General features: G+C 43.3%; 6 protein-coding genes across 15 annotated transcripts; 4 read left to right on the forward strand and 2 right to left on the reverse strand.

Moving 5' to 3' along the window:
* The first annotated feature begins 3,671 nt into the window (after positions 1-3,671).
* Positions 3,672-60,096, forward strand: SLC1A1 (solute carrier family 1 member 1). Of its 2 annotated transcripts, none has more exons than XM_040090855.2 (12): positions 3,672-3,693; positions 17,976-18,116; positions 37,037-37,129; positions 38,834-38,948; positions 40,702-40,744; positions 42,498-42,605; positions 43,931-44,115; positions 46,140-46,247; positions 53,323-53,445; positions 53,973-54,167; positions 54,679-54,813; positions 57,987-60,096. In XM_040090855.2, exons 2-12 carry the CDS (start codon positions 18,062-18,064, stop codon positions 58,231-58,233), a joined length of 1,407 nt encoding a protein of 468 aa, XP_039946789.1. In that variant the 5' UTR covers positions 3,672-3,693; positions 17,976-18,061; the 3' UTR covers positions 58,234-60,096. The 2 variants fall into 2 exon arrangements, with proteins under 2 accessions (XP_039946789.1, XP_039946788.1); XM_040090854.2 differs by lacking the exon at positions 3,672-3,693 and adding an exon at positions 3,746-3,901.
* Positions 60,097-63,407: 3,311 nt separating this feature from the next.
* LOC120765618 (glutamine-rich protein 2-like) lies at positions 63,408-69,586 on the forward strand. The gene is made up of 16 exons (XM_040090664.2): positions 63,408-63,518; positions 63,853-63,939; positions 64,146-64,250; positions 64,680-64,970; positions 65,079-65,170; positions 65,324-65,432; positions 65,599-65,781; positions 66,049-66,171; positions 66,365-66,427; positions 66,776-66,940; positions 67,102-67,220; positions 67,871-67,936; positions 68,243-68,344; positions 68,775-68,871; positions 69,044-69,137; positions 69,476-69,586. Exons 1-16 carry the CDS (start codon positions 63,471-63,473, stop codon positions 69,523-69,525), a joined length of 1,794 nt encoding a protein of 597 aa, XP_039946598.1. The 5' UTR covers positions 63,408-63,470; the 3' UTR covers positions 69,526-69,586.
* Positions 69,587-82,686: 13,100 nt separating this feature from the next.
* LOC120765607 (E3 ubiquitin-protein ligase TRIM11-like) lies at positions 82,687-86,444 on the reverse strand. 3 transcript variants are annotated; one of them, XM_058424169.1, is made up of 7 exons: positions 85,763-85,906; positions 85,391-85,665; positions 84,925-85,020; positions 84,182-84,394; positions 84,077-84,099; positions 83,859-83,968; positions 82,687-82,811 (listed from the first exon to the last, which is right to left on the reverse strand). In XM_058424169.1, the coding sequence occupies exons 2-7, from the start codon at positions 85,451-85,453 to the stop codon at positions 82,759-82,761; spliced, it is 558 nt and encodes a 185-aa protein (XP_058280152.1). In that variant the 5' UTR covers positions 85,454-85,665; positions 85,763-85,906; the 3' UTR covers positions 82,687-82,758. The 3 variants fall into 3 exon arrangements, with proteins under 3 accessions (XP_058280152.1, XP_039946572.1, XP_039946573.1); XM_040090638.1 differs by lacking the exons at positions 82,687-82,811; positions 85,763-85,906 and adding exons at positions 82,925-83,604; positions 86,360-86,444 and having other exon boundaries at positions 85,391-85,553; XM_040090639.2 differs by lacking the exon at positions 82,687-82,811 and adding an exon at positions 82,925-83,604.
* On the forward strand, positions 84,418-90,084 carry LOC120765608 (vespryn-like). Of its 3 annotated transcripts, XM_058424170.1 has the most exons (5): positions 84,418-84,530; positions 85,903-86,237; positions 87,272-87,370; positions 87,697-88,070; positions 89,487-90,084. In XM_058424170.1, the coding sequence occupies exons 3-5, from the start codon at positions 87,295-87,297 to the stop codon at positions 89,523-89,525; spliced, it is 489 nt and encodes a 162-aa protein (XP_058280153.1). In that variant the 5' UTR covers positions 84,418-84,530; positions 85,903-86,237; positions 87,272-87,294; the 3' UTR covers positions 89,526-90,084. The 3 variants fall into 3 exon arrangements, with proteins under 3 accessions (XP_058280153.1, XP_039946578.1, XP_039946577.1); XM_040090644.2 differs by lacking the exon at positions 89,487-90,084 and having other exon boundaries at positions 87,697-88,773; XM_040090643.2 differs by lacking the exons at positions 84,418-84,530; positions 89,487-90,084 and adding an exon at positions 85,370-85,502 and having other exon boundaries at positions 87,697-88,773.
* On the reverse strand, positions 88,848-95,084 carry LOC120765606 (C-type lectin domain family 2 member B-like). 3 transcript variants are annotated; one of them, XM_040090635.1, is made up of 8 exons: positions 94,965-95,084; positions 94,363-94,409; positions 93,051-93,099; positions 92,325-92,419; positions 90,961-91,059; positions 90,094-90,266; positions 89,652-89,758; positions 88,848-89,181 (listed from the first exon to the last, which is right to left on the reverse strand). In XM_040090635.1, the coding sequence occupies exons 4-8, from the start codon at positions 92,380-92,382 to the stop codon at positions 88,968-88,970; spliced, it is 651 nt and encodes a 216-aa protein (XP_039946569.1). In that variant the 5' UTR covers positions 92,383-92,419; positions 93,051-93,099; positions 94,363-94,409; positions 94,965-95,084; the 3' UTR covers positions 88,848-88,967. The 3 variants fall into 3 exon arrangements, with proteins under 3 accessions (XP_039946569.1, XP_039946571.1, XP_039946570.1); XM_040090637.1 differs by lacking the exon at positions 92,325-92,419; XM_040090636.1 differs by lacking the exons at positions 93,051-93,099; positions 94,363-94,409; positions 94,965-95,084 and adding an exon at positions 92,489-92,612 and having other exon boundaries at positions 92,325-92,438.
* A 417-nt stretch (positions 95,085-95,501) lies between these two features.
* Positions 95,502-99,367, forward strand: LOC120765609 (C-type lectin domain family 4 member M-like). Of its 3 annotated transcripts, XM_040090648.1 has the most exons (6): positions 95,502-95,620; positions 97,341-97,481; positions 97,927-98,081; positions 98,259-98,368; positions 98,778-98,849; positions 99,324-99,367. In XM_040090648.1, exons 1-6 carry the CDS (start codon positions 95,551-95,553, stop codon positions 99,331-99,333), a joined length of 558 nt encoding a protein of 185 aa, XP_039946582.1. In that variant the 5' UTR covers positions 95,502-95,550; the 3' UTR covers positions 99,334-99,367. The 3 variants fall into 3 exon arrangements, with proteins under 3 accessions (XP_039946582.1, XP_039946580.1, XP_039946581.1); XM_040090646.1 differs by lacking the exon at positions 99,324-99,367 and having other exon boundaries at positions 98,778-99,148; XM_040090647.1 differs by lacking the exons at positions 95,502-95,620; positions 99,324-99,367 and adding an exon at positions 96,998-97,032 and having other exon boundaries at positions 98,778-99,148.
* Positions 99,368-122,696: the final 23,329 nt, after the last annotated feature.

Consider the following 122,696-nt stretch of genomic DNA (forward strand, 5'->3'; position numbering starts at 1 on the left):
AGGATTCCGCAGGCACAGCTGCAGTTTTCTCCTTCGGACTCAAAAATCCCATCGGAATGCTGCAAAGAAGCCCTCGACTGGCAGGCTGCTCCGAGAGAGAGTGACCACATGTTCGTGGAAAACTGATCCTGGGATCAGAGACTGGAAGCTCTTTTTGCACCAAAAAGGGTCAGTCTCAGGCAAAAGGAGTGATTGGTAAAGAAAGGAAAGGAACACTGGATTTTTGGTGAGTACCATTTTCCGTTATCTAAGGGAAAATCCCTTTAAGAGGCATTGAACCTCAGGGAAAGGGTTTTTCCTTTCGGAGAAGGTTTTTGCTTTCAGAGTAAAAACCTTCAAGGTGCTTCCTTTTGGCAGCCTGAGGGGGGGTGGAAAAGGAAATGGTTTTTCCCCTTTTTGGCTTTTTTTTCTCTCCAGCAAGTTTTTTTTTTTTCCTTTTGGTTTCTCAGTCACAGTTAAAGGAGACACAGAAACTTAAAATCTGAGCCAAAAATGGGTGCTAGGCTGTCTGTGTTTCAAAAAAGAGCCTATTATCAAATTCTAAGATGATGTGAAAACCCATTTTTCCAAGAAGCAATTAAAAAATTTCCTTCGGTGGTTATTTGCTCAATTTCCAGATGTATCATCCGAGCAAATAAGCTCCCCAGAATTTTGGGAAATTGTTGCAAAAAAATTGTCTCAATCAAGCTCCCCTAATGATAAAGAAAAAGCAAATTTCGCTCTTTGGAGCCTGCAGATTCTATTTGCAATGCAAAAACAAAATGAAAAGAAAAGAAAGCCAGTTCCTTGTGGACTTTCCCCAGTTTCGTCAGTTTCTCCCTATCCTGACACCAAAATCCCTTCCCCAAAATCAAATATTCCTCGAGAAACCCCAAAACTTTCCCCAAATCTCCCTTCTTCCCCAGTTTGTAAACCCCGGGTTCAGTTTGCTTTTGCAGGCAGTTTGAGTGCACAAAACACTCATCTTAGCGAATCCCAAGCTAGTCTTAGTTCGGGAGGGGGGTCACAAGATGGAGGGGACTCCTGTGTTTCCCAAAATGGCCGAAGCCATGTGCTCTCGAGTCACGAGGAGCCTCTCTCTTTGTCTGTCCCTCCTTCCCACAATCCCTTTCTCAATCCCTTCTTCTCCCCAGACCCCTCCTTCCCTTCGGTGCGCCCCTGGCACTGCCCTCTCCTCTGACTCTGTCCCCTACCCTCAAACCTCCGCCCTCCGACTCTTCCCCGTGTGACTCAAGCCTCCAGCCCCTCCCTGCCCCTGGTTCCCACGGTTTCCCCACCCCCACAGTCCCAGTTCCCACGTCCCAGAGGGGAGGGAGCCGGGAACCCGGAAGCAGGAAGTGATCCCGGCTTTTCTGCCAGCCCTGTCACATACCGACGGTCAAAAAGGGCGGTGCTGTCATTGGGTCCCCTTCCCCCAACAAGCGATTCAGGGTTTATGCAAAGCTCAGACCAAATTTGGATGTGAAAGTGAATACTTTTGCAGCCTTTTAAAAGCAAATTTAGCAGGGAATCCTATTGTTCCCTTGGACCTCCAGCAGCTTTTTTCTGCCCTCCTTTCATCCACACAGTTTAGGCTTTGGGACTCCACATGGAAAAATAGGAAAGAGTCTGCTCTCTATCACCGGGTGGGATATAACAGCTTTTATTCTTGAGTCCTGCCCTGCTTGGCTGGAGCCCTTCCCGATGGCTCACCGGTGCCAGAGGGAGTAAGGCCCTTCCGATACTGGGGCTTTTTCCCCAGGGGGCAGGGCCCAGGGACAAACCACTACCCAATCAGGGATAAGTGGGAGTGGAACAGAATTGGGTTACAGCTGAGCAGGGACAAACCATGTGATTACAAATCTGATGAAACACAATATAAACCAAATGAATGCATTACAACATATAGAGGTCTTCAGTATTATTCATTATTCAATTATGCAATAGTGTCTTGCTGTTGCAGACCACAAAAATAAGATCTGTCTCTAGCCTTCACAAGTTTTAAAGCATAATTGTATTATGTTTCTTCTAAGGTTATGCAACTCCTTTAAGACATTGTAAGCTCCAGGAAGAAATAAATCAGCTACAATCACATTGTTTTATACCCACAGGTGGGCATTTTTCTGTCCTAAGAAAGCTGCAGTTAATTTTAGATCCATCAGGAATGTACTATGAAATTCTTAATGTGAAAAAAGGATATTTAATACTTTGGTATTGAGAGAAATACACAAACTCTATAGAGAAATAAGTATATTCCAACCTTATTTTAGCTAGTCTTCAGGAACTAATTGGAATAAATTCCCTTAGCTCACCAAAGAGAGAAGGAGAATAAGTTGTAAAAAGGGGCATGCAAGAAGGTAAATAGAGAGAAAATTAAAGGAAAGCCTAAATTCTGAAGGTGTCTTGCAAGTCATTTTGTTCCTACTGTCCAGAGAGGCACCAATTCACCATCTCCTAGGTCAGATCAGACATTTGACTTACTGAAAGCAACATCTGAGAGTATATTGGGGGGGGGGGGGGATTAAAAAAAAAAAAAAAGTAAAAACCCCGCCCTGTGGCAATGACATCCAAATTTAAAACTCTTCTGCACAAGGTGTGCCTGATCTTACCCATCCTGAAACCCAGTGTGCCTTTTTCTTTGAGTAGCTCTTCAGTGCCCCTCATATTTTGTGACATTTCCATACCAAAGTCTAGGTATAGTCATGGTGTTTCTTACAATGTCTTTGCATTATTTTTGTTTTGTTTTGCTGTAGCTTGTAACATGGTAGTATGCCACCTTCCTTTAAGTGGAAAGGAAGTGAAACCTTTTACGACTTAATTAAACTAACGTAATACTTACTCATCTGCTTCCTTTCCACCACTAGGCTTCCTCCTATTTTTTAAATTAAAATCTCCTGAAGACAGATGCAAACAGATTACTGCAGTTGTTCTACACACCTGAAAAATGTGGACAATTTCAGGTACCTCTATATGATTTTATGCAGCTAGGTCCACTTGAGATTGATGACAGCTCTTGCTTCTCATCCAAGTGGATTTCAGTCCTCTTACCTGACTCAGCAAGGTACATACTCGTCCCTTTCTCCAAGCTGTCACACAGAACAGCCAGATTCATGTGAAGAGCAAAAGCGACAAGGTTGTAATTGCAGCTTTTGCTGATCTCCTTCAGGCCTTAGTTACGCAGTCATTATAGACCAAAATCATGTAAATCTCACTAGTGTGTGTTCTGAAATGGATGGCACCAACTGCAACTAAATTAGATCAATTAAACTTTCATTCTGCTCTCTCCTTCATGTCATTTAGCAAGACAATGGCAGATTTTGGTTGGGCTTGGCTGTTTTTTGCATTTACCATTGAGCTATGGTATCAAAATCAACACGTTTATAGACATACTGAAAACCATAGCCCCACAGGGAACTGGGTCCAAATATTATGTATACTTTAATCAAGCTTATGGTGGGGAGGAAAAAGGAGACCATTGCCAGTGAGTTACACAAGAAATAAACGGTTCTTCGCTATTTTGGTATTTAAGCCTATCAGGGTCAAATCCCTTGGGGGGGGAAAACTTACGTGTACCTGCCGTGTACCTGCTGCCTGCAATATTCTCAGCGGGAGCTGGGCGTGCTGGCCGGCAGGTGGGCCGGCCCGAGCGAGGGGCGGGCGGGGGGCCGGGCTCTCCGGTTGCCAGGTGAAGCGCAACGTCTCCGCCTCTCCGCGGTAAGCGCGCAGCCCCGCGGAGCGCACGCAGGCTGCTCGGCCCGGCCCGGATCGGTCCGGCCCTGATCGGCTCGGCTCCGCGCGCCGCGCGTCGCCCCAGCCCCGCCGACCCCCGCCATGGCGAAGGCGATCAAGAAGGGATTGTTCTGCCCGAGCGCCGTGAGGAAGAACTGGCTGCTGCTGAGCACGGTGGCCGCCGTGCTGGCGGGTGAGCGCGGGGGCAGGCAGGGAGCGCGGCGCCGCCGCCCCTCGCCCGGCCTTGTCGGCACGGTACGGCCCTGCCGGGCGCAGGGTGGGGCGCGGCGGGGCGAGGGCGCCGTGCGGCCGCAGGGCCGTGCTAGCGACCCACCCGAAAGACGGGCGAGGGCGGCCGGCCGCTCTTCCCCGGCATCGCCGCGGCCGCGGAGGGCAGTCCCTCAGTGTCGCGGCGCCGCGGCGGCCGGACGAGAGCCGGGCTGGAAGCGGGGGGACGCGGCGCTCGCAGCCCCGGGCGGCCGGGTCCCGGGGCGCTCGTGGCCGGGCCGGCCCCTGCGCGCGTCCCGCCGGCCCGTGCGGCAAAGGTCGGTGATCGGCGGGGTGAGACCGCCGTGTGGAGAAGGCGCACGGGCGTCGGGGGCTGTGAGCCCTCTGTACTGCGGGTCCCCACGGCGGGCTGCGCCCCGGGTGGCTTCTGCAGCTCTTGGGGGCGACGCGGCCCCTGCCTACTGCGGGTCTCCCGGTGGCTTTGTGGAGCTTCCGATGATTCGGGCGAGCGGTGCGGCTGGAAGATGTGGCAATGCTGCCCACCTTTCGGAGGGGTTTTCGGGGGTAAAATGTCCGGCTGTGCCGCCAGGCTTTCAGAGAGGTTTTCAGGGCCATCACTGTAAAGATAGCAGGGCTTCTCCCCTGTACCTCAACAAGTTTCTGAAGGGGAAACGAGTTGAACGCCATCTTAAAAAGGATAAGTGGGCAGTGAGGGTAAAGAAAATACGTCAAGTTACTTAGGTTTTTTACTTAGGGTTTTCCTTAGGACATAATTTTGGCCCTATTTGCACACCTTATTTCATTTTCTCCTGGTTATTTTTTGGAGAGCCTTGTTCATATTGTTTCTCCTGTGGGGAAGTGATGCTAAAAATTTTTCCTTAACTTGCTGTTTGGGTATCTTTCAGATGACTTTTCTGCTAATTTGAACTTTGGTTGGACCATGCCTATTTTGATGCAAGAGAATTACTATTTTGGAATTCCACCTCGTTATTTATAAGCTGTGATCAGAACTGTGCTTATGTACGCATGTGTGTTTTCCTCAATGCATTCAGTATTTGAAAGCTCTCTGGATTTTGCTCACCTCCTTCAAAAGGGAAAGATTTTTGTGAGTTTGGTATACCAAGTGCTATGGGCCTTGTTCTGGAAATCTGACTGTACAACTGGAGGAGTGTGTTTATGTGTCTGTGTTTGTGTGTGTACAGTTGCTTTTCCACATACTCCTGTCAGATACTTTTCCAGGAGTTGACGTATTTACTTCGAATTTACAGAAGTGGTTAAGAAGTATTCCCCTCTTGTTATCCTCAGTGACTGTAGTTATAATTGAAGCGTGTGATGTGATTCTACACATCACACATTCTGAAATTAAATTTCTCTGAGAGTCAAAAGTATGACAGTGCTGGTGCTGTGGGGACAATTGACCCCAATTTCCCTAATACCCAATAGGAATTCCCAGTGAGAGGACAGGTTTCCAACACCTGTTGTGTCCTTCCATTTCTCTTACTGCTACACTGTAATTAACAGTCCACAACTCAGGGGAGCTCTGCCGAGGAGAGTCTTCATAGTAAATCTGTAATTCTGTGAGTCTTGGACCAAATTACCTTTTGCAAGAAGCTGTGTATCTGCAGCAGTTCCAGTATTTCTCAAAGGTGAAGTAAGAAGAACAGTGAAACGCTTGTAAAAATGGAGTTAAATTATAGATTATTATTTTACAACAGCATGATGAAAGTTTGTAATATACCTAGAGTCCACAAACCCTTCATAATTAAATTTGGGAAATAGGTCTGAGGTTTGTTAATATAGTTAGTTTGGAAGAACAATTTAGCATTTATTAGCAGAAGAGTTGCACATCATTTTGAAAGAAGAAAATAGGCTTTTCAGAAATGTATGGAAGTAATAAATGCATCAAGCTGTGAAAATACGCTGTGAAAGCTGTCCAGCTGTCTTGCAGAGTACCTGATGTTCCTACGCTATCATATGGAATCATGATTTTTGCTCATCATTATCAGAGCCATGTTCAGCATCCAGCTGAAATATGCTTATTTTTGCTAGTAGCCTTACAAAGATGAAAAGTTTCCTGATTATTAGTGTGTGTCTCTGAAAAGAGACAGAAACCCCTCAGAATTCTGAACACTTCTTCCTTCAAAAGTAATTATTTTTTGCTATATCTTAAGCATTCAAGCCTGTCCTTTCCATTTTCAAAACTACCAGAATTTCTTTCATAGCAGTGTGTGTTAAAATCTGCACACAAAATACCTTGAGTGTCATGTCTTTGGGGTGAAAACACCTGAATGTATATTCAAAGAAAACAAAATTTGAGGCTCAAATGGTCATTTTCCTTGTCTTAGCAGAGAGTAAACTTTAGGCCATCAGCTGATGTGGAGAAATGTGTAACCAGGAGAGCAGCAGTCTCACACAGATACCTGCAAAAGGAGGTGTATCTTGTATCTTTTTGTTCTGCTGGCCTTACTGAGCCCTAAGATAACAAAAGCGGTTTAAAAGTAAACTGGGTTCAAGTGCTTCTTCAGCCCTTTATCTAGAAAGTTACATTGTTTCCAGATTATACAATCAGGCAGAATAAACCAGAAATAGCCCTGAAAAATAACTCACCCTGAAACAGGTGTCCAAAGGGCAATTGCTTACGGAGAGTTTAAGTCACACTTCACAGGTTTCTTATAGAGTGTTTCTTTTTTGTCATCACTTTGTCTCCAAAAGGTCATTTCCACAACACAGACAAACCAGTCATGAAAGTAAAAGGCTGATTATGTGTAAATACTTGCTCATTAGTCCGTGTGTCATAGCCTGTAATACCGTGCAGTTCTTCAGCAGAACCACTTTTCTCTTACCATGGAAATGAAAGTGTAGGTGATTTGTGTACGTACGGTCCAAAGCACTAAGTTGCAGTAGTATGCTATACTAGAGACAAGATTGTTTTACAGGATCAGAAATTATACACAAAGAAGTTGACATTTTTTTATACTGGTAATTTTGAAGTCTATCAGCTTGCTCTTTTTTTTCTTTCTTTTTTTTTTTTTCTTTTTTTTTTTTTTTTTTTTTTTATTTTTAACCCCAAAGAATGGCGTGTCTGTCACTTCCTCAACAGACTCAGAACTTCAGATACCTCTGAGCCTGTCTGTAACTTGGAATTGGGCTTTTCTCAGCAGCACATGTGTGGGACACTGATATTGCTCAGGCAATCGTGTGGAAGTGTGAGAAATGCAATACTGAGATTGATAAAGAAGGAGGAATCTAATGCCACGGTAGACTCTGAATGGCAGGTGTCGTTTCTTCAGGCCTTTGTTCATTAGGGGCGTGCCACTGCAGTCTCAGTGTGAGGCAGCGATAAACACTTTTGTGCTCTGCCATTACCTTCCTCTATCGCTCTCCTGTTCATGTATGTACAAGGTCCTTAGGCTGTAGACCTCAGACACCACGAGAGAGAAACCTTGGTGCCGTCCCGGACGCCGGGATGGGCGGCGCAGGGGCAGCGGGAGCTGTCCGAGGTGGCTCGTGGAGAGCTGGAACCGGGCGGCTGGAGAACGTGCAAAAACTCGAGCTGCAGCAAGCGATGATGTACGGCAGGGATGGAGTAACAGAGAGGGCGGGGTTCCAGGTATTGAGGTTGGAGCATGCCTAAATACTTGACTTTTCCACTTCTGAAGTGAATTTATTCAGTCTCCGCAGGATCAGACACTTTGCTATGTGCAGTTCCATTGTTGAAAGATTCAGGCTGGCATCAGACCTCCTTTTCTCCCTGAATTTCAGAGTGGGATTAAAGTATGCATAGTTCCTGTTGTAACACCAGGAGTGTTACAACAGGAACTATGCATACTTTAATCTCACTCTGAGTGAGATTAAACCTTGAGTGTTGTGACTATAATGATTAGCCAGGATCTGCTAAGTGCAGTAGCCACTGAATCTTCTGTTTTGTGTTTCATGATATCCCTCTAGCAGTTTATATGCCTTTATTCTCTATAACGTTAATGGAAGTTATTTTATATTATAATAATAAGTAGTAATATTATAAGTAGTTATAAGAATATTTCTTTGTTTCTAGACAAGTCAGATGCATTCACACATGCTAGCTGAAAGGTTATGCTCCCTCTGTAGTCAGACACAAGGGGACTTGACGGCTGGTTTTATTAGCAGTAGATCTGCATTACTGGAAGCCCACCAGTGCATTCTTACAAGAAGGAATGTCTCATAGGGTGAAGACAACAACAGAACAGTTAGTAACCTATCACTCTGATGGTCTTTCCCTATGCCAAAGACCACCTGAATCCAGGGAGCTCAGCATATTCCTGAGTATCTTTTGCAAATGTAGACTGCAGCCTCTAAACCCAAAGACTTATGAAGTCTTTATGACAGTAAGTTGCTTCTGTCTCTGGCAAATGCAATTTAAATAGCAAAAGCCCATTCTTGATATGAAGTAAGTTTTCACCGTTTTCCATTTCTCCCTCCTCGTACCCTTATCAAAAAGTGGCCTATTAGCTTAGTTTAGGCTGTCTTCAGTACCATTTCTTGCTTGTGAAATACAGTGGTAATGTCCCAAACAATGAAGCAGATTTATAGTCTCTTGAAATACACTAGCAAAACCAGAAGGAAAGAAGTTAAGGGGAACATAATAAAACAAAAGAATTATTGCTTTGTTTCTGACAAGTATAGTTGTAAGCCAAGCATTCAATTCCTTTCTTGAATTCTGAAGCATAGCATTTCATTAATTTGGAATTTATAAAACATGAAGACCAGATATCTTGAATCAACTGTGGTAGCGTGGGAATTTAAAAGAAGACCATTTTCCAAGACTTCTTGCTGTGCCTCAGAACAGCATACATGATGCTTGTGACTTTTTATGCCTCTCTAGACAGTGATGATTCTTCTATCTGTGTTTCTCTGTAACACTTGACAACAGTTTGATAAAGGATGGGATCTCTTCCGAAATGTATGAAACAGCCGATTTTGAGAAAATGTCTGAATTTACTTTTAACAATGGAAAGTAAAATGCAGAATGACAAATAATTTTACCTGACAGTTTCACATACCACTGAGGATCGAAAATGCCCTAAGCTAGGAAGTCAGCCAGTGAAAGAATTCAAAAGTAATTGAAGTTAAGCATGATGCCTGTCTTGGTCTTGAACTGTTTTGAAGCAAACAAAACCCATCTTTTATTTCTTCTTCTGGCATAAAAAGTTTTCCCATTGTATTATCTGTTTTAACACAGTCTCTGGGTTTTACTTCATGTGAGTGAAGTGAAACTATCACTAGAGCTGAATTATTAAATCTTTGGAAAGGGTGAGCCTAATGTCAGTTTACACTCTGCAAAGTCCCCAAATTACCAAACTCTACCAGTATGATTTTTACATTTGAAGCAAGAACACCAATACTAGTATCAGCAAAGTATTTACTCTGTCCAATTTCCCAAAATTATTTAAGGGAAGATATGACAATGTAATTGCAATTTTTAAAATATATATATATATATTTATATTTTAGAAACAAAGCATAAAGATACTTTCATCTTATGTACCCCGTCAAAAAATATAATGTCCAGGCTGAAACTACTCAACAGTTATGACAACAGTTGCACTGTTTGGAAATCTTGGAAATCTTTTTTCTTTACACAAATGCCCCATAGGATTTGTGCAAGGCATTTGTACTTACAGTCCCACAACATTATCTTGTGCAGTGAGAACACATCTGTATTACATCTGAAGATCAGGGCTGTATTGGAGTTAGAGTTTCAAATTTCGTGGTCCTTTCATGCTTTTGGAATGCCAAACAACCTGGTATTGCTTAATTGGAACTAATTTTCTGGGTCATATATGCTTAATGCTTTGATGTCTTCATTAGTTTCAGAATAACAAGGTTTCTGCATGTTACTATCTGTCTATCTTTAGTGTCCACTAAACTGCCTTTCCATTTCCTTATCTCAGTCACAATCATTCCATTGCTCTTCAAGCAAGGGGAGAGCTAGAACAGAATGTCCTGCTTACTGTCCTTTTCTCTTAGGAAAGAAGCCATAACAAGGGTTAGAATCTGACAGATATTTCCAGTTACTAGCCTTTCACCTTTCTTATACCACTGCCAATCATTTAGTTTCTTGTGTGTTTTAGGGGTCTTAAATGAAGATGCATTTTTCCTGATGTGCTTTGCTGAACTAGTATCTCTTGGGCTATCCATGTACAGAGCTGCTTTTACAGCTTTGGGATAGCGAGCAAACGTTGTGGAAAGAGAACAGAAGATCAGTGGGCTTTTACAAGGAAAAGTGAGAAATTCTTTGTTTTGTGTGTGGCATTGTAATGGTGCAATGGCTCTATGGTGTGTTTGGGCATATAAGCAAAACATGATGCTGTAACTGGAGGACATGAATTTCTGAAATGACTGAGAAAAGGGGTCTAAACAAAAGCACTGCTTTATAAAATGTAGTGCATTTGGAGACATTATGAAAGCAGCAAGACCTATACATGTCTGGATGACTGCATAATTAAAGAAGGTTCACACGTCATAGATTGATGAGATGAAGGAGAAGGGTAATGGATTTAGAAGTGATATTTAAAAGGGGTCATAAGGAAGGTATGCAAAAGAAGAAAGACAAGTTACTGTTGTCAGCTTATCTTTCAATTTTACTGTAAAACACAGGAATATGAGATAGAAGGATACCCCCTGGGTTATCATATCTAGCCTCTGCTGCTTTGCGTTTCACCATTGTAGATAAAATTCTGTTACATATCATGCTCAATCTTAAAGCTGGATGGGCTATTTGACACTGTATATACTCCTAGGAAGCTGTATTCTTCAGTCTGATGGTTAAAAGCCTCACAATTTTAGCTATAAATGTATTCAGTTTCATTATGCTTCCAATAATTAAAATATTGCTCCATCACTAGTATTCAACCATTTTCTATATTTCTACCTCACCCATCCCTGGTGGACAAACTAAGCTCTTTCATCTCCTTTCAAAAGATAGGCTCTTCATTCTTTTAATTACCCTATAGTTCTCCTTTGTATGTGTTCAACCATGAATTGGTTTTTCCTGAGCCTTAATGAGTTTCACACAGTATTTCCCAATGGAACCAGTGCTTTCACCAGGACACATCCAAATTCTTGAAGAAATGTAGGTTGCTTTGCTTCTGGGGAAGAATCGTCATTTTCCCCAGGTTATTTAATTTATGACATAACTTTGTTTATAAAATAAATAAATTTGTTATGTTAAGGTTGTAAGCGCAGTACTTCCCAAACACAGTAAGTCAACAAGTTTGTTGGAAAACTGTGAAAGGAAAAAGAATTATCTCTGGTACTGTTTCTGTCCCATCTGGGGTGCCAGTTGTCTCTGCCCATCCCAGGGACGGCAGTTGTCGGGGGCTCCTTTTCAGGAGCTTAAATTCTCCAGCATTCAGGTGGTTTTAGAGTTCTGGCCCTCTGCAAAGCTCTGTGCCAAACACAGGAAAATACGGAGTCTTCAAGGTTACATGCTTCATTTATTAGTTCTTATCTTACAATTTTCTCAGTGTCTAAAAGATGTTTGCCGCGGCTCGGACATCTGGTGACTCCTCCTGTCTCTGGGCTGTCCTTATCTTTTATACTAATTGCTACGTATTCTTTATTTACTATTTATTACCAATGTCTATCACTATTACTAGAAAGGTCATCTTTACTCTGACCCAATCCTCACTAACTATTTTGTGCCAATGTCACTGCAGAAATGGAGTGAGGGAACAAGAATGAAGAAGAAAGAGACAACGCCCTAAATTCTCCATTTTGCCCCATTCACTTTAATGCCAAAAATCCCAAACCCACTGTTTTTTCACTCTGTGATATACTACACTACTATTTTTCACACTCTTGTGGCTTGCAATGCTTCCTGCAGTGCAAGAAGCCTCTCCCATGGACTGAAATCAAAGCCAGTGTCTCTCTGAGCTCTGGGCTGGGGTCCCAGACCCCCCTGCCCAGGTCCCTGACCCTCCAGGGCAACCAAAGGAATGCCCTGGACTCCAACATGGTACAACTTAGTTTATTTTTAAAGTGGTAGATTCTGTACAAGAGTTCTAGCTAGGTGAAGAAAAATCATAAGGTTTTTCTTCCTTCAGCTATATATTTTTTTCTCAGCTTTCTCTGTAAGAAGTTGCATCTGCACATGGAAAATATTTGGAAAATCTGTGCAGGTGGAATTAATCTACAGTCTGTTTGGATAAAGGAGAGGAAAGCCAGAGTCCAATAAAGGACATTGTTAAATTATCAAACTGGTTAGCCCTCTGTACATTTGGAGGGAGTACAGGTTCGGATTCAGCAGAACTGTGGCCGCAAAATCTCAGAAAAATAGCCACTATTTCCCTTTTCCTGGCTGAGTGAACTAAGTGTCCTTAGTTTGACTAAGGGTGAGGTGTGCCTTGTGCAGGGCTGCATAGTAGAGAGGCTGCCTTGTGTTAGTGGTGACTGCTACAGGCTGCCCCATGTTATTTACCCCTGTTCCAGTCTCCTGAAGCACAGAGAGTAGGAGGAGTTGTGTGGATTTGCTGTTTGCAGTAGCCTTCAAACCTGCTGTGAGTAATGGGAGTATACACGCACTGGAGAAGCTGATTTTTCCCCTCTGGCCAGCGCTCCACCTTGCCTTCATTCCTGAAGGTCCATCACAGGGAGTCACTGTCTACCTGAACTTTCCTCACACTGCAGTCAGATGACAATGTGTTACTTTGTGTGAAAGAATTTACAATCACTGCACCCTCAACGGGGTAATAAGAGAGTATCAGGGGATCTCTCAGAGAACAAGCACATATTCTCTTATACGTTGCTACTAGATATTCTTCAGAAAACCAAGAGGTGATATAGGAACTTTCTTCTGGAAGATTTCTGAGAGAACTTTTTTTCACACGTCTTTGTAAGCAAGCTAGTAGTTGGGCTAACACAAGTGACCAGAGAATCAATATTAGTTGCCATGTAATTATACCCTTGAAACGCTATAGTTCAGTGGTTTACTGCAGTTTTCTAAGAATCTTCTTTTTTCAATCAACATCAGTATGTTTATTGGGAGGTACATTGTCAAATAGAGTGTAAAACAGTAAAATATGTAACATTAGAAAGTACTAAAAATAATGCAATAAGATCTGAAATAATCAATTTATAAACATTAATAATACACTCTTCCACACCCTCTCTTTTAGTGTTCTATAGTTGGCACTGTACTTCTTTGCACTAAGAGACAGCCAGTGATAACAGAAACTCTATGGAGAGAGCAGGCAAAATTTATTTATAAAACACTACTAAAGGACTGGGAGTGTATCACACTGCAAAAATCTTTCCTGCCTGTGCTACAATTTGACGTGTTTATATTGAAAGTTTTGTACTGTTTGAAATCAAGTCAGTGAACTTTGTTTGCTAGGCTTTTCAGTTCCATGAATCATCTGCTGTGAATTTAATCCAGACCCACCAAAATGATAGAATTAGTCTGTCACATGTGTGCAGTATATAATGTGAAATTATGAAAAGCATAATCACATAGTTAATAGCACAATAGATATTGCTGCAGTACAATTAATACCAGGTTTGAACATTGTGACTTTTTTTTCTTCTTTCAGTGCTATGTCAAAGCAAAATTCCTGAAATTCCCACACTATCAGCATCAGCCAGGGTCACTAACTCTGCTTCAGTGAAAAGTAGTTTGCATATTATGAAATTTTAAGAAAATAGGAAAATTAATTTTTTCAGAGTACTACAGAATAGATACATGTACTACAGAATAGATAATTTTACAAAACAGATTATTAGTTCTACAAAAATATATGCTATATTTCTCTCCTCATTGTCGTTATGGTTCATTCCTAAGGATCATTCACATAATAAAGTCAGTGGGAGTTGAAGGTGATATGCTGCTTCTTCAGTGTCATGCACAAAGAGAACTCCCTGTTAGATAACTTCTTTTTTTTTTAATATTCTCTTTCAGTGAGAAATAGAAGTAGGCATGTCTATTTGTGGACTTTGGTTGCCTGTTTCTAAATTGTGAGTTGTTCTACCTGTGAAGGTAAAGAAAGTAAAGGGGCATGCTATTATTCCATCTTCTTACCAGAGATGTAATCAGGTTCTGAGTGGCAGCTAACTCACAATGGTAATGGTGTAAAGCAAATAAGTACATTAATATCATACTGCATGTTCTGAACAGATTCAGATACTCAGGGTTTCCCAGTTTTCAAATTCAAAATCTGTATTTTGTTGACCTCACATTATTATACAAAAAGGGCTTCAGGGTATAGCTATCACTTCCTGAAAAATTGTAAATGGGCTCCACAATGGGTTGCTTAGGGGGCTGCTAAATGGCCGGAACATTTTTACAAGTTTACAATAGCTGTAGCACAATCTATGACACACCCTGTGTGTGGTAGTATAACTGAGCCTGGAGATTATGGGAATTTTTTTTTAACAGAGTGTGGGGAGGTTTTTTTACTTGTTTCCAAATCTGTGTCATGAACTGCAGCAAGGTACTTGAAGAAAAGTGTACAAAGAATTTACCTTTTTCCTTAGACAACATTTCCGAAAGAACAGCAATATGCAAAATAGCAATAGCAAATAGCAAAAAGAGAATAGCAAACTCCAGATGAAGATAGGATGGCAATAAATTACTGTTCACCTGATACCCAGACATCACAGAAGTCGTTTTGCAGATAGAAACCTTAACATAATAGTCTCCCAAGATGCATTTTGCCTAATTTCTGTGGTGGACTCATTGAACATACATACACAGGCCAGACTGATTCTGCCACCATATTACAACAGCCATCATCTCCTAGGTCCTGTAAAGCCTCAGGCTTGGTAGATGTGAAGGATCTAGTGCTACATACCATGGAGCTGGTTGCAGGTTGCTAGCTAACCCCTTGCAGCGCTTTCTGCTCCCCTTTTTCTGGGTAACACATTGAAAAATGACTCATCCTATAGAGACATAACATGTATTCCCTCTAGCTTTTTAAGCTGGGACTCCCTGAAATATGGGTGTCAATGGGTTTCACTTGGTGTGCTTATATTCAGTGATTTTCTCCTGCTCTGTTTTCCTTCTCTTGTTCTTCTCATCCTCCCCCCTCACTTTGCCTCGTCTGTATTTACAACCTCTATTTGAAGGATTTTCTGTCTTTTACCAAGCTTATAAGAAGCCTTATGTGCTACCTGGAGAATACTAATAAGAAGTTATGGGTTCAAGCAGGAGAATTGTCCTGTGGCCTTCATTGTGCATCACAATCCCAGGGACCCAGACTGCACCTTTCACTTGCTGTCTTGGTGGCTGCTGGGAGAGGAAATGTAGACACCGTGCTATACAGCATGTGCTGTACTATGCACAGTTACAATGATATATTTTCCTTAAAAAATTAAATTAAAGTTACAGGTTTGTACAGTTTATTCTACCATCATTCTTCACATCTGCCCAATATTGCAGAAATCTGGAGCCTAAGCAGTATGTATCCTTGAGCTGTAAGTAAGGGATTTCTCTTGTGCTAAAAATCGTAACCTAGCGTAGCAATGTGGACAAGAAGGAAAGGCAAAGAGAAGAGATTGAAAAGAAGTAAAACCAATTTATCATGGATGAGAAGAAAGGTGGAGTGGTTGAAACAGGAAAGATGAAGAGGGCAAATAGGAAAAGTGATGTTTTGATGTTTTGTTCTTTAAAAAGTAGAAGAAAGTTATTCCATTAAAATAAAAAGAAAAAAAAAAAAGAAGAAGAAAGAGGAACCTTAATATATAGAAGGGGCTTTGCAGACTGTACTGTTTTTTAAGGTGGTTAAAAGTAATTGTCCATTTTAATTTCAGAAATAATGGAGTTATCAGTAGCATTCATCTAGAGAAATGGAGATTTTCATAAGACTTTGTCTCTACTTGGTGCTGCTATAATCAGTGTGATGGTAAAAGCAGTGTTTACCATGTGAAATATGTTTGTGCTGGACCACACTTCTTTTTGTGTGTTAAAATTCTCAGAAGACATTTCCAAGCTGAACTTGGTTACTGAGTTGAGGATCAAAAGTTCTTATATATATGTCCATTTCCAGTACAAAAGCAAGTTTCTTCTGCTAAATTTCTAATCTTCTCTTGTTACTGTTACAAAATAAAAAATCTTCTATTCCCATGATATATTCAAACAGCGTATGCTAGATGCTAACTGCACTTAAAAGGTAGCTGCATTTGACTGTAGTTTGGCATACTACACAAGGTAATACAAATATAAGTGCTCTGTCTGGTAAAGAAATTACATGAATAAGTAATTGAGAGCAATAAGGTAATTTCAAGTGATTGTTGGAACTCTATTTTCAGCTGTTGTCATTAGATAAATAATATCCTTAACAAAAAAATCAAACAGGACAGATAAAAGTGTATAGATGGAAAATCTTAAGGAAACCCTGCAATAATTTTGAGAGCATGTGGGAAGTTTTTGTAGTGAAATCTAAAGAAGGGGAAAACAGAACGCCCAAGAATGAAAACAAGGGTGAATCCTTCTACCTGCTAGCAGTCCTGCTGAATATACAATGATCAGAATTCCATCTGGTCAAATACCATAGTCACCATGTAGAATGAAAGGTAGATGGTTACAACATGTCATGGTTACAACATGTCATACCTGCTGAAGGTAAAGTGGCATTACACAACTTGCCATAAACACACAGTTAAGTCTTGCTACCCTAAGTTGTGTGAATTCATTGAATACATGGGGATTACCTATATGGTTAGATTCAGCTATTTACTCTAGTGCTTTCAGGATCAAAGCCTTAGCAACTACCTTCAATTCATGTCACCATTTTACAAGTGGGAATTTATCTTGCTTGGGCTTATCTAAAAGTGCAGAGTAAATATTTTTGACCCATCTAATTCAGTCCCTAGATTAGCAATAGAGATTATTGTGTCTTATCATTCATTAATCAAGGTCATTTGCATAATATTGCAAAGATCTTCAAGGCTGTTAAGATTCAAAATTGCTCCGGGGAATTTAAGCTGTCTGTATTCACTGGCAGAGATTACACCTTCATCAGAAATCTTAATTGTTGACTAGAGCAGCTCATTTTCTTGGAAGGTTACCTGGTTCATTTTCCATCTCTGTTAACAGGAAAGACTGGGTTTTTAACCTGCCTTAATTTTCATTTAGCTTGATTTTAATGATGAAGAGTTCTGATATGTTCTTTCATTGGATCCAGTTACAAACTGCATCTCTTGATGTTCAGTTCATTCAGGACTGAAGCATTACAAAGCTTGTGTGTGAAACAACAGCTTTTTAGACATTGATGAACACATTTCGTATAACAGTCATTTTAAATTGAAAATCGTGTTGAAATGGAACATAAAGGTATTGCCTATCAAACTGAAGAATTTTGGCTTTTGGACGATGATTTTTTTATTTGGTAGAACTCCTACCCTCGATTTGTCTCAGAAGTGATAAGTATCTGATAATTCATGTAATCCAAAAATAAAATGCACCATGGGTCAATATCACTGATTGAATTTATAGTTGGGTATTTGTAGGCCAATTGCATTGTGAAATGAGTGTGAAATGAGCAGTGTATTTTTGTTGCTCTGTTTCCTGAAAGTTATTAAATTAATTTAGTGATTACAGTCACACTCTTTCCTAATTATGTAGAGCAGCAATTACTGAAAATGTTGCTGCTGGGTAGGCTTATTTTCACCAATCAAAATAATCTGAAGTATTTGTGTCACCATCTCTCTTTAGCATTTGATAGTGTTTATATAGTCTGTTGATTTTTTTAATGCTACCTATGAGTCTTCTAGAACTAGCAAAGGTGGGTAAAAAGTCAGTACTGGACTGGACTGATAGTCAGAGCACCAAATCAGATTTTTCCAAAGACATACCTAAAGACATCCTGAAACTTCAGAATTATATGTTGTTACTTTGCTTATCATCAGAAAAGGAAATATTTCTTATCTGATTTGCTTTAGAAGTTCTACCATAGCTGGGAAAATATGTTTATTGCTTGGGCTTTTTGTTCTTCTGCTATTTTTTTCTCTTCGTCTCTACTGTAAATTACATCTAATTTGTGTAACATTTTTTATGTCCCTTTTAGGTATTGGATTTGGTGTGCTGGTACGGGAACATGGCAAACTGTCTAACTTGGATAAATTCTACTTTGCATTTCCCGGGGAACTGCTGATGAGGATGCTCAAGCTCATCATTCTGCCATTAATCATATCAAGTATGATCACAGGTATAACTGAAAATGTACTGTTAGCTTATAGGATTATCATTGTGGGTTAGATTTCTTTCTAAAGGAAGTAACGCCTAAAAACCTGGTGGAACTCTATACTGAGATACACAGATTTCATATCTTTAGATTAAATTATTTCTTTGTATAATGAGAATGGATTTGGAAGGATTAGCACTATTATCTCTGACATTATATAGAGCTGTGAACTAATAACTTGGCAAATCTACAGATTCTTGTATCTTTCTCTCCCTATTTTCAGAAGAGGGTTAAGCAGTTGTAAATTGCAAACCCAAAACTGCAACTGCATATTCTGAGGTACAGAGTTAACTGTTGTAAGTAGTCTCATGACGCCATTTCACAAGCAGGGGAGAGCTGATCTCATAGCCTACTGTCATACAAAGAGGACATCTCTGACAGGTACTTCCTTAGTCTCAGCAGACTTCCATGAGGTACCTTGCGTGAGTTTTAGCATTCACTGAATCCTTCTATGAGTCCACTTGTACTTCCTCAAAACTGAAGACTCCTTTGAACCGAGTGGGTACTTGGGAGTCGGTGTGGCCAGGAAGGTGTAATGGAGGGAAAAGCAAAGCTTCCATCTTCTGGGAAAAGCGTGCAAGCTGTTGGCTGGAACCCTGCCCTAAATGCTAGAATTTGCAAACAGTTCACCCACAGGGAAAACTTTGGAAAGATTTGGTGGAGGAAGCCCAAAGCAAAGAGACAGAACTGAACATCAAATAGCCTTTCCTTAGAAACAACTTTTTTCAAAAACAGAAAGCCAAGCAAATTTCTCTTTATTCTTTAAGCCTTTGCTGAGGGTGCTTGGATTGTGACTATTTCCTTTCAGCTTCTTGCAGTGAATCCAAGACATATTGGTCACTATACTGTCCCTTTTCATCTCCGTAAAACCTCTGTTTTGACATTCTCATGTCCAGGTGTTTGTTGATTGGTTAGATATTAATGAAAATGCATCAGACATTTGACTAAAGAAAAGAAGAACATGATGTGATCAGAAAACAAAAGGGGGATTTTGATCATGTTATGAAAGAATAGGATATTAAATACAAATTTTCAAGCTCCCCAGAGTTCATAGGCAAAAACACCCCTAATTTTGCAGCAGCACATCCCAAAATGAGTCTATGAGGGAAAGTTCTTAAAGGAAGCTGTCAAGGCCTTTTGAGCATATCTGTAGGCAGGGTGAATTGTAAAGGAGAATATCAAGAGCTGCAAGATCCACAATGGAAAGCTGCCCAAGGCAGAGTGAAAAATCATGACACTTAATAGTCAGGGGTTGTGTCCAAAGGAATGAATGGAGGTTAAACAATTGTTGGTGTGTAAAGGTGAGGAGAGGGTATCCGGGAAAAGCTGCTAAGACAAGACTAAGGAATTTCTGGTTTTGAACAAGCTTTTGTTTGTGAGTGAAGTTGGGCCCATGTCATCAGAAATAAATTAGATCATTAGAATAATCATTAAATTAATTCTTTATTAAATCTATCCTTATCTAGCACTTGCAGGGGAAACAAGAACCATCCTGTTGAGAAATATTGTGCTTACTTAATCTGTAATGTTCCAGTATGAGTAAACTGCATTTGTAACTAATAACATAAGCTTGGATTTTACAGATTGCAGATTACAGTCAAGTACATAAATGACTGTATAATTGAATATGCCAAGGTCAGAATCAGAGCATCTCATGATGAGAATGAGATGCTCTGATTCTGACCTTGGCATATCCAATTTCCCTAGAAAGGGCATATTTTTTCTACACTTCTATATTAGGATTTTAGGCAAGGGAAAGGAAACAAGATAGATAAAAACAGAAGCTACTTTGGTAGAGTTTGTAGGGCTTTGCAAATGAACCACAAATGTCTGTGCATAATGGTTTTCACTCTTCATGTGTATCTGTCCTCAGAATGTTGATGAGATATTGCCTCTTTTAAAATAGGTATTCCAAGCATCAGAAATGCACATTTGAATTGAATAAGTAAACCTGTGAATGATTATGATGCATACTAGTCATTTTTCTTCTTTTACAGAAATCATACAGAATGATTGAGGTTGGAAGGGATCTTTTGAAACTATCTAATCCAATGCCCATGCAGGGTGTAATGGTTTGATACTGGCAAAATACCAGGCAGCCACAAAAGTCATTCACTCACCCTCTTCTATTATAGCCGGGCAGAGGAGAGGGGCAAAAAATTACAAAGAGCTCATGACTTGAGATAAGGACTGTGAGAAAAATACTTCAAAGGCAAACCAGGTTCAAATTTAAAGGTATAAGATAAATTTATCATTAACAGACAGGGGAGGATAATGAGAAGTAAAATAAGCCTTTAAAACACCTTTTTCCCTGGCAGCCCCTCCCTCGTTCCCAACAGCCCAGGAAGACAGGGCATGAGGGTTTTGGTAAGTTCATCACTCAAGATCTTCTGTTTGCTCAGGGAGAGGAGTCTTTTCTCTGCCTTGCCATGGGGTCCCTCCCACAAACAATCTTCCCAAAACTCCTGTGGCATGGGTCACTCGTCCACAGGGTGCAGTCCTCTAACGATAGGCTGCTCTGTTTTGGAAGCAAGGGCCCTATTTCTCTGTCTCTGGAAGCAGGGGCCCTCTCTCTCTTGGGTCTCCTACAGATCACAGGCCCCTCCAGCATCCACCCGCTCCAGCGTGAGCCCTTTTCCAAAGGGCTGCGTGTGGATCTCCGCATCCCCTGTGGACTTCATGCAGTGCCAAGAGGTTGATATCACTCGTCTAGGTTCTGTGTTGGGGAATTGCTCATCATGTTTCCACTGCTGGCCAGGTGACCCCACCGCCATCGCACAGGCAGTGGCAGCTGCCACGGCGCTGGTGTTATTTAATGTCTTTCTTCATGCGGGGTGCTGGGAAGGAGAAGCCACCACCACCATCACCTCTGTCCTTCTTCCCAGGGTGCAGCTGGCTAGGAGCAGCCAGGAAGGCAAGGCTCGCTGTGGGCCCCATCGAGATGGTGGCACCTATGACTTATCACCACCCCAGAAAAAAAACCCTGCACTTTCACTGTTTTGATTTTCTTCTCATATCTTTGTGATATGTCATCACAGAGGCATTACCAAGCTCTCTAATTGGGCCAGCAGCATATCCATCTGTCCTAGGGTAACTTTATGATGCTTGTATCCCCAATCGTCTGTTCTGTTTGTGCTGTATATTGAGTCCTGTGCCTTTAAGACTGGTTCTAAGAGCAAGGAGAAGCGCGGAATTTGTTTTGAGAAAACTGCCTGACTCCTCCACATTCTTCTCCAGACGGGGTGTTCGGCGGAAGCTTGGAGAGACTGCAGGACAGAGATTTTTTTTGCTTTTAGTTAGTTTCAGCTAGCTAGGGCAGAGAAGTTCCCTGGACTGGTTTTTTTTTCCTTTTTCTTGGAACTGTTTAAACCTACTCTGGACAGAAAACCCACAGGAGCACCGGGGCTTGCACCTGCGGCCCACCGGGGCCTGGAGCTCGGAATTTTCCAGCAGCGCCGGAGGGACTGGGACTGGGACTGAGGAGAGACTGAGAGAGAGCCGAGCTACACCCATGGCAAGAACTTTCTCAATTTGCCATCTCACTCTAGAATGAAAGGTTTTATTGTTTCATATTATCCATTCTTTATACTTGTAGGCACTTTGTTTGTTAAGTAAAATAGTTTTTTCCACTTTTCTCCAAAGAAGTTTTTTACCGGACTGGTTGGAGGGAGGGGCCACTTGGGTTTGCTTCCTGGAGGGATCCTATTCAGGGATTTTCTCCCAAATTTGTCCCTAAACCAGGACACCATCTTAAGAGCCATCAGAGATTGGTTTTGTCAGACATGATGGAAGCTTTTAGCAGCTTCTCACAGAAGCCACCTCTGTGGCCCTCCCCTTCTATCAAAAACCCCAGGCTGTGTCAAATCAACAGACAGTGTCAACTAAAGCAGTTTCTTCATGTTCAGATTAAATCTCATGAGTTTTTTAATTTTTGACTATCATCTCATGTCTTGTTTCTGGGCACCACTGCTAAGAGCCTGGCTCTGTACTCATTCCCACCATCAGCAATTTATACACATGACTAAGGTCACTCTGAGCATTGCCTTCCTCAGAGTGAACAGTCCCTGCTCTCCCACCTGTCCTCATGTGAGAGATGCTCCAAAATCCTCATCACAGTTGTAGCCCTTTGCTGGACTAAGTCCAGTAAGTCCATCCCTTTCTTGTACTGGGAAACCCAGAACTAGACCCACTACTCCAGGTGTGGCCTCACAGGTGTTGTGTTTAGAGAGATCACCTCCCCCACATACTGACAGTGCTTGTCATAGTGTTGCCCAGGAGTCTGTTGGCTACCTTTGCTGTGAGATCTTACTGTCTCAGCTTGTTGTCTGCCAGGACTCTCAGATCCTTCTCTGCTGAGCTGTTGCAGCCAGTCAGCCTCCAGCACATACTGGTGCCCTGTATTATTCTTGCCTAAATGTAGAGCTCTGCATTTCTTCTTGTTGAATTCAACCAGATTTCCCTCAGACAAATTCTCTAGTCTGTCCAGGAACCTTTGAGCAATTGTATAACCATCTCATACATCAGCCATTCCTCCCAATTTTATCTTGGTGATTCATGCACAAAACTGTTACCTGTAACCAAAATCTAGTGTTTTGACATGACATAAATTTACAAAAGGCATCAAAACTTCCTAGATGCCTTTGGACTCAGCCTCACAGTCAGGTTACATTTATGTACTAGATGAGCCATTGTAGTTGTCTCTGGGGCACACGCTTAGCCTGCACCAGAGGCACAATAACACAACAATGTTTTTCTCTCACAGTGAGCTAATTTCATCCCCTTAACTTATAAGCTAAAAAGACACTCATTTTGGACCAGCGGAAGTGTTGTTGCTACATTTACTGCAGTAACTTTGAATATATTGTAGCCCCAATTGTCTGCCATTGAGCATGTGAACATATACAGCAGGTCCAACAGCTGTGATCATCACATTCAGGCCCTCTAGGGGTATGCATAATGCATATATTCCAAGGAGGTGGACATCCTCAGAACACATCTGGTCCCACGAAAGACAACCAGCCGGCATACAGATTGTACTTGCATGTTCTACATTTAATCAAGAATTATGAGGTTTCTTTGAAAGAAAATACTTTTGGATCTCATTCTAGAAAAGGTACCGCCAAATGCAGAAATATGTGGCCTTGCCACAATCAGTAAGGCAAACAGTGAGCTGTCTTGTTTACAATCATAGCTGAAGACAAATCCTGTATATTCCATAAATTTTGCATTCCCCTCTGTGTTCACTTCTTTACAGTAATTTTTGAAAGTGTGAATTTTGCTTTTGATCTGAAAATGCAGAATTTCAAAGAGGTCATGTGGTCTTGACTTAAGTAAGGTTTTTGACAGTCTCCCATAACATCCTTACAGAACAACTGATACAATACAGGTTAGATAATTGCACGGTGAGGCAAACTGAAACCTGTCTGAACGGGCAGACCCAGAAGGTTGCAATCACCAGCACAAGTCTGGTTGGAGAAAAGTCAGTAGTGATGTAGCCCAGGATTCAATACTGGGACCAATCCTGTTTAACATTTTATCAATGATTGATGATGGAGCTGAGTGCTTCTTCAGCAAGCTCACAGGCTTGTTCAGGATGCAGAAGAGAAGGGTACAGGGAGAACTTGTTCCAATTTTCCAACACTTGAAGTGGCCTACAAGAGAGCTGGAGGGGGTCTTTTTACATGGGCATCTAGGGCTAAGACAAGGGACAATGGCTTTAAACTGAAAACGGTAGGTTTAGATTAGATAGTGAAAAGAAAATCTTTACTATGAGGTTTGTGAGGCACTGGAACATGTTAACCCATGAAGCTGTGTTTGCCCCATCTCTGGAAATGTCCAAACTCATGTTGCATGGAGATCTGAGCAACCTGTCTCGTGAAAGGTGTCCCTGTCCCTGCCCTTGGCGGATGTGCTGTATCTGTAAGGTCTTTAAGGTCCTTTCCAAGCCAAACCATTCTATGATTCTATGATAAAAAACATGTCACCAAAACATTTTTGAAAATGCAGTTTGTGGTTTTATTTTTTAGGATTATAATGTCTTAAAAGGTAATGTCACATCCTGAAAAGAATCAGCTTATGCTTTAGAGATGGTGGAGCTGTGCACAAATGCATGTCCTGTGACCAGATCCCAATCTGTTTGCGCATAATGATGTAAATCAAGCCACAGCAAAGAGAGTGGAGGTTGGAATCACTCCTTGAGATTTCAGGATTTTCTGCAAAACTTAAAGTATTAGTAATTTTATTTTGTTGGAATAAATTCCATCTTAGTGAAAAAACCCTTACTGATTTCCTCAATTAAATCAGGAACATGCTACTTCCTTCTCCTTGGAGCTCTAATTAGAGCAGGAAAACCCTTACCTCTATTTTCAGATTCAAAAGGCAAAATTCTCCTGGTCAAATGGAGGGCTTTGTAGAATGTGGTTTTCATTCACAAATCCAGATCCTCTGAGTGTAAGAGAAGTAAAGCATTGTTTACGTCCTTACTTAGTGTACAAGTTGCAATTTGTGGATTTTTTCCGCTAACCTGCCTCGAAGCATAACTGTAGCCTAGTAGAAAACTGACATAAGCACCAAGCATGTATTTGTTTTGAAAATTTTAGTTAGTAGTATCTTGCTTTGGGGATGGAATAGTCTAAGACATACTCTGCCTCAGAGCCAAATTTTAATTGTTCTCTTCTTCTCACAATAATTTTAATGGATTCAGATATAAACTTATTTACTCTGACCCAAAAGTCTACCTGTGATAATTCAGTTCAAAATATAGAGCTCTTTTGTCTACCCATGAGATTTCTATACCTCAAATTAGTTAATAGCACACTAATGCATCATTCATGTCAAGAAATTATTTGTGTTTTCTGTGTCCTGCTGGAGTGACATGGAAAAATTGAAAATAAAAATCAAAAGCCTAGAGATCAAGATCACTGCTATGGCATCAGAACTACAGCTGTACTGAGTGTAATACTCCACACCCCAAATCCACTTTTTTTGAAGTAATGCTCTAAAAGAAGAAATATTAAACAAATACCAAAAAATTATGTTATTTTTAGGTGCCGTGTAGGGAGAATTGAGAGGAATCTTTTGTATGCTCCATGGGAGTTTTGAGACTCAAATCTAATAATTTTGGGAGTACTTACAACATATAAAACATCTTTGAAAGTCTTGGAAATTCACAACTCTAATTTCGTTCTGAGAATGAAAATTCCCTGGAGTTGTGCAGTGTATTTCATCAGAGGTGCATACTGAACAGATTAGTCCCCTTTAATCACTTTTAGCTCTCTTTTTTGTGAAGTGAGATTCACACAGTATGCAACAGCAGGAAATGTTTGCAAATGTGTTTTCTGTCAGGATCACAGCAGAACTTAGGTTGGAGACAAGTGTGAAGTTTCCTGAGTAGTTGTTCACCTTGTACTTGGTTACAAGTTAAGGAAACTTACATGCCCAGTCTGAAGCTTACCAATCCACAAAAAAGTCTGGCCTTATTTCCTGCATCTAAGTTCCTTGTTAGTAGCTAGTGTCAGGAAATCTGGATCTTAACACAATACCCCCAGACATCGAGATACTATGAGAATACCATGGGTCTTCTTCCCATCTCTCTTCCACTGGTCTTTCTCAGATGGGTTATATCATGCTGCCTGCCACATTGATTTTCAAACTATAAGCCATGGATCTTGATGTGGAGGTCTTTCGTCGTCAGGGCTAGAATGTGTTCTGTCAAAAAATTCACGTCACATATGTGATAAATGACCTTTTTTTGATGATGTTTCCAGAGTTACCCATAAATGCCAGAAATTTTAGCTTTGTGTTAAAAGATGTTACACATAGCACAGCAGGTCCATGTCTCAGATCTCAATGTTAATAATATGATTTTATCAGCTATTCAATGTCTGTTTCAAGTTCTGCAATAATCGGTTCCTCATTTCTTACCTTTCCTCCCTGACAAAATACTAATAAAGCTTTTTCTTATGTTTCGAACCTTCCCTGCGCTTTCAGCATACACAGACAACTTCAAAGAGACTTGAAGAGATGCATAAGAGTTTCCTGCATTGTAAATTTGTGCAAGCTCAGCTATGGGGAACACCAAAATTTCTTAAAGCAGTTGATGAGTCATTTGCAGGTACTCATGGCATACTTCAGGAACACAAAAAATACAGTATCAATTACCTCTCTCAGGGCAGCTTTATGTGAGCTATAAATATGTCTCCTGAGCTGTGGGTCTGGCAAAACTATCAAGCTTCCATGACTATAGAAATAAACTCTTGCTTTACTCCATGGCCTGCTTTGACTACTGGTCCACTGCAGTCTGAAACATCATGCCCATTCCAGTTTTCCCAATGCCAAATATACACTCTTACTTGCACTTGCTACTAATAGTACAAAGGTAATGATTTCACCACAAATCTGGCTTATTCTGACAACTGCTTGAGAGAGAAAATGATCCCACTGAATTACCAAAGCCATGTGACTTTTCCCATTTGCAGAGTCTGCTGTTTTCCCTGCGTAAAGAGTATGTTAGGTTGTGACTGATGAATGGATGTGTTGACTACGTTATTTGTCCTTTCCAGTTGCTCAAAATTAAAGTGTGAGTTTCCTACCTGGGATCTTTGTTGGGTCTGTGTATGGAAGGATACTAGTTTGTTTTATCACAGTGCCAAAGGATTTGGAGAATGAAAACAGAATATACAAAATGAGATACAAAAGAGCTAGAATGCAATGAGAAAAAAAAATTAATTAATCAGATTGTTCTTATTACTCATGTTTATTTTTGACAATCAGAACAGTTCAGGTTTTAAACAACCTTTTATTATTTATTTTGCCAGCTCTATTTGTAATTTAAGTTCGAATATACTAAGACTGTGCTGATGCCCAGGAATAGACCTGCTAGTTCCATTTTATATATACATGGTATATAAATTTATTTACAGTATCATAAAGGAGTACAGCTAAGGAAATGGCAGGAGGACAAATCTGATTTTTTTTTTCCTATAATGCAGGGTATCCAAATCCATTTTTCTCTGATATCATCATTCCTGGGATGGCAGCTGCCTCAGCAGTTTCCATTTCTGCAAGTCCAAGAAGCGCAGTTATTGGGAGTTGCTCCATTACTGAGGCGTCCTTAACAGGCCCTGTGCATCACCAGCACAGTCCTTGGGAAATTACTGGTCTAGCTTAACATACTCACGGACTGTCTTCTGAAGTACCTGCATGTTTGTTTTATGCTTTGCTGTTTCTTAAGCCAAAAGAACTTCCAAGAAAATCAGTTCCATTATATAGTATTAGTAAAGTAATTATTTGGGCTCAGACAGGAAACTCACCTCTTCCCTCTGTATCATTAATTGTATGAAGGTCAGAAAACATTACAGTATTGTTAATGAGTTCTGCCTTCAGTTGTACTGAGGGATGCTGGAAGTTCTGTCCCTGCGCAGTCATTGAGGCAGGCAGGATGGCAGAGTCGTTGGTTATTAATGGACAAGACTTTGTGCCTGTCTTCTTCAGATTACTTCTGTCATAGTCATCTAATCCTTTCCCATCAATATCAATTGACCTTACACAACTGAGACAGCCCCTACATTATTTAAGGTTTTAAATTAGAGTAATAAAACGTTGAAGTGCACTTGTGGTTCATGGAGCATGACTACCACCAGCTCTCAAGGGCAAAGAGCTCCAACACAATGGCCATTTTGTGGCACCAGCTGTTCCTGCCTCCTGTCCTAGCCTTATCACTGTGGGCACTGCTGGTGGCACCAGTGTAGATGGGCCTGAAGTCACTTGGTGTCTTCTGCTGTTCTCTTGCGGAGTTCAGGACATAAACAAGTGTTCCACTAGATAAACCAGATTTCATTCACTCTTTTCACTCCATTTCCCTGTGAGTAGGTTTCACAATGGATTAAAAATGCAGTGTCATGTTAAAGGGCTTTTTTAATAACTTGGAAGTTAAACCTTGTCCACCTATACATTTTGCCACCAATAATTTTGAGGGAATTCAAGTGCTTTCAGTACTACAGGTTTTCTGTATACACTCCATGCATGTATCACCAGCAGCAGTGCAGGGGCTGTATTTCTGCTACAACCTTGAACTGAATCTGATTTCTGTAAAGAATCTTGTTAGCCTGTCCATCTTGGCAGATAGATGTGTCATCTTCCTTCATCAAACATTTAGGTGTTTCTTATATTCCAGCCAAGGAACATTGTATCTCCTGAAAAGGCATTAAGATTATATAACCTCTAAAAGCTTTCTAGAGAAAAAATGTGCCTAGAAGTGATGAATAGAAGGCAGTACTAATACCCTTTTTCTCTGCATGTCTCCAATAAGCTCTGTAGGGAAAGATCATAATATGATGGTTGTGCCAACTGCCAAGAATACAGCACAACAATCCCTTAGCAAACTGATATCCAGGGTCAGAAATTTTTCTTTAAATCTTATCTGCATTTCCCTCTGTTTTATAATGATCTTAAGCCTTTCATTGCTATAAACTGTTCACCTCCCATTCCACCTTACCTGGCATTTAGAAAGGTTCATTATAACTGCTTTCTCAACCTCATCCTGTATGATCCTAGACATCTCTCAGTATTTGGGCTATTGTAACTATTGATGCATTCCACACTTTAGTCTGTTTGCTGGGTTTTTTCCCAAATAATCTTTTCTTGATGACTCTCCAAAGTTAAAAGACCAATATTTGACATGCTTATCCAAGTCTCATTAGATCAAGTAATTCGAAACTGAGAATTTTCTTGACTTGAATTTTTGGTCATATTTAAATAGCATGAACAGATGCTTAGGCATTACCTGGATGCATCTATCTCTCTATCCCACTCTTTCCCTCACACTGCCCCCTGTCATGGGCTTGGTTTTTTCATTTAATTTGTAAGACATTCTTCTGTTGCATTTACACAACATACTAATGGAATAACAACCATTTATTCCAAAGAACAGCAATTAATGAAATTTTTATCTAGTCTATTGAAAAGGTAATTGCTACAAGCTGCCATAGAAATCCTTTTACTTTACAGTAAGTAACAATGACATTTGAAAAGACAGGAGGACTGCTATTATAGAAGAATTGACAGAATAGGAACAGAAGACTTCTAGTAAAAACACTGAAGACAGTAGATCATGAAAAAACTAATTTGAGAGACTGCATACCACTGTGTGTTTGAAGCTTCCATTTGCCATAGCTTTTTCATTACCTGACCTTCTCAGCCAACATCTGACTTGGAATTATCCTCATAATGAGACTTAGCTGAAGAGGTTATTCAGTTAGCTGGGGAAAGTCTAGTTGCAAAAGATCCTTCCAAGCCCCGTGACACAGTAAACACGAGGAAAAAATAAAATTATGAGATGCATATCAAGTGAAATATGTTTGAGAATGATCTACAGGTGGGCAGTGGACTCATACATAATACCATGCTGTCTGAAGTCCTGTCTGTGAGTGGTATTTCAGTAGATAGTTGTAAGTTATTTATTCAGTCCTGATAGTCTTGTTCATACACAAAGAATGTGGTATTGCATTTCCCAGAGAGTTCCACAGAACACCATGAAAAAAGGTAAAGATTTACCATTTCAGCTTTTGGAAGAAGCAACACAAATTGCTGTTGAACCTAGTTTGGAAACTGAAATTTCAGGGAGAATATGAAGAAAAATACCTTTCAGGAGATTAATGACAGGGCAAACTTATGCTACAAAATCATGCAAATAAAAGGGCAAAATGGGAGAAAAAGGGCTCAGAGTCTGAAATGGGAAGAGGGGAAAAACCATAGATGACTCAAAAATGTCTTCAGTAAAGCATAGGCTCTGAATTCACCACAATAATTCCCTTATTGCACTTATTTTCTGAATTGTATACAGAAGGATTTTCCCTTCAAAAAGTGAGCGTAGATGAAGGACAAAAGGAAATACTGGGCCAAGAACAAAAGGACAGAGGACAGCTGGCTTTGGAATCCTTTCTTTTCAGAAGCCCTGAGAAAAAATTCTTCTGAATTTATGTTTGTTTATGTTTATTATGTTTGTTTATGTTTATTTAAGTTTATAGGACGGCAGAAAGGACCTTTCCCTGGAGTATAAAGGAAATTTTCTTGTTTGTGTCTATAACTTACCTACTGAATAATGACAAAATTTACATGGAAATGTGATGAAATCTAGTCTTATGTGAGATTCCTTCCTTTCCTAGCAGTAACTGATTAGAGTTGGTACCGCTCATGGAATAGGAATGCAAATTTAGATTCTCTTAGATACATAGAGGAGTAAGAAAATAAGCAATAAGCTTGTTACACACTGCTTATGCAAGCAATAAGGTTGCTCAACACTGGTGCTAGAATTTGTGTTCACTCCTCAGATAAAAAGCATGTCTGTCTTCTGAAGGTACAGGCCAAATACTCTTTTCGTATTGGTATTGTTTCCCATGGCAAGTAGAAGGAAAATACAGCAACTAATTCAAAACTTCCACTTGCATCTAAGAAGGATTGTTTTTATGGCCTGACCACCAGCTCTGTGATGACCAGTGGATTAAATGAGAACTCTCAGTACTAGGTAAATGACATTTCAAAACCACTTCGGAACAGAGAGGTCATACCACAGTCAGGTGCAGCTGAAATTTTGATACTGCTCATGTCTTAAATTAGAAACAATCCCAGCTCCATCTTTTAAAGCCAAGAAACTTCATGAATTTCAGGCAGCCGTTTATCAAAGGCAGCACAGTTTTGGGGTTTTTTTCCCCTAGTATTTTTTAAGGAATAAATATTACCTTTTTGCAACAACAGGTAGCATAGTCCACTCCAGTAATAAAATAACATTACTTCTTTCATATTAGACATTATGGTCCCCTTAGAAGGATTGACTACTGAAATTCTCTATATGCATTTTAAGAGCCAGCTATGGTTTTCCATTTTTATATGCCTTATGCAACATTCTGTAAAAAATTTTTGTTCTCCTAGATGATGTAGTGACTGCATATTGCAGCCAGAAGAGCCAAAATGGGCACGAAGAAATGAAGTGGGAACACCTGAAAGAAGCTGAGAATTATTTTGTGATTTATCTAGTGACCACAGAAATTCCTCAATTAAATCAATAAAGGTACTGGCAGTTGGGGCAGTTTCAGAACTGTGTTTTGCCTTTGAATCAGCATTGTGGTAATAGCTGAGTTCTAAAAGCCATACAGTTCTATTCTTTGGGAACTTTTGTTATATTTTTGTTACAACTGGGAATTAGATATCAGAACCCCGAGAGAATTGTGTGTAGTTGATGTGCACCATACTTGAGTTGGTTTTCATCAGAATTTAATTAGCTTTTAAAAATAACAGAGAAATAAACCATGTGGCTTAGAGAAATAAACCATGTGTCTGGCAGTAGTATGAACTTAGAAGGAGCTTGAGTCAGACTCTTCCTTCGGGCCCTGGCTCACTTAAGGAGAACACCTGTCAGTGCTAGGAGCTAGCTAAGTGGCATCAAGAAAACTCACATCTTGATCCTCAAGTGTAGCTGTGTTGCAAAAGGAGTTAAACAGCCTGGCCTTTTATGGATTATATATAATGATCAATGTGTCATGCAGATAAAGTGATGATCCTGTCAGTTTCCACCAATCTTCAGAAGCTGAGAACAGCTAAGAAGTACTGCAAGAGATGGACTTGATGATGACACTGAAATTTGTAGAGCAACAATAAAAAATTCCAGGGGGTCTAGGTATGATTGTTGCTGTTGAACAGAGTCAACCACTGAACCAAACCGTAGATTAAATCTCTCATAACGTAGTGAAAAAAAGTGCCTGGAACCATAAATCTGAGTGCACAGTTGCATGTATTCCAATCTGTAGAACGGTATGACAAATTCTAAGGATGTAGGTGTTATCCCCAAGGGAACTAAGAAAATGAAAAGTACTGGAAGTCAGGTTTCCCGTCCTTCATGGAACCCTTTTCACTCCCAGATCTCACAGGACCACAGCACTGGTCTCACAAGAGCATAGTGAACTCTGGAATTGCAGTGTTATACCTCAAGCCAAAGCCATTTGGCGGTATGCATTTTTACAGGCCTCTAAAGTGAACAAATTTTATGTTCAGTGGCTACTAGTAAAAAATTCTGGAACATCATGTTTTATATTTAAGCTTAGTTTTGTTTAAATCAGACTATTCCCTTAGGTAGCTTTATCCAGTAGTATTTCAGAGAAGTAGTTTTAAATATGTACAATTTAAAAAATGCTGCAATGCAGCATTTCACTTTGGTAGGGTTTTGAGGTCTTTTTACAAAAAGAGTAGGAGGGAGAGACTTGATTTCACTGATTGTTTTGGGTTTTATTCTTTTGCAAGTGTACGTGTTGCAAATAGGGAAAACTGGGCAGAGAAAAAGAAGAGTACTAAGAGCTTCAAGATGGAGACTAACATATAAAGCATGGAAGGTGAATTGCAGAAGACTAGACAATTGATTCCAAAATTTGACTTCAGTTATTAAAACCTTAACTCTGTTCTGCTAAAATGATATGGGCAGAGAGGTAGATAGATTAACAGATTTTAACATCAGTTCATGTCTTCCGTGATGATCTCACTTCATCATGCCTGTTCAAACTCTATATAGTAAATTATATTACCAGTTTATTTGTTCAAACATGTTTAAACTTGGGGATAGGTTGAGGGAAGAAAGAACAAATAAATTAGTTATAAAAGTTTAGTGATAATCCAAATTAGACAATCAAACCTAATTGTACTGCTTTTGTGGTCTAATTTTGAATGACACTGCAGGCTTTCCTTTTGGAGCACCGTATGTGCCATCTTAGTTTGAGAAATTAGTTTTCTTCTGAGCTAATTTCTCTGAAATTAGATTTCTTTCTGAAATCGGTGTTGTAGTAGTTTAGTACTACTAACTTTGTAGTTAGTAGTTGTGTTAGTGCTCTGTTCAATACATCTTCCATTAACTCTTTCAGTTATGTCCACAAAAACTGTAAAGCCATGATGTAATTACAAAGGGAATCTTAATTTTCAGTTATCTTGAGAAAAAGGCTGGTAGCTATCAATTATGTTGTCAGTTGCTCAGTCATGACAGTAGGACATATCTGGATATAAGTCTATTATTATATATCATATTTTCTTATGTGTAACAAGCTAATATGGAAAAAAAGGAGCTTAGCAGTATACATCACCTGCGGCAAACCTGTGTCTGTGGAACTTGTAGTGAATGCTATTTCAATCTCTAAATGGAAGCACCATTCTGAATGCAGGTTTCAGAGTACAGCAGCTTTCCAAAAAATGAAAACCCCATACCCATCGTTCTCAGACCATACTTGTACTTATTCAGCCGTGTATGCCTGAATGATTTTTGTGGTTTTATGGTTACCAGCAGAGCAGCACCAACATGACACTGGAAGGATAGGCTGGATCTTAGCACAGCTTTCTCACTAGGATCATTATCCAGTTTAAAAAGGCAGGGACAAAGTTTACCCTTTGTTATACCTCTATAACTCTACTGAGCACAACAGTTTGCAAAGAAATTTCATTTAGAGCCAGAACAATGCCTGTCACAGGAATCTCCTTTCATATTAACTGTAGGATCTTTACAACTGACTACTCCAGGGAAATACACTTGCATGATTATTAGACTCTTGACTAAGTCAACAAGACTGTCAGGAAAAAAATCTCCAAAAATGAAGGCACAAGTTTTAGAATAGAATTCTAATTATTTCCAGGTTTTATGAACTTTTCATTAAAAGATACAGAACAGTGGCAATACCTCTTTGCTCTCTTTCAAGAAAATTATGTGAATCTTTCCAAGTTATTTTATAAGGTGCAGAAGTTTCAAAATTGACAACCTTTGAAAACAGGCCTGTCCACAGAAAGCATTATTTATTACTATGGGTGTGAATTGACACAATCAGGTAACCAAGGGAATCGCTGAGTGACAGCTGAAATGCGAAGAGTAGATTTATTTCATTAACTTGCCAACAATGCCAGGTAGCAGAGACACATGGAGACAGAAGTTCCATTAGGCTTAGCTAGTCCGCTAGCTTGTCCTAGCAGCCAGCATGGGGGAAGTGCTTGTAGCCTGCCTCGCTGTAACAGGAGGCTTCCTGCATATCTGTGAGAGTTTGTTATCTCTCCGTAGGAATTCCACTTCTCAAAACAGGCACTGGATGAACCACACTAGGTATAATAAATGGAGTTTTCCCACTCTGACGCTTTTAGCATTCCCAGCTGCAAGGTCACTTTGGTCTAATCTATTCCCTCCTCCTCCCCAGATCTTCCAGTTTTAACCATTTCCTCCCAAAACTATCCATTCTCGCGAGTTTGTACTGCCATATTTCCACAGCTGAGCCCACAGCAGTGGAAAAGTCCTCCTTTCTACCTTTTTTTTCCCCAGGTTCTCAAGGTGAGAAATAGAAATCATGGCCCAAGAGAAATCTGTGGCCATTCTGTTATTCATGCCACAAATAATATCCTTACTGCTGACAGCTTCCTGTAATAGCTGTGGCATTATTTTTCTCTATATTACTCTGTATTCTTTTGCCATATGAATAGTTCACTAATTATCCTTACTTGCTCTACAAGTAAGATAATCTTTGCATTATGATTTCTGTATCTATTTGTAGTTCTTCTGTACTCAATCTGATGATACACTATACCAAGGAAAACCCAAAGATAATCAGATTATGAAATAAAATAACCTTCATTCTCCCCTCAGAGTATTGTTTGCATTTTGAATAACAATTAACAGAACTAGTAACACATTACATGAGTACTCCAGGCACAAGTTGTCAGTGCTGTTAATATCCCTTCCGAAAGAGACATCAACACATTGTTAAACTGTGCTTGCTAAGATCCTTCTTGGGCTCAAAGATCAGCAAGTTACATGTACGTCAAAAAATTCCTGGTTTTTCTCCCTTCACTTTTGAAACTATTTTTCCCCTACAAAATCACACTTCTCTGAGGCTAAATATCCTCTTGGTGGTTTTGCTTTTGTATACAAAGGAATCTATCTAGTTGTTGATAAACTGACTCAATAAACATACAAATTTAAATGGATCACAAATGTATAATAGGGAGATAGCAGTGGATTTTTAACTAATGTTGTTATAAACAGACAAGTTCTGGAGTCACAATGCTTATTTTCCCTGGTTACGGATTTTACACATACAACTTTTATAAATCTTTTAAGCAATTAAGAAATATCTCACAAGAAGTTTCATCTAATATTGTTGCCAGAAGCTAAGTTGACCTCCGTATAATAGCTGTCTCAGCACTTTCCCTACCTTCATTAGCATTAGCAAATCTACCCTCTGATCTTGACAATGACATATACAGGTGGAGAAGTGTTATCGTGGGTTGGCACAGTTTTGTTATTCTGGTTACAGAGAAATGTGAAATGTTTTTCCCTGCCAGGACCGTGGAGTAGTGTTTTTGAGGGGGAGGTGGCGGGCTGGCCCGGGTCAGGCCCTGCTGCCCGCATGGGAGCGGCCCGGTGTGAGCCTTTTTACAGCTTTGTAGTAGCTCCGAGCCAGACGGTCCTGGATGAGACCGAGGGGTGGAAAAAAGGACATCTACCAGCTTCCTCCATCAGCGCTACCTTGCATTTTCTGCAGCCTCATGAAGCCCAGGGCCTGCATGTAGCCCTTGCAGGCCTGGGCGGATTTAACCCTTTCCTAGCAACATGGAACTTTTAAAGCACAACTCTTCCTTGAGAAAAATAAGAAAGAAAACAGAGAGTATGTAGAACAGATGCTGAATGACGCCAGTAGATTAGAAGTGAAAGAACTAATAATATTGGAATGGGATTGAAGAGGTGGACATTTTAAACCGGACTTCTCTAAGGTAAATTATGGAGAAATGGACTGTTCTTTGTAGCATCTTAGTGTTGTTGGGTAGAATACTATTCTAATCAAAATTGAGGACTGATGTAATTGAGATTTATTTGAGAACTTTAAAGCCCCCGCTCCTGGGTCAAAAGGAGGTCTCAGCCTTTGAGACAAAGATGATTTTAGATCAGAAGAAGTATACGTAAATAGTATCCCAGATACACTGAGAAGCTTTGCTAATAGAACATCACAGTCTGCAAAAACTCCAGGTGGCAGCAGATGTGTGACATTGGGAGCACTGGACTATTTTGTCTTGTGCAAATGCCTTCATGAAAAGACCTTAGAGGGACTCTTCTCCTAAAGTGATGAGTGATTATGTCTAAACAGTGAAACTGACTGAAAATCTCAAGTTGTGTCTTTTTATGTTGTTTAATAAGAAAGTTAATAGTCAGAGGAAAGAAGAGTGTTTTAAAGTGTGTCTCTGTTTTAGTTTAAGTTTTCTTTTTCTCAACTTTTATTTTCATTCTTTTAGCGTGTGTTAGTAAAACGATTTTTATTAATTTTTAAGCCTAAGCCTGCTTTATTTTTTCTCCTAATCTCTCCCTCCCACAGAAAAATAATAAATACTAAAACAAGTGTGAACCACCTAAACTTCAGAAAAAGCTTTAGTCAAAATTTTAAAAACAGTAAACCTGTTAATGAAGACAAACTGACTAGAAATCATCCTTACTTGTCTGCTGTGCCTTTGAGAAACCTGGGGTAACAGACCGGAGCAACTCCCGTCACATGGCTTTTAGCTTTAAAGCCAAAATGTTACAGATCTGGAAAAAAGGAATTTAGTAGTTAAGTGAATTAGGAAATAAATTTTGACAATTTTGTCCTAGAAAAACGGGGGAAAAAAAGGAAAACAGATTTTTGCAAAGAAGCAGAAGCAAATATGCTGGTCGACTACAAATATTTTTCAGAAGTGCAAATGTCAATTAAATATTTAGAAACATCTTGAATAAGGAAAAATTTCCTGTATAGAAATAAGAGACAGTAATTACTTCTCTCTACAAAATGACAACATTTGTGTAAGACTAGTTTTTATTGTTTTGTTTCTGTGACTGTTTTTTGCAGGTGTTGCTGCTTTGGATTCCAACATTTCTGGGAAGATTGGTTTGCGAGCAGTTGTATATTATCTCTCCACTACAGTCATTGCTGTAATACTAGGTACTCTGTGATTCTGTAACTTTTTAAATCATCAGCATTGCCTAAATACAAATGTACTGCACTGTGACATTACTAATTTCCCAAGACAGGATGCAGAGATGAGATGGTGAATCATACCAGACAACCTGACATTACCTGTTGTCAGATGTAGAGAGAAGTTAGTTCTGCTGGTTGGTCTGTGTTCATATCCAGTGTGAAGCTGCAAGCAATTTTGCCATGTATTTCAGCTCAGGGAAGATTAGAAGCTATCTGCTGAGGTAAAAAGTGACCGGCAGTGAGAAAGCCAAATGAATGTCAAAGACCAACCTTAAATACAAGGTGAATTTCCTCAATAGCAAAACTGACAACTTATTCCTGATTCTCAGGCTGGAAAATATGTAGTGTATCACACCTGAAAGAATGACAGAAAATACCAGTTCCCTTGTTACCTTGTTTTTTTCCCCTCTGTCACTGCCAGGCCCCAATCCTACATCTCTGAAATTCACATCTCCTCTTACAAGAAGTTCATTCCTGACAAGCAACATTGACATGTTCTGTATTTGCTTAAAGAAACATCCTCAGCCAGCCTTCTTAAATAATAAACAAAATAAAACAATCTATCTCATATGTCTGGGAAATTTCTGTGAATACATAAGAAGGAATATTTTTAAAGACTAACATTAGTATGTATCTAACTTTGAAATTGTCCCAGCTCTGGGTGAGGTGTTAAACCAGACAATCTCCTAAGGTCCTTGCCTATCCTAAGTTGTTCCGTGGCATTGTGACATTACTTGTTTCATAATACAGAGCTAGGCAAATGCAGTACTGCTTTTATTCATTAAAAAGACTTGTTCCTGCCTGGTTGAAGGGTCATCCGAATGCCTCTTTCTTCCTTTCTTCCTTCACTGAAATTTAGTGGTTTCATTTGCTTTGGCTTTCTTTCAACTTGTATAAGGGAAAAACAATAACAACAACCACCACAACAAAAAACCCCCCAAAAAACCCCCACAACCCACAAAAAACCACAAACCACCAACCAAAACCACAAAACACTCCAAAAAAACCCACAACAACAACAAAAAAAAAACCACCTGAGAGAGAAAAAATAATATGCGTTTGGAGAATAATAAAAATGCTTAAAATGAAGCCACTAAAGTAAACGAAAAAGTTTTCATTGATTTCAGTACTTACGATGTCAAATCTAGTATTTCTTAACATACAGTTTTTATTTCTTTCCATTTCTGAAGTCCTTCTCTTATATAACATTATTGCTAACTAACTTTAATAGAACACCCTGTGACTTTGGGGTCACAGGATAGTGCACACTTCTATTCATATCAGAAAGCTAGTAACAAGAAGAGCTACACAAAGGAAAAGGTAAATAACAATTAAATATATTCACTCTGCAGAAGTTGCAGCACACTAATTTGAAGCCCAGCTAAATTAATTTACCCTCTTGGTGAGCAGAAGTGATGTAGTACCATACATTCAAAAACAAAGCTAAAGTGATGAAGTCTCGGGGTAAGCCTGCAAGTACCTCCTGTACTAGGGGAACCCACACATTTAAGGACACCACCTGCAGACTTTTCCACACATACCAGCAGAAGCACGCGGGGAAAGTGTTTATTAAGTTGAGTTCACAAAGAGTTCTACACAGAATATACTGAAGAGGAATGCACCAATGCCTCTACTTGTTTTGTGAACTCTCTGCTTCTCTTTCTGCAGGGATTGTCCTTGTTGTGACCATTAAACCTGGAGTGACTCAAAGAGCAAGTGAGATTCACAGGGTGGGCAGTACCCCAGAAGTCAATACTGTTGATGCCATGCTGGATCTGATCAGGTGAGATTTGCATTTTTAGTTTCTATATCCCCTTTGCAGAAGTCCAAACAAACACAAATAAAGTTGTAATAAGTAATACAATAAAATTCCTTCTGATAATGTGTGGATTAATAAGGGAAGAATAACTTGTATTTCAACAAATTAGACATTTTAAAATATACTCAAAGCAGTTTATTTAAAAAAAAATCTCTTTACACCATAGACTTTGGCTAATAAACCAGTGACAAAAAATCAAGTTCACAGAACTTGACATGCAAGATTTATCTATTATGAGGAAAAGATCCATAAAGGATTGGTGGATTACTGACTGACAGCTTCTGTGTCATTCAGCATAGACAAGCAGCTGAAATTGCAGATCTGTGGTTCCCCTCCTCAAGGCAGCAAGGGTTCCATGGTCAAGAAGTTTGCTGCAGCACCAGTATCTAAGGCAACCCTGATAATGTGTCTTTCCCCATTAGCATCATGGACAATGATAGATACTTGAAAGTGGTTAGAGGGAAACTCCTAGAAAAGTGTGCAGAAGACTTGCAGGTATTCAGAGCTTCTACATATAAGGAATTTGAAGAAAAATAACACCAAAAAAGGCTGCATTTCCAATAGAGGCTATGTAGTACTTTCAAAAATATTTCTGTTTATTTTTTTATTTTCTTCTGGTGTATTTAGTTTCTATTCTGGGTCACTATTCCTGCTTGCCATTTTGTTTTCGTAGAATTTTTATTTAATCTGTTGTGTAAGAATCAACTGCCAAATATCTAGTAGTTTGGGGGTTTGCTATAGATTATAGCTCAACTTCTTGCAAACAAATTTAAGACTGTAAATTAGCAGTAAAAAGATCTGCAATTCTCTTTTAAAGAAATTTGAATTAATTTTCCTACATATTTATATTCAAAAATATTAATAAAAATAATGGATTGAGGATTCAAATTGAGACAGTCTTGTAGCGATGAAGGGAAAACCCACACTTATACAAACTGATTTTGCTTTTGAATAGATTTTGTTTTAAAAACTTGAAAACTAAAGGCAGGAGTTTCGGAAGGATCTGTAGAGGGGGGTAAAAGCTTCTCCTTCAGTATATAAAATGCATTTTTCTACACTGGATTGGATATTTACCAAATACCTAATTAATGCTTTCTTTTTGCAATTGTTTGAATCTGAAATTGGCATTTGGCAAAAGAGTCATACAACTGCATTGCTCTAAACCTCCTAATTTGTCAGTGTGTGAAAATGGTCCTCGACACCAGAATAACACAGAAGAATTTACCATTAACCAAGCTTTATTTTTGAATTCAAAACCACAATAGAGCACATCAAATATCTTATTCCTACAGCACAGCTTTTGTAAGAGGCTTTTTATTTTTCTCTTCTGCCTATATTTGACATATCCTATAAAGATAGTGTGTCCGGTATTCCTTATGCAAGTCAAGGAGATAATGTAGCAGAGGAATAACACTGGGTTTAGTAGCTTACCAATAGAAATGTCAAATACTAAAAAATAAGGCCAAAAGTTCAACAGGTGCAAGGAGGAAAACAGTCACTGGGACTCTTAAACCTTTAATTTCTTTAGGAAAAATAAATATATCTCTATATCTATATATGTATATATATAGATATATCTGCTGATGCTAAATATACTCCTTTCTGCTAAAAGAAATGCAACATGATCTGGTTTAAGCATCAAATTTTATCATTTTGTTTATAGCAAACAACTTTTCCTTAGGGTGCTGTTCTGAAATGCTTCTATGCTTGTTAACAGGAATATGTTCCCAGAGAACCTTGTTCAGGCCTGTTTCCAACAGGTAAGTTTAAACATTCCTCTTTATTTCTGTAGTTTTCACCGTTAACCACAAATTATTTTCTTATGTCACAAAAAAGTTGTCAGGCAAGACTTATTTCTGAGAAATCCAGGAATTTCTTCATCTCCTATAAAAAGGTGGGGGTGTAAGGCACGTTGGTTCCATTTTCATTATGATAAACACTCTGCTATCAGCTTTTTGGGTCTTAATGTCCCAAAAAGACACTGTTTAAGAGCTGGATGCAGAAACCAAGCAATGTGAAAGACAAGATTTTTCCTTTTGGGACAAGAGTTAGAAGAACCATCTTACGAGGATCCCTTTCCTTGTTCTTAAGATCCCACTGTGACTCATGAAGTCTGTGTAAGTTAGCTCTCACCCTGAAGTTTCTCACATCTAATGTCCATTGCCAGACCAAATCCTTTGAAGGAAGAGGCTGATAACTAGTAGTCTATTCAAGACATCTTACACAGAAAGTGAGTATTGCAAGATGAAAGAGGAAACTTCTGTCTATAGATTAGACTTACCAGTTAACCTTCCCCAGAAATTGATATCAGATATGCTGCTGTGCACAACTCACTTCATAACACTTCTCCATGTAGTTTTTCTCATCATTACTGGCCACCAAACACTAAGGGGACAAGGCAGGCTCTTTTAGGGATCCTTGACAGAAATATGATGGCACTAAACTGTAGTTACTATTAAAGTCTTATTTTCTTCATGGGATATTATGATTAGTATAGCACAGAACTTACAATCAAAAGAACACAGGATTTCTATGAGCAGAATCCGTGTAGTACAGTTTCATAATAGCACCATTTAACTTACGTTTTCTAATCACCTGGAGCCAATGCATATTTGGTCAAATCTTAATACTTGGTTTGCTGTATCAACATAACAACTATCATCTAGGCTTGAAAAACATATGAAAGAATACTGATTGGTCACTCAGTCCTCAGAGGAAGCAGACAATGATGGAGGCATCCCTGACCACCAAGTCTCACTGTCCTGCAGCAGTTTTGGTCCAAGTTACTCATTAGGACTACTTGGTTTTATGGACAGTGTACTTGCTGCTGTTACACTTCCCTGTTCTGTGACTGTGTCATCAACACTACTTGTCTGGCTGGGGGGCTGGAACATTTAAGACAAATAAGGAGAGGTGTAGTCAGCCTAGAGCCAGGGATCTGGAGGCCAGTAGTGATAGGAAGAGTAAGTCTGTTTGGTTTGTCTGCTTGGTGCACAGGACCTTGAAGACCTGGCAATGATAGGAAAAGGAAATACGTAACCCGTTTGACCACAAAGAATGGCTGTTTGCCTAGCATAATGGCATTAGTTGTGCTGACCATGTCACTAAGGGCCTGGTTGCATCAGGTGCATCTGCCCTACAGACCTCTCCTGGCATGGCTGTCAGCAATTCTCTCTAGATTGTTTGTTCCAGGAAAAATTCTTGCCATTGTCAGCTCTAGCTCATGCCCCGCAAGACTGCAAGACATCCATGGGGTATCCAAGATCCTGGGGAGCAGAATTCATAGCACATTATTTGTGAATCTCTTGTTTGATATACAGCTTCTGAGGTACAGAGCCCTGATGGCTCACATGAATTGGGAAATAAAGTCTTTGTCTATTTTTCTACCTTCAAGTCAGATTGGTTAATTTTTCCTCTTATTTTTACTGGGTGAAGGCTATGCCTTTGTCTCTTCTTCAGTTTTCTTATGTTTCTAAATAATTTCTTCCGGGGTTTTTTTAATAACTTTTCCAGTATAAAACCAAACGTGAAAAAGTTAAAGCTACAACTGCTGTGGATAAAAATAGCTCCATATTTCGAGAAGAACCCACTACAACATCTACAACAGCAAAGGCTTCAGAGGTGCGACCTTTATCCTTTTATTCATTCATAATATATGAAGTAGGGAGAAAGAATATAGAATAAATTTGGTTTAGTTCATGTGGTTAGTGATGAAGAAATTAATGGAAATAGCACATAGATAGATTTTAGCAAGAGCACAAAAGTTAATAACTAAATGCTTAGAGGTCATTGCAAGTATCTTCCAGTAGGTTTAAGAACACCGAGGAGCCCACGGGTAATTGACTAGTGCAAAGATAATAGATGAAGGTTGATTAAATTTATCTGCTTATGAATAGTCAGTTTTCTGAGAAATTCAACTCTCACTGTGGAAAGACTAGATGTATATCACTATGAGATGTTTGAGTACCAATGACCGTAATTGTAAGGACTAAAGAAGAAAATGAGTTGAAAATAATAATAGATCTTTTTTAATGGAAAACAAAACAATATAAACCATTTGTTAATTAATAGTTTGTTACTCTGAAAAACAAATGTTTTCTCTTCTTCACAAAGAAGAGATTTAACAAGCCTTTCATTAGAGGTTTGGAAAGCTTATGACTGTAAATGGTGTATAAAGTCTAGACTTACTCTGGAGAAGAGGGAGAAAGGAATTCAATACAATGTGATCACAGAACAACAAACAATACCAAATAAATATACATTTTATTATACTCCTTCCAAATTTCATCTCAAAGTAATAATAGCATGGGAAGATGAGCTATATGAAGAGACATTAATTAAATCCTGAACCAGAATGTAGTGAAGAATAGCTCCCTTTCTTTCTTATGTTCATGCTGCACAGAAGAATGTATGAATATCTCTCTTTAGTAGGATTTTTATGTTATGTGCATACAATTCTCCTATAAATTATACAATTACACTGATGTCCCAGTTGTTAGGCAGTGGTGAATTTATGTTAAATCCAGATACAAACCCTTGAGTTGCTAAGAAACAAACACAAGGATTCTACATCTGTATTTTGCTTTCCAGTGTGGAGTAAATCTTAAGTGTAAGGGACTAAATCTTGAAAGCATGACTGTGGATGCTTAGACTTTGCCATAACTCTTGTCAGAAGTCTATAGAAAGGACAACACAAATTAAGGGGTGCTTTACTCCCTGCTAAGGTCTGGTCAGATCATTGCATGGCTTTAAAATACAAAGTGTTCAAGTTCAGTTTAGTGCATTCCTGAACTTGTCCACTTGGCACTTTCAGAAAGACAATAGAGTGATTGGGAAAGAGCTTAATGTCTTTCAAAAAAAATCTACATGTGTTTTCATTCTAGAACTTTTTAAAGTAAAGTCATTATTTCCAGATAATATTTTTTTCTCTTGCTTCCATTTGATAGAACAAAACCCAAGAATATAAAATCGTGGGGATGTATTCCAATGGCATCAATGCACTGGGGTTGATTGTCTTTTGTCTTGTTTTTGGAATGGTTATTGGGAAAATGGGAGAGAAAGGACAAGTGCTGTTGGATTTCTTCAACGCGCTGAATGAAGCTACAATGAGAATAGTTCAGATAATTATGTGGTAAGTCTAAGGATATACTGGCATTTTCCAACAACTTCTTTAAGTGGATTTTGTCATTGAAGAGGTAGGAGCAGATTCAGACGTTGTGTTTGCTCTTGAATAGTGCTTTACAGAAAGCAACTTTCAAAGAGAGATTGGTAAAAATTTTTCTTTCTACAGAATTTGATTCTTTTGAGGAAACTGGAGACAGGGCTTCCACTTAATATATACTAAAGAAACAGTCCTGTTGATTCCCAAGAAAACAGAGTTTTTTAGACATTATTGCTAGATGTTAATAAAAAAACTAGTGCACTAGTCATTTGAGGACTCTTGATGATAAGGATTACCACCCATATGTCTTTCTGAGTCCTGAGCATTATTCCCTGACAGACATTACGTTCACATGATGGCTGATCTTGGATCTAAGTTCCTTTAGTAATCTGAATTAAAATGCAAGCCCAGCACAGAGCAAAATTCAAAATGGTATGCAAAATACAACTTAGCATCATTTACCTCCTGCTAATACATTTTGTGAGACTACATTCTCATAATATTCTCAGGCAGGAAAAACAAATTTAAAATATAGAAACTCATCTGATAGTGTTTGGTTGGACTTAACAGCTATTCATAGAATTAGAATTCACAACTGCAGGATCAGGACTATAAATACACACAATTCCTTCCAGAGTTTGATCCTACATGTGGAGTGCCTTGTGCCACTTACTACAATACTCTGCTCATATGCACATGTTTCAATTCATACCAGTACCATGTCATATCTTACCCTACCAAGGGTTTTTCTTACATCCCAACATACTGAGATGTCTGTAAAACAGCAAATGGGTCGAAGGTTTAGTTGCACACTTCTTGCTTCCTTAAAGAAAGGTAAATTAATTTCTGCAACTAGTCCTGTGCTGAGCAGCTAGTTTAGTCCCACACTGAGTTAAAGCTCTGTGAGACAGGCTGCCTCACTCTGCAGAAAATTACCAACAAGACTCCAGACTTAGCATACGCCATACAGGAATTTACTTATAAATTGATTATCCTTTTTTTTTGCGTGTGGCAGAAACTGTAGCTACAGGCTCTGAGTTTCTGCAGATGTGGGAGCTTTTGTTTGAAACAAGGTAGAGATTTGGGCTGAAAGTATGAGGAATTAGTTCTGTTTTCATCAGGTTCAGTGCTTAGAGGAACTAGGTATCCCTGCTATCTACTGGGATAAGATACGGTTTTGTTTATGAGATAGCATACATACATTTTATCAATTTATAATTTCTATTTTTAAATTAATAAATTTTATATATTTACAAATGTCTGCATTCATTTATACTGCTCAAAGCTCTGAAGTAGTAACTTGTTTCTGGGGCAGCTGCTCTCTGGAGCTCCTAGAACCAAAAAAAAGAAAAAAATGCAGTGGAGCTGGTGCTAACATAATTCCTGATACTCCCCATTAATTTTCTATAGGCAGTAGTCTATGCAGCTGTTTAGATCCATAAGGCATGGCCTTGTGCAGGTTTACTTTATTCTGTGCAGGTGACACAGATATAGCCCTCAGTGCTGCAGGGCAACTCCTGTCACTACAGGAGACCTTTCCCATCTCTGTGTGATTACAGACTAGACAGACACCGGTCTCAACCCTTCAGACTTCTACCCCCAGTGGAGCGTGTAGCTATACATAAACATTTGCTGTAACAGGATATATGCCCATACCCCTTCCCAACTTCGATGTGTTCTGTGTATTCGGTGACACCAAGTTACGCAATACTAGCTAGACTATAAGTAGGGTTTTACTATTCTACTTTTATTTTCTACTTTACTAATTTACTTTTATTTTCCAGTCTTTTTTCATCACCTCTGTTGTAACCTTGCTGCAAATGAATAAAGTCCAATGTATAACATAAGAAAAAAAAATCTGTTGTTGTGAAATAGGATATCAAAACATATTTTCTGTCTGTTTTAAAAAATTACTGTGGGAGAGAAATTATTTCATGGTGAGTATGCAGTATTTCTGAGAATATATTTTTGATAGATTTATTTTTGCTTTCTAGGTATATGCCAATTGGTATCCTTTTTTTAATTGCTGGGAAGATAATAGAAGTTGAGGACTGGGAAATCTTTCGTAAATTGGGTCTTTATATGGCTACAGTAATAAGTGGGTATGTCATTTCTTAAAGATGGAATTGTATGTATGCAGTTTTGGAGCTCAGTTGATTACCACTCAGTTATCCATCACATCCAGTCTTCTAAGTCAGAGACAAAAATTCTCATCAGTGAAAATTAAGTGAGGATGTGTGAGGATGGTTTGAATCCACGTTTTACTGGATGCATGTTTTGTTTTAAAAAGTCACTGCCTTGCATTCTAAAAAAAACAAAACCCAAATGCAAATTCTTTTCTTGTATTCATTGTTTCATCTTCACAACTTGTGCTGAAGCAGAAAATATTGTTGTATTAAAGGTGAGGTTATGAATTATGTCTTAGGCTTGCCAGCCTATCAAACATACACAAATCTCTGGATTATGTTGGGACCTTCCATGGAATTTTTGGGCCCAAGTTATAGCAGCACAGACCAAACTTTCACTGCTGAATACAGATGCATAGTAAGAGCAGTGCACAATAAAGGATGCCAGAGAGACTGACCCCTTCCCTCTCCAGTGCTGAGCAGACAGCTGAGATCAAGAGAAACACTGGGGATTGCACTGTTTGCTAATTCCTCCTTCAAGGTTAGGGTAGATGGTGAGGCTGCGAAAAGAGAAGTTGCAATCTGAATAACATAGTCAAGCATCAGAATTTTTTTCCACTTACTTTTCTTAGCCGTTGTCTGTGTAGAACAGTCTAGGTGGAGGAGGTTATACCTGCACAATGTTGAGCCTTTCAGCAGTGGAACTTCAGAATAACTTAACTGCTCCAAATGATAGGTTATAATACCAGATTATTATATATCTCTGAAGACTGTCCTAAAAAGGGCTCTTTTGTCAGATAAATGGATATTACAGTCCCAATAAGATAAATGCACTTAAATTTCTATTTCCAATTCAGTGAAGTATAGCCTTTTAGGCAGTCTTGGTCCATTACCTTAGCATCCACTCCTATAATTCCTTCAGTATACTAAGGTTTTATATATGATTTGTCTAGAGGCTCAGTGTCCAAAGTTGTTCAAGAGTTTCTTTCCCCACACTTTATGCATTTGCATGCTCTTCTTCAAATGTCATTCACACATTTTCTGACAGCCAAGCAAAGAGAATGGTAATATATTAGTCTTAAATGCAAACTGCTTTATAGTCAGGATGGATATCTGGGTTTTTTACATTAATCTGTGCTAGATAAGCACTTTTATTTCAAGGTTCTTGTTTAGTTTTATTCATAAGTTAGTATGTTTGGACTAGCTGTTTGAAAGCCAAAGATAAAATTTCTTTCTAAATAAGAATTACCACTCCAGAAATAGTGCTGATTCATGACTTTTTCAAAACGTTGCATAGCTGAGTGCAAGGTATGTTCATCTAATGCATTATGCAGTTTTTTGTGAGTATTTGTTTGCACTTGGAAAATAAGTCAGATTTTTACAGGTTTCAAAAGCTGATATTTACCAAGAGATAGTAAATCAAGACTCTAATATTTTCTATACAAATTATAAATGACATCCCAATCACAAGCTAGATAGAAATCATTGACAGAATGACTGTGTATCACTTCTGCAGGTTTTCTATGTTATTAACTCCAGTTAATTCAGAGGAGGAATATGTTGAATGGATTACTACTGCTGTTTGTCTTCAGTTTTACATCAGATAGCAAGTTGTAGTTTTAGATGTGATAGCAAGTTTTATGACTATTTACCTATCAGTTACTGGATACAGGTTAGTATTTGTACTGTGACAAGGCAAGTCTTAAGATGTGTATGAAGATTCAGTGCCTTCTCCAAAGTACTCTGATTGCAAAGTAAACTGTCATTGTATAGTCTCCTGTTTAGCTGGTAATCATTGGTTTGACAGGCAGAAAAATTTTAAGTAGATCCCCAGGTGCCATCAAAAACACTGTATGTAGTGAGCACCTTTGCATCCTTGGAGAGAAAAAGTCTCAATTCCTCCAAACATAACACCATTTTCCCATTTGGAAAGCTCAGGTAGATCTCTGCAGCATTTCTGCATCCTGCAGAGTAGGCTCCCATGAGTGCTGTTCAAGGCATTGTGGATTAGGGCTAATGTCAGCACATTGCCTGCAAAACTGACCATCAGGGACAGTATGTTGTAATCAGATCACAGGAGCAGATATGGACACGTACACAGGCCATAGGTTGCAGGGAAAAGGTGCTTGTTCTACATTTTTTAGCCTACAAGAATACCCTTTTCTCAGGAAAAAAAAGGAGAAATGTTGCTCTTTGTTTGGGTTTCTTAAAAATTGATGTTCCCATCATCATTTTGGTTTTCATTCTTATGTGTTTGACCCTGTCTGTTTGCAGTGTATTCTGTTCACTGATGTCCTCTGTAACTGCTTATCATCCTCTCTTTAAGCTTGAACCTGAAAATAGCAGATTATCTGTGAAAAGTGCATATTATATGGCTCTACGCAAGATATTTACTATATGTGTTGTGTTGATTGTTGGTGTTGTATTAATAGTTTGATAGTATGGTAAATGTAGTTTTGTAGTTAAAATGTAGTTTTTATGTACTAACCACAGGAAAACGTAAATCTTTCAGAGAAAAAAAGAATTTACTACTTCCTTATCAGAAGAGACCAGCTCCTCCTGCCTCTCTCAGCCTTGAGGATGCCATAGAGATTTAAAAAAAAAAAAAAAAAAAAAAAGACGATTCTTTGTTTGAATGGAATTTATACATCATGTATGAAATGTATGAATGTTCAACAGGCTATTGCTTTTAAGAGATAATTCTTTGTTAACCAGGGTCCTTCTCCAGAGCTTGTGGCTCGGGAAGGCACCCAGACGTCTGTAACTTTGTTTTTATTGTCTCGTATTGTCCTAACTCTAAAATTGTTCAATTTTTTACTCTAATTCTATTTTTTATAACCGTCTTATTTACTATTAAACTTTTAAAATTTTAAAACAAGTGATTGGCGTTTTTCACATTATCTTAAACATCTCTTGTATTCCTTATCAAGATAATTGTCTTCTGCTTTATTTCCTTTAACCTCCCTAACCAGCTCACTTTCTTCCCAGCTTAATTATTCATGACCTTTCATTGCCTCAGCCCTACCAGCACTCATCCACCATTGTCTGCAACTCATCTCAGTCTCTATGTTTTATACAGGTCACCGTGAGGGAATAGGCCTCCCCCAGTGTCTTTGGTGCAGTTTGCCACCAAGTATCTTAAGTCTCTCACCATTAATGGTGGCAGAGTCAGGATGAGGACACATTAGAAGTTAGAGCAGAGGAAACTCGGTGGAGACATAATTTAAGAGCCCGAGGAGTCTGGCTTGTCAGAGGCCAGCACATAGACTCTCCTTGCCTGTGTCTTTGTCTTGTCTGAAAGCAGCAAGGCAGCTACATCCGTGTAAGAGCTATTTCTATATTGAATGGCAGCTTGGGATTCTGAGGGACAAGATTCTTCCTAACTTAAAAATTAATGCTATTAGAATTTCTGTTTTCAATTACTGATTATGAATTTTGTTATAAAAATTTCTGCTGCTTGCTAAGAATTTCATTTTAGGAACAAAAATAAATATTACTTTGAATATGTTTCAGGAAAACCAGTAGTAGCAAAGTAGATACACAAAAGTACTTTCTTTTGAATAATGTCATGTTCATGCTGCTGCTAAAAAGGCACAGATCTAAATTTTTCAAAAAATTAAGTCAATATGCTTTTAGATTGTAGTGGTTTCACGTTCACTAAATTTTGGGTTTGGTACTTACTCTTTCTGTGGGAGGGAGACTAGGAGAAAAACAAAGCAGGCTCAACCTTAAAATTAACAAATAGTTTTATTAACGTACACTAAAAGAATAGAAAAAAGAAAGTTGGAAAAAACCTAAAACTGAATGAAACTTCAAAAACACTCTTCCCTCCCCTTACAAACTGTTCACTTTCCTACAAAACAACATAAAGAGACAAAACTTGTAATTTTCAGTCAGTTTCACTATCTGACAATAGTCTTTCATCAATTCATTAGGGGAAGAGTCTCTCTTAGAGTCATGGATCCCACTGACAACCTAGAACAGGTCTCTTGTGGGTTTTAAACTGTCACAAAAACAACTGCCTGGAGAAACCTGCCTTTGTGACCCTCCCAGGAGCAGTTTCCTAAGCTGCTTATGGGACATAGGTCTTAGGCTTTTGAATACTGGGGTGTCACCTTTTAAAGATGGATAACTCTAAAGCAAGGGATTCTTCACCTCAAGGTACAGAGATATCTTCTCACTTCTTCACTGGTGCAGGGGGCTTCTCATCTTTATCTCTGTTCAAGCATCTTATAGGATTAATATTACTTAGACCATCACAAACACCTTTGCTCAAATCCACACACAAATTAAAACAATCATCTCCCCAAATGCATATCTTTCCCATGATTTAAAGGAATGATCTAAATATAGAGTTCATTTCCATGGCTCAAGTAAGGATAGAACAACCCTCTGTCCCAAAAGTCTTTTCACTCTTGCTCTACTGACTTCATGCTGTTGTTCTTTATGTTCACTCTGTCCTTTCTTACTCTTTCAGAGAAGGGCCAAGCTCTGGGAGCTACTAACCCATGACATAGACTTAGACACACTTGAAATGCTTGCTCTCATTAACATTTTATTAAGACAGAAAATGGCACCCACACCATTCTTTTTTCCTTCCTTCCTTCCTTCCTTCCTTCCTTCCTTCCTGCCTTCCTTCCTGCCTTCCTTCCTTCCTTCCTGCTTTCCTTCCTTCCTTCCTTCCTTCCTTCCTTCCTTCCTTCCTTCCTTCCTTCCTTCCTTCCTTCCTTCCTTCCTTCCTTCCTTCCTTCCTTCCTTCCTTCCTTCCTTCCTTCCTTCCTTCCTTCCTTCCTTCCTTCCTTCCTTCCTTCCTTCCTTCCTTCCTTCCTTCCTTCCTTCCTTCCTTCCTCCCTCCCTCCCTCCCTCCCTCCCTCCCTCCCTCCCTCCCTCCCTCCCTCCCTCCCCTTCCCTCCCCTTCCCTCTCCTTCCCTTCCCACACCTTCCCACACCTTCCCTTCCCACACCTTCCCACACCTTCCCACACCTTCCCACACCTTCCCTTCCCACACCTTCCCACACCTTCCCACACCTTCCCACACCTTCCCTTCCCTTCCCTTCCCTTCCCTTCCCTTCCCTTCCCTTCCCTTCCCTTCCCTTCCCTTCCCTTCCCTTCCCTTCCCTTCCCTTCCCTTCCCTTCCCTTCCCTTCCCACACCTTCCCACACCTTCCCACACCTTCCCACACCTTCCCTTCCCTTCCCTTCCCTTCCCTTCCCTTCCCTTCCCTTCCCTTCCCTTCCCTTCCCTTCCCTTCCCTTCCCTTCCCTTCCCTTCCCTTCCCTTCCCTTCCCTTCCCTTCCCTTCCCTTCCCTTCCCTTCCCTTCCCTTCCCTTCCCTTCCCTTCCCTTCCCTTCCCTTCCCTTCCCTTCCCACACCTTCCCACACCTTCCCACACCTTCCCACACCTTCCCACACCTTCCCACACCTTCCCACACCTTCCCACACCTTCCCACACCTTCCCACACCTTCCCACACCTTCCCTTCCCTTCCCACACCTTCCCACACCTTCCCACACCTTCCCACACCTTCCCACACCTTCCCACACCTTCCCACACCTTCCCACACCTTCCCTTCCCACACCTTCCCTTCCCACACCTTCCCTTCCCACACCTTCCCTTTCCTATATATTCTGCAGAATTCAGTTTGTTCTCAAGCATGGCACAAGCCTGGCAATTTATACAATGGTGCTTTGAGGTGGTGCATGTATACATTGCTAGATTTCTTTCTAGAGTTATTTCAAAATTTTTATCAAGACATGTTGCATGCTATTCTTTACATTCCACTAAATATGTCATATGTTTCCATACAGAATGAAAATTTAATGCCTGTTCCTTTTAAAAAGATACTTTTTCCAAGGAAACAAATATGTAGGTTTTGTGGATGATTTTTGATGCTGTTGTGGTTTTGTGTACTATGGCTACTGGTCTCTTAGTTGTCTGGTTTTGGCAGAACAAATGGTACCATGACTTACTGCTATCTTTATCAACCACTCTGAAACCATAAAGTACTATTACAACACAGGAATGTGCCCATGAACATTTTGTGAGGGCAGAAAAAAATTCCAAGGTGACAACAGTTTTTGAGTTTATGTTTCCAGGCTATGTGATAATTTCTTTTCATGAAAAGCTGATGTTGCTATAATTGCAACCTTCAAACACACGGAATAGTCACAAACTCTTTAAATACATTCCATTTCAAATGTACTTAGAGCAGTCAGTTTACCTCTTAGTGCCCACAAGCTCTGCATTCATGTGCATTCAGGATTACTGCACAGTGTTCAAAATTAATGCATAAGGTGAAGGATGATTTTGTCCCTGAGACCTATACAAATACCCAGGCAAATACATCTGAGCTGCTAAAGTCAAGAGAGAAAGTTGATCATCTGTGAGTCAACCCACTTAATTTTAAAAATTCATAGTTTCAACATATAGTATTTCAGCATCTTACAACATTAAAAATGCTTAAACTACATATATCTTATTTAAACAGTCTGAAATACCTCACTAGAGCAGGTGTGAATTTTTCTGAAGGTTCATATTTGAAGTTTCTGCAGGAAGATGTGCATTTCAGCTGTCCCTGACTGGCAAGCATGTTTACCTTTATTTCCAAAACATGTTCTGTAATATGGGCAGACAAATTCATATGGTTTCCTGATTTGTCTCTGGTTTTCATTGTAAGGATTTGGCAGAAGAGTGAAGTGTTTCCGTGTTATTTCAAATCACCCTGTGCACATCAGTTTAAATATTACTTACTACTTTAGGCTCCTCATTTATATCAGTTTAAAATTATTTCCAAGTAAATTCTCATTCAGCCTAGGAAAGAGAGTCATATGTGGTCTCACTCTGCTTTCCAGAAAGAAGTGTAGAACAGCATTAGTCTGCTTTTTATTAACGTGGCATTCTATCTAAATTTTGCACCCAGGTGTCACTAAAGTCACCTTTAATGTTTCATAAGTATACTTGAGGACAGAGCTGGTACCTATTTTCGCCATCTTAGTAAAGAAAGACAATGAGATGGATCTATTTGCTTAACTTGTTGATTTTATTTTGCAGACTTGCAATCCATTCCAGTATAGTTCTGCCACTTATCTACTTCATAATAGTAAGGAAAAATCCTTTTCGGTTTGCCATGGGGATGGCTCAGGCACTTCTGACAGCCCTCATGATCTCTTCCAGGTAAACAAAAGAAACATCTTTTCTGTAATGTACCTAGCAGTAATTGCATTGTCTGTGTTCTAATTTTATTGCTACTTTTTTAAAAGCCCTGGAATCAACTGGACAGTTCTCAGTCCCCTGGAGGCTGAATTATGTTTTCATCATCATTTCTGCCATACCCAAAGGGCACTACAGGGTGTGTTAGCCTTAAACCAGCGAGAGTCTGCCTCTCCCAGGAGAAGGCAGTTCTTTGCCATTCAGTTCATTAGCTGCAGACTTGACAGCATTTAAGCTGTTGCACATTTTTTGTGACTACATAAACCATGGCAATTTACCATGTAATTTTGAGAACAACTAAGACTTAGCTATTTCTTCCAGTAATTAGAAGGTATAACAGAAGTTGCTTTGCTTTTTCATGGTGCAGCCTTCCTTCCTGCCTTAGATATCCATTTGAGTCATAAAGCAAATCATGCTCTGAGCAAAAGGAAACATAATGGAAATGGTGTGTTGTTGCCTGTGCTGACTTTATGTGTTTCATTATGTGCCAGTTCAGCAACTTTACCTGTCACCTTCCGCTGTGCAGAAGAAAATAACTCTGTTGACAGAAGAATCACAAGGTTCGTTCTTCCAGTTGGAGCTACCATCAACATGGATGGCACAGCTCTTTATGAAGCAGTAGCAGCCGTATTTATTGCACAGCTGAATGACATAGAAATGGATATTGGCCAAATAGTTACCATTAGGTAAGACTAAAGCCATCATATGCATTTTGTGGGAAGTGAGCTTTTGTGTCAATGGTACATTAACTTTGGATACCCCGTGGAAAAGTTTAAACTATCATTCACAGCACAAGAAATAGCAAACATTCTCACTTCTTGATCCAAGGCCTAGCCAGTGCAACCTATTGAGGAGGTAGGATGGGTCTGGATATGCAGCTGGAATACAGCACAGCTATGAAAATTGCCATCATCCTTCCACAAACACTCACAAACCTAACCCAGCCTCTACCTTTGATCTGTCCAGTTTGCTTGCTAGACATGTGTTTGTTATTCTGTAGTGTAACCATAACAGTACATTGGAACGTGGCTTGTCCTCTAAGCTTGACACCCGACTTTGAGTAAATACCGTTCAAGAGGGAAACAAACATTTAGGCTTCTTTCTTGCATTGAAATAAAACTATTTGTGCCATAAAACAGAGTTTCTGTGATTAACATGTATTCTGAACGCCTTTTCTGGGTTTTATTTGGGATTTAGTGTCACTGCTACAGCAGCCAGCATCGGGGCTGCAGGTGTGCCCCAAGCCGGACTTGTCACCATGGTGATTGTGCTGAGTGCCGTTGGCCTGCCTGCCGAGGATGTTACTCTGATCATTGCCGTTGATTGGCTTCTGTAAGTTTAAGGCACCTTATATTTAATGATTTTTCCTTTTTCTTTATCTTTTTTTTTAATGTATGCATAGGTTGCCTAGAAATGTGTGAGTCTTGACTAAGAAAGCAATAAAAACATTTAGGACTGTTGCAAAAAATGAGATTATTCTTATGTCCAGGCTTCTTCAGAGTTGAATGCAGTAATGGCGTTGATTGTGAGAGAAGTCCTGCTACGTGGGATGGCAGTGAATAATTCAGAGGTGCTTTCTGCCTTAAAGTAGTGGTCACAGCACTAATAAATTATGAGCATCATCCTCAAGATAGACAAATTTGACATCACCGAGAAATAACTCTAGAGCGTCAGAGATGCCAACACATTATGCTAAACACATACGTCATTCATAAAAATCAAATGTAGCCACAAGCTGCAAAATACATAATAGCCATACACTGGCAGTGGATGACAACGTGAAAAAAGCAGAACTGACCCAGGATTCCACACGCATACATATAGCAGGCTGTACACGTCTGCTGCCAGCACTACTTTGCTAGGGCTGTTCTTCAATGAGAGCACTGGCCCAGCCCTTGATCAACAAGCACACATTTAAATTCGGAAAGTGATCCTTATGCCTAATCCCAACCATATCAGAGGACTTCAAAACCTCTCAGTCCCATCCGTCTGCTCTTTCTGGAGAGAAGCCTTTTCACCAAAAATCTTTTCTGTTCAAATTACACCAGTGTGTATCTCTGCTACTTTTGCAAAAGCCCAAAGAATCACAGTATTTTGGAGGTCAGAAGGACATCAATACTCAGTTTTGTCCCATGATACATAGGGTAACAGGATTCACAAGTTAAGTTTTGCCTCCTAAACTGTGTGAGCTTTAGTGGTTAGCCCAAGGACTTTTTCACTTGCAGTTTGTATGGATGACATTTCACTCGTATCATTCCAGTGGTCTTAATAATTTTATAATATTTTGCATGTCTGCTTCAGGTTTATTTACACTCAAGATAAATGCCTTGCTGTTCTTCCTCCACCCTTTCCAATTATTTTCTTGAAGGATTTCTGGCAGCAACCTATGTATTTCACAAATATATTTAATTAATTTGATTATATAACTCAGTTTTGCAAATAGAGGGATATGCCACTCTCCAGAAAATCAGGGCTGTTGTATGGTTCCAAGAATCAATTCAATTTATGTAAAGCATAATTTCTTCAAAGGAACCAGTTCCATCCACAAGTACATTCTCCTAATCAGCTGTCAGCAACCATGTCTAACAGTTCTGTTTGCTGTGCTCCACAGTAATTTTGTTTTCTCCAGCTCTCTTCTATTCCTAGTGGGCATTTAATGTTTTTAAGGATAGTGCCGATCTGTACAAACCACTAGTTCAGAGCAGGTATCTAAAGAGTCCAAGAACAGAACAAATGTATATTGGTTCTTTTTCCAAAGTATTTGCCCAGCCTCCTGCAAACTGCAGGACAGAGAGTTCCTGAGTTAGAGGTAATTTTTGTCTTCTTCTTCTTCTTCTTCTTCTTCTTCTTCTTCTTCTTCTTCTTCTTCTATGAATGCCTCATTGCTTTGGAACCCATGTTTCCACAAGTCCTACGGAGATGAATTCCACATCCTAATGATGTGTTGTGCCATGACATAATTGAATTTTTTTTGTTTTTATCTACACCCTAATAATTCCATTTGATGCCCTCTAACTTATCTTATGGGAGTGAGAGAGAAAGAGAACAATACCCTATTTCTCAGACAAATCATGACTTTATGGATCTGATCTTTACTCCACCCTAAAAGTCAATAGCTTTTGTGGGGTTTAGGCACAATATTAGTACATTAGTACTTGTTCCACCATGAAACATACAAATAATTCAAGATGTTTCTGCTTCTGAGGCATTTTTCAGACTAAGATGTGTTTTCTTGTGTAAATTAAATTAAAGATTAATTTAATTTACCAGGGATCATTACTAATGCACCTCAGGAAATGGAATGCACATTTTGATGCTACATAGATTATTAACACTTTCACCTTTTGTACTTTTTGCCTAAAATGTATACTTTTGCAAAGTAGTTGCTAGTAGTGTCTCATTATCAACCCATTAGTTAATTCTGAACTTACCAAGGTTATATTACATAGGCTTGAGTAGTATGTCTGCATGTTAAATGGCGAACAGAAAAATTATTGGAATAGTACTATTATAACAGATGAGTTTCCAGTGCTGTTGATTTCCTCACTTGTCACACTGATTCTACTACAATCTTCACTGTTTTCTCTTCCTTTCCCTAACATATATTTTTGTTGCACATGGAAAATTTTTTTAGCACTGGAATTCAGCAGTTGTAGAAGTATCATGAAATATTGTGAATATATGCACCTCAATGTCTCTGCATGGAAAGAGGAACTTGTTCTGCCAAAAAGCCTTTGTAGTGCTCTGTAGCTGAGAAGAAAAACAGGGAATCATGGCCTTCCACTATCCATACCGTACTTCCATGTCAATTTTCAAACTCTTAATGTTGCAAGGGTTTGTTGTTCCTCTGCCAAATAACAGCAGGTTTTTAAGACCTGCATGTCACATTTCTGTCTGGAGAAAAAACCAATAGTGCAGGAGTATCATATTTCCTTAAGTGACTTACTTAGTACAAGTTTGTTCCTCAGCCCTTTAATAAGAAGAAGCTAGAAGAAGATAGGTCTTTCCCTTTTCCAGGTTTGAGCCAGAATACTGAAGAAACTGGGCTAGGTGCTCTTCTGGCTGAGGACAAGACTGCTAGAATGACAAAAGGCACAATGCAGACTCTGCTGCTGCGCCCCACAGTCTATCATTGCAAAGGGAACCAGCTGTGTAGCATGCTTCAGAGGCCTGAGATCCTTCCAACATTTGTAAGGCTATGTCCAGCAGTAGAATTACTGCTCTGACAGACAAGTGATATGACTCACAGTTTTGCATGTCCTGTACAAAGTAATTTCTTATGAAAATTATTCCATGTTTCTTCAAATACATGTGGGTAAAATTCCGTTTCTCGTCTTACTATTTTCTTTTAAGTGAATAATAAGACTATTTTCTTTTAAGTTAATAATTACCGAGATCTGCATTGGGAAGGGAACAGCACTGCATGAGCTAGAGTACCTTACTTGTACTAAAAGGATTTTCTAATAAACTGAATGGTTTGTCTGACAACATTTTTTGTTCCATAGGGATCGATTCAGAACAATGGTGAATGTCTTGGGAGACGCCTTTGGTACAGGAGTAGTGGAAAAGCTCTCAAAAAAGGAGCTGGAGCAGATGGATGTCACCTCTGAAGTCAACATAGTCAATCCTTTTGCCTTGGAAACAGAAATACTTGATAATGATGAAACACAGGCCAAGAAATCTTACATCAATGGAGGCTTTGCTATAGATAAATCTGACACCATATCCTTCACACAGACATCCCAGTTTTAAAGCCAGTAGCTTTCAGATGAAACAGGACCACTAAGGGACATGACCATATGCAATATCTAAAAAAGCTTAAAGGAAATTGAGAATGGAATTACATCTCACTTACATTTGATTTACCACACAGACTGGTTCTCCTTACCAGTTCCGCCCCTTCTCATCTCCCTCAACAGTTTGAACTCACCACTTTTAGTTCTTACTGATAGGTTGAAGAAAAAGACAGTTGTAAAATACTTTTTTTTTTTTTTAAATATATACTATTCCTAAGGCTGTGAAATGCCTCTCTGGAATCAGCATGCTCATAAATGGGTTATTAGCTGGGAGAGCCACATGTGTTTTACTCAGGAGTAGCACAGCATTTCACACATTACCACATCACAAAGCACCTGTATGAAATCCCTTTTTACATCCTTGCCTTCTAAACAGGTTGCACGGTACTTGACAACTCCTGTAACTTGATCATTTGCCAAAATGCTAATTTCTGCAGCTGAGGGGATACTACTTGCATGATTCAGGAAAAAACAGACCAGAAGGGCCTTGTAGTAACTATATTTTACTGTGACTAGAGTTTAGTTTTTCTCCAGTTGTGAAATACTTAGTCACTGAAAGATGTCCAGTGTTTCCCCATACCTTTCATGTGAATGCCAGCTGCTGGTACTGGCCTTCAGATGTGAAATAAATTGCTCTGAGCTTGTTCTTCTGGCCTTTGAAGAGTTTTTGTAAAATGATACTTTACCTATTTAGGTCAGCTTTGATGGCCCCGTACATTGCCATCAGAAAGTTAATTTTCTGTTGTCCACCTTTGATTTTAACAAAATATTAAGTCAGCCCAAAAGTAAACAGAGGTCACGAAGACAAAAATCCAGAGTGCAAATTCTAAATGTTTCTTCCTTGCAATAAAAACAGATATATATATATATACACATATATCGAGAATATAGGAATAAGACCTTTCTCACAGAAAGAAGCCACTCTCACTGAACTTCTTACACAGTCTGGTTGTTTTTTTGGCTCCTTGATTTAGTTGTCAGTGGAACATGCAAGTTTATAGCTGCAACGTCACTACAGTGCCAACCTGTCAGCTAAACTGTATCTTATGAACCATTTTCAGACCTAGAAAATCGTGTCCTCAGGTGGCTTGCTGTAAGATAAGAATCACTGAGAACTTCCTCATTAAAAATCTCCATTTTCTATACCATTTTATACAAGATTTCCATGGTGCAAAAATCACTCTCTCAAGGGAGGAGTTGCTGTAACAATTTTTTTTTCTGCCTTGCACATTGAAGTAGTTAGCCATTTTATATATAAATTAAACTGAAATTCATATACAGTTATTTCTTTGTGAATAAGCTTGTGGTAAGCATAAAACCACATTCATATGCTAACAAAAAAACCCTCCAGGTACCTGTAGTGTTATATACTCAATTCAATCCTACACTTTTGTATTTAAACAGACCAGAAGTGTGCCAAAGAGAACTGATTAAGGAGAAAATATTGACTGTAGATTTTGATAAATTGCACATTAAATTAATGAGACATAATACTGTATTTAAATTTAACATCATAAACTATATGAAAATGTTAATCTAGGTTTCAGTAAATTTATACAATATAAAGAAAATACACAGATTGAGTAAATCAATCTTTTACCTTTACAGAAACAGTATGAGACAGTCTTTCTTTGTGCAGCTTTGCTTATGGGAGGAAAAAGCCTACCAGTTTCCGTGATTAGCCTACAATCTATGCCTTGTCTTGAACTAGCTTTTTAGGTCACTCTTTTATGATAACCTTATTATGTAGTCACCCTGTTAATGATGTACTATGAACAGTGCTCCTAATGTGTTATAAATAAATAATTCCTCTCTTTAATCTTGTTTTAGCCTACTGTCTTCTCCCTAAGAGTTCCTTTAGCTCTAACAAGAAAGCCAAACCCCATCAAATTCAGGATTTATGTTATTGTCTCTAGTGATTTAGCTGTAGCTTTGGCAAGAATTATGCTCTTCCTTCAATAAATTAGATGCTTAAGAGCAGAGTGCTGAGATTGCAAGAAACCCTTCTAACTACAGATGATCTGGATTCAGAGTATGCTATTATTAAACACATGCTAAACAGGGGATTGTTCACCTATAACTTATTCATCTGGATCAGATTGAACTGAGCCGGTGTAGATGGTATTGTTTTGCCATCTACTTACAAGCAGGAGACCAAACCATATGCTCAAGATCCTCTTAAAACCAAGGCTGCTTTTCTTGTCCCAGTATTGCAAATATGTGTCTTTTATATTTGTAGGAACACCCTGCTTGGGCAAAGTCTCCTCTTTTCCATAGTCTCCTGGTATGGAAGATTTTGGAGAGGTGGAGAATCCCCGTTAGAAAGGAATCTGCATATTTTGGACCTTTACACCATGTTGTTGTGTTCTTGTTGGGGTTTGGGGGCTGCAGAAGCTATCACAGGATTGGACTCTGCATTTTGAATAGTGTTTGTGACTTTAATTTAATTTGACCAGGAGGACCAGGTTACCTACACAGCCATTCCTGCTGAAATACTCCGGGACTTTGAGTTGGCTCTTAAGTCTGAACAAAAAAAGCACTTGCACATAAGCATACACAGGTCTGTCAGCACACACAGGTCAGCTACATCAGCTCCAGAAGATACAAAATTGCATAAAAACCATCGTGACACGCAATTTACTTGGTCTTCAACATTCCCTGATAGGAACAGAAACTGACCAGTGGTGCATGGGCAGGAAGGAGGCAGGCAGTAGACCCCCATGCAGGGACACAACAGGATCTCTGCCCTCATCCTGCCATCACCATGGAAACCCCTTCTGCATCAATTGCCCCTCACAGGGTCAAGGTCCTCAAAGTACCTGCTGACCCATGTGACCTGCCCCAGACCCATGGGGACACTTAGCACCACCTCAGGGTGCTGTTCCTAGCTGGAGAACTCCAATGAAAATGGGGACTTCCTGGGGACAAGGACCTCTGGGTGCTGGTAGAGGATCCTGTGAGGTCAGTGAACTTCAGACTCCAAGGAGACGTGCCATCGAGGGTCACGGGTAGGTGACATCTGCACACTGAGATGGCCCTGTTCCCAGCTCTATGACCCTCTCCCCATCCCAAATGCACCTCCTGCATCAGGGTCAGGGCCAGGGTGTTAGAATCACTCACAGATTTCTGACCAGATGAGAGGTGATTTATTTAAAATTTGAGCTGTAAGTCCAGATTACATCAAAGCAGATCTTAGGCACAGCTGCCTTCCCACTGCATGTCACCAGTGGCACAGGGACTAGTGGGAGCTCTGGGACTGAATGTACTGGAAGCACTAGGATGGGAGAGTTGGGCTGGCCATGCTTGGTAGGGCACGTTTACTGGCAGCCTGGGAGGGCATTCTTATTGCATCTTGTCAGTGGGCACTGGTAGTACTGAGATGGGCTATACTGGAAGCCCTAGTGTAGGAGTACTGGCAGCACTAGGCTGAGGGGCCACTGCGCTATACTGGTATAGGAGGCACCGGGGGCAATAGGAGCAGTGTGTTTTGGGAAGTGGGTTGGGGGTTGGATGTGTTGGGGCAGGCATTTTTGGGGGAGTATTTGGGGTCCATGGTAGATGTTTGTGGGCCATGGACTAGTTTTGGGGATTATTTGGGAGGCTTAAAGGTCATGGGGCAAAGGCTGCTCCACAGAGTGGCTCCCTCCCCTGCATGTCTGAGCAGCGCAGGTGAAGGAGGTTTGGGAGTTCAGCATGCTGCTGGAGTGGGAGTCACCTCAGGATGACAGCAACTCCAAGGGCACCCACTACACTGCAGAAGGTGATGGGGAAATCCCCACCCACTGCCCCCCCACTGCATCCCCTCAGAACCCCTACATTATGCCTGGGTCCTCTCCTGGTTGTGAGGTGAGAGCCTGGATGTCAGTATTCCACTCCTGACCTTGAGGGGAACTCCAGATATATGGGTCTCCTCCTGGTTGCAGGGGGCCATCCAGACATCTGCATTCCATCCTGTTCCTGGGGAGGCCATCTGGGCATCTGGGTCCCCTCGAGAGGCCTTCTTGATATCTGGGTCCCCTCAGGGAGGGCACACCAAAATCTGGATCTCTTTGGGGAGCTGCCCAGATGCATGTCCCTTCCTAGTTGTGGTGGACACCCCAAACACCTGGGGGTTTTGTGTTTTGGGGTGCCACCTGTCCTCTGAGAATCCCCAAAGGGGGAGCAGGTGTGGTCAGCACCAGCTCTCTTTGCCGTCCCCAGATCCAGCTGCCTGGGTCTTTCCAGGATTTTAAGACTGTCCAGAGGGCCCCTAATTCAGGCCACACTTTCGTGTGCGTGTGTCCAGGCCTGCCACTGAGGCCGCTGGAGTTCCAGCATGAGCCCTGCTCAGCCCCACTGCTCAAAGCACGGTGGCAGCTCTATCACTGCCCTCAGCTCAGCTGTGCTGTACCGGGGCAGCCCAAGCGGGCGACACTTGAGGGGACGGAGGCGGTTGGGATATCCCTAATGCTGTCCTCACCCAGCTCAAGGTGGAATGTGGATGAAGGTCAAGGAGAGCTAGGGAATTTTGGGGTTCCTAACCACATGTCCCCCCAATCCAAGATGAGACGGCTGAAGAACAAGGAGGACGCCTTCAGCCAGGGGCCCCTGGCACACCACAGCTGCAAACACGGGACTCGATGATCTGTAAAAAGTCCCTTCCAACCCGGCCTTTTCCATGACTCCGCGACAACCGGCTGCCAGAGCCAGGTGTTACCTGGCAACGAGACACCACAAACACAGGCACATGCGACCGGGGCTCAGGAAGGCAGAGGAAGAGGAGGAAGGAGGCTGCTGCCTGCCCACAGTCCTAGCTGCAGCCTCCTTCCGAGCTCCCATCCCTCAGGACAGGCAGCCATGGCCTCAGTCAGCCTATCACAGCTGCTGGATGACGCCATCGGGACGCCCGAGGTCAATGTCAACTTAGAGGCGCTCCGCAAACTGCTGAAGATCATATTGGGACACCTGAGCCAGTTGGGCCTGCAGGACGTGATCCCCCAAGAGGGGGCCCAGGAGGCCGTGCCCGCCTCGGCCGCGGCCGTCCCGGGGCAGAGCCATCCCGCCGGATCACGCCCCGGCCCGCAGGAGGAGGAAGGCGGGACCGACACCCAGGCTGTGGCACGCAGCAGAAGGGAGCCGGGAGAGCAGCCGCCCGGGAAGGACGAGCTGCAGGGGACCAGGAGCGGCCCTCCTGTCACTTCCGTGGCTGCCGACATGGGACAGATGGAGAAGGCTGAAGCCAAAGACAGTGGCATCTCCACGGTAGAGGCTTTTCCTACCCCCCTGCGTGCTCCCCCCAAGACGCCCCCTCTCTGGGGTCTGTGCCCTTATACGAAGGTTTTGTTGAAGCCCAAGCTCCGAGCAGCATGTTGACTTTCATTGTGGAAAAGGGAGGGACATTTGGAGAGGAAATCTGGGGCTGAAACACTGCTCTGGGTGCTTTGGGTCTTTCCCATGCTGGGTCTTTTCCTGCTGACCCAGGGTGTGCCATAGGCTCCCCAGGATAGGGGGTGGAAGTTCTGGGGAGCTCTGGGAAGCTGCTTGCCTGGGGCTTACCCCCACCACCCATCTCTTCTATGCCACGGCTCTCTCCCAGGAGCCCCACAAGGTGGTGGCCGGGACTACAGCCATGCAGTCCAACATGGGAGAGGAAATCCAGAGGATCAAGGAGGCACTTGGCCAGGTGAGCTGCCACCATCAGCATGTTGGGGGTCTGAGACAGCAGCCAGTGACTTCCCTGTGTGCTGGAGGTTCAGCTGCATCCGGCCATGCCAGATGAATGGAGTGCCCAGTTATCTGGCTGTGCCCCACAGACCATGGTGCAGGCAAACGTCCTGCAGGTCCCCAGGGACCCTTCCCTGAGGTGCATTACCCACCCCCCTCTCCTAGACCACACATCTCTGCGAGGATCTCCATAAGGAGATCAATGAGATGAAGGCCACACAGTCCCGCATGGGAGAAGGCATCCGGATGATCCAGGAAGCACTTGGTGAGGTGAGCTGCTGCCTTTGGGAAGGAATTGGGCCCTCCTCACCTCCCTGCCTCTCAAAACTTTGCCCTGCCACCCCTGCCCTGTGACCGTGGGTTTCACCCAGTGTGAAGGGCACTAGGAGGGAAGAGTGGTAAGGATGTCCCATGAGGGAAGCATGGGAACTCAGCCTTGCCCACTAGGAGACCCCCACCTCTGCCTGCAGATCAGCCTGGTAGTAGAGGTCACTTTGCCTGCTTCACCAAAAGGGCGTGAGGCACTTAGAACTAAACAGTCCTGAAAAAAAGGACCATGGGTGCTGGGAAGGAAAGATGGTAAAGATCTACCTGTGCTTGGCAGCCACAGCCCACCCAGGGTCTCTCTGGCTTGCACCCAAGCTCAGTTATGGATGTTCCCGGGTCCTGACTGCAGTCGCTCTTCTCATCCCACTCCAGGGGAACCTCCAGGATGCTGCCGGCCAGCCACTCGTCCTCCACAACCAGCCTGCCCTTGCCAAGCCCCATACTTCAGACATGGACAAGCTGGAGCAGAGCCCTGGTACCCAGACCACCACGCCAGGGATACAGACAGGGACCCCCAGTGGCCAGAGTGGCACCACTGGGACACAGCCGGGTTCCCATGCAGGCCATGCAGCTATGGAGAGCGTCACCAGAGACCAGTCTGAGCTCCAGGAACAAATGTCCTCCCTGCAAAGCCTGGCCAGAGACCTGCAGGGTAAAAAGAAGGTAAGCCCATAGCAGTCCCTAAGGAGGCCAGGGGGAGTTGGCAGGGAGGAGGCAGCAAAGGAAAGCATGGGGTCCATGCCCTGACTCTGCCACTACCACCCTTCCCAGATCAGACAGCTGGAGGATGCCCTTGGAAAACTGGGTGTGACTGTAGCCACGTGTGAAGTGGATGGCACCAACCAGATACCCCTACAGCTGGAGTAAGAGGATGGGGAGAGGATTTTGTATTCTACAGCACTGCAGAGGAGTTGGGAGGTAGGGGGGTGGCAGTCCAGGAACATCAGGTTTGGGGAGCAAAGCTCACCTCCTGAGTCACCTTGTGGAGGCTCAGCCTGCCTCATCTTGTTGGCTAGGTCTGCATTGCAGGAGATTAAGCAGGAGCAGAAGGAGCTGAGAGATGAGCAGAAGATTACCAAGGCCACACTGAAGCAGCTGGTCACAGCTGACCAGCTTTATGAGCGGGTGAGGTTTGGAGGCAGCACTCCAGCTATTGTCCTGAATGGCAGGCTGCTCCTTGTGGCCTTCCTGGCCACATTCCCTGCCTGGTCAGGGCCATCTGGGCACCATTCCATCCAATTCCATTGCATCCATTCCATCTCAAAATCGATTCCTTCTCCCCTTTCTGCAGCTGAGTGAGCTGAGAGCAATGATGGGGAATGTGGGGCAGCAGCAAGGAGAGTCACGGGCAGTGTGCCTTGACCGCAGCTCAGACACCAAGCTTGTGAGGAAGCTCCTACACCACTGTGAAAGGCTTCAGGAGCAGTTGGACTCCCTGATGCCACAGCAGGTGCAGAAGACACAGAAGACCCAGGTGGGCAGCTGGCAGCATGGGGGGCTTGAGAGGCTATGTCAGGACCCTCTGTCTGGGTGTGCTCACTGTAATGTATAGCACCCCCTTGCTACCCCCCAATTTGGTTTGGGCAGGTTGGCAGTATGGCAGGAAATTAAAGCCTTGATAAGAAAATATTGGCTGGCACTGAGGCCTCATGGCTGATGGCTGAGTAACCCAGGTCTGTCCCTGATGGCAGCCAGACAGTCCTTGCATGACTCTCTCTTGTCATTTTTCTCCCTGGAGCAGGATGAGGAGCTGCTAAAGAGCATCCAGGCCACCATTGTGCGGGTGGAAGGGGACTGCGAGCAGCTCAGCTACATCACGGGGAGCCTCCGAGATGATCATCGCCAGCATCAGAAAGATATTGAGGTTGGTGTTTGAACTGCCACTGGGTCAGAACGTCCCCTGGGGCTGGAGACTGCCAGAGGTCTGATCCCCTGCCCGCCTGCTCATAGCCCTTTGTTGGTTCAAAGGGCCTTTCCCAAAGAGCAGGGAGCATTGGCTGGCCTGAACACAGCCCTGACCCTGCTGTGGTGTCATCAGATGCTTTCTGTATTGGAAGGCTCTGTTCCGGTCCCTGGAGGGTCTTGAGAAGAAAGCAGACAAGGAGGACCTGCTGCTGCTGGTATGGTCTTGAGAGGCTTATCTTCAGCCCAACAGATCTTGGAGATCTTGGGCAGGGTAACAAATGCTCTTTGCCCTTTGGGGGCTCAGTGACAAAATTGGCCTGGATGTGGAAAGGGGAGGATGTGAGTACTTCCAGACCGGCTAAGGATCCCTTACCAGGTCCCTCTGTCTCCTTCTTAAGGCCCTTTGACCCCAGGGGGCTGATGGGATAAGCAGGCCACAGAGCCCTGAAAAGGGCTCAATGGCTCCACAGGAGCATTTCTACCTCTGTCCCCAACACATGCTGGCTCTCTGTCTCATACCTGTGCCCTGTTCCCACTGCTCTCCTACCTTTCCTCCCTGCTAGAAGGTGGACAAAGCTGCCCTGGGCAGCAAAGTGAGTTGTGCCCATTTTGATGCGAGCATGGAGCGCCTGGAGGAGAGGATACAAGTGTTGCTGAGACGGGTGTTAGGCCAGGAGCAGCGCTGGCAGGAGGCCCGGCAGTGGTTCAGTGATGCCCTGGACTCCAAGGTGAGGGGTGTCTTATCCTCACAGTACAAAACTGGCTCCTTGAGGGCTTTGCAGCCTGAGGTAGCATCCCTCTGAGGTTTCCCCCTCCGCTGGCTTTTCCCTGGGGATTACGATATTCCATCCTGGAGCAGCTGGTTGAAAGTGTGCACATCTGTCAACAGCTGGATCGCCTGGAGCTGGGACCTTTCCAGAAGAAGCTGGAGGAAACCTGGGCGAGGATCATTGAGAATCTCAAGGACGAGTTGTCGGTAGAGGTTGACAACGCTGCTGGAATTAAGCAGTGAGTACAATGGGATGGTATTGCCTTTGGCAACAGCACTGGCCTCATTCCTTCCTGGATGGTACCCTGGCATCAGAACAATGTAGCACAACAAACCGCAAGGATGCTGACAAAGCAACTACACCTTCTTCACCCATCAGTATCAGATTCCCCACATCAAAGGAGGCACGAGAATAGGCATCTGCAAAACAGAGCTGTCCAAACCAGAATTGGGGTGTGGGTGCAGAGGTTCAAGGATGGAGGACAGAGAGTCATTCCCCTGAGCGGTGAAACACATGGTGCCACAGGCCTCAGTCAGGACCTGCCCTCCTTGGCAAGGCACAGGGGAGTTGCGGACATGCACAAGGCGATGGCTCCAGGAGAAGGGGCTGGTTTGGATGTGTGGTTGCCTGCACCCTTCCCCTCAAATCCCTGCCTGCTCTGGGCAGCCTTGGGCCACAGCCACAGTTCAGTGGTGCCAGTGCTGCCAAGGCAAGCTTGTCTCCTAGTCCCCTTGGGTCAGAGGAAAACCAGGCTCAACATGCCACAGTTCCCCCTGCAAACATTAAGGTTCTCTGTAGTTGCATGCCTGGCACCTGTTGCTGCCTGTGAGCTGCTGGCTGTGTGCACTGCAGCCCTGCCAGGAGCTCACCCAGCGCTTTCTCCCTTAGGCAGCTGCTGGTCCCTTACAAGTGCCTGTCCTGTGACCAGTACCTCAACATCCAGGTGCCTGGCCCGTGAGTAGCATCCGGCACTGGTATATTGGGGGCTGCATGGGTGAGGCGGGGGTATGGGTGCTGGTGATGCCCTGCTGTCTCAGGCACAAGGGTTAGGGTGTTTGTCTGGAAGAACTGACCCAGTTGAGCCCCCTATGAAGTCATGTCTTTCCGATGTGGCGTGGGAAGCCCTCCAGGAACACCTCCCTGAGGGCAGCAAGAAGAGGGATGCTGTGGGGTACAAGCCTATGGGTTTTGGTGCTCTGCCCCAAGCCGGGGTGGCTCGTTTGTCCCTTGTCACCCACCCATGGCTCCTGCTCTCCTCAGGCACGTTGACATACTGCCGTTTTTTCCACCGTTGCCCAGCAGCCACGCTGCACACTCCTCTACCGTCACCACAGAGGAGCAAGCACAACAGCACGGTCACAGGTAGGGGACATGGGGACCCATCACTGTCCTCTGGGATGCTGGATAGCCCTGCCTTGGAAAGGGAGGCCTCTTCCCTGAATAGGGACAATGGGGGCCAGATGGCCTGGGCAGGGCAGGAGAGCAGAGGGCCAGCTGTACTCACTCCAGGTCTCTGGGCTTTTAAAACTGCTGCTGCATTTCCCCATCAAGCCCTGGTCTCAGCAGCACTGAAGCCACACGTTGTCAGTTGTATCTGGTCTCAGCCTGACCTCAGGCTTGCTGGGGATTCAGCAGAGTGGGACAGGTATGGATTTCTTGCAGCAGTTTTAAGGGAGTCAGCAGGGACATGCGTCAGTAGGGAGCACCCTCTGCCCCCCTCCCTGGCACAGTGGGATGAAGCCCAGGGTACCACAGTGCTGGACAATGAGCATCTCTGTGCCCCATCCCTCAGGAAGCTGGTCAAAAGCAAGTTCCTCAAGTCGCAGAGCTGCAAGGGTCAGGACACATCCAGTGCACTGCTCAAGGATGTCCTACAGATCTCCAAAAAGGTAGGGATGGTGACAGGAAGAGAACGTGAGGGAGGAACAAGGCTGGGAGAGAGATGCTGAGCCTCTGGAGGGAACCCTGCCTCAGTTTCCTCAAGGAGAGATAGGTGGGGAGGGTTGCTTGGGAATGTGGAATTGGGCCCCACATTGCAGCCAGCCATTCTCTCTTTCCCAGCCTGGTGTGACTGAGCTGCTGAGCACAGATGACCGCATGGACTGGGGCCAGGAGCACAGGCCTGAGGTGGCAGAGGGGCCACAGGATAAGCTAGGTATGACCTGTCAGGACACCAGTGGTGGCGGGAGAGAGCAGCAGCTGTTTGCAAGTGATGGGGGAGCAGGGCTCTGCACACCTGGGCAGGTGCAGGGAGGGTCTGGTCTGGGGCAGGCTGAGGAGGGGTGGAAGCAGGATGGAGGGTAGTGACTAGTGGATGGGACAACTGGCCCTTAGATATGTTCAAGATGGAGTGTAGTGTGGAGATGGCCCTGGCCAGTGTGGGAAAACAGCCCGTATGTTGGAGGGCAGGGGCCAGTACGCCGTCCCTGAGGGTCTCGGGCCATGCAGATGCCCCTGGGCTTCAGGGCGCTTACCTTTGTCTTTTGCCCCCAGGCCCTACTACCTTTGAAGAGCACCAGCCAGCCTCAGACCTCAAACACTGATTCTGGGCACTGCAGCATTTGCTCCAAATGCAATCCCCGTGGATGGAACCACCAGCCAGGCAGCTGGCTGGGACTGGATGCTCAGAGCTCTACAAGAAGACTGGGAGAGCTGCCCAAAGGGATTTCTTTTCAAGTTAATAAAAAAATTGTAACCTGCTGTGTTTGAGATATTCTAAGCAAGACTGATTTCAAAACTAAGCCCCTGCTTCAGAGCTACCACCCTAGAGCTGGACAGGTGCCACAGGGAAACGTGAAGTTTTGGTGGGAACAGGTACAAGAAAGCTTGAGGTGAGTCCCCAGACTGGGTCAAGTGGGTATGCAGGGGGGGTCCCTGAGCCAGGTGTAGGGCCCAGGGTTGCTCCCAACCCATGGGCTGTGGAGGTGCAAGAGGTGTAGTCCCTGGGCTGCCCCCCACCCATGCTGCCAGTGCTCCTGAACTGAACTCTCTTTGGTGAGGCTGCAACAGTGTAATGGTTTCAATGTAATGAAACCCAGCAGAAACACCAATTAATGTAGTGGCTTTATGTTTGCTAGATTCCGGTTGCTAAATTTAGAGTTTATTCTTTTTTCTGCAGGAGAAAGATTAGGAGAAAAAGCAAAGCAGGCTTAAGCTTAAAAATTAAAAAAATAGTTTTATTAACACACATTGAAAGAATGAAAAAAAAAAAAAAAACAAAAAACAACACCTTGAGAAAAAAAAGAAAAACTAAACCAAAACAGAATGAAACTTCAAAACACTCTTCCCTCCCTCTACAAACTATTAATTTTCTTATAAAACAACACAGAAAGACATAGCTTGTGATTTTCAGTCAGTTTCACTCTTTAAACATAATCATTCATTACTTTAGGAGAAGAGTCTCTCTAGAGTTTTATGGAGACGTTTGCCGTAAGACAAAATAGTCCAGTAGCTCCCAATGTCACATATCTGCAATCTCCCAGAGTTTTCGCAGACTGTGATGTTCTATCAGCAGCCTTCTTCTTCGGCCACCTATGCACCTCTCGGTGGATTTGGGGTACTGTTTACGAATACTTCTTCTAGTCTAAAACTATCTGAGGCTGAGACCTCCTTTTGACCCAGGAGCAGAGGCTTTAAAGTTCTCAATTAAATCTCAATTACACCTGTCCTCAATTTTGATCAGAATTAGCATTCTCCCTGTAATAAATGAACAAGCCCAATTCCGTAAATCAAAATTTAGAATTTTATTTCGAGACTTAAATTCAGTCTCTAACAGCCACAATTAAAAGGAACAGCGTCAAACCCCGGGGTTTGGTCACTGGGTGAACGCGGAAACGGACTCTATCGCTCCATAACCCCCTCTGTTCACACCGTGTGCCCAGAGCTGCCGGTTTTTGGTTTTTATACAGACTTTTGCTGAGAGTGGACGGCGACCGCAGCGCTCTTGCTTCGCGGTAGCTTCATTAGGTATTCATGTTCAGGTCCCGGGTCAGTTGAATAGATTCTCGGAGTAGAACAATGCCATGATTCCCGGATCCAGAGAAGGTTTGGAAATGTTAAATCGGGCCGGAACAGATAAGATACCAATCTCCTCCAAATCGTTCGATCGTTAGCACGCCCATCTCTGGGGAAGGCACGGCCAATCTCCCCATTTTCCCATTATTTTAGTTTTGTTGGTTGTCCTGAGGCTTTTCCCGGCAGAAATTCTTTCCTTCCCCCAGCCCCTGTGTCCCCCTCTTGCAGTTTTTAGCCTTTGTTAACCCTAAACACATTTTAGGTTCTACAGATCTTAAATCTGACCGAACGCAGATCATCTTTTTACTACATGTGATAAATGTGTTAAAGTTAATTCGTGTTATCAAATTATACAAGGTAAATGTTGAACTGTATAAAATATGAATGTTAGAAATGTGCTCAAATGTACATAAAGTAAAGGTAAAATGTAGAAACTAAAAATTAGAAAATTTCCTGGCTTGGGAAGCACAGGAGGGACACGAGGAAAGTATGATTGGAATTACCAGAGAGGGGGCCTTGAAACTATTGCTGCCGGGAATCCCTGAAAGGAAACAAAGAACCACGGAAGAAGAAGATACAAGTCCGGAGACCAAGATAATCACTTCAGATGGATATCTCTACTCGTCTCCGCTGAAATTAACATATACACGACACACCCGGGCCCGGTCATCAACAGCATTGTTCCACCCTACCGGTCTATTCAGACCTCCAATACCAGGACTTGAATAATTAATGAAGACGCCTCGGAGAGGATAACGTCAGAATTTCGGACTTCACTCCGCGATCTTGTGTATAAAAAGGGACAGCCGGAGACCAGAAATTGTGAACTTGGGGGGATACCAGGCTGACAGAGCTTGTTATCCGTGTTCACCCAGCACCGATCCCGGGCTCGGCGCTGTCCTTTTAAATTGTGGCTTTCCGAGACTGATATTTTGTCTCAAAATAAAATTCTAAATTTTGATACTTTGAATTTGGTCGATTTTATTTATAACACTACATATCACCACATTTCAACTCAAATTAATTACATATCACATTACCTAACACGAATTAACTTTAGGTCACATATCACACTCCCCAACAACACTAAGATGCTACAAAGAACAGTCCATTTCTCCACAGTTTACCCCAGAGAAGCCCAGTTAAAAATGTCCACTTCAATCCAATTCCAGTATTATCAGTTCTTTCACTTCCAATCCACTGACTTCATACGGTGTCTGTTCTACATACCCTCAGTTTTCCTTCTTATCTCTCTCTCTCAAGGAAGAGTTGTGCTTTAGAAGCTCCATGTTGCTAGGAAAGGATTAAATCCACCCAAGCCTGCAGTGGCCATGTGCTCTCTGCCCTGCCTGCAGGGCTGTAGAGATGTAAAGCTATGCTAATAGGCGAAGCTGGTGGAGGTCCTCTCTTCCACACCTCAGTCTCACCCAGGGTGGTCCGGCTCAGAGCTGCCACAAAGCTGTTAGCACGTGGCATTGCTGAGCTCTTCTTTCTCTTTCCTCTGGCAGCCGGGAGAAAAGGGCTCAACCCAGGCTACTCCTGTGCGGGCAGCAGCTCCCCCAGGCCCGGCTGGGCCTGGCCCTGACACCCAGAGGGCAGCGCGGCCTGACCCAGGCCTCCCGTCTGCCCACGCTATTACCTCATGGCCAACTCCGCAGGAACGACAGCGATCGGCCAGAGATTAGTGTTTTAAATGCCCTCCCCAAAGTCACATTGGCATCTCCATCGGTTAAATTAGCTGCCAATATCTTAGCTAGCTTTCTGATAGGTCCCTGTCCTCCCCCACCCAAAGCAACTCTAAAGTCCTACCCGGAAAACACATTCCACATTTCTCTGTAACTAGAAAATAAAACTGTGCTAACCCATGATAAGCAGCACCACACATCTTGGGGAAACTCGAGGTGAGCCAGAGCAGCACTGCTCCCTCTCCCACAACAGGCTCAGAGCAGGGTTTAATATCATCACCAACATCATCATCAGGCCCTGGGAACATAGCAAACCTGTGAGAGTCTTGCAGGGGATGCTCAACTCCCCGTGGAATGTTCAGCAGTGATGCCACTGTTGCTGCTGCTCTCACCGTCCATACCATCCACAACTGTCCCTGGTGTCCATTAGGTGGTGTCCTGTAGGTCCCTGGTGTCCCATAAGTGACAGTGACCATGCAGCAGGTGCAGTTCCTATGCCACCTGTCTCTTCCAAGGGTGAGGCCCTCAAGGTGTCCAGGGACATCACCCTCACCTGCTCCACATTCCCAAGCTCTGTGTGGAGGCCCCAGCCTCACCCTGGGGTGCTGCTCCCAAGTGGGACCCTCCAGGGGGACAGGGACTGCCAGAGGTGGGGATATTAAGGGCGACTTATCTGTAGGGACAGGGATGTCAGGGACATTGGGGATTTCAGAAGGCTAGGGACAACCATAGGGGTTTGGACACAACTTAGGAAGACAGGGACCTTCTGGGGCTGGCTTAAGAGTCTGGGAAACACCAGGGTGTCAGGGTACATGCGGGGATGCAGGTCAGGGGTGGGTGTTCGGGTGCACAGGATCCTGACTGTCCCACCAAGCCCATGGTGCTCAGCACCCAGCAGGCTCAGCTGGGGGCACCCACAGGGGACAGGGGCCATGCCTGTCTTCTCACAGCCGTAAATGCTGGTGACCACCCAGCCTGGTGAGCACTGGGTGCTGGTGGATGGGTGAGGGATCTTCAGGAACCAAAAGGTGCCCTGCAGGGCATCTTTTTGCACCTGGTGCTGGTCAGGTATCCCTGGGCTTTGATCCAGGCAGTCACCTCTGTGGGCACCATCCACCCCGACACCATCAGGACAGCATAGTGGGAAGCCACGGTGAAGAGGGGCAGGACGAGAGGTGCTGAGGAGCTGAAAGTGCTGGAGAACATTGAGGACATCTCACTCTGGCTGCAGGAGGTAAAGATGTTGAGGGATGAGCACAGCTTGGCATTTGAGGTGCCTGAGAGCCCACAGCTGGATGCCTGGTGCCAGGTGCTGGGGATGGGTCCAAGACCATCTGGCAGGTCCAGACTTGCTTTTACTCCAGAATTTTATCTTGTCACTCATGGGACATTTGAGTGCAGCAGCATTTCTAGCATAATCTGGTTCTTTCTCTGTCTGGCTCCTCCTGTATCAGATGCAGCTGATTTTGCAGCAATGTTATTTTCCCCCAATTTTATTTAAACCCATTGCCTCCAGAACTCCTCTGAAAACTTCATTTAACAACATTTGCTGAATTTTCATCAGCCAAAATGTTAGTCATCAAAACCTCTTCTCTTGCACACTTGACAGTTCTCCTTTCCATGGATGAACCCTGAGGAGCCGGGGGCTCTGGATGGGATGACATCCCCTCCCCACACAGTGCTGGCTATGGGGCACCTCCAGGAGGGAGAGTGGATGAGTTCTTGCCAGAACTGACCTACTAGTTCTGTCCTGTGTGAAGGCTACTGCAGCATCTGTAAACATGGGAACATGGGGGCAGGCTCTCTGGCCTTTGCTGGGCCCCTGGCAGCATCATAGATTCCTCGGAGGGTTGCATTGGTGGATGTGAGGCTGGCTGGAAAGCTGTGGGCAGAGATCTACTGAAATCGGGGGGGCCACAGCAGGAGCTGGAGAGATTTGGGAGCAGGATAAGACACGGCCCTGTGGCCACCATAGGGTCCCTGATTTACTGTCTGGGTGCGGAGTAAGCTGGAGCACCTCCCTGTGGCCTGGGAACCAGACTGCTCCTTCCCAACCTCTTTTCCCAGGACACTGCATTTACAGCATTAATCTGGTCTTTACAGTGGGCTTGGACCTGCTTTAAACTGTCGCTGTCCTCCTGCTCCTTGGCAACCTTTTGTAATGGCCAGTCACATCAATCACTGCCAGTCAAACAAAAGTGCCAATATAAAGAAGTTTCTTCTTCCCCGAGGCTGGCAGTTGAGGACAGAGACACAAGAGTGGTGAACACTGGCACTGACCCAGCAAACGTGTGCAGGGGGAGCAGAGGGTCATGGAGCTGGGGACAGGCCCACTCAACATGGGTATGTCACCGATCCCTGACACTGCATGTCATCTGCGTGCCTTAGAGGTCCATGATCTCTCCGCGTCCCCAGCCAGCCCCAGAGGTCCCTATCCCCCTAAATCCTCAACCGTAGATGTCTTTGTAATCACAGATCAATTTCTCCCTGAATATCCTCACCTCTGGCTGTCCCCATCCTCTGGAGGGGCCCACCTGTGGCAGCACTGCAGTGTGGCTCAAAAACACCTTGTTTAAAACCCCAGTCCCAGGTTATGAGAGACAATAAATCGCTGAGCTCACCAGTTTAATTAAAGACAAAGTTCAGTTCATAATTTTTTTGGAGTTTGGTGAATTTTCATGTGGAGGATTTGGGTGAGCAGGAAAGTACAGCTGGCTCACCTCAGCTCCAGGGGGAAGTTCCTCCCTGTGGGAAATTCAGGTCCAAATGAGTGACTATTTTACAGAATAAAAGGCAAAAACTAAAAATGACCCAAAATTCAGATCTCTTTTGCTCAACCCAGCTATCAGCTGTATTCATGCCATTAAGGCCCTGTAATGCACTACAGTGTCTGTTTAAAGAGGCCCCTTTTAGATTAAATAAACCCTCAGATGTCGATTTTGAGGAGGGTTTTGTGTAATGAAGAGGCTTGGAGGGAGAAATGCCCTGCTTGGCTTCATTTTGGGGAGAAAAAGTGTCTTTTCAGAGCAGAAGAAACTATAAAATTGAAAAAAACTAAACGAAATTAGAAATTTTATCCAAATAAACTGGGTAAGAAGACAGGAGAAGGCCCCTGGAGGGGGGGAACTGGGCAAACTGGTGACAGATAAAGAACTTAAGCCTCCCCCTCCTCCCCCAAGCAGGATATGGGTTAATTCTGGGGGGTTTAAGGATATTTTTGGAGCTGTCTCTTCCCCACATCCACTGCTAGTGCTAAAAACCACAAATCTTATTTTCAATTAAAAGGGGACAGTCTTTTCAAAAAAAAAAAAAAAAAAAGGGTTGGGGGTTTATCAGCACTTTCTTCTCAAGACAGCAGTGCAGAGGGCACCATTTCTTTAACAAGTTTCTCCCTAATTTGGGGATTTCTTCCCTGTGGGCAATGTTTATAGGAGGAAAATCCCCATTTGCCACTGTGCTAGCTGCTCCCTTGGGGAGAAGGCCCAAAATGGAGAGGACATACCAGAGGATTAAAAACACAGACACACCCCTAGTTTGCACTGGTGCTATATTTTCTGTCTTCTGGATGCAACAAGCTGCCGATTTTAAAAAGTGACTTTTGAGCTCAATTTTTATAAGCACCCACCAACACCAACAAATTATTAACCTGAACAGTTGTAAACCTATCCCTAAAATCCACCTCTTTTCACTTACAATGGACCTCAATGAGGAGCAGGAGAGGTTTAACACACCCACCATCATGGAGAGCCTGCAGTCCTCACTCAGGGTCGCCCCTCCATGCCTGCTGCCCTTCCCTTGGGTGCACAGTTCCCACTCAGTCTGATCCTGAGGTTTTAGTGGAAGAGGAGCAGCATGGGGAGAAGCAGGAGGCAACAGCTAAAACTCCCTCCAGGAATGCTCATCCTCAAGCCGCAAACCCCCACAAAATGCACCCCAGGCTCCAGCTTTGTGGAAAAAACTTTGACTCTTGTGGGAAAAAAAAACAAAGACAAAACCCTTCAGCCTAACTCCCCCAAGCCTCTTTCATGGGCTGGTATAAGGTGTGCCTGTCATCCAGGAGGGTTTCAGGGTCCACAGGCCCCTGTGAGAGGGCTGCAAGGTGCATCTGCTGGCTCTGCTCAAAAAGTGGGGGCTGTGCACCCTCCACACCCAAACATCTGCCCTCACAGCTGCTGATAGTATGCTGTTCAGCTGCCCTTGAGGAAAAAGATGCTGAATTCCTCTTCACCCCAATGCTCGAGAGCCAGCTGTGGGACTACTGAGTTACACAAAGGCAGGGGAATTTTTTGTTGTTTATTTAGTGTATGGACTTTCAAATTAAATGTTCATAAAGATTTTCAGATGGAAAGTGGATGGAGTGTTGGTAGCTCATGTGTTGGAGCAGGATGCTGCAAAGTGCTTTACTTTACACATCACTGGACCTTGTCTTTCAAGGAAAGACCAACCTCAACATAAGCCAAACAGGGAAACAACTAATTATCCAAATGAGCAGGGCTGTAATGAGAGTTTAGCTGTGACCTGTGTTTTGTCAGGGCCCTTGTCTAAAATTAGGGTCCCAAAGATAAAAGTTGCTGCCTTTCCTGTTAGTTCCTCCTCTTTCTCAGACCACTGTGAAAAGTGCATGTGGATGGGGAGGCAAGTCTGGCAGCAAAGGAGCGACTGGGACTGCAAAAGGCAGAGACCTGCCCAGTCCTTCCTGTGCTTGCTGATAACAGAACATGTTTTTATTACATGGTTGAACCCTGGTAACAGCTTTCTGCTGCTTCAAGATACTATTTCATATAGTTTCTTCCCCCTTGTATTCACTTGTAGGCAGTGAAATGGGGGACGAAATCCTGTCTGTGGCCTCTCTCCCTGCTTACATCCTGGCAGTGAACACAAAACCCTGAAAAGGCCCCAGCCTGATCCTGGGAGACATGAAATGTGGTTTTAGCCCACTTCCTACAAATTCTAAACAGAAAAGTTTCCACTTGCAAAACATTATTATGAGACATCTAGGAGCAGCAGCAAAGCCCATTTTCTTCCTCAAGGTGAGTTTTTAAAAATCTTTTAGGGATGTTCTCCCTGTTTTTCTGGTCCATAGTTCCACTGAAAAACAGCTAAGGAAGTAAAAATACCTCTGTTCTCCCACTGAGAAGCAAAAGAGTGAAATGTGATTGTTAAATTAGATGTTATAAGGAAAAGGAAATGGTGCCGATGGGGGGAGTGGGGCTGTTTGTCGTTGAATGGAGTGTTTGCTGGGATGATGGAAGTATCTGCATTTGGGAGGTTCATAGTGGACTTTTGAGGGGACTCGGGAACAGAGGGTGAGCAGAGCTGGCTCCTAGCCCAGCCAGAGCAGCTGAAGTCATTCACCTGAAAAAGTGGTCGGGGGAAAGGAAAAGATTTCAGTCTGGCTATCAGCATCATGGAAAGCCACCTGCCCACCAGGGAAATTCAGAGCCACCTCAATGTGCCAGAGAGTGGTTGTGGAGCAGAGATGTGGGGCTGGGCCTGGTGAGAGCCTGCAACTGCCCCAACCACTTCCCCACAGCCCAAAACCCACATTCGGGGCTGAGACCAAAGCAGCCCTTATGGGACACAAATTCTCAAGCCACCCCCAGTACCCAGTCGGGACAGGGATGAACCTTCACAGCCCAGCAATTCCAGCCCCCCACAAAGCCCTGCCGACCCAAAACACAGTGGAGAGACAGAAAATGCTCCATTCCAGAAGGCAGAGGAGCTGGGGGCAATTTCCAGAGGCCCACAGTCCAGCCATTCAATGACACCAGGATTTGGGGGTGAGCCACAGCTGGATCCAGGGTGACGGTTGCTGGCAGGGAGAGGGATGTTCATGAGACTCTGCATTGGAATATCACCTCCAAAAATTGCACCAGAGCATCAGCTGCAGGCACTGAACCCAAATGATGGTTCAGTAAGTCCCTGAAGCCAGACTCACCTCTCCAGTATCCCGCTGAGTTTTCCTCCAGACAACACTCCAAGATGTCTGGAAATAGAAGATGACCCCAGAGATTTCTGCCTCTGGATCTTGCCCTGGGCATTCCCCATATCCATCCAATCCCTGTTGTATGGAGAAGGCAGGACCAGTTGAGGTGGGAAACACAACCCCTTTCATCAGGGGTATCACCTCCCTCCAACATAATTAGTGTCCTAATTTGGGTGCTAATTAACCACCAACAGCATTCTGCACCTCCCACCTTCAGTTTCTATCCCTTAAGGCTAATCAGGAATAAATCCCTGATCTTCTTTTAATTAAATGAGCATTTGTGATGCTTTCTGTTTCCAGCCAAATCTGCCAAACCTTGGGTTCTCCCAGAACCACCCCAGTTTCCCATTTCTGATTAATAAATTCCTTTTTTTTTTTTTTTTTTTTTTTTTTTTTTTTGCCAGTTTATACTCTCCAAGCACCTTTAAACTGTGTCACTGCCTCTGCCAGCATGTGTTTTTTTTGGATAAAATCCTCAAGCTCTGCTTCCAGCTCTAACATCAACAGCAGCAATAGATGCACCTTCCTCTCTGTGCACCTTGATGGGCGCAAATTGGGGTGTTTAATGCCAAGAAATCCCCAAATTTCCTTTCCCCATTCCTAGAAAACCACTGGAACATCTTTACTTCCCTGGACAAAGCTCCCACTCCTGCAAAGTATGATGGAAGATTCCCCCATCATCACCAAGTTTTGGATTAACCATCAACCCCCTCCAGCTCCAAAGCAAAAATCCCAGAGAAAAAGAGCACAGGATGAGAAGAAGAACTGAAAAATGGAGGATTTGGGGCCAAAACCAGTGTTATTGGTGATGCTTTTTGGCTCCAGTACCTGCTCAAGGTGGTTTGGGCATCCTGGAGAAGAAGGGAGAAAGATGCTTAGGGCTGCCTTTCTGTGAATAAAAGCCAAAAGGAGGGAAACAGATTCTGGGGCAAAGTTTTGACTCACCCTTAGTAGGTCACCATCTGGTTGCCAGCACTTGGCCTGGAGCTCTGCACAGCATTGCTGGATCCATGACATCTCAGCAGTTTCACCACGTTGCTGTTCCTCCAACCTCCAGCACAGGCAATGGAACCAGGAAAGAAACTGTGATCCCTAGTCTCTCAGCACCCAGTAAAGCCCTTTCAGCATTGCCCACTGCTTCTGCTTCTCAGCACTGACTCAAGTCAAGGGGATGAAGGAGAAGGTGGAGGATGCTGGAGGGGGAATGAAGCAGTTTGGCCCCCTGTGGTGCACCCAGATGGCAGCACCACCCACCAGCATCTCCTATCTTGTCTCCTCTGCTGCCTCAGTCTGCCCAGCACGTCTCTCGTCCTCCTCTTGATGGTTTTTAGGGAAGCTTCAAATGCTTCTGCAGGGAAAAGGGGTTTATACTCCTGGAGAAGGGAAGAAAAGGAGGAGAGGGGGCTGGGACTTCTAAAACACCAGGGATATGGCTAGCACAGAGGGCCCCATCTTCACCCTCCACTGCAGCTGCACTGAAGCAGGTATGTATGATGCATATCCATGTTATAATTAACTTCACAGATATGCTGCATGCATACCCTCACCTCATCTGTACAATTATGTAAACACACAGCGATAAGTTGGCACTACAGGACTCCCAGACAGGCTGGGATATCCCATCTCTCCAAGGTCTCCTGTTAAAAAGCTGCCACCAGACGGTAAAAAGCTCCTGCCACCCTTCAGTCTCCATGCCCTTTCTCCCACTCCTTGCACACCCAGCCTGGTCCAAACCCCCTTTGGAGATCCGCATTTCTCCTTCGCACCCGGAAGCGGAATAGAAACTCTCCACAGCGCAAACGCTGGGTTCCTGTACTGAGAACAGGAGTTTAAAATTCTCAGTATTTAGTTTTGGTCCCCAAAACTGTACTGTTTCATACTTAACCCTCTCCAATTTGCAGCATTTCAGCTCAGTTTTGGCTTCTAGATGCTTGCCTTGCTTTTTTCCCCCTAGAAAGACAAGGGGAAACTTTGCCTCTGCTGAAAATAGATATGCTGGGGGCTGGGTTTTAAGGGAAATCAGCGTCGGTCAGGCAGGGGGAAGAGTGTCTGAAACGGGGATCCGCTCGCCCTGTACCAGCGAGCGGCCTCTTCGAGCGGCACGGTGCGGTCGGCGCGATGCTCGGCGCGGGCGGCGCAGACAAGGACTCCACCGAGGTGACAGGAGAGAGTGAGGGGTCGTTGGTGCCTGTGGCACAGCTGCCGCGCCGGCGGCAGGGCCAGCTCCTGCAGGGCCGCCACCAGGCTGGCCAGCTGCTGGCTGGGGCGGCAGCCGCCGTGAGGGCACGGCACCGGCACTGCGGGCACGGAGCGCCGGCCGCCGCGCACCGCCACGGGCAGCGCCGGCAGAAACTGTGGCCGCAGCCCAGGATCGTTACAGATCCTGGAAGAAATCCAAGCAGACAGCGCAGGTGGTTTCCTCTTGGAGGTATGGGATGGCTTTTCCCGCGTCCACGGCTGTTTACAGGACGCACTCGGGGAAGTGCGCAGCCAAGGGGGCCTGGCCAGGGTATTCCTGGAAGCGGCGGGAGGCGGCACGCTGCTGTCGGCGTCCGGGACCTCCCCAGCAAAGGCTACCCCGGGCGGGTGCGACATTCCCACCGCCCCAGTCATAGAAAAGCCCCCGGGCCAGCGCCAGCGGAGATTTACGGACAGAAGGGAAAGCAGGCAGCGGCAGCTGGGGCCTAGGAGGGACGAGCCATTTGCAAGGCGAACTCTTACTCCTCCGGCTGCACCGGGGGAAGCAGAGTGCAGCCAGAAGGGGGCCCTAGGAGACAAGGATCACGGCAGGAATGTGGCAGGTGAGCCACGCGGAGCTCCTGAGGATAGCAGCTTGGATCGGGAGGCTTAAAGTGAAATAAAACCCCACCGCTTTGTGAATTTTAACTCTAATAATGTTAAAGGAGTCTCAGTATAATATATCTCATTTTACTAGAAGACATACACATGTTTAAATACAACTGCAAGTTTTATTACTACACAGCTATAAAAAATAACAAAACCCACATAAAATAATGTTTAAAATATTAATCAGGAAATTATACTTATGGGTAGGTAAAAGAGTAAAATAAGTTCGATGTTCCCAAACAGTTGTAAAATCCTCTGTGCCCCAAAATTGATCAGCCTCGGCTTAGTCACGGGGGGGGGGGGGGGGGGGGGCGCGGGGGGAAGGAGAAATGGGAAAAAAACTGCTCTGGGCATTTGTTATTCCCCCCAAAACGCCGTTGATATCCCCAGATTTGCCTCTGCCCGGGGGGATGGGGCGGGGGCGCATGGAAAATTCCCTACTCATTGTTTGATCCCAGGCAGCGGCTCTGTGCGGTCCCGCCACTGACTCCTCGAGGTGTGGAGCGGGACAGGGCGGGACACCGCGATATCGAGCCCAAACAAACCCGAAGTTTGATGTCGCGGGACAAAAAAAAAAAAAAAAAAAAAAAAAAAAAAAAAAAAAAAAAAAAAAAAAAAAAAAAAAAAAAAAAAAAAAAAAAACACAACAACAACAAACACACCCAACAAAACCTTTTTTTTTTTTTTTAAATTATGCTTTCTTCTAAGAAACGCCCAGAAGATTACTTTATTTAACAGCAGACCAACTTAATGCTTAACTAATTCTTAATTATTTCAGGCACTTATTGTTCTTTTCGAAGAATAATCCCAGCCTATATAAGGATTCTGCAGCAGCAAGAGAAGTCAGGGATATGCTAGGTATAAATATTTTCTCAGAAATTTTCTCCCTGGGGCGGTGAAGGTGGCGGGCGAGGAGACACGAGGCGAGGCGGCGAAAAAAAGCTGCCCCTCGGGGTGGCCCTGCCTTGGGTGGCCGCGGCGGTGCTGCGTGGCGTGAGTGCCCCTCGGGGCGGCCGCCGCCCCGCGTCACGGCCGAGGCGGCGATACAAGAGCCGAACCGAGCCGTGGCCGGTGCCGGAGTCACCCGAACAGCTGCCCCGAGGGCGAGACGGCGCTAGAAGAGCCGCGCCGGGCGGGCGGCGCGCTGCGAGCCGCTCCGGTGGCTGCCCAGGCTCCGGGAGCTGCGCCGCGGTACGGGCGGGCGGCGACAGACGGGCAGCACCGGGGCGCCCGGCCGCCAGTCGCTAGAAGCCGCGCCGGGGGTGACTGTCGCCTCTGACAGGTGTCTCCAAAAGGGCTGCACCGAAAGGGGAGCGAGGTGTGAACAGAACGAATACAGCAGAATAAAATAAATAGAATTAAAGAGCCGCAGAGGGGGATGGCTACTGAGAGCTGCATGGCGGGACGGGACAGGCGCAGCTCCTGCGGGGAGTCGCCGCTTATCGCGCTGCTTATCGTGTGAGGGTTAGGGGGCAGCCGAGTGACGACAGCCAGAGCCGGGGCAGCCGCTTCCAGCGGCGGGGAGGAGCGGGATGTGCTGTTCTCAACCAAGGCCGCATAGTTTAGGCTCCGGGACAGGTCCGCCACTCTGTGCCCGAGAACCGGAACCCGTGTATCCCGCTGCCCCTCGCTCGCCTGCTCCCTCCTCCCTGGCCCAGCAAAACTAAGAAAATACCTTAAAATCTAGCCTATGCATACACACAAGCACAAAAGGAAGATCGGGGGTGGGTTTTTAAATTTGTATTTCTTTAATTCGTGACCTGAACTGGTGAGAAGCAGCACAAAATTTGTTACTAATTAAAGCAGCTTGGAGGGAAGCTTGTCATAAAACTATTTGTGCCCCTAGGAATATGGGCAGAACCTAGGATAAAGATGCACAGGCAGCATCCTGCAGTCCTGCATCTCCTGGCAATGACCTCCATGAGAGCTGCCAGCCAGCTCCGGGCCTTAACGAGGCTCTCTGGCCTAGTCCTGCTCCTCCTCCTCATCCCACCGCACACATTTTCTCTCTGCCAAAAGCTGTGGGAGAGGAGTCGTGCCAGTCTCCAGCGTCGTCTTTGGTGTGGGGAGACCCATGGAGGGATCTGTGTCTGGGACGAGGGAAGAAGGTGGGGAATGATCAGGTGCAGAGCCTGCTGCTGCCTCTCCCTTGGACAAGTTCCTCTTCCTCCCGAAATGCCTCTGATTTCTCCCCAGATCATCAAATTATCCCAAAATGCAACTGAATTCCTCCCCCAATATATCTGAAATATCCCAAATACCTCTGCATTCCTCCCCAAAGCCTCAAAATTCTCCTAAAATGCCTCTGAATACTCCTAAAATATTCTGATTTCTACCCAAATACCTCTGAACTTCTCCAGGGCCTCCCACAGAGCGTCGCTTTGGCGGCAGCAGGAGCTCAGGCTCTTTTCCAGCTCCTTGGGTAGCCCCGAGGGGAGGTGGAGCCTCATTTCGCTGCAGCAGGGAAAAGGACAGGGACAGGTGTTACGCGACGGATATATCAGCCAAGCCCCTCTCCGCAGCTGGAGTGATAGGGACGTTAAGCAACCAGTTGCCACATACCTGCTTAGGATGCTCCCAACATCCTAAAAGGAAAAAGGGAAAAAAACAGTTCAAGACCCCACAGGCAGCCCTTTGGGAGAGCTTTTGGATAAGGCGGGCACTCACCTGGGTCAAGCACCTGGCCTCCAGCTGCCCGATGAGTCTGTGGACCTGTGCGACTCCCTCGGCCACCCGCAATGATTTTTCGGCGTGAGTAGCTGCGAAGGTGTCGTCCAGCTCAGCCAGCCGCCCCAGCACCGTGCGCTCCTGCTCCGCCAGCAGCCGGCGCAGCCGCTCGAACTCAGCCTGAATGCGGCGCCGCTCGGCTTCACTCATCTCCTGCAGGAGACGAAAAGTCCGAACCCCCGCACTGAATTTTCCCCTTTTGAGTTAAAGGACCAAAGTACTTACAGTGTAGCCGGGGGGCTGTAACACTGGGGCAGGGCTGGGGATGCAGCTAATTGGCGACTGCAAGGTAATTAAGTATTTCATCCCAAGGTTCTCCTTTCCCTTCCCCTGTTGCCATTCCTCTCTATATTCTGTGCAAAACCAATCCAGGCCCCGAGAAGCAGAGGGAAGTGTTAATTCCATGTTAACAAATGGCCCTTTATGACTCAGTCTGGGATGAAAATGAGCCGCACCATGACATTGATTTAAAGTATGGATAATAAGCAGCTGCACATGGAGATTGGTGCTTGCCAAACCTGCCCAGGATCTGCACCAACCACTCCAGCTGGGTGTAGGTCTTTGCAGGGTGCCAGGATGCCTCTTGGATATGATCCTATGTATTTCTTCAAGAGGGGCTTGGGGAGAAATAAATACCCAAAGACCCATTCAGGCTGCTGAAGAAAAGAAGGGACCCCTTGTACCAGGTAGTCCTGGTGTCTCTTCTCTTCGCTCACTCTCCAGTCCAGAAACTCTGTTAACACCTTCCTTAGGGATTGCAGGTGAGACTGGATTTTCTCCTGAATACACACACACACAGAGAGAGAAGAGAGAGAGAAGAAGAAGAAGGGGTAAAAAAAAAAAAAAAAAAAAAAAAAAAAAAAAAAAAAAAGCGCCAAGATTTTTTGTATGATCCTGCCTTTAAAATCTTACATTATTTGGAGGAGGAAAGTAAATAATCCCCCTAAAAAAGCCCCCTCCTCACTGCCTTTCCTGGAAAGCAGAGATCAACTCACTTTATGTTTTTTCCCACAACTAGGACCAGGCACTGGAGCCTTGCTTTCCCATGAAGAAATTAAAATATTTTCACTTTGCACCTTTTTTTTTTTTTTTTTTTTCAGGGTGAGGGAGAGGGGGAAGACCTGATGGGTCATAGGAAGGTGATCTCACCTTGCAGGTCTCATCTCGTCCTCCAAAAGTCTTCATGACCACAGCCTGTGCTGGCTCACCCATTGCCTTCTTAGGGGTTTTTGTCTCTTCAGCACCAAGGCATGAAGCTCTGGTCAGTGTCAGCACAGGAGTTTTGTGTGAATGCTGTGGCCATGCTGCCCTCCTGGCGAGGAGAAAGGAGTGCTGGGGGTTGGCCGAGGCGCAGAGTGAAGCTGCCTGCCCTTGAACCGCCCCTGGGTGTTCCTGTGCTCAGTTCCCAGCACAAGCTGCCCCAGCTGGAAAAGCAAATGTCATCACCCACAAGTAGTCCTTAAACATATTATATATCCACAAGGTTGTCTTATTTCCAGGCATTGCTGTCACATTCCTCACCTGGAAGCTACTCCCAGCTTTGCCTTGTTCACCTCCATCGTGTGTAAGGGGCCAGAGTTTGGGGAACTAGGGGGGAAAATTTAACCAATTTCTCCCTTGTGGTACCATGCAATAATTTTTTTTTTTTTTTTTTCCTCCAGTGCCTTAATTTTCCTCCCTTCCCTCCCTATTGCCTCTGTTGAGAAAATAAATGGCCCTGAAATGGGGGAAAAAGGGGCAATCAGATGGTGCAGAAGGTGTCCACACACGTCATGGCCCCATCTGCAGGCAAGAGATTGGAGGGCTCCTCCCTTCTTGGCTGATAAAAGCTGGCAGAGGCTGAGACAGGACTGAGCTTTGGCTGAGCCTGTGCCAGACAGAGGAAGAAAAAAAAATCCCAAGAGGGAAAAAACCAGTGCAGAAGCAGCCAGTGGAAGAAAACCACCTGGAGGAACACCAAAACAGCACCGGCGACAGCAAGGAAAACACCAAGAAGGTTTGAATGAGGGGGGAAATCCCAGTGCTGATAGGGGGGGTTACATCTCCCTGATGTCTGTAAGGGGGAGAAAAGAGGATTTTGAGCCCCCTCCCCATCCCATGAACTCAGAAGAGATTTACCCTTGCCTTGGTCTCAGGATCTTTGTTTTGGATTTAAAGATGTTTTGCAGTGGAGGGTCATGGTGATTATTTGCTTCTCACCTACCTGTAACAATCCAGATGGGGAATTTGGGTGAGAAACAGCATGGCTCCTGCTTTTATCTCCATTTGGGTGATTTTCTCACCTTTTCCCCACTTTTACTCATCACCCTGCTGCTTTAATCCCCTTATCCGCAGATTTGCTGAGGAAAAGACATGGAGAAGAAGCACCCTGTTTGTTTTCAACTGTCACAGCATGGTTTATTCAATTATTTTGGGGCTTTATGACTCATGCCCAGGGCCCTTTAGCACGGGCAATCCCATATTTACATGCAAAACCCCACACTGACTTCCAGAGGATGAATTTGGTGCCAGCTCTTATCTCCCCCATACACACTTTCTCCAAGGTCAACAGAAAATTTATTCCCCTCTCACAAGATTTCTCAGGATGTGAGAAGTGAATGTGACTTATCTCAATTTTAGGGACTTTCCTTGCCCAAATAAACTTTGTCAGATTTAATTGGTGAATGGTGGAGGCAGAGATGGATTTAAGATGGATAGATTCAACCTTCAGCCGACATGAGGAATGGAAATTTGGGAGTATAATAATATCTACAATGGAGATGTGTTCATCCCAATGTGCTCCTCAGGTTCCCTTCATAGTCATCAGGAAATTTATTTATTTGACCCATCTCCAAGGGTCTTCCCATAAATGAACCAAGCTCTGTTGCAAATGTGGAAGAAAAAGAACGCTGTTTTCTTGAAGTACTTTGGTTAAATGTGGTGGTTAAACACATTTTTTGACATAGAAAGGGGCAGAAACTGAGATGCAACTGCTTGAAGGATAATAATTAGATTTTATCCTTTCTTTCCTTTTCCTGTGCCTCCCGTCAGGAAAAGAGGACACAGAGGTTGCAATGGCTTTCTTCCTCAAACCACGGCCATGCACATGGGACCTTGCCCTGGATTACCACACCGCCAAACAGTTTAAAGGTAATCATATATGGCTAGAGAAGAGCAAAGTACCTGTTCCTTGTGTTCTCTGGGCTGAGATGTTCAATGGAGTTGGAGATTCTCCACCTCCATCTTCTGTCTCTCTAGGGCCTCTGTCTCCAACCTCCAACTCTTTGCTCTTCCATCTCTAACCTCAACTGGATATATATCCTCCACCTCCAACTTTCACCTCCCCATACTTACATCTCCAGGCTCACCCTTCCTCTCCCTTTCTCTCTGAAAAGCCACCAGTGAAGGTGTTTTGGGGGTGTGTGTTCTCTAGGCTTAAATTTGGCTTCTGATTAGTTCTCTGTTTTGCTTTTCAGTGGACATAACCCTGGATCCCGCCACAGTGGGTCCAGAGGTGATCCTCTCTGAGGACCTCAAAGAAGCCACCTGGGGTAGACCTCGATGCCGGTGGCCTGAAGGTCCCAGCCGGTTTGACACAGATCCATGCATGCTGGGCAGCGAGGGCTTCACCTCGGGCCGTCACTACTGGGAGGTGGAGGCCAATGGGCGTTTCTGGGCCGTGGGAGTGGCCCGTGAGTCAGTTCAGAGGAAAGGCCGAGTCCTCTTCAAACCCAACACTGAAATCTGGAGCTTGCAGAAGTACGATGAGCTCTGCGTTGCCCTCACAGCTCCATCCAACACCTCTGTCCCACTCCTCAATGGGGAGATTGGGGTTTACCTGGACTACGAGGTAGGGCAGGTCTCTTTCTACGCCGTCAGCAGCCGCCAACGCATCTTCACTTTTCCTGTGGCCTCCTTCAGTGGGGAGAGGGTCTTCCCCTACTTTTGTGTGCTCCTCTCAACCATTAAACTGTCCCCCAAGGGCTGATGCCCTTGAAGGATCCTTCCAAAAGCCAGCTGCATCATGGTGGTTGGAAATGCTTGTTGATGCTCCTCAACTCTTATTTTCCAAGTCTATGAATAATTTCTAACTCAGTTCATGGTCCTGCCTCCATCTTAGATGTCTCTATTTAGGGTTATGTCCAGGGGATTTTGGGTCTGAGCTCAGCACAGCTCATCCCAAGCTGTTAAATTCATCCAAAGCTTGTTAACAGAAGCTGGGCTTCCCTAAGCTTGTTTTGAGCTAAAAACTTCACTTTTTCTCCCAAATTCAGCTTCCTCTGAAGGTTCCTTTTGCTGACCTCACTGCCTATGATTGGCTGGGCTTCCAGCACAAATTAAAAATCTTAATTTTTGCAGGCTTTGTTTTAATACCAGCAGCTATAGCTCATATTAAAACTGATTTTTTCATCACAAGGATGTTCTCCCACCCATTGCATGCTCAGAATAGCATGTAAATATGCTCAGAATAGAATAAATTTCTTTTTCTCTAAGAAATAGAAAGCATCTACATTTGTGCCATCACCAAGTTGCCCCAAACCCAGAAAGAGCCCCCAGCGCTGCCCTGCCACGTCCCACCCCCCCACCCCCCCCCACCCCCCGCTGCATTCTCAAGAAGTATCTCATGTGGATCCCCAAAGTCTGCCTTGTTCCAGAAACACCTTGTTGGTCCCCTGGATCCTACCTCCCCCCCAATAACCCTTTGCCCAGGGAGCTCAAAACCTTTTTGAGATTTCCTTTCATGTCTCTATGGTGCACCAGATATCTGGGAGTGAGAAGGTCTCCCTGCAGCACCCAAGGAGCTGACACAGAGGTTTGGAGGCCGTCTCATCCTGTTGCCCTTGCTTGAGCTCTGCAGCTCATGTTTATTACAAACCCAGCTCCTCTCAGTGCTGCAGTGGGAAGAGCTGAGCCCATTGTCATCCAGGTAAGCACAGAGCTCATCACCACGGATCCAAAACCTGGAAGTACAGCGGACATAACTTATTTCAGATGGGGCGGCAGAAAAAAGGAGAAAAGTCACACATAGGCTTCCCCCAGCTCCACTTCCCAGGCACCAACATGCCAAAATATCTATACATATTTCTTTTATAGGAATGGAACTAATTCAATATCAATATGCCAACACTGACACTGATCTATTTTTAACATAAACCCCAAAACTTTGCAAGAAAAAAACAAACTTAAAATAAAAAATCTAGACTTAGTATTTTCTCACCAAACACCAAATTTCTCACTAAATTTTCACACCACTCCCATCTTTTAGGTCAAAGGGGAAAACAAAGACCAGTTCCAGACACACTGATGCCCTTCCCAAACATTGTCCCAAACATTGGTACCTCTGGATGTACCTCAAGTACAAGAAGAAATGCACATTTTGCAGCTGAGGAAACACCAACCAACAACACAGTAATGAAAAACATGGACTCACAGGTGAGATAGAGGTGAGCGGTTCACCCATTGCCATGGCTGCTCCACATCCTCCCGTGAAAGGCCAATCCAATGCTCTGAGATGCCTTTGTATCTCATCACAAAGCTCTGAAAGAGAGGAAAAGGAAAGGTTTTTATCTTCTTTCAACCAAAAATCTCAATTTTACCAGTTGCTCATGCTGCTTTAGGGCTTCTTTGGGGCTTGAACATTTCAATCTGCTGCCAAAAAGTGTCTTCTAGAAACAGGGGTTTATTCCTACAGTTGGCTTTGTTGAGGAACTTGAAGACACCCATGATGTCATAACCTCAAGGCCTTTTTCCCAACTTGTCACCCAAGATCTTCAAAAAAGATTTTGGAAGAGCAGCTAAAGAAACCAAAAGGTTTCTAATACATTGCTTTTGTTTTTTTTCCCTGTGCTGAGCCACTCCTCATGTCTCCTTACCAAGTCCTCCTTGCTGTCCAGGATGGCCAAGGAAGCACCAAGTGCCAAGCAGTTGTCCTGGCTGGATGTCCAGTTCCCCTCAACCTCAGAAAAATAGTAGCATTTTTCTCTGTACCAGATCCAGTCGAATGGACACTGAAAGCAGGGCTGGGCATGAGGCTGAAAAGCCTCCACTGTCATTAAAAACAGAACAGTGTTAATGAGCAGCACCTTCCCCTTGCCTCTCAGAGGTGGGGGAGATCATCTTCCACCCCATGGCTTCCAAAGTCTTGCATCATCCTCAACTGTGGGCAAAGAGAAAAATTAAGATACCAGGAGAAATCCTGTGAGAAAATAAGCTCAAATCATGGCCAAGCTTGTGATGCTGGTCAAGAAACACAGGTACTGCACATTCAAAGAAGGAGACAGGGTGGCAGGCTTAAAAAACCCCACATTTTAAAAAGGAATTTCAGAGTAGCCCTATCCCTAAACATGCCCTTGGGTGTTGCTCTCTATCATTAATGCAAAAGTAGTGAAAATGACAGGAAAACATCCTCTTATTCCCGTAGAGTTCTTGACTTGGTGAAACTCAGGCCAACATCTCCAGGCCCATTCTTCTCTGAAGAGAATACTTTTGTGTGACTGTTCTCCTGAAATGACTCTTCCTGTTGATTTTTTAGGGGTTTCTAGATGACCTCAGATCCCACAACAAGGGGGTGGGTTTGGTCTTCTGTAGAAAGACTGCTCTGAAATGTCCTTTTCCTCAAGGGAACAACAGCTTGGGTGGGCTTTGTCCTCCCCAGGAACATGGAAGTAGATCTGTCACAAATGCAACAACCCAAAATATCTCAGAGACATTACCCGTAAGACTAAAACTTCAACATTCACCTGCAAAAGCGATGGCTGTGATGAAAAGAGCCGTGAAGAGCACTGCCAGCATCACCTGACAGGCAACACGTGCCTCTGGTTTCATCTCCATGCTGTGACCTGCAGGAGAACAGACCTTCAGTGCCTCTGTGAGGGCTCCCAGGGCAGCAGCACGCTACAGGTCATGCCAAGATGATGAAAGGTTGGTCTCGTACCAGTGGACTTGGTATAATTTTGGGTGAGAAATACCAAACATTCTTCTTCATGTGGAACAAAATTAGTTAATTTTTTTATTTATGGGAACTCTTTGGGGAACATCCTCCCCAGCTCCACATGCAAACTCCTGAAATGTACTATAATTAAATTTTTGCTTTAATTTCTGAGGTTTACCTCATTAATAAAGATAAGTGGAGTTTTTTTTCTCCACCTAAACTAAGACACTTTGGGTCATGGTGCATCCATTTCTGTATCTTGTGATCCAGAATATGCCCTTTCCCTTCACCATGAGCAAAGAATATTCTATTTCCTAGGGGTTTTATCCAAAAATCTTAGTGTTTTCATCCAGTAGGACTTCCCCCATTTTTTGTTTAAGACTTTCCATTTTTGTCTCTGTCATATGAACCAAATTTCATGGGAAAACCCCTCTTCTTCCTGGAAAAATATTAGAAAGTAAGTCAGAAGCCAAATACGCCAATATTTTTTTTTTTAAGTTATATTTTAAAAATTGAAATTAACAAATGAAAATTTTTAAAAAAATCTAATTTGAAAAAGTCACAAATGTGCTAAATAAATTTTTTTAAAAAATCTTCAAAAATCTTAGTCTCTGGTTGCGTAGAACAAGATGATGGAAAAGGCCCCAAAAGTCCCTTTTTTCACCTTATTGAGTGCCAAGGGCATGATAGAGATGGGAGCAAAATCAGGAGAGCTGAAGCAAGGCAAAAGAGAAAGCTGATTTCTCCATGGAAATAAGACAATAATAAATATTTTCCAATGTGTCCAAACTGGACTTAAACACCAACTTTCTTTTTGGAATCTTCTACAGTTCAACTCTTCAAAATTTTCTTTACTCTAATCCAGAATAATTTTTTTAAAAAACTGGAATATTTGGGGGGGGGGGGGGGGGGGATATGCCTAAAATAACCAGTTACTCAAGAGCCATAGGAAGGGTTAATACTAAATTAGAATAACCCATCATGTGTGAAATTGGTCTGTTTAAAGCAAACATTCTACCTGCTAAGTAACAAAAATTCTCCCGCAAGGGAAGTGCCAGAAAAAGCTTTTTCCCCCCTACAACCTTACTTCAGCTGTGTTTTGTTCTCAAATTACAGAAATATCAAAATAAAACCCAAACCCACTGATTCTATAGTTCACTGCCCTACACTTACCTGCCGGCTTACTCCTTTCCATTCCCAAAAATCCAGAATAAACTCTAATTTCCTCCATTTTGGGAGTTCCACCTCTACAGGTGCTCTTGCCTCACCTGCCAAGCAAAGTTCCATCTATCAGAGGTGTCACAAAGACTCTCAATCCTCAATTATAATTTTCTCACCATTTAAAATTTTCTCTCTGCACCATATTTACACTTTTCTACCCAGCTGAAGTGTTCTCACACAATTAAAATATTGTCCCTGCAATTAAAATTTCCTCTCCCCCCCAATTAGTTTTATCCCCTTAATTATACTTTTCTCCCATCAGTTAAATTTTTCTCCCTGTAAGTCAAGTTTTCTCCCCATGAACTTCTATCCCAAATTAGTTTTCTCCACCAATTAAAACCTTCCCCTATTAAAGTCTCCTCATGTAACATTTTCTCTCTGCAATTAAAATTTTCTGCAATAATTAAAGTTTCCTCCCTGCAAACTTTCCCCCCATTAAAGTTTTTACTCCAATTAATATCTTCTCCCCTCAATTAATATTTTCTTTTCAATTAATGTTTTCTCTCCAAAATTAAAGTTTTCTTCCCCCACTTAAAATAATCTCCCCCTATTAAAATCCTCTAAATTAAAATCTTCTCCTGCAGTTAAAAACTTCTCCCCGCAAGTGAAATTCTCTCCTCCACTCAAAGTTTAAGGCCACCTCCCCTAAGCACCCAGGCCCATCCCAAACCCTGTCACCTGTGTCTGCTTTGCGGCAACAAGCCCAGTGCTGCGGCACAAACTGCTCCTGTGAAGAGAAACAAAGTATTTAAAAAAAAAAAAAAAGTTGTTTTGGTTTATTTTATTGTTTTCTGAGGGATTTTCCTGTGCCTCCTCAAGGGCAATGAAGAAGGGGCTGCCTGCCCACAGCCACCTGCCCACCCACTGAAGCAGGAGTTCCCCTCCAGCTCCACCTGACATCACTTCACCCTCTTTTCCAGCATTTCTGGACTTTTTTTCTCAGCTAGGGAGATGGATTGTCCAAAAGTGCTTTTTTTAGTGTGCAGTTGGAGGAAACACTGATGGACATCACTCAGTGCCAGGATGTCAGGGCACCCCAGAACAGCCCTCATGAGGCTGAAGTACAAGGATGAAGTACAGTTCCCTTCAGCCCATTTAATTTTTTTTTTTTTTTTTTACTATAAAAATATTTTTAAAGTGTTCTTGTAATTAAGCTACCCAGCTGCAGGGTTTTACCCTAAAACCTAATTTATTTTGTATTTTTAGGGGGTTTTTGTAATCACTGGTCACACACCACTGGAGCAGCTGCCTCCGCAGAGGACAGGAAGGCTGGCTGATAGCAGCTCACCACAAAAATTTTCTGTGACAAAGAAAAGGCTGTGGGTGGAAAAGAAACTGAAAATAAACATGAGATTAAAAAATATATAAAAATAAAGATTACATAAACACAAATTTAAAATAAATATTTCTTAAATTAACTAAAAACTTTAAGATAATTTAAAAATAAAATAACACTGTGCTTTTCCTACTGGGGTCTTTGGACCTTTGGGTTTATCCTCTAATTTCCCCTATATCTGGCTGGTATGGGAGCAAATTTCTGCTTCTTCCCTTGCCTTTTTTTTTTTTTTTCTTCTTTCCTTCCCCAAGTGTCTGAGGAAAAAACCCATCATTTTTACCTCTATAAAAAGGTGTTGCTTTGGGATATTGTGGCACTGACTAAAACCTGGGATTAACACCAAAAAAAAACCCAAAAAACCCCAACAACAACAACAACACCAACACAAAAGAAAAACAACACCAAAAACAACACCACCAACTGAGAAAAGGGAGGGAAAATGGGAAAATGCTTAATGTAGGCTGGAAATTGGTGGTTGTTCCATGCAGTTGCCAAAGAGTCTCAAACCTGGAGAAAATTTAGGTAGGTCTAGATGGTGTAAAAGGATGCAATCAGGAGTGGGAGGATGGGCTTTCAGGAGAAAAAAAAAATCAAAATAAAATAAAGTAACAAAATAGAATTCATTAACTGCCTGCAGGAAATTCAGATTCTTACCTCTTCCTGGGCGGGAGCTGGACAACCCCTGTCCACATCAGACCTCTCTGCCCCAGGATAAAACAGAGACCAAAGATTGTGTGAAAAACAGCAAAATAAATCACATAGAACAAAAGGCATTTCAAGTCACTCCCAGCCCATATTTTGGGGAAGAAGCACTAAATGCCACCTGTCTCCCCCTCCCCACCTGCCTGTGGTCACACTGATCCAGCTCCTGACATGCTTCAACCTCACAGTCAAAAACCTTATTTAAAGGCTTTTTGAAATGATTATTTATTCATTGTTTTTACAGATGTTTAGCACAACCACCAAACTCAGAGATGTTTCTATGCCTCCAGGTGTGCCACCTCTTCCTGGCTGCAGGACACCCATTCCCTCACCACCTTCCATTTATGAGGGAAGGGTGTAGAATACATATACATATATGCATACATATACGTATACATGTAAGTATACATCTACATCTGCATCTACATATGTGGTGTCTCTCTCTCTCCCCCGGAGCCCCGGCTCCGTTTTTGCCTCGGCTAGCTTGAGAGACAAACCACAGCTGGAAGGATTTTTTTCTTCAGGGCCCTAAAGATCCCAGAGCAGCTGTGAACCTTTTCCTTTAGACAGAGCAGGTGTCCGTCAATGGCAAGGGAAAGAGTCTGCACTTGATCCGGGGAGAATCAGGGCTTTATTCCTGTGGTCATGCCCCAGCAGGGTCAGGACCTCCATCCCCAAGCCAACAGGCATTCCATTGCTCTTCCAGGCTTTTATCCAGGGAGAAGAAGCTAGAGGCAGGGACAAGCCACTACCCAATCAGGGACAAGGTGGGAGTGGAACAGAGTTGGATTACATTCCAGTGTGGGAGGATGGGCGGGGAAAAGGAGCAGGGACAAACCTCGGGATGATGCATTTTGTGGGGGAACAGGGGGGCACAGAAGAGACCATTACAAAAGCCAATATAAAAATTAAATACAATATAAATCCAAATAATACGCAACATACATTGACATTGACATCGACATCTACACATAATGTGTGTGTGTGTGTGTGTGTGTGTGTGTGTACAAATATAACAGCAGATAAAAGCCCCAGCCAATTCCATTTCCTGGAGCCGGATGCAGACATGAGCATGTAGTTCACAAGGCAAGGGGTTGTCCAAGGGCAGTTGGGGCTGCTCCTGGGAGCTTCTGAGGAACCATGGCTGAGGAAATAATTTATGCTGATTTAAGGCATCTTGGGGATGGCTCTTCTGCTGAGAGGCATTGTGGTAAGTCCTGTTTTGCAGGGAAAATATTTTGGGTTTCATATTTTGGGAAGACTTTTGGATTTGTTTACATTTCATTTTCTTGCTTCTTCATCTCCATGTTGAGGTTTCCAAGATCACAGAGAACATTGTTGTGGGTTAAATGTCTACTTAGGTGGGATCCTGGCTTGAAAAGAGTAGGAAAAAGAGAAAGGAAGGGATGAGAGAGGGTGACAAATATCTGGAAGCCATTTTGCTTCCAAGACTCTTCATCTGTGGGGGAAAAATCGGTGCCAAGAAACCCAACATGAACCAACAACACTTGTGTTATGGAAAAAAAAGAGCCAGAGCCAGGACACTTGCTCCTTTTTATGTTTTTGTTATCAAGCTTGGCTCTGGGGGAGCTTGCTTGCTCTCTTGGCAACGAGGAGGAGGAGGTACACACAGCTTCGCTCCACAGCAAAGCTGGGGACTCCCACACCCCTCGCGGGCTTTTTCCTTGCCAGGGAGTCCGTTTCGCGTCGCTGATCAGGGGTCATCCAGCGATGGGGGACTCCTCCTCAGGTCACGGCGACTAAATAAAGCTGCCTCGGCGTACCCCCGTACCCCTTGCACTAGTCTAAAGTGCAACTTCAGTCCTGGATTCTACTTTGGTTCTCTGCTTTTAAGAGTCTCTCATTCTTGAGTCGTTCCCAGAATTCTAGTGTTCTTTTTATTTGCATATTCAGATGCTATCTGATGAATGGGAGGAGAGATACAGGTAACAAGGTGAATTCTTAATTAACAAGCAAGTAAATAAGATGAATAATCAATATTAAAACAGGAATAAGGCGAATTCTTTAAACAGAATTAGCATTAACAATCTTAATGGAATTACTTAACAATTAAGTAACTAAAACGTAGATCATTTGAACAGAACTCATTTATAACACCTGGTTGGGAAGGAAAGCTGCTGAGATTCCAGGATCTGGAACCCTGGTGGAGATGAGAGCTGGACCGACTTTTGTCTCACCAGCTCCCAGCTCTACTAGGAGCTCTAAATTAAGCCAATTTCAAAAGGTTTCCGATCCCCTAAGCTCCATCACTGGGTGCCCAAGGGTGCTCCTGAGGATCCTGCTGCATCCCCTCCTCCACCTGAGAAACCCCCCTCACCCTAGACCTCATCAGTGGTGATTTACTTTTTTGGAGGAAGCAAAGAAGCTGTAAACTTCTGCTCAAACTCACCAGCTTGACAGAGGGGCTCTTTTTTTTTTTTTTTTTTTTTTTTTTTCCTTCCCCCTCTAAACCCCCAGCTTTTTCATCTTTCATTTTTTTAAAGCAAATGTGGCCTCTTGCAGCACATGTCTCCTGTCCATGGTGGCACAGGTTCCTTTTCATAGCTGGTGGGCTGGGGCAACTCATCTTGCTGGTCCTGGTGGTGGTGCTGAGCATGCGGGGTGAGTAACCAGCTCTTATCTACATCTCATCCTCCAGTGAGTATCCAGGGAGGGGAAAGGGGGGGGTGTTTCAGCCTTTCAGTCCCTGGAGGGGACAAGGTTTTTCTGTAGAGGTGCAATATCACCCATCAAGAGTACACCCATTTTGAATAAACCTAGATTATATGCATAGCTATCAAACAACAGTGAAGAATACCAACTGTGTTTTTCAGGCTTCCTTGAGCAACTGTATGAGAAAATGAAACACAGTTTTGTGGTGTTTGTAGGTTTTATCCCCAAAAAGTCTCACCCCAGACTACTGCTCCAAGTTTTTCAGGGCTCCCCACAGCCAGTGGTGACAAGCATTCCACAGCTAGGCAGTGGGATCCAGGGAAGGAACCAGCTGGAGCAGTGCAAGTTTTCATCCCTGGTGCAGTATTTCTGCAAGCCCCAAGGGGACAGCCCCACAGGTAATCCCCCTTCCCATCTGACTCTGCTGGGAGATGCTCAGGTAAGACCTTTGTGGGGGTCTTCTACTTCAAGGAGAGACCCTTAAACCCTTGGGGTTGTGTGTGCCAAGGGTTATTTGGCAAAGAGGAGTGTTGCAAGGAAGAATCCTCTTTTCCATGCAATTTTTGCTGATCCGTCCTCCTTGGAGGAGCATCATCAGCTGCAGGGAGGAGGTTCCTCACCACTCTTCCTCCACCTCCATTGGCCAATAATGTCCTTGTGGTAACCCAGCCTCACTAACTCTCCTTTTCCCCAGTGGCTGGAAAAACCGAATTGATGTGAAAAACTCAGCAATGGGGAAAGAGCCAGAGTGTGGGATGGGTAATCCCTCAGTACCATTAGCTGGTGGCTGGGGAATAACCTGAAAACACTTTGGAGTGTCTCGTGGCTTTTTCTCCTCTTCAGCCTATGCTGGCTGCAAGCTGTGTCCCCAGGACTGGCAGCTCCACGGGGAAAGATGCTACTGGCTTTCTGAGGAATTGGGAAACTGGACTCAAGGCATGAAAAGCTGTGAAAAGCAGAACTCCCAGCTGGTGGTGCTCCAGGACAAGAAAGAAAAGGTAAATAGGGAGAAGAAGGCTTGAAAAGGACATAAAAGTCCTAGATGGGCAGGGAAGAAAAAACTGCCTAGCAACAGGAGGGTTTGGGGAAGCATTCGAAGTATGGGGAACAATTTGATTGCCATGAAACCCTCCACAGACAGATTTTGGGAGCAGCTGGTCAGTTCTGTTTTCCAGGAGCACATCAAGACTGTTACAGGCAAAAGCCCACGACCAGTATGGATTGGATTAAGGTCACATCAGAAGGTGTGGAGATGGGTGGACAACACATCTTTCAACCCCAAAATGTGAGTGTATCCAGAGTCTGTTGGTGTAAACACCAACTTTGCACCATTTCAGATCCAGTTCATGCCCTGACCCATCTCTCCAAGATGTTGGGGTTTACACAAGAGTCTCATATTCCCCCCCAGCAAAGCTCTGTAGACCAAAAGTTTAGGGCCTGTGTTGGAGCACAGTAACCTCACAGCTCCCACCAGATCCATGGGATAACATGGCTTTTCTTGCTCCACACATGTTCCTTGCAGATTTTACTGCAGGCACAGCAACTCCCCTCAAATCTAGTCACCCTCCAGTAAGAAATTATGCATGCTCAGTGAGGTGGTGCATGAAAAGGGCAGAAAACCCCACCCCACCTCTCCTTTTCTGCAAGGTTTGGAGGGTTTCCTCCTCTTCAGTAATACAATTTTTGTTTTACAGGCTTGGCACCGCTCTGCATGACATGTCTGAAGGGTGTGGGACACTGAGAGCCAAGGACTTTGAAGTTAATAGGTGTGATGCTGAGCACAAGTGGGTTTGCAAAAAAACCCCTTTCCTGCTCTGCTCTGCGACAGCAGAAGATGGAGAGAAAAGTGATGCCTCCATCTGACAAACACCCACCCCAAAATGCCCATCCCTGAAGACACTTGTTGCCAATATTGGGGGTGAAATAGCCCCATCCTCACAGTTACATCTTTGCAGGAGATCCCTGGGTTTGCAAATCTCCTTACCATGAGGATGAAGACCAGTTTTGGGGGAAGATGACCCCCTGAGCTGGAGAATCAGAAAGGCCTGTGCCTTTGGCACAGTGTTGATAGAGCTGTGGCATCAATAAAGGCTTATCAAACTGGTTTGCTTCAATTTATTGAAATAACACAGGCGAGAGCATAGGTGGTATATCATGCAAAGATCATATATAAACATTGCCAATTTCAACTCAGAAAATCTTCTGTGACTGACAGATATTACTCGTATACATCTCTCCAGGCACAGCTGAGAGTGTCAGCACACTGATGCAGGCGACTGGGTGGATGTGGGCAGCTGGGTTTTGCTCAAGTTTTGAGGATCTGGAGAGGTTTATTTTTCTTCTGAGTTGTTTGTTGTTGTTGTTGTTTTTGTTGTTTTGGGCTTATTTGTTGTGGTGGTTTTGGAGAGGTTTTCTGTTTTGGTTTTAGTTTGTTTGCTTGTTTTTGAGGGTTTTTTTGGGTTGCAGGTTGGTGTTTTATTTGATTGGTTTTGTTGTTTTTAACAAATTCCCTCCCCACCCTTTTTTTGATCTCCTTCAAATGGTAGAGAAATCTGCCAGAGGCAGAGAAACTTCTTCAGCTCCCAATTCCTAGGGAGGGGAGGGGAGGGGAGGGGAGGGGAGGGGAGGGGAGGGGAGGGGAGGGGAGGGGAGGGGAGGGGAGGGGAGGGGAGGGGAGGGGAGGGGAGGGGGAGGGGAGGGGAGGGGAGGGGAGGGGGGGGGAGGGGAGGGGAGGGGAGGGGAGGGGAGGGAAGGGGAGGGGAGGGGAGGGGAGGGGGGAGGGGAGGGGAGGGGAGGGGGGAGGGGAGGGGAGGGGAGGGGGGAGGGGAGGGGAGGGGAGGGGAGGGGAGGGTTTATTATCTTTGTAATATCATGGCAACTGGGAAAGATTCCTGAAGACTGGAGGAGGAAAAAAAAAGTTACTCCTATCCTTGAGAATGGCAAGGTGAAGATCAAGGGTTCTATAGCAGACCAGCTTCACCACAATCTCTGGGAAGATAAAGGAACAACTAATCCTGGAAGTCATTTTTCCAAACAGATGAAATACAACATGGTAGTCAGGAATAGTCAACACGGATTTATGAAGAGGAAGCCATGCTTAACTAACCTGATAACTTTCCACAATGTGAATAGTGTAACTGTTTTGGTGGATGATGGGAGAAGAGTGGAAGCTGTTTACCTCAGCTTCAGTAAGACTTGTGACACCAGGTCTAACAGCCTCACAGAATGGCTTTCAAAATACAGGTTAAGTACGTATACAATGAGGTGGATTAAAACCTTCCAGGCCCAGAGTGTTGTGATCACTGGTTTAGAGGCAAGTAATTAGTGGCGTATCCAAGGGGTCAGTGTTGGGACCAGCACTGCTAAACATTATCACCAATGACCATGAGTACATCTTCAGCAAGTACACAGTACAAAATTAGAAGGACTAGCTGATCTATAAGGCGATTGTAGGTCAGAGATAAGGTAAGATTCAGAGGGTCTTGGACAGACAGAAAAAGGATATCTGCAAGAAATCTCTTAAAGATCAACAAGGATGAATGCAGAGGTGTGCATCTGGGGAGGAATAGCACTGTTACATGCTGTGGCCTGCCTGACTAAAGAACAGCCCTGCAGAGAAGGATTTGAGAGTCTTGGTGAGCAACAAGCTGACCATGAGACAGTGATGCAAGCTGATGGCAAAGGCAGCCAACATCTTCCTAGGCCACATTAGGAAGAGAATTGAAAGCATGTGGAAGGAGGCATCTTCTGTCTCTACTCAGCACTAAAGCCATGCATGGAGCACTATGAGTTCCCCAATACAAGAACAAGAAGGACTTACCGGACCAATCCAGTGAAGCACCACAAAGATGACATGGGGACTGGAGCATCTTTCATATGAGGAAAGCCTGAAGGAACTGAGGCTGCTCAGCATGGAGAAAAGAGGCTTGGAGGTATCTTACCCAGATGTTTAAATACCTGATGGGTTGGAAGGAAGGGTCCAATATCACGCTCTTTTCAGTGATGCTCAGAGACAAGAGGCAATGGGCACAAATTGAAAACTGTGAAAGTCAATATGAACACAGGAAAATACTGTTCTCCCGTGAGGCTAGTCATACATGTTGCCCAGAAAAGTTATGACATTCAATGAGTAACTGAGTGTGATCCTGAGCAACAAGTTCTATCTGACCCGGTGTGAGGAAGAGGGTTGGATTAGATCATTTCATGAAACGTTTTCTAAAAGAAACATTTCTGTTATTCTGAGATTGGGTGGTTGTCTGTGACTATCTAATGTGAGGGTATAGGGAAGATTAAGCCAAGCTTTTTGCAGAGATGCTTAGTGGAAAGGCAAGAATAAATGGTGTAACTTTTAATTAGATGGAGAGAAACCTTTTTTTACCATGGTGGCGGTCAGCCCAGAGTGGCTATAAATTCTCTGTCCTTTAAAAGATTCAAAACTCATCAACACAAGGCCTCAAACAATCTAACTGGACCTGCTTTAAGGGGAGTTTGGACTAGGTGGCCTCCAGAGGTCCATCTCAACTTGAATGACTTCATGATTCTCCATGGCTGGATTTAAAGAATGTAACTCCTAGCAGCTTAACATATTTGTGGTAGCACTTAAAACACATTACTCTTAAATGCAGGGTTGGTAAAACATGCATGCTGTGGAATACAAGACCAGGACCTAGGCAAAGCCAAGTTACTCTAGATAGCTATTGGAAATACTGATCACCTGAGAGATGTTCCTCTCTCTATATATACCAGGTAAATAGTCAGAAGAACACTGTCCTAGAAATTTTTAGTGCTTTGAAACATTCAGATGGAACACCCCTCTGGCTAAACTCAAAGGCTTACAGATGAAACTCCAGACACACTTTCCACTAACTTCAAAGACTAAAAAAATAATTTGATTGATCCAAGTAGAACCAGGGAAACTGACAAACACTGCCATACCACGAGGTGCCTCAGCCTACTTGGCCTGTCAGTAAGTACAAACAGCCCCTGAGATTTCAGAAGGAAGCAGATGGCCTAGCTCAAAAATATGAAAAAACTGTCCATTAAATCCTTACTAAATATTGAAATCTACAGAGTGGTTCATGTCCAAAATAAAAGGAGGAGGTTAAAAAGAAATTTTTTTTTGTTGTATCTAAAAGTGTCTTTTGAATTTGATATTTGGGAATATCTTTTCCTTTCCTGAATATTCCTAACTCGCTAACCTGATTTCCACCAGAAATTTGTCAAAGATATTTAGATAAAAATGCAATAGTAAAAGTAGACTCAAAGTAAAAGGTTGTAAAAACTGTAACCAGATCTGCATCCTTACCATAAATTCATACCTAATTTTTTCTTCTGTACCAAAGTGGAAGCTCTCTAATAGTTGTCTTTGTGCAGAACTCTATTTTTGGTGCTAATCCCTTGATAATAACAGTTAATCACTCTATATACATCAGTGTTATAATCAGAACACTTTAAGTCCTCCATAGAAAGCACTGAATCAGAAGTGAATAAAGGAGGCACTTTAGTTAAAGAAGCCATGAAGGGAATTCACCAGCAAATAACAGTGGCAAAGGTGTTTTCCTATGAAAAGTAGCACTTTGATTTTAGTCTGCTCTCTTAATTGGTATAAACTGTGCCAGAAGGGGAACATGATGCACAAGGCCAGCATGTTCTAAACATATGCTTGAGGCACTGACCCAGACACTTGGTACTGACTTCGACACTTCTTCATAAAGGCAGTATTTTGAAAAAAGGTGAGAAGAGACCTTTGATCTACAAAAGATATACAGTTCTTTACTGTGTAATTAGCAGCTCCTTTTGTACAGTGGTGGATCAGGCTAACCCAAAGGACACTTTCTAAAGTGAAGTGAAAAAGAAATTCAAACTTGCCTTTCAAGGTAGGTAATGCCATAAAAAATACTGTAAAGATATTAATGACGCCTGACAAAACCACAACAACATCTGTTCACTTATCTTAGACTTTGAATTGTGCATTTCTAGCAGTTCCTCTCTTTCTTCTACAAGAATGACAGAGAAATCATGTCACAATACTTTCAAACTACATTTGCCCCTCCCCTTACGCAAAGAGGATAAAATATAAGCAATAGTGATAAAGAAGGAAAAAAAATACATACAACTGGAAGGAAATATGGTGATGACATATTGGCAGTTTGAATATAGCATCTGACTGGTCCAGATACATTTTTCCCTCTGGATCTGAGCTAGTCTGAGGGTACCCCCAAATCACCTGTTCCTTTACCTTCTTTTTTCCTGTTCTTTTACCTTTGTCTTCATCATGTTTTTAAGGACCAAGTTAAAGCATTGTACAATGTGGTGTTTAGTTAACCTGAGCATTTATTTCTAAATTTCTACTCCAAATGTATGGAAAGTATACCTGTATTACGCAGAACTTTCTAAAAGTTCAGGGGTTTTAAGTCTGGTATTTCTATACTTGCAATTTATGCATAATATCTGATCTTGTCACATGAAATAATGCCATTACTAGTTTGTTAAGTAGGCACAAGAACCTTCTGAATGAATCAAGGCAAAACTGAGTCCATCTCGGTTTCTCTTCTGAGATTCAGGTGGTTTTAGAATCTTTTTGCCTTCTGCAAAGCCCTGAGCCAGACACAAGAAAGAGATGGAATCTTCAGGTTCTGATTTTTCAAGGTTGCATGCTTTGTTTATTGTTTCGTATCTTACAATTTTCTCAGTGCCCAACTCAGATCTGTGCAGCTACTCGGGCACCTGACGATTCCTCCCGCACTGGGCTGTGGCGTTATCTTTTATACTAATTGTTACGTGTTATTTATTTATCATTATTTGCCAATACCTATCACTTATACTAAACAGGTCATCTCTACTTTGACCCAATCTCTTTAAACTACTTTGTGCCACCGTCACTGCAGAAAATGGAGTGAGGGAAGAAGAAAGAAGAAGCAAGAGACAACGCCCAAAATCCTCCATCTTGCTCCCATCCACTTCCAGACTAAAAACCCAAACCTACTGTTTTCTCACCCTGTGACAAGCTAAACTACTATCTTTCACACTCTTGTGGCTTGCAATCCTTCCCGCAGTGCAGGAAGCCTCTCCCATGGACAGGGATCAAAGCCAATGTCCCTCTGGGCTCTGTGCCAGGGTCCCAGACTCCCTGTCCAGGTCTCTGACCCTCCAGGGCAGCCAAAGGAATGCCCTGGACTCCAACATCTCCCCCTCCTGTTTGAACCAAAACCACCTCTTTGGTAACCCTGTCCATGGCTTGCCATATGCATCAAAGCAAACACGGCAAGATCATGAGAAGAATTACAAGCCCTACTAAAATGTATATAAATGTTTTTAAAAATCCCTTCCACAATGGTGAAAGGTCAAATAAATTGAACACACCATCCATCCATTCCCCAGTTATGTCTCCAAGTTTGTTTACACTCTCCTGCAATTGCTTGATGTTCTCATGAATGGATTTGGAATGATCTGACAAATTCATGCAGCACATTCTCTCAAATTCCTCATACCCAAGCCTGTGTGTCAGCAACAGATAATCTATTCCCACTCTGTTTTGGAGACTCGCTCGTCTTACTCTGTCAACATCCATTAACATGTCACTCAGTGCAAGAGAGATGGCTCGGACATGTTTGCTCAGCCAACAACCCACCCGATCAATTGTGTCAAGGCCACTCCTGATGCTGCTCGTGGTGAAAAAAGTGCGACTGCAGTTCTCTGAGCCTTGTCCCACGTGTGAACATTATCATCACAATTTGGATCATACAGTTTGATAGATCTTTTTCCTCTATATTTTTGTTCTCTCAGCAATGTCATGTTGGGTGTTAGCAATGAAAGCATTCCAATGCTGCATGGACCACCTTTGACATTTGTGGAGATTGCGGGCCAAATTCCGTCCCCACAGATGAAAAAGATTCCTCTTGACAACTGTGCTGGAACATGGTGGGATGGTTTGTCCGGCACCTTAGTGTAATTACACCAAGATGATGAATTTCTGTAAAAATTGAGGTTTGGAGTGACATCTATTGTTTTGTTTTGTGCCACTCCAGAAAGGCCGAATTTCACACAGAATTGCATTTGGACTGATCCAAGAATTTCCAGTTCCTGAGGTTCAAAAGGAGCCACAGGAAGGAACTTCGTCCAAACATCCCATCTGTCCACTGGATTTACAATGGACTTTGAAATTGCTGGAGGGATGTTCTCTGGAACTGGCCATTCACTCACTGGCAACCCCACCAAACATGTTGAAAAGGGTTTTCCTGGCCTTGAGTGTGTCAAGCAGATGGTATCCAACTCTGATGCACTGGCTAGAGTTTCCCAAACATTCTCTTTTGGTTGGGCTATGGGCAAAACTGCCGCTTTGCTCAAGGCAACCAAGGAGAGAATGAGGCACAAGTATAGTTCTTTCATGTTCAATTGCCTTTTTCCCATGGGAATCCCTAAAAATGCAACAACACCCCAGGTTCCAAAGAAAACCCAAACCTCAACGAAAATTCAATTCCCAAAGTCTCTTTTGCGTGTAGAACAAAGGGATGTCTGCTGTCTTGACACCGGCTCATGTCTGCGTGTCCACTTCTCTTCCTCCAGTCTTGGGGTCCGCGTCTGCTTGTGTCTGGACTCAGTACAGTTTCACGTGCCTTGCCATCACTCACTTCAATTCCCTGTGGAGACACAAGCATATCCCTTGCCCCAAGTTAATAATTTGAATGGCCCTTAAATCTGCCCTGTTTCTGGGTTTCTGACCAAAACCAAAGGATTTTCCTTTAGCTTCACACTTGTGCTGTTTGAACCGTCTGACAATTGGTGGAGTTGGTTCTGCAAAAGAGCCATTTAGAAAATCCAACACATACAAGGCTTTATTCAAGCGCATGTACAGTGTTGCGTCTGCTTCTCCTCTTTTTTGTCTGTCCAAAAGGGATTTCAATGTGTGATGTGTCCTTTCAATGATTGCTTGGCCTGTTGGAGAGTGTGGGATACCAAAGGTATGATGGACACCCCACCTCTTTAGGAATTTGTCAAGTACTTTCCCTACACATGTTGGTCTGTTATCTGTTTTGATTTCTTGTGGCATGCCCAATGATGCAAATGCCTGCAAGAAATGTCGACAAGCATGTTGTGCTGTCTCACCTGTGTGCAATGATGCGAAGACTGCACCTGAAAATGTGTCAACTGAAACATGAACATTTCTGAGTTTCCCAAAGGATGGATATTGTGTGACATCAATTTGCCATAACTGCAAACTGTGAAATCCTCTTGGATTGACTGCTCCCATGGAAGCAGGAGGCTGTACAAGCTGACAATCTGGGGAAGCACTAATGATTTCCTTTGCCTGACTTTTGGAAATGTGAAAAGTTTCCATTAGTGCTTGAGCATTCTGATGGAAGAATGCGTGACTCAATTTTGCCTGCTCAAAAATGTTTGGTAACGTTCTTGAAATTGGGATAGTCAATTTGTCTGCATGTGCATTACTTTCTACTAAAAAACCTAGAAGAGATGAGTGTGCCCTGATGTGAGAAACAAAGTACTTATATTTTCTGTGTTACAACAATTTCTCATGCACAGCAAGTATAAGTACCGCACCTTGGACAAACATCCAGCAAGCTTGCGATCTCTGCAAGTTCTGGACAGTCTTTCTTGAAGTGCCCTTGTTTGCCACACTGGTAGCATTGCCTTTGTTGAAAATTTGCAAATGCATCTTTGGTCACCTTTTCCACTCGATCTCCCAAAACAGTTGCGACATGCTGTGGTGTTCCCACCTTGCTGCATGCCTCTATCATTTCTGCCATAGAGGGTTGGCCAGGCATCGCACTGATGACACATTTGCATTCTGGGCTGGCATTCGCAAATGCAAGACACCAAAGCAAATCTGGCTTCACCCCATCATCACTGATCTGCCTGTCCTCTGCTTGCATGAGACAATCGATGAATGAGGTGAAAGACTATGAAGGACCTTGCTTAATGTCTGTATAAACATTTTCTGTAACTCCTGCCGGTGGAATTTGCACCATTGCCTTCCTTGCTGCATTCTTGATGTCTGTCAACACTTCTTGAGGAAAAAGTCTGGCTTGATGGGCTGGATTGCCCAGTGGTGGATCACTGGCCAATTGTGCAACAGTGAAGCCTGCATTTGTTCCTCCCTGATATTTGTCTTTGAGCTCATTAAGAGCTCTTCTCCATTTTGCTTCCCAGATGATGAACTGGGAGTTGGTGAGGATCATTGAAGCAAAGAATTTGAGGTCAAATGGTGTTAAATCATATATATTAAATGTCCCTTTTAAAAGTTGTTAGAAGAACAGAGACCCCAATCCATTATCACAAATGGCTTTCATCAGATCTTTGACGACTTCATGATCCAATTGCTCCCATCCTGGGTTTGCATCCTGTGCATCATAAGTCATTGGCATTGGCACACTTCTCAAGCCCATAATCTTAAGTGTTTCCCCTTTCAATGCTTTCTTTCTTATTTCAGTCCAATCTGTTGCACTAACTACCCAGGAATCAGTGTATTATCACTTTTGCAGTGTTTGCAGCTTCAATGCTGCTTCATCCTTTTCAGGTTCTACCTGGTTTTGAGGCTTTACCTCATCCTGTTTTGTTTCCTTTTCCTTTTCTTGAGGAACAGAACCCGGGGACTGCTGGGCATCACACAATTTCTCTGCAACACCTTGAAAGGAAAGACTGCCCCCCCCACCCCCCCACCCCCCCGGCAACTGTAGAACACATGAAGGAAGAAAGGATTCCCAAGGAACCTGGGTACCTTTCCCCGGAGGAAAAAGTTGAGAGAAAGAAGACATTGGGTCCTGTTGGAATTCTGAAGCTGCTTCACTGAATTGCCGGAAAAACTCCTTCATAACGACCTTAGATAACAAAAATGATGATGTTTGGCGTGAAAAACCAAATGCTTTTGTTGTCTGGACAGGAATGCCCTCCGAGGCAGTGATGTGGATGATGTTGTCACCAGTGATTGACACGTCTTGTTCTTCTTGTGCAGCTTCATCGTCCCTCAGCGTTGACAGAAGTTCTCTCGGCTTTTGTTTGAATTGCCGTTCCGAAGGAGAAGTTGATTTTTTGTATAAAACTGGAAAAAAGCAGTACAACGTGGTTGCCTCGCTGCTGGAAGGTGCTCCACTCGGTGTGCCTGACGCTCGTTGTGATTGTTGTGGTTTCACAGTCCCGCCCCTAGGTGACAATGACATGTCGACAGCTGGCGTCTGCTGGCTCATGGTACTACATGGATATGATATTTCTTCCACTGCCCCCCTGACAAAGTATGTCGAGTTTTCAAAAAGCCTTTAGTTTCTGGGTGCATTTGTAAAACCGGGCATGATTTTGGACGTGCGCCCATCTGCAGAAACGCAGCAGCTGTGTTTGAATCACCGCGGGCAGGCGATTCCGAGACCAGCGAGCCGCTGGTGGGTGGAGTCGAGCTCCGTGACGTTTTCCGCATGGGGGTGGCACCCTGGAGAAGCTCTCTGCCTTGGCCATGCCCTGTCCCTGCCTGCTCCGCCTCCGCCTGCCCCGCCCCTGCCTGTCCCGGCCTGGCGGCACCTGGCAAAGCGTCCCTTTCCCACTCACGCCCACAGGCCGCCCTCTCTTGCTCGCGGTCAGAATTTCCCCGGCCCAGAGCAGGACTGCGCTTTGGGCCTCGTCCCGCCCCTTCCGCGCCTGTGCCCGGACCCGCCGCTGGTGTTTCTGGGGTTTGTAGTACCCTGCTCGGCGTTTCCCATTCCAACCTGCCCCCTGCACCCCACGACCCCGATGCATCTTGAACTGTGCTGCTTCCCGTAGCTTGCATCATCGGCGTGCGCTGAACCGCCGACATGGATCCAGCCTCCCCCAACGTCTTGGTCCCGTGGCTCGCAAACCTGCGCCGCTCATCTGCTAACTGTTCTCCTCTGTGACCCGCCCCCTCCCGACCTGACGCGCCTCCCGACCGCCATCGGCTGCGTTCCGCGTCCCAGCGAGATCGGTTGGGATCGTCCCCACGCGCATGCACCGTAGCCCCGCCCTCCGCTACCGACTTGGTTGGGACTTGCTGTTCTCCTGGTGCCCCCGCCGCTCCCCCCTCCCCTGGCTCCCCCCTACCCCGCCTGAGCTGTTCCTGTGTGGAAAGGGAAAGGAGCGGCGGAGTGCTGCTGCGCGGTGACTGTGGAGGGGTGAAGGGGCTCCGAGGTGGACTCTGTGTCGGACCTGTCTCCCCCACTTCTTGGGATAAAGGCGTGTGTCCTTAGGAGCTATTTCAAAATAAAGCATGTCCAGCTCCTCCTGGTCACTGGGATGGATTAAAAGTTTCTTCTTTCCTGGGACTGGCATTTGATCGGCTTTGGGGGCTTTTGACGAATTTTTTGTGCTGAAACCTGGGAGAGCTGAGGGCTCTCCCCTCCTCCATCTCCCAGAGGAAGTACTAAACCTGGGGAAAGTAGCTGTCTGTCCCCTCCCTTTGACTGGCTGACAGATAAAGCGCTACTGTCCTCCCCCCTGCCACTTGGCAGCTGCCCAACTCTGGGACTTCCTTCAGTATTCTCTGATATAGCTTCTAACATAGTTCTACCTGCGGACAAGAGCTTTGCAGCTATCTTGTCCTTCTTAGTGGCTCTATCATATAACTCCCTATTTGCTTCCTGCCAAAACCCTGGCTCAAATAGGACACGGGTCTCACAATGAGTATCATTACAACGGACCCAGAGCATCAATGCCTGAACCTCTTTTTCCTTCAGAGCCAAACCGTGTGTAGAAACCACCCCGCTTAGGGCAGCTAAAATAGAGATTTGTTCCTGGGAAGTGGTCCCCCCCATGATCTAGATCCAACTGTTCTTACCAAAGCACAAAGGCTTGGGTTGTCAGCTGTTGTCGAATTCGCCTCAGAGGTCTCCTGATCGCTGACCAGCAGATTTTAGACTGATGGATTCCAGGGCCCTTGGAGATCTGTCAGTCTGGGACGAATTTGAGATGAGCTGCTCTGGCCAGAAATGTTCCTCTTATCTTCCCCGGAGCTGACCGTCTGGCTTTTGATCTTCTAAGAGCTTGCGATGTTCACTGCAGAAGGTTCACTGTGACCCTTTCTGTGCCCCTTTCCAGGGGCCCACCCAGGGATGCCAGTTCTCGGTTTCTCTTCTGAGATTCAAGTGGTTTTAGAGTCTTTTTGCCCTCTGTAAAGCTCTGAGCCAGACGCAAGAAAGAGACGGAGTCTTCAGGTTCTGATTTTTCAAGGTTGCATGCTTTGTTTATTGTTTCTTATCTTACAATTTTCTCAGTGCCCAACTCAGATCTGTGCAGCTACTCGGGCACCTGACGATTCCTCCCGCACTGGGCTGTGGCGTTATCTTTTATACTAATTGTTACGTGTTATTTAATTATCATTATTTGCCAATACCTATCACTTATACTAAACAGGTCATCTCTACTTTGACCCAATCTCCTTAAACTACTTTGTGCCACCATCACTGCAGAAAATGGAGTGAGGGAAGAAGAAAGAAGAAGCAGGAGACAATGCCCAAAATCCTCCATCTTGCTCCCATCCACTTCCAGATTAAAAACCCAAACCTACTGTTTTCTCACCCTGGGATAAGTTAAACTACTATCTTTCACACTCTTGTGGCTTGCAATCCTTCCTGCAGTGCAGGAAGCCTCTCCCATGGACAGGGATCAAAGCCAGTGTCCCTCTGGGCTCTGTGCCAGGGTCCCAGACACCCCTGTCCAGGTCTCTGACCCTCCAGGGCAGCCAAAGGAATGCCCTGGACTCCAACAAGTCCACAGGAAAGATGATCCTCCCTGCTCAAAGCTAATGTATGCTGAAATAGACTCATATTAATAAAAATAAAGTCAGTTTCATTGCTTCTTTTCCATAATTTAATCCATAATGCAGTGAGAGGAAGGAAAATATAAGCATTCTACGTTGCTGTTGCTCCTTCTGGAAACAATGAACCCTAGAAAGAATAGGCAGTGGGAAGCTTTACAAAAATACGAAAATAAAAGACCCTCAAGTGAAAGTGAAAAAAGCAAGGAGTGTACATGAGATAAAGAAAATGGATAGAAATCTGTCATCCCCAAAGGCCACTGGTACAAGGAATCTTGAAAATCTTTTAAGTGACTGGACCTTTCACACCATCTGTGGATGAAGGTATATAACTAAACATAAGGTTTTGTTACTAGATTTTCTACCAGCTGTCTTGGTTTGGAAAAGACAGTTGTCTTCCAGGGAAAGCTGGAGCTTCCCTTAGAATGGAGAATATAAACCCTCTCTCTCCAAATTATTATAATTTTGCAATTAAGGGCCTTCAGGCAAAGATTTGGGAATAGGAATAACAGTTCTTTACTAAGAATATTAAAAATACAAATGTAGTAAAGCAACCAAGCAAATAATCAAAAAAGCCTAGAAACACTGACAGAATCAGAATACGATCTGACACCCTGTTGGTCAGGGTGTTGGTAGCAGTCCAGTTAAGTTTTCCTGGAGTAACAGATGTGGTTCTGTTGGAGTAGAGATGATCCTGTAGAATGGTCCAGTGGTGGCGAGGTGGGTCCAATCTTCCTCTAGGAGTCCAGTGGAGAACAGGCTGTCCTGCTGGTCTGAATCTCGGGTTTTATCCAAGTAGGACTGCTTGGCTCCTCCCACTGGGTGGAGCATCTCATAATGGATGTAATTTTATCAGTCATGTGGTGAGCCTTAATGGCCCATTAACAGCAGATATCCCCCTGGAAGGAGGACAGGTTTTGGAAAAGATGAATAAACACTGCCCCACCTGGTTTTAACAGCTAGCCCATTAACAGAAAGACATCCAACCCTCCCCCTCAGAGTTACAGGATAAGGAATAAACACTTTTTCGACTGGTTTCAACAGACTGGGAATAGAACACATGGGTTTGGTTATATATTGCAACACAGTCCACCAACCTAGAGGCCATGACTTACAAATTTAATTGTTAGAATAGCCCGTACTTGGTACATTCTCTCAGCACTTCTATATTCCAAAGTGCACAGGAGCATCCTCCTCTGCTCAAGAGGATCAAAGATATAGTCAAACGCCAGTCCACACAAAATTGTGTGGACACACAACTAAGTAGTTGAATTCCTTCCTTCTTTAGACAGGTATGATAAGCACTAGTTTCAGGTAACTTACTGGAAAATGAGGAGAAATTGTCATCACTATCCATTCTCACTATCCATACCACAACTGCCAGGAGTCAGCTTGCTTTCTCAGAACAGAAAGTCTCCTGTAGTTCCTTCAAAAAATGCATGGTCATCCTCTACTGAAAGAAGAAAAAGACACCCATTAAAAATAGCCGTCACAGTTGTTACATGGAATTGTCATTGCTGTGCAATAAAAACTTCATAAATTTACAAACGTGAAAGAATGAATGAATGTTCTTGACAGAATGTTGCTCGTCTCATGTGTATCAATGCTTTCAGAAGCAGGTGATATAACATTAGTGGGTCTAGGAAGCATGATACAGGAATGGCACACATTCAGCAGGATTTAGAGTTATTTGATGTGGGAAATTTTAAGACAGCAGCTACTTTTTAGCTTACTGTCCTCCTCTGCTGTCAGGGAACATTTCAGTTTGTATTCCTGAGAGCCACAGCAAACAAAACCACAGAAATACAGCAAGCCCAAACCATTTGGTCATGCATTTGTATATTTGAAAGAATAACATTGGGGTCTTTTTTGCCTTGCTTGACTAAAATAACTACTCCAGAAAATGGGTTTTTCACTATATCCCCAGAGCTCTTCCTCTGTTGTAGCTGATTACTTTGTTTTCTGAACAGGAAATGAAGAGGGTAAAAGGTTGAGAAGGCATCTATGTTAGCACCAATATTGGAAGATTTGATTTAGTAGAGCAGTCCTGGAGTTGGATGTTGTCATCAACTTTCCAAGCATCACATAGGAGTTGAAGTATGTTGGGGATGGATGGAACTACAAGTCTTGAAGGCAGACAACTTATTTAGGTTGTAGAGAATGTCCAGAGCTGTGAGAGAGGATGTCATGCTGGTACATGACACTATAGTATAAGGCATATTTTTGTACACAGATTACTAAATCTTGATCAAGTTGATTTCTCAGTGTTTTCAGTACAATTAGGAGTTTCCTAACACAGTGAAAAAAATTAAATATACTAATCAGCCTCCTGCAGAATAAAATAAAAAATCTGGATATGAAATTACAGCATTCTGATGTTTGTTCAACAGAGTTGTCATCATAAAATAGTGTTGAAAAGACAATCACAATAATATTAAAAATGTATTTCCTTCAGAGAGCCACCATGTAGTAAATGAATGTTGTGTAATTTGGCCAACAAACCATAGAGCATTAAAGCCATCTCTTACAAACTGAGGGTCTAACTATCCATGTATTACAAGCAATAAGCAAAAAGGTGGTGCCAGTCTCTCAGTGACAAGGTACAACTTTGGCTTTGATGAAAGCATGGCATTACCAGTTCACCAGTCCTAATCAAATGATGGGACCAGTGGAACTGCATGGGAGTACAGATCTAAGGACAGCACTGCAGGGATGAATAATAAAAGTTGCACTGATTAACTGGCTTGTCTTACATATATGTGCAAAGTTCTGCTTTGTTCCCTAGGGATCTCACTGCTTTTGTCTGAATTCCAAGACTGGCAGCTGGCCATCACACTGGTAGCTGTGCAAAGTTGAGTGCAGATAGTGAAGGAAGCAAGCTATCTGGTTACTTTCTCAAGATAAAATGCACCCAGGCTCTGCATATGCAGATGGGAAGAACTAATGTACCCCAGGATACCATGACCAGATATGATGTGCTTGGAACTGTAAATACTTGGATGAGGAAGGTGAACTATCCTGGGTTACCATAACAAAGTCTTGTCAAGCCCTACACCACTCTTGTCTTTAGTTATTTTCTTCCTTCAGAAGCCTATTAACTGTGTTCTGAGTAAAGGAGGTCAGGCCTACTCCATACAGGTGGCACAGCCAGGGAGAGAAAATACTTTCATAAGCTCCCAGCACAGGGGATGGGTACACTGTCAAGTATCTGGCTTAGAAACTATAGCAGGGGTTTTGCCTTCCTGAGGTGTGACACTAAGATGGCCTCAATGGATATTCTGCTACAAAAGCTTCTGCTGCCTTCACTTGGACAGGTTCTGTGTCTTTACAGAAGGAGGAAGATGTTCACTTCAAATCAGAGGAAAAAGAAACCCTGCAACCCATGCTAAAAGACTGACAATTTTCAGAAGAAGTTAATATCGAGACTACCACGTTTGATCATATTCAAAGTTTCATCTTTTATAGTCACACTGCTTTTCTGCCTTTCTAATGGATTGCAGATTTACAACAACCAAGAAAAATGTCTGTAAGCTTTTGACACTGTGAAAAGAAGGTAATACTCATCTTTCCCATATGAGATCTAATTTCTGATGTACCAGGGACATAGGTAGGCACCAGTTCTTCTTGTGAGGAATATACTTTGCTTTTGTCAATATCTTTTAAATTTAAAAAGTTGAAAGAAGATAGTATACTCCACAGTACAATAAGTAAGCCAAACCTCAAAGCTGCATATTTGTGCAGAGCCAAACGAGAACAAGAAGGAAAATAAATGTAATTTGAGGGATGAAGGATATGTCAATATTATGCAGAATGAAGAATGGATATTCTATAGGACCAGAATATGGTAATGAGATTATAAAATCATTTGGCATTACTTAAAAGAGTCCCATCCCTTTTTGAGTTATTACTGATCAGTATTTTCTGTCCTGATACATAGAAAAAATCTGCTGTGCCTAGGAGACAAACAAGCTTTATACACTACACCTAGTTACCTGACAGTGTGATACCCACAAAGCTTGCATGAAAGTAATCATACAAGAAAATAAGCACTCTCTGTACTAAGCCAGATCACCTTTTTTGTTGCCTTGTTCAGGCTTTTATACAGAGAAAATAATAGAGTCTCTCAATTTATTCTTTGCATCTTCCTTTTCCAGTATCACTGATGTTTTTGAACCAGGAATAATATGACAAATTACCCTTTAATATATCAGCAACTCTTAAAAGCATATAGCAAAAAAGAAAGAAAAATTACCATCTGAAACAAAATATCTTGAAAAATAAATTCCAAATGTACAAGAAATATTGTTACACAGGGAACATAGAGTATATTTTTGATTTGCTGTAAAAGAATAATAACAAATTTTAGCAAATTGCCTGCAGCTTTAGAACATACATGAATGCTCCATAATCAGTGACCTCAACAATAGTACTCATCTGCCATCCAGTGTCCATTTGCCTTTTTCCCATCTTAGGAGAACACACAATATGAAGCCTGAAGATGAATATCTAACAAGATGAACTCTACATTATTGTATTCTGATTGAATGTAACAGGCAAATTAGAATGCTATCAGAAAGAAGAAAATTAGGGTGAAGAAACTAAAGCGTTATGACTGATCCTAACAAATTATTCAATGAATGGAATCAGAAAAGAATATTTTCTACTCAAGTGTATAACCACAATATGCAAGAATAATTATAGAGTAGAAGGAAATGCCAGTGGAGGAGGTCCTTAAATTTATGAGGGAAAGAAAGCTAGGGGGCATGACATAAAAGTAACACAGACCAATATTCTTTACAGTATCAAATCAATTAGCATATGGAAAAATATTTACTTGCCTATGGAAAAATACTTACTTGCCTATTACCTGAAGACACGAGATGAGTTAATCCAAACTCTATTACATTAAGTGGGAGATAAAAAATAAACTATAATAGAGTGTCTGAATAATAGAATAGATTTAGTGTTTACACCTGGGACAGTAATCAAAAGCTACCCTTACAGAAAGGAATGGAGGAAGGCTAGCAAAGGAATCAGAAGAATGGACAAATGATAGATGAGAAAGGAGATAGATGCAGAGCTACTTTCTACATTGGTTCCTTGAGTATCTGTTCCAATATTATTATCATTCGAATAGAAACACACATAAAAGTAATATCACGACTGTCGGTCTCTGCGATTAACACCGAATGGATTTACAATCCATCAGGACAATGGGACAGTCAGTGGCTTCTGCTTGAACTTCTGTTGACTTTACAGAAATGGCTTGCTCCAGCAGGACAAAAACCTGAAACCCAGCTAATACAAAGACATTCCAAGTGAATTAAAGCTAAGGGATGAAGTTATTTTAATAAAACATGTGCTTCTGTAGATTTGACTGACTGTTGAAAGTTTACTAACAATGGCAAAACAGAATGCAGACAGGCCATTGTTTTAAATATTTCTTTTCTCTCCCCTATCCCCCTACAAGCAATAGATTTTGGCTTTTAAAAGACTGTCTAACCAATAAATTTGACATGACTTGTCACAGATTTCAAAATGAAAAATTGCTGATAGAAAAAGAAAAAGCACAGGGTCAGGTTAGCCTAATATGTCACACTAGGTGTCAGAACACAGCCTCTCTTAAGAATGAAAAAATCATGCAACTGATTTGAAGGGAGCTTGCTTATAAAGGCTGACATTCAAATGGTTCAAGTAAGAGCAACATAAAGGGGGACCAAGACGTCATGTACTCTGGAAAAACAGTCAGAGAAACAGACTCACTATGTGAATACATGGATCTACTTTTTCAAATTTATCACCTATTCAAATGTTTTAAAAATCATACTTACTTTCTGTATTTTGCTTTATGCTGAAGGATCTAAGGCACTTTCAAGCACCTTTGGGAAAACAGTAAGAAGTAAATAAATTCATTATAACACTAATTCAAAAAACCAGCATTTACAGGAACACTTTAATACCTATTCAAAATAATTTCCATATTTTTTGCCAAGCTGCCAGTGAGCAAGTATCTTAGCTAATATTATATATTACTGTTCACTTTAGGATGTGATTTACATTTTTAAAGTTATGCAATGTTTTGGAAAAAACAAAGCTGAAATTTCATATTCATTCATATCAGCATCAACCTCAGAACAGCCTGTACTTTGTAGGGAAAAAATAATCAGGTTTACAGTACCCTAAGTGCAATTCTTTGAACTGTAAACCAGCAGAACCACAAGTACAATTAGGACACATATGTTTGAAAAACACTTGAATTCTTGGCCAATCCTATAGGAGACATCCCAAAATAAAACATTAAAGGCTATGAATCTTAAAGGATAGCTATTTTCCACAGAGATTATGGGCAAATGAGAAAACATAAGGAAGTTTTCCTTTATGTTTCTGTGTATTATGTAAAGCTTGTCTGAATATCTTATTTTAAAAATCAGTTAAGGTATCACCTATTAAATGCCTTTTAAGAAACAAATTCAAATGCATTTGTCTGCTTTTAGCTCTTGTCTATTTTACTGCAATGAATTATGTCTTATTCAAATACTCTTTAAAAAACAATCTTCAAACACAACATCCATTAACATACAGTAAGGTATGGGAAAAACACTAAAGGCTCATCTTATCATCAGTTCCAGGTGTTTGAGGGACATGTAAAAGGGCACCAAAGCCACTTGTCTATAATTTATTTAGATCTTCATTTACATATTATGCCTTCTATATAGACAGAAAACTTAACAGATGATAGCCATATTATAATTAGGGTGCCATATTGATCCCAGATCAATCATATCAGAATCAAAATAACTTCAATTACCCCCATATAGACTGTTCCTATTACTGAGATTAGGTAAGAACTGTCCCTGTGGGAGATGACCTCTCATTACCACTTATGTCAAAGCTCCAGATCATAAAATCTTAAAGGAATGTGAAGTTCTCTTTGAGGAATGGGCCTAATAATACATCTTATTATGCTGAGATACATGTGAAAGAAAAATAGCTTATAACTTGTAGAGAAAAATAAGATTACACCTGAATTTCATCTTGTCCAAGACTTGAGACATCAGTTTCTAGCCCAAGACATGCAATAAACCAAAGTCACCTTATGAGACATGAGAGGAGAAAGAGGAGGAAGGCATTCATTCTGCCTTTTTGTGTTAATCCAAGATGCACAAATTGAGAAATATGTTGGTTTCTCAGCCAGAAACAGACCAGAAAGCATAACCTTAGAAAGAAAAGGGTACTTTCACATGAAACTCCTTGGTCCAGTCTTAGGCATGTGCATCACTCCAAGTGTCCTAGGTTACAATGTAAGATGTGCCCAAACTATGTATTCTATCACCACCTACATGAGCTGTTGAAACTAGGTTGGGCAGTGTTTCCCGTGCCCCCTCCCTCCAGACCATCTTCTGTTAATGGCCCATCAATGCCCTGCTGCATGACTCATAGATAACTCCCTCCAGGAGCTATCTCTGTTTAATGGGCAATCAAGGACCCACTGCAAGACTGATAAAATGATATCAGCCCATTGTGAGATGCTCCACGCCCAGGGGGAGGAGCCAAGGATTCCCACCTGGATATAATCTGGGCCTTGGGACAGCACAGGCAGCCTTACTCACTGGATTCCCAGAGGACAAGAGCTACCAGACCTTTCTTTGGGATCACTGCTTCAACAAGACCACTTCATCTGGACTGCTACCACCACGGTTTCAGGTTGTATTCTGACTCTGACAGTGATCTTTTGTACTATTGCATGTGTTTTGTTTTATTTTATTTTATTTTACCTTTTTTTCCTCTCCTATTAAATTGTTTTTTCTGACTTGGAGTCTCTCGCTGGTTTTGCCTTCAAGCCAGTACATATATTTTGGTGCCCAACGTGGGGCAGGAGGTACTGAGAAAAGTCAGAATTACAATTTTGTAGTGAGAAAAAAACCCCAAACAAACAGCTGTCCGCTATGATGCTCAACATGCTTTCATATATCTTATACCTAGCTCTCTACATTTTCCCGCACATGGGGCAGTATTTGCCGGTCTTAATGCTCATGTGTAGACCAGGGTATTGAGACATAAACTTTAGAGAATTAAGGATTTTTAGAGGGGTTAAGATTTTAGTTAGAGATAAGCTTTGCTGAAATTAACTAAAGTAGATAGGTAGGCTTTGCTGAAATTAAAAGTTAGTAATTAACTAAGAGAAATTTGGTTTGGGATCACTCTTCCATATTAGAATAACTGATTACTTGTCAACTTTGTTTGGTTAGCTGTGTTTATAATGAAGAATCCAGAAACTGATAAATAGCTTTTAGGAACATAAGATGACTGTAGGCCTCCTCTGCCCAGAAACTCATTGAACAGTCACGAAGACAGGAAACAGGAGCCCTACCAAGGGTTCATTTATCACATTTGCATTGAAAAGGTAGAAAGGTCAGAATGAGGAAGACTTCTTTACTTCCTCATTTTGGGGATCCCTCCCCAAGAAAAGGACCACTGACCCATTTCAAAGAACAAACTACGCATGCTTAATTACCATACGAAGCGGGGAATGGGATGTACCAGGGTTATGAATATGCATTTGTGTTTTGGGTATTCAATACTTTTGTAAATAAAAGGACTCTGTAATCACCTGTAAATTGTGGTGTGAATTTGGGAGCTATCCTGCACACTGTCTGGCACCGTAATAAACAGTACGGTACCAAAATTGCTTTATTGGTCTATGTTTATTGTATGATGACCTCTGAGGCAATGAGCATCATTCTGAATATATACTCTATTTTGTTTTCTTGTTCTGGTCCAGAATGCTACATCTGGACTCTCAACAATGGCACCCAGCCCCTGTGGGGAGGGGTAAAGAATGATTTTTTCCAGTCCTTTAGGCCTGGCACAGCAGTTTTCTAAAGAATTTAGTTCCCTGTAGGTGCCAAGGACAGCATAATATTGTTGTTAGTTCTGCTTTGTCTTTTCTGCATGGCCTACACCATGCTCAACATGCTTAGAAATCAAACACTACATGGGCTGGTGCAGCGTCTCCTTGAGGAAGAGGGAAAAAGAAACAAATGCAAAACAACGGCATCCGTGTCTACACAAACTGTCACAGAGAAAACAGGAACCGCATCTACGCAGACTGTCACAGAGGAGAAAGGAACCAAAACCAAAGCAACAGTATCTGCATCTACTCAGATCATAACAGAGGAGAAAGGAACCAAAACCAAAGCAACAGTGTCAGTGTCTACACAAGCTGTCACAGAGGAGAAAGAAACCAAAGGTGCCATCAGCATCTCCACAGAAACTGTCACCGAAGCAGAACAACCTAAACCAGTGGCAGTTGCCCCTGTTCAGAAGAGGAAATCAAAGAGCAAATCAGTCCGCATAGTGACTGATGAGGATGTGGCAGGACCTTCGCACCCAGCAGAAGAGACAGAGCCAGAGATCATCACCCGCTCTCTATCCCTGGGTGAACTGCGTGACCTGCGGAGGGAATTCACCCGCCAGACAAACGAGTCCATCCTGACCTGGCTGCTCCGCATCTGGGACGCTGCAGCCAATGACACCATTCTGGATGGAAGTGAGGCCAGGCAACTGGGATCGCTGTCTCGGGATGTGGTCATTGACCAGGGGATCGGGAGAACCCAACAAACTCTCAGCCTCTGGCGGCAACTGCTAACAAGTGTGAGGGACAGATACCTTTGTAAAGAAGACCTCCAGGTGCACCAAGGAAAATGGAGCACAATGGAACAAGGTATCTGATGCCTGAGGGAATTGGCTGTGCTGGAGATCATTTTCTCAGAAGATGAGAGATTTCCTAAAAGCCCAGATGATGTCCAGTGCACATCGCAGATGTGGTTGAGATTTGCACGGCTTGGACCAGAGATGTACTCCCGTTACCTGGCAACGCTGCAATGGAGGGAAGGTGAGGACAAGGTGGGCGTCTTGGTCAATAAACTAAGAATTTATGAGGACACTGTCACTGCCCCATTTCGTACCCATGTCTCATCCGTGGAAACAAGGCTGGTTGAGCAAGTGGAGTTTGATTGAAGAGGGCCATCAGAAACTGAAAAAGGAACTTAAGGAAGAAATTTACCACATCTCGCCAGAACCAACAAGAGTCTCTGCCATTAGGAGCAGGTATCTGCCAGCCAGGGAGAGAGGATACACTCCATGGGATAACCTCTGGTCTTTTCTTCGGGAGCCTGGAGAAGACATGAGGAATTGGGATGGAAAACCCACCTCCTCCTTAGCAGCCCGGGTATGTGAACTGAAGAGAGAGACACCTACCACAAAGAGCTCATCTAGAGTCAACGCTGCTCCAGTCTCTCAGGCACAGAACTCCAGACAGTATAGGATGATATGAGTGATCCTCTTGAAGGGACCTCAGGAACATATTTACAGGAAGAGAGTAACATGTACCATGACCAGGAACAGAGGGGCCCTGCCTCTAGCCAGGTAGAGGAAAGGGAAAATGGGATCTATTGGACTGTGTGGATTCGGTGGCCTGGCACATCTGACCCACAAAAATATACAGCTTTGGTTGACACTGGTGCCCAATGCCATCAAGGTATGTAGGAACAGAATCCATTTCTATTTCTGGAGTGACAGGAGGGTCCCAGCAGCTGACTGTATTGGAGGCTGAAGTGAGTTTAACCGGGAATGGGTGGCAAAAACACCCCATCGTGACTGGCCCAGAGGCCCCATGCATCCTCGGCATAGACTATCTCAGAAATGGATACTTCAAAGATCCAAAAGGATATCGCTGGGCTTTTGGGATAGCTGCTGTAGAGACAGAAGACATCAGACAACTGAGTACCTTGCCTGGTCTCTCAGATGACTCCTCTGCTGTGGGACTACTGAGAGCTGAAGAACAACAGGTACCAATCACCACAGCAACAGTACATCGTCGGCAATACCGCACCGACAGAGACTCTGTGATTCCTACCCATGAGATGATTCGTAAACTGGAGAGCCAAGGGGCGGTCAGCAAGGCTCATTCACCTTTCTACAGCCCTATATGGCCAGTGCATAATTCCAGTGGAGAATGGAGACTGGCGGTGGATTACCGTGCTCTGAATGAAGTCACCCCACCACTAAGTGCTGCTGTGCCAGACATGTTGGAGCTTCAGTACGAGCTGGAGTCCAAGGCAGCAAAGTCGTATGCGACCATTGATATTGCCAATGCCTTCTTCTCCATTCCTTTGGCAGCAGCGTGCAGGGCCCAGTTTGCCTTCACCTGGAAGGGCGTACAGTACACCTGGAACCGACTGCCCCAGGGGTGGAAACACAGCCCCACCATCTGCCATGGACTGATCCAGACTGCACTGGAAAAGGGTGAGGCTCCGGAGCACCTACAGTATATCGATGACATCGTTGTATGGGGGAATACAGCAGGGGAAGTCTTTGAGAAAGGAGAGAAGATCATCCAGATTCTGCTGAAAGCTGGTTTTGCCATCAAGCGAAGTACGGTTAAGGGACTGGCTAAAGAAATCCAGTTTCTGGGAGTCAAGAGGCAAGATGGACATTGCCAGATCCCCACAGAAGTAATCAATAAGATCACCGCAATGTCCCCACCAACCAGCAAGAAGGAAACACAAGCTTTCCTAGGTAACATAGGTTTCTGGAGAATGCACATTCCTGAGTACAGCCAGACTGTGAGCCCTCTCTACCTGGTCACTCGCAAGAAGAACGATTTCCACTGGGGCCCTGAACAGCAACAAGCCTTTGCCAGATCAAGCAGGAGATCGCTCATGCGGTAGCCCTTGGCCCAGTGAGGACGGGACCAGAGGTGAAGAACGTGCTCTACTCACAGCCAGGAACAATGGCCTGTCTGGAGCCTTTGGCAGAAGGTGCCTGGGGAGACTCG

The sequence above is a fragment of the Hirundo rustica genome, chromosome Z (assembly GCF_015227805.2).
Source record: "Hirundo rustica isolate bHirRus1 chromosome Z, bHirRus1.pri.v3, whole genome shotgun sequence".
NCBI lineage: Eukaryota > Metazoa > Chordata > Aves > Passeriformes > Hirundinidae > Hirundo > Hirundo rustica.

Coding starts and splice junctions, on each gene's coding strand:
- LOC120765609 (XM_040090646.1), top strand. CDS start 95,551: ATGGCTGAGGAAATAATTTATGCTGATTTAAGGCATCTTGGGGATGGC. Junction 97,482..97,926: donor CCAAGGGGACAGCCCCACAG/GTAATCCCCCTT, acceptor TCTCCTCTTCAG/CCTATGCTGGCTGCAAGCTG. Junction 98,082..98,258: donor TCCAGGACAAGAAAGAAAAG/GTAAATAGGGAG, acceptor TCTGTTTTCCAG/GAGCACATCAAGACTGTTAC.
- LOC120765606 (XM_040090635.1), bottom strand. CDS start 92,382: ATGGAGGAAATTAGAGTTTATTCTGGATTTTTGGGAATGGAAAGGAGT. Junction 91,060..92,324: donor GGAAAGGAGTAAGCCGGCAG/GTAAGTGTAGGG, acceptor GTTCTCCTGCAG/GTCACAGCATGGAGATGAAA. Junction 90,267..90,960: donor CACAGCCATCGCTTTTGCAG/GTGAATGTTGAA, acceptor TTTTAATGACAG/TGGAGGCTTTTCAGCCTCAT.
- SLC1A1 (XM_040090854.2), top strand. CDS start 3,811: ATGGCGAAGGCGATCAAGAAGGGATTGTTCTGCCCGAGCGCCGTGAGG. Junction 37,130..38,833: donor AGTCATTGCTGTAATACTAG/GTACTCTGTGAT, acceptor CTCTTTCTGCAG/GGATTGTCCTTGTTGTGACC. Junction 53,446..53,972: donor GCCCTCATGATCTCTTCCAG/GTAAACAAAAGA, acceptor ATTATGTGCCAG/TTCAGCAACTTTACCTGTCA.
- LOC120765607 (XM_040090638.1), bottom strand. CDS start 85,453: ATGGGTGAGCCAGCACAGGCTGTGGTCATGAAGACTTTTGGAGGACGA. Junction 84,395..84,924: donor AGAGACACCAGGACTACCTG/GTACAAGGGGTC, acceptor CGTCTCCTGCAG/GAGATGAGTGAAGCCGAGCG. Junction 83,605..83,858: donor GGCCCTGGAGAAGTTCAGAG/GTATTTGGGTAG, acceptor CCCTCGTCCCAG/ACACAGATCCCTCCATGGGT.
- LOC120765618 (XM_040090664.2), top strand. CDS start 63,471: ATGGGACAGATGGAGAAGGCTGAAGCCAAAGACAGTGGCATCTCCACG. Junction 65,433..65,598: donor CTGACCAGCTTTATGAGCGG/GTGAGGTTTGGA, acceptor CCCTTTCTGCAG/CTGAGTGAGCTGAGAGCAAT. Junction 66,428..66,775: donor AGGAGGACCTGCTGCTGCTG/GTATGGTCTTGA, acceptor CCTCCCTGCTAG/AAGGTGGACAAAGCTGCCCT.
- LOC120765608 (XM_040090644.2), top strand. CDS start 87,295: ATGGCTTTCTTCCTCAAACCACGGCCATGCACATGGGACCTTGCCCTG. Junction 87,371..87,696: donor CACCGCCAAACAGTTTAAAG/GTAATCATATAT, acceptor TTTGCTTTTCAG/TGGACATAACCCTGGATCCC.